At 38.9% G+C, this 144179-nt stretch overlaps 1 protein-coding gene and 1 long non-coding RNA gene across 4 annotated transcripts; one reads left to right on the top strand and one right to left on the bottom strand.

Moving 5' to 3' along the window:
- Positions 1-55049: 55049 nt before the first annotated feature.
- On the bottom strand, positions 55050-121448 carry OLFM3 (olfactomedin 3). 3 transcript variants are annotated; one of them, XM_068689912.1, is made up of 7 exons: positions 78836-79576; positions 76942-76946; positions 74051-74197; positions 71091-71246; positions 67007-67226; positions 57021-57127; positions 55050-56404 (listed from the first exon to the last, which is right to left on the bottom strand). In XM_068689912.1, exons 1-7 carry the CDS (start codon positions 78957-78959, stop codon positions 55727-55729), a joined length of 1437 nt encoding a protein of 478 aa, XP_068546013.1. In that variant the 5' UTR covers positions 78960-79576; the 3' UTR covers positions 55050-55726. The 3 variants fall into 3 exon arrangements, with proteins under 3 accessions (XP_068546013.1, XP_068546010.1, XP_068546012.1); XM_068689909.1 differs by lacking the exons at positions 76942-76946; positions 78836-79576 and adding an exon at positions 121181-121446; XM_068689911.1 differs by lacking the exons at positions 71091-71246; positions 76942-76946; positions 78836-79576 and adding an exon at positions 121181-121448.
- On the top strand, positions 67429-83864 carry LOC137860105 (uncharacterized). Its single transcript, XR_011098742.1, has 3 exons — positions 67429-67608; positions 82143-82307; positions 83666-83864. It is a non-coding gene; the product is annotated as an uncharacterized lncRNA (long non-coding RNA).
- Positions 121449-144179: the final 22731 nt, after the last annotated feature.

Genomic DNA, 144179 nt, shown 5'->3' with positions numbered 1-144179 from the left:
TCCATTTATATGAGCTAATGCTATAAAGAGAAAGAGAAGTTTGTCTGCATTCTTATGTCCCTTCAGGTGTTGGGAACCCCAAGTTGTGTGATACTGAGTAGGTCTCCAATGGCTGAGGTCATACCTCCAAAGACAGTGGCTCAGAATAGCCCAAGCTGTGTGGATAAATGTATCTGACTTGAATAAAGTTGAGACATAAATGCATCCTGAAGGAGAGAATATAATGTTTGAGAAAGCCTAGTGAAAACAGGCTTGTCTTCTCTGTTCAAAGGCTGCAAATAGCGACTATATAATTAAAAATATTTTCTCTTCCTTGAGTAGCAGTTATGCCTCTTCACTATTAGCGTAGTCAGTGAAGCTGTAGTGCAACAAAAAAGAAATGTGAACCCATGCTGACTGCCTTTCAGAACACCGAAGTGGCTTTTTACTGGTGTGGTGGCTTGAAAGATGCAGAAGAATTTGGAATTGCAAGGTAGGAAGTGCTGTATGGCAAAGGGGGCCAGAGGCAGCATACAGTGTTTAGCCTTTGCGAGAGGGAGAGTATCTGTGGGAGTCTTCCTGTGCCACAGCAGAGAACTTTTACTTATTGGAATTCAATGTAAATCTCTTGCTGCTGAGAAGGTTGGTTTGAGCTAGTACCACTTGATGTTAAATATTTTTTGAAATGGGCATAATGAAGGAAGGCTGAAACTTTGGCTTTCTGTATTTTAAAACATCTAACATTTATTCAAGAAATCTTCTTTGTCTTAGCAGATAGAACCAAGCTTCAGTGAATGAAGTATTGATCTTCGCATGAAAGCTACTGAAAATTGCATGAACATTGGAGATGGTTGAGAATACAGAAGTGGTAATGGAAAATGCTATGGAATGTAGCTTAATAGTTCCTTGTATCCTAGCCTTGTCACTTTGCTTCACAGCTGACAGGCACGTCCTATTAATGAAACTTGTTTATGTACACAGGAGGTTTTAATCAATTCTGTGGATCAAATCAGGTGTTTCTTAAAAACTGAAGTCCTAAACATCTCTGTACTGAGAAGAAAAGCAGGAAGGCTTGCTGAGCCCAGGTTTTAACACAGATTGAGGATGACAAACTGTCCCTTAATGTGACTAAACTCTCTGAGAATATGGAGATCATACTTGATCTTCAGAGATTTGGTTGCAGCAGAGTTTTTTTTTCTTTTCTAAAAAAGAATGATGCAGAGATGGATTATGAGCCTAGGTGGGTTTGCGTATGCTCTATTTCTGTCATCAATTTAGCTGCGATTAGAAGGCAGCCCGCAATTTTCAGAGTTAAGAGGGAAGTATTAGATACAGATCAAAGACTTCCAGCTTCTTTAATATTGTTAGAGATCCCTAAACTTGTGGTCCAATCCTGGAATTCTACCTGTATTAGATACCTTTGAGTTATTTCTGTGACAGTATTAAAAACAGAAAAACATATCACCAACAAAAACCTCCTTTGCTTCAGCAGAGCAGCGTTACGTGAATGAGAGACTTTCTTACCATTTAACTGATCAGAACGGCACAGGCTGCAGAAAACATTTGATCTGTGCCAAAAGCAATCAGCTAACTAGCTTGGAAAAACTGTGAAAATTATTTTTGCTTGCAATAGTTTTGTAACTTTAAATAAGTCCTAACTGAATGACAATTTTAGTTCAACTACTAGCTGGAAATAAAGGTTTTAACTACATTGAATGTTCACACAAACCTAGGAAATCAGTAACGTGTGTACAAATTCATGCAAATCACTGCTTAGTACATGTGGGACTGTAAATCTCTCTCCATTGACGCCAGTGCCAGCATCACTTAGCACAGATGTTGCTGTCTGTCATTTCTACTGGTTAGTTATACACCATGGAATACCTTGATTTTTTTTTTTTTTTACTGTTCATTGTTGAGCCCAAATGATTCTTGTTGTAAAAATCTTGTTCTTATTTCTCAGCTGCTTTTCTTTCGTTGTAGTAATGAATTTCCCTGATGTCAGCTGTCGTGAGTGTGCTTTATCTACAGGGAAATGCATACGCTCTTGGTGAGGTTGCTTGTGGTGATTTCTAGGTCTCAAGCAAGTCTTAAATTGTTAATTAAAAACAGGTAGAAAAGACATATGCTACTTCAGATTTGTGAAAAGAAAGCAAATCATGCTTGTGTTGCAATTCATATGCAACCCTTATTAACCCAATTAACATCCTAGAGTTGAACATGTTTTTTTATAGACTGTTTTATTAAAAGCTTCTTTGTTTTTTCCTAATGCCTCTTACCTGAGATGTGGTAATTGGCCTGTGATATCATATGCTGTCAGTCACTTCTGTTGATGCCACGCTTCTTCAAGAGTCCACAAACCAGGTCATAGGATACTTGTAGTAATGGTAAAAGTTGTTTAGGTCATTATCAGTGTTAATTTGAGAACAAAATTCTACTAACGTGCATGCAAATAATAAGAAGTAACAAAATCCATGCATTTTGCTTTTATTCAAATTGCAGGGAACAAAATCTTGTATAAATGAGTTTTTCAAGTACAGAAATAAAGCCTTTCGGTTCAGTAGAAGGGAGGTAATACATAGTTTGTTTCCGTATTTCAGGCAGTTTTCAGTGGCTTTGTATTCCATAGGGGTATCTCTAAGCCTAAGCTGAGACTCGTTAATGAGAACAGGCCTCTGTTCTAGCTCCATTTGGATGAGGACATTTTGGTTTCTTATAAACCAATGTCACTTGCATGCCACATCTTGAATTAAAATTACTTAATAATTACTTAATACGTAAAATTATTTGGGAAAGTTCAAACCCTATAAACATACTGGTGAAGGAGAGGTCGTACCTTAGTTAGTTTTTATTTTTCTGAGTAATTTCTCTATTTAAAGTTAAATTACAAGGGTCTAACCCAGTTTCTACTGAAGCCAGCTTCTGGCCGACATCACAGTAAAGCTAGCAGCAAGGTAAAGCTAAGAGGAGCTGTATGTGCAAAATGAAGGAGATGAAGACAGAAGTCAAGAGAATGGAGGAAACCAATAGAGAAAATTGTATTGAAAAGAGGTCTCCTGCAAGAAGACCTTGGGGAATGGCATGAGCAAGAGCAACCATGCAAGGAAAACCTGGTTTCTATGTAGAAAATGGTGGTACAGTGGAGCTGATGTGAAAAAAGCTCCCGGTGCAGTTCATTAGGTGGATATGTTTCTATGGGGCTGCAAGTTTAAAATACTCTTTGTTGGATGAGCAAATATTGTCAGTATAGGAAAACAGCATGATTCATGTCAGGTACTTCTCAAAGTCTTCAGCACCTTTTTCCCTGTCTCTTCTTCCCAGATGGAGATTGATTTATGTGAATGGGGGAATGCTCATATTGCTTAACCATTTTCTTCTTTAAAAACATCTATTTTCTTTCTATTGAGAATTTTTTCTCTCTTTCCTCTATATTTTTCCTCTGGACTTTTTAGCCTAACTAGCTATTCCCCTCTTTGTCCTTGAGGACTGTGGGGTAGGTTGTACCCCCAGATAGCAATGCCGTGCAGATTTGCTTTGGCAGTGTGAAACACATCAGGCTTTGCTTCCCTAGGAAGTTTGTTTTTTGTTTTGTTTTCAGCTTCCAGCAGAAATCCTTGAGTGCATCTATCTTTTCAGGTGTTACTCTATATAATGGGTTTGCTGTATCTCTGTGGTATAAGCTGTTTGAATTAAATCAGTAGAGGGAACAATACTTGTAGTTAAAAATACATATGCTAAATTATATGGCATCATAATTGCTCTGAATTGTGCTTGTCCACATGAATAAACAGATATTGCCTGCCATCACATGTTGTTTTAAGTATTTCCAGTTAGCATTTAACTGAGAGAAAATGGCCGTGGGGATCACAGCCAGGATATTTACTGAATTCAGGTGTTCCCCACTGTGTTGATTTTCTGGGCTCCAGAGATGGCACAGCTGTTGGACTGTCACCGGAGAGATGTATTTTCTTTACGTTCTTACCTGCAGTAATCCTGTAAAGTTAGTGTATGTTTTTAATCACGAGGGGAAAAATAGGGAGAAATACGAATGAGGGGAAAAAATCAAACCAGCGTGAGTGGTGCATGTCTTCTGATTTTCTCCGTTGAAGTTCCTTGAGGCATATTGCATGAAAACAGTTTATTTTGCTGTAAGACCCCGTGAGTGGGAACTTACGCTCTGTGCTGCAAGGTGAGAAGCAAATTTTCCTTAAACGTTCTGTTCAGCAACACTGGGGATTCTTTCAGCTTCCCTAGCATTGCTCTGGCAGCAGATTTGCAGGTATAAGTTAGCAAAAAAACCATGAAAACCAAACTTTTTTTTTTTCCTCAGTTTTTAGTACATGTTTTTTGGAATAGCAAGTTCTGTTTGCAGTCTCTAACAGTGCTGAGATGTTGACTCATTAGCGATGTGATGTTTGATAACATTGCTCAGATGCTATAATAAAAACAATGAGAAAATCTGCACAGAGGAAAAATAGCCATTCGAATCGTAAACCATCTCAGGAATTTGTAAGTACAGCAGGGTTATAAATGCTATGTGTGATTGAATTCACTACATGGTCTTAAACAGTTAACCTATTCTCACAATCTGTTAGTTATGGTAATAAATAGAAATATATCAAATAGTGTAAAATTATATCCTTCAAGACCTGCTTATTTGAGCCTATGAGCAGCACCTTTGAAGCTGACATTGCTAAATCCATAGTGTGAAGTAACTGCTTAAATATTTTGGTGGACAGTAGTTATGGACTTTAACTTTAGAAATGATTATTCTGCTTGCAAAAATAAGTTAGAAATAACATTGGTTACATGTCTCTTTAGTCTTTTATTTGAATAATGAAGCGTTTTGTTCATGACTCGTCCAGTAAACTTTAACAGCTGACATTCCTAGGGATGAGTAATGATAGTTCTTAATATTTCTGAGTCTTTCTAAATACTTTTGTCTGCATATGCCTGTGTGTAAATATACACAATGTTTTTTGAGCTATGAAGAGTTAAGGTCTTCATGCATAGGAATTTATTGGGCTCAGAGATGAGCAATCATTTGCATTTTACAGAGCAGATGCATCTCCTCACCTATGGTTACAGAACCAAAATATAGTTCCAGAAACACTGTTCCAGACTTTACCAACGTCCTAAGATTCAGAAAATCTATTTTTCCATCTTGGGGTTCTCTTGAAGTATGCTAATTACATGGCAGCATGGTGCTTAATGATAACTCAAACAGGGTAACAGTCAGTATGAGCCTGCAGCCAAGAGTCCTGGGTGCCTTAAATTTAACTTCTAAGTTAGGCACCTCCCTGAAAATGCTAGCTTAAAGTTTTCAGTCGTAGTGGTGATCAGCCAGGTTGACATAGATTCATTGTATGTTCAGAGCTCATCTCCATTCTGCCTGAGCTGCAGCCAAATTTAATTTTTATTTATTTATTTTTAACCAGGATACCTCCTCTGTTTTGCTATTTATTTGGCCTGTGTCCTGGGTCTACATCTTTTGTTTAGTGTGATCTTTGGTTGTGAAGTTCAACTCCCACTTGTACAAGAACTGTAGAAGAACTGCGCACTTCTAACTAAAAAATAAAACTTGTTTGGCTTATTAATATTCAATTGCATTTATTTTTAAAGTGACTTTGTTCAGTGCCCTAGAATGCTTGTACAAAGCTGCTTTATAATGTAAATTTGATTTGATTGAAAGTTCTGTAGAAGCCAGATGTACTTGGCAGTGATTTTGAAGTCACACATCCTGATGTTAAACCACAGATGACAAAAAGAAGACTGCCATGCTTGTATGTGCAAATTGTTTGAAAAAATCTTCAATGGGTATGAAAACTAGATATAATTAAATTCTCTACTGTATTAATTTGCAGTGTATTAACAAGGAAGTCACATCCTTTATTCAACATTTCAATTAAGAAAGGCTATGATGTTCTTTACAAGTTCTATATTGTCTTGGACTTCAGCAATCAGTTCTGTTTCACAAAAAGCTGTGCTGATATCAGGTGGAAGTGACTGGAGAGTCCATGCACATAAACCTCTGGGATAAGTGGTCAGATGGACTATGTGCTTAAAGAAAATGAGCAGCTTTTCTATTTCTTATAATAGAATTTAATACAGAGCTTTCCATTTTTCATCCATATTTACTTTTTTAAGTAACCTATTTCTCTGAAAGTCTGCTCTCTACCACACAAGCTGATTAAACAGAGTTTAAAAAAATAGAAGTACTGAATAATAAGGAACTGTAAAAGAAATAAAATAGCTGATTTATTCTCATGGACTTCACATGTCATCAGCCTGAGCTGGAACAGTCCTGGTGATGCTTAATCACCTTGCATCAACCCTGCAAGGTTGGTACACAACATATCAGCAGTAACTTTACAAGGGTAAGAATAGTATACTAGTAAGTAATGCCTATCCTGCCTGAAAAACAGTAGTTGCAGTAAAATAGTGGTAGATAGTAAAATAGCCATTGGAAAGCTGTTATATATACAAATATAATGCACATCTGTGTTCAACCGCTGTGACAGGATGGAAAACAAAAGAATAAGGTATCTTACTGTATGAGGCAGGCCACAATCTACTGGGAAAAACTAAATCCTGCTTAAAAAGTTCTGCTGTATGCTATTAGGACAGGCAAATGCAGAAAAGGAGTAATAGGGGCAGGTTGCTTTAAAACTACCAAGCAATAAATTCCTCTTAAGGAATGATACTTAAACTCCTTATTGGAGAGAGAAGAGGAATAAGGATGTAAAATTATGTTATCATGTTCTACAGATAATTGAGACTTGAAGGCACAGAAGTGAGAATTTTTTGGACTAGCACTTAATGCATCCAGAGCTTCAAGATACTGGAGTCCCATGGGAGTGTTAATGAGCAATAACACTGGACAACATACAGCAGCAGCACACACCATCAGGCTCCACTTCTTGCTTTTAATGTGTCATCTGATCCATTTACTAAGAAGTCAGACTTTTTTTTCTTCCTCTCAAAGGTAAAGCCTAAAGCAAGAAATGCATAAGTAATAACACGTTGAGTATTGACTGCATTACTGGGTCCCTAGTGGGAATAATTGCCAAAAATCAATTATGTGGGAGAATGCTTGAGAATTTGAAAAGAAACCAGAATTAAGCTATATGAAATTTCTTTGGAGAAGGAGGGGGGAGAATCAAATATGGCATCGAGAGAGGCTCTGAGGTGAAAAGAAAAAAATACTAGAAATAGATTTTAAAAATGAGGTCACCGGGCATGCATGCTTATCCTCAAGAAGAGGCAAGATAATAAATTTCATAGTCAAAGCCTGAAGCTTCCTTAATCATTTGTAGACCAGCTGTTTAGTTCCTGCAGCGTATATCTTCTCTGCTTTTCTCCTGTGATTTAGTGCAGGTTCTGGTTGTTTCTTCTCTCCCTGTGGCATGAGAAGATCAAAATAATAGCAAGAATTTTTTTTTTTCTTTTTTTCCTAGACCATATTTTCTCTTCTAGGCATAGATCTCTTGATTATTTCTTCTTTGTAACGATGTCAGGATAATGGTCCTGAGCACCTTAATGTCTGTTTTTAGGAATGGTGATTTGTGGGTGTTTGTGCTTTTCCTATAGTAGTCACCTGCAAATACAGTGGAAGAAAATGAGTTATCAGGCTCTTCGCCAGGCTATTTGTCAGTTGGAAGATTTGCTTCTCAGAAAGCTGGAGAGCTGAATATACTCCTTATAATCAAACAGAATTACTCAGTGACAATAAATGCCGTCTGTGGCACTCAGAAAATGGAATCTGGGGATAAAGTTTCTTGAAGGTCTGTGTTCATATTTTAGCTTCTCCTGAAAATGACATGTGCCTGGGACTTCTGTAAAAACAGATTTTTATGGAACTGTTCAAGTGTGAGCAGTTTGGAAAAAGAATTGGGAAGGAAAGAACATCTAGTGTAGGGTTATGCAGGAGGAGCACATGGCGGTGGTGGATCATATGGACATGCCTCTTGTGCATGGGTCACCTCCCTCAGGGGATGGGGCAGAGTCAGATTATGGTCCTCCTCTCTTTTTATGGGTGATTGGACAAGTTCCTAAAGGCATGAAAGAGATTCAAGATCCCATATTCAAGAAGGGCAGTGGGACTCACTCTTCAACATGGTGTAATGTCCTTCTACCGCTAAAACAACAAAATTGGAACAAAACAACGCCTTTCTTTCTGTCATGTGGCAGTGACTGTTTGATTCTTGACACAGGAAAAAAATAAGAGACAGCTTGAGTTTGCTTCTATCTGATTGTTTGAAGTGCATTTCTCTATGTGCAATTTATGGATGTTGCTAGTAAAGCATGCAAGTAATTTCTTGCACCTAATGGGAAAAGATTCTGCAGCAAAGGTGCATGAGAAGATGAAAGTGGAAAGCAGCAGTAGTTCAGAGAAGAAGAGCTTGCAGGAGGACAGATGATATCACCAAAGGCAGCACACTTTAAACACTACAGCCAAACTGAGAGTAAATTGGACCTACTGGATTCATTATTTTTTTTACTGCATTGACAAAAAAGCTAAGAAGGTCTTTTGTTGGGTGATAATACATTGCTGGCTCTGTCCAGCTGTGCAAATTGCAAACTGGGGGATTTACTCAGACTGAAGTTACTTGTGTCTCCCTGTGATGCTACTCATCTCCCTGCAAACCAGGGAGCTGGTCATACCGCAGCTCCTGAAAATGTGCATGTGGGGGGACAGAGACGGAAAGCCATCTCTGAGCCTTGTGTAGGAGAGAAGAAAGTTTCAGCAGTGAGCCCCCACAGTACAGCTAAGAAAGCAGTCATTTTGGGTTCTTGGATGTACCATGCCTTCGGCTGAGTGGTCGGCCCATTCTTATTCATGAGCTATCAAGCCTTCAAGAGCAGCACAAGTCTACAGCGATATGCTGCTGTGTTTGTGATGCTGGCAGCTCGGGGGAACTGGATCCAGGCTTGTACTTGCTCGCTACTTACACACTGCCTACAGTAGCACATCCCTGTCAGAAGGCTGTTGGCTATCTAGAGGAAATACTTTGCTGTACTGGCAAGCAGCAGGCCATGGTCCTACTTCTTTTCTTGGCATTGCCAACAGCGGCTGTGCCAAAATTCTGCCTAGACCAGGAGGAGGATTGATTGCTGTGGCTCTGTAGAACAACAGAAAGGTAGTATGGGGGAGACAATTGGGCTGTATCTACAAAATTTGTACCTTGTGAATGATGTGCATAGTTTTTAAAATAACCATTGAATATATATACTATTTCTGAAGACGCTAAGAGTAGAAGCCTGAGATTATACATCCAATTCAAAAAAGGAAGGCATTTAAGATAACACTTTGAAAAGGTGTTTCTTCCCTGCATTTTTTCTGATGCAGAGAATTTCTCTCAACAAGTTTGAGTCAAGGTTTACAGATTTTTTTTTCCTCTTATATACATGTATATTTTTTCTTATTTCTGGTGGAGCTAGGAATGTGCTTTGGCTGCTAAGTAAACCTTTCATTTAATTAAAGTAGAGGAGTGAAAGAGCGTGGTTAAGGACTCAGAAGCTGAGTGAGGTCATATTTTTTTATGGACTTTGCACAGATTGTTTTGTATTCTTACTGTTACAAATAGTTGATCCCCCCGGAAAAGTTTTAACATCGATCTAATTTAAATATTTGTTTGTTTGAAAATGGCTATTGATTTCTGGGGATCTATTTGGAATTTACGAGAACTTGCCAGACAGCTCAGCCCATATATTTCTGTGATTAGCCTCTTTGGGAGCTGCTCATTTTGCATTTTCATGGTGTGTGACTAGTCACCTAACTAGCACATTATTGCTTCTGTTTCATTTTTCAGCGGCAAGCTATTAAAATGGAGGTGAATAAATAGAGAGAGGCTTATAACAGATACACAGAATGCATTTTCTTTGTGATCCTTGGATCTTTTCAGCTACCATCTGTGAAAGATTTAGGCTTGGTATTTCCATGAATGAACCCAGGATCAAATACAGGAACAAAGAGTAACAGAGTGAACAAGCAAACTTGTTTATATTTCAGAAACATCGGTAACTCTCCTAAGGGATTGCTTTGCTCAGGTGAGCTGTGAGATGGAGCACGTGAAATGTTTAGTACATGTGACAGTGTTCTGTATGTGGACATTCCCTATGAATTTGTATGTAACATTTGCAATCTGAGACATCAGTCAGCGAATTACTGCATCTTAAACTACTTTACAACCCCTTTTGTGTACAAAACATTAGGAAGATGAAAGAAATTACTTAAGCTGCATTTTAATTGTATTACTTGATTAGCTTTGTCTGCATTGCTTTTTTTAGTGTTGACTGGTTTTCAACCCTGAAGTTTCTCATCTTTCAGGACAAAATTCTGAAAAATTCTGGGACTTACTGGTTGGTTCAGAGTTCCTGAGTGTTTGGATTGTGGTACTTTCAGCCTCTGCAGTCTTTCTCAGAATGTAGAAGTTCTAGAAGGAAAATGATTTCTGACATTTAAAAAAAATAAAGCTTTTTTTTTTTTTTTTTGAGCTTTGTTCATTCCTTTCTTCTTAATGAAGTTATTTCACTTGCTTCAGGAATGCTGATTAAAGGCTACCTTAGAAATTCTGTTGGTTATAATGGCATTAGGGAGAGCTGAAAAGGAGGTCACAATTGATGATGATTTTATTACTAATCCATTTTTTTATTGGACTGATCACTGGAAAAAAGGTAACAAAAGTTTAATTCAACCAAATTCTTGGTTGGCAAGCTAATACTATAGTGACAGCACGACTTCAGAAAATAGGAATGGAGAGGACTCGCACGTAGGCAGTTACATTCTGTTCTAGTTGCATATGAATACAGTCTGTTCATCTTTTTCTTTCTCAAACAAAGACGCATGCAATTGTCTCACTTTTTTACTTGTACCATCAGGAGGATAAGGTTGCCACTCTCTGTTGTCTTGAGTGCACAATTCCTTTAAACTATTTAATTAAACTATTTAATAAATTGTTTTCTCTGTTGTCAATAAAGTTGGTGGCAAGGAAGTTCTCATTCTTGAAATCTAAAAATAAATGTTGGAAAGCATGTTTCACAGGCAAGTCTTTTGTTATTGCTATGGGGCCTTGGTGTAAGGAAAGATCAAAACATTTGGTTAACAAAAATGAGATGCTTGAGGTAATCAAGATGATGAAATGTTTATTGTGGGTAAAGGTGCAGAATATTGTTGTCAAACGTAAAATGCAGGGCCTGAGTATGTCACTCCATTACTGTACCACTTTGATCCAGATCTTTGGGCTTTATTCAGCTCACTTGGCCATGACAGCTCTCTGCATCTTCCTCATTTAAAAATAAAATTTTGGATCTTTTCTTACATATTTACCAGCAGGATAGCATAAGCTAATGAGAACCTAGTTACTTTTGCCTGAGGCATTTATTTCTCAAACATAATGTTTTGGCAGCTTTGCCCTGTAGCAGCAGTCTACATCCTCTTGCAGTGCAGCCTGTTGTGACCTGTGCTGAAGGAAGAAAGATCTGAGACATTTCTGTCCCTTCTGACCAGCTGCTTTGCAGCAAAGATGCTTAATTTAGGCCCCAGGCTAAGGCAAGGATCCTTGGTCTATGTTTGTGTCATGGGTTTGGCTGGGTTAGAGTTAATTTTCTTCACAGAGGCTTGGATGATACTCTGGTTTGGGATTTTTGAAAATAGCAGTGTGTTAAAACATAAATTTTGAATTGTCAAATAAACCTAAAAGGATATTCTGGCAGATTAAAATCATTTTGAGAAGGCACAGAGGAACGTCCAGTGGAATATGAGGATTTAGATCAGTCTTAATATCAGAAAAAGAGAAGGAAAGGCATTCAGTTTTTTTTTTTTTTTTTTTTTTTTTTTTTTTTTTTTCCCACGTCAACATTTTAATGTTACTAGAAGTTAGAGGTATTGATTGTGATTGCCAAATTCTAGGTTAGTTGGAAAGGATGCAGAGCCTACATTTTTGGTCTTCATGTACAGGGCTGCATCAGAAGGCATTTACGCAGGTGTGGAAGAATCTTATTCCCTTCTTTTTCCTGGGATAAGAGGAAGTATCATTCCGAAGTCCCCAAGTGCCAGTGCACTGTAAACTGGTTTTGAACCAGGTGTGGCAGATGTAGCATGCTAGTGTTCCTGTTATGCATTAAGGTAAAATTTTCAAGCTTAGCCTTCAGTATGGAGCAACTAATTTAATTTATAAGGCTGTTTGAAAATGTTAGGTGTACACATGCTGTGCTGAAAAGTCATGTTGATTTAAGTGAGAGCTTTGTTCAGATAAAAAGACTAGATGTGTTGTGATATATTGTTGCTCTAGGCTTTCTTTTCAAATAGAAAGTACAAAATTATTTCAATTTCTCATGGTTTTCTCTGCACTTTATCCTGATTCTTAATTGTTCCCATTTTATAAATGCTGTTGTCCACTGAAGATGCTCATGAGATATTCAGTGTGGTGATTAATAAAGCAAAAAAAGGCTATGGAAAAAATCCAGTTTGGTGTATGTTAATATGAAATGTGCTATTTTTCTTTAATGAACTGATTTCTGTCATTGAAGTGTCTAGCAGTGTTCTGGTGCAAAGGGCTGACATGGATGACTAGCAAAATCAGAGCAAAATTAGATAAACCCCAATTAACTCAACACAGTTTGATTTTTTTGATGTAGCAGAAATTTATTAGTATATCTAACATGAATCCAAAAAGCTACAGAGAATAATTTAGGAACAGATATGATTCTTTGTGAAGTAGATGTAACGGAGAAAAACATTAGACTGGCTTAGAAACAGTGATTGCAGTGTCTTTCCCAGGATCATCACAGACAAAGCATATTGCTTTGTGATGGCCGTATTTGGAGACTTCTCTGAACTGCAAACGTGGTAAGCAATAAACATGGGAATCCTACAGATCCTGAGAGAATTCCCAGTACTTAACTGAAACCTGCTTAGCAAACAGGAAACAAAATCCCCGCTCTCACTAACTTAATAATACTTTTTGCAGCAGGGGAGGGTATAACAGTCCTAACAACATCAGAGTTTTCTTGCAGAAGAACAAAAGGTCATGCATAATGTAATCATCAATTTGCTTATGTAGGAAATTGGATGAATGCTGCTGAACAATCAGAGGAATTGGGTCCTGGAACAACCTCGTGTAGTCAGAGCAGTAGGGGCAGAATCCTTCCTGACCAAGATAAAAACTTCTCGGCTTCAGGAAAGGCACTATGACTTTTGCAAGACTTGCTGCTTTGTTGGGAATGCTCCCATGTAGAAATAGTTTGGAGTCAGGGTGAAAGACACATACAGTGACACAATCAGGAATGGGGTTGCCTAAGTACAGCTGTATATGTGAAAACTGGGAGCAAGCAAAATTCTGCAGTCTCAAGGGTGCAGTAGTTTTTGCTGCTGCTGTATGCCATGTCAGGAGAACCTGATGAAGCCTCCTTGGGGAGTCCTGAAATCAGTGCCAGGAAGTGCTCCCAGTACAATGGACCACTGAATGTACCTGAAAATCAGTAAAGAGTTATTGCTCTTTTTACTGACATTTTTAATATTATTATTATTATTATTTTTAGAGAGGCACAAAGGCAAAGCAAATGAAAGCCTTTAGTGCAGATGAAAAAGGGCAGTTTTGAAGGCTCAGCAGTTTTGCTTCAGGAGTCTTAGGTTCTATTATTCTATTAGATTTTATTATTTATTAGTTTACCATCAAGGTTTTTAACTGAAGTGGTTTCTCTGCTTGTAGGATTGAAAGCTATGGGAGGGGACTTCAGGGACAGTCAGAGTACAAAAAAAGTAGGCTTTTTAGCACACCAAATGGGTCACTGAGTGTAACAGATGTTAAGTCTTATTCTTTTATTGGCATTATCTTTAAATTAGTGCAATTCTTCTGGCTGCATTGGCATTTCCCATGATTTCCATCAGTGTGAATATTAGAGTTAGACCTAATGATGTGCAATTTCATGTGCAAAATGGAATGCTAATTATCAACATGCAAAGTCTTTCTTCATTTTTGAACAAATTTTTTCTTCATTGCTAGAACAAGTCTGCAGAGTCATAGCTTGTTTGCAATTACAATGCACTGTGAATATAGGAAATCTCCTCGTAATAGGAAAATGGCTTGAATGTATTTGAAAAATTTCACCATAATGTTCATGTTAAATATATTCATATTACCTGTCTTTCAGTGTATTTTGGAAATGTGTGCTGTGCTTGATGAATTACTGATTTAAAAGCTTAATTCAATTATCTATAACTACTGAGGAAAAAATGTATTGGTATTACTTTATGCAATTCACTGAATGTACCTGCCTTTTTGCTGGTTAGTCACAGACATATGTTTTGTTAATAAAAGCCTACAAATTAACCCTTAAAGTACAGGGCTGTTATAAATCAGAGGTATCTCATCACCTTCAATACTGGTGCAGGTGTTATATTTTGTCCCAGAAGAGATACTGTATAATCTGCGAAAGCTTACACGTACTGCAAGGTCAGTGATTAGGTTGAAGATGTAAACTAAGATGAAATGACAGTGTAATTTTTACTGGAAGTTGAAAAGTCATTTGTGTATTTCCAATTATTGCATTTCATAAAGTACAGAGAAAATATGGTGAATTTAAATACAACAATCAGAAACCTGACGAAAATACTTTGTGGCACATATTTATCATGTGATGAGAAAGAGGCTCAAAAATATGTAGGATTTAAGGGTGACACATCTGTGATTAGATGGGATAGAGGTGCAAGAAATTAAGAACCACAGAATCGTGAAGAATTAGGTTAGCTGCTGGTATGTGAATGTAAAATAGAAGTTGTCATGAAGTCTTTTTTGGTGAGGTACATGATTGCTTTTATATGTTTGTGTATACAACAGTACTAGGAGAGGAGTAAATGCAAGGAATTAGGTTCATAAAGTTTTCTTTGGTTTGTTTTCTTTAAATTAACTTGTGTATGAGATGGAACATGAATCTCCTGGTTCAAGAGTAAAGTTGCATGACAACTATCTGGAGTGAGTAAGAAGCTTACATCGTAAAATAGTTGTTGCATCATTATTATTTGTGAATATTTTAACTTCTCTTCCTACTTCTTCCTTTTCTCTCTCTCTCTCTCCTTTTTTTTTTTTTTTTTTTTTTTTTAACTATAGTTCTGATACTGATTAATCTCAGAAATGGACTGATGGACTGGGATACGATTAGTCTGTCGTGAGCCATTATGTTTGTAGATCTTTTGGAAACAATTCTCCAATTTCCTACAAAAAGAGGGAAGACTTCAAAAAAGCTTTTGGATTGTTTTTAAAGATTTTCTTGAAGACTATAAAAATGTTTATTTCATTCTGTTTTTTATGTCTGTTTTGATATCTTTTCTTGGGTGGACAATATTAACACCTGATTTTTGTATCTCCATATGTATTAGTTGGAGAACAAAGTATAGGATGGGAGCAGAATCATTCCACCTAGTTAGAGAGTTACTTCTGGACAGCCATCCATGTAGCGGCAGAGTGAAGTGGCAGCAGGAGTTTATTTTAATATGTTTTTATTTAGGAGTTTTTATTTAATATGTTTATTCCCATTAACAATTAACTTCGCTATATTTAAACATACAAAAAATAGTTTTTGTTGCAACTAACTAACAGTCTTTAAAAGATCCTATAATGTTAATATTAATTAATCAGTGGTGGAGCTGTTTCTAAGAATGAATCTGTCAGGAGACTTATTTAAGTTGATATAATCTTTGATATCACATTAATTAGCTTAGCTGATTAAATTTGTAAAGAAAAGGTGCTACTAATCAAATTAGTTTCTTCTGATGGGTAGAAAGCTTTAATGCCAGTGACCTCATGCCTGTTGCATGCTAGTGTTACTCCATTGAAGTCAAGGGATTAAAAAAAAAAAAAGTTAGGAACTATGAGCTCTAGACTTTGTCTTAATGGATTACTTGCTTGTATATAAGGCCATATTAATTCTTTGGTCATATTTGCAAAATTTACCGAATTTCATGGCAATGTACTGTATTATAATTTCAGTAGGAATTAAAACCATATATAGTTCTTATCTGAAAAAGAAGACAATAAAATACATGATAGAAAGAAGTGGAAAGTAGTAGTAGGCACAGAAAATAGTATCCATGCTTTGTAGGTCTAACTTTGCTCCCATCTGAATCAGTAGTAAATCTGTTACTGAATTTAATGAGGGTCACTTGGGACAAAACTGAATGCCTGGAAAAAATAATTATTTTAGGGAATTTAATAAGAAACTTTAATAACATGTTGAAACAAAGCAATTGTTTTGGCCACAAATGGAAATTACTGCTTGCTTATATGTACAGGTTTTAGAATGAATTTGTCCCACTTAAACCATAGAAAATTAAGTACCCAGTCAAGGGGTAGTTCATCCAGACTTCCTTCTGATCACATAAAGAAGGTGAACAACCCAAGCAGGTCTCTAGGCTAATTCCTCTCCCTCCCCTTCACCCCAAGTAAATTGCCATGTAAAAGTGATGACACTTCTGTTGAACAACAGTCAGTAAATATGAAGAACTCTGTAGTCACTATAGTTGTGACATTATGAAGAACTTCAAGAATATTTAGAGTAGGACCAAAGTTTGTAACCATTTAGTACTGCAGTTTGGGGGATGGTATTTTACAAATATTCACTGTGACAGCAGTCATTGCAATTCTTTCCTTATTTGTAAATCCATTAAATTTTTTTTACAAGTAAATATTTTCATTATTCAATCAGTCTAGAAAAAAATAAATTGAAAGAATAACAATGACCAGTAGAAAATAGTATTTGTTCTGGTACTGTCCAGAGATTGGTGTGATGAGCACAATAAACTAAGCTAAAAGTTAAAAGGATTATAACCTTATGCAAACATTAGGAATAAACACTATTGAGTACAGCTCGTTGACTAAAGTATATTACAGTAAGAACAGGAATCACGAGTGTGTGATTTATTAAAACAGGCATGGTTTCAAAGCACAAGTAGGAAAGGATAATTCATTGTCCGACAAGTGAAGTCAACTTATTATGCATGCCCTAAGCACCAGAAATAAAATCTGTCTAGTAGCCTATAAGAAATAATTGTTAGATGTAAATGACATCACACAGCTTTGGAAATATGGTTATGTACATTCATGCTCAGGAGTGAAGTGATTGGCATATGATGGTTATACCAGATGGGAAGCTACAGTGGTAACACCCGTACAGCAAGCACAGCTATGCTTCCCAATGTGTTTTCTATGTGTATTTAATGACGCCCTTTCTTCACTGTCATTTATCACAGGACCTTGTAAACATGAAGAAAGTAAGGAAAATGTATTGTGTTGTATTTAATGAAGTCTGTATTTATTCACGACAGTTTTGTATGTGTGTTTCATTACAGTCCCTTTCATCTCCATATTTACAGGGTCCTGTGATATAATGGCAGTGAGGAAAAAAGGATGTTATTTCTTCAGAATTTTTCTCCATATTTAGAAGATCTTGTCATTAAACTCTATTCAGGGAAACAATGTGACATGGATTCAGAATATAAGTCATGCTGTCAACTTGTATCAATCCATATCCATCCACTTAGCATTCATACCTGTTTGTGATTTGTATGACCTTGGGAGCTGCAGTGGTGTTTGTAAACGGAAGGAAAACCATCCTCTTTTGCTTGCAAGCAGGGTGACATTCAACAGCAGTGAAATAGGGTGTTCAGTCCTCCTGGAAGCAGGAGGAGTGATTTATTCATCATAATTTCTTGGATTCCTATTCAGATTTACACTCATTACTGCAGTTAATGCTCTGAGTGTGTAGCATGTGATTTTTCTGTCACAACATTTGGTCATTGCTATGATTCTTCATCGCACTGAAGAGTTTTTTTCTTCCCAGAGGCTGTCTTTGTCATTCAGTGGAGCTTCCCAGAACCCCCACATTTATTTTCATCTGCATCCTTCTCCACTCCCAGTGTTCTTCAGTTCACTTGTTTGACAGCTCATTTTCATTTCTATTCTTTGACTCAGATGTAGATAGATTTTATTTTTCCATTATGCAATTTTTCTTTCCTTACCTTCAGAAGTTACTAGTAAAAAATTATTTCTTGCTGCTAAATCCCGCTTTCTTTGTTTAAGAAAAAAATCACAATTCTTTCACAGCACTGTGTCAGTCTCGTGTTCCTCTAGCAAATCTCTTGCTCTGTTACATGGGAATTTTTAATGGTCATATGTGCCCATGTTCATGTCTTACTGGTTTTCAATAAATTTTCATTCAAAAATACATGGATTCTCTTAACAGTAATTTAATACGTGCCTGATTTCATTTGGAAAGTCGGTGTCAACAGAAGTTGTATTAAACCAGTACTGTATTTATCTTTCAAGTCAGACAGCGATTGATTGAATTCAAACTTAGCAGTGTTCCAGTTTTATACCTATAAATATAACTTAAATATTTGCTTGAATGTTTTTATCCAAATCCTGTTCTGGCTCTTCTTTAATTGCTGTTTGGTGTTTGTGGTTTATTATTCTCATTTGAAATGTTTCAGTCATTGAGTCAAAACACTGGCAACATATAATAAATCAGCCAAACATTTCAGAAATAATAGAGGAGTGTGGCACTGAGGTGAAGATTTTACGAGTACCAGACTGAAGTTTGTTAACATGAAATGTTCAGCAAATACTTGCAGGTAACTAATGTTTGAATAACATTATGGTCAATTGTTGGAGAATTTGGGATTATGAGGGGACTAAATTCACAAGAATACGATTCACAATGAATAATTCAGTAGGCACAGAACTAACCTTTAAAACTCTAATTTGCCTCATATTTCACAAATTACACATCCTACCGTACATTACTAACAGTTATCTTTTAATTAGTTTTCTAGAGATCTTATCTATTACACAACCTTAGAACAAAAAAAAATTAATTACAAAAGTTTCTTTGAAGTTGGTTTATAAGTAAGAAAACATGGTTTAATTGGTACCGTTGACTTGAACAATGGTATTTACATAAGCCTGTAGAATGGATCTCTGTTAAATAGTAAATTTTAGAAATTCTGTATAGGTGTCTTGTTAGGCTTAGTTTGTTGCATTTTGATATTTTCTGTTTTGTTGAGTAGAATCATTTTAGTGTCTTATTTTATTTTGCAGGAGTAGGAGACTATACTTTGGTATTTTTTTATACATAATTTTGAGGTGATGGTAAATTATTTGCTTAGTAGAAATGCTTATGTTTTATGATGAACATATTATATTTTGTCCTTTTTAAACAATTAATTATCCAAGATCAGGTTTATTTGCTTTTTAAAATTATCTTCAAAAATAGTTCTTGACCTCAGAGAACTGAGGATTCAGTGTTTTCAGGTTTCCTAGCTATGTATATTTGACACCAATAGTGTTTACAGAACGGGAGTTTACTTCATAGAAGGAGGATTGGTGAGTGTTCCAGGCTGTGTGGGAAGGTTTTTGATGTAAACTTAGGCTTAGTTTTATCATCTTTTTATTAACTTCAGATAAAAAAAGGTGAGTTTGTGTTGAGTGTGGTGCTGACTTATCAGCATATGAAAGTTGAACTGCTTTCTGTAAAGCACTTAGTATTAGTAATGAAAAATGGAGAAAACAAGCTTGCTGTATCATGAAGCACACAAGTAAGAGGAACTTCAAAAAATGAGTTTTCCTGTAATTAGTTTAACCATAAATGTCATATAAAGCCTTGTGGTTTATGTGCTGTATGACAGACTGTATGGGTAAAATTTTAGAGATGGTGTAGTAACTAACTACTAGCTTCATCTCTCTCTGTGCAACACTATTTTAATTAGTTATGAATTATGCAACTACCCCAAACTGGCAGAAATGATATACATATATGCACATACACACACACACACACACACACACACACACATATATATATATTTGGCTTCTTTTCTACAAACACAAAATTGCTTAAATTATTCTATCCAAAGAAACATATGTGCTGTTGGTAAAACAGGCATGCTGCTGGGGTACCTTATGGTTGGTCTTCAGTGTTTGTCAGACACAAGACTGATCTTCACGTACAAATCAAAGCACTTCAGTTCTGAAGATGCAACCATGATAGCAAGGAACTCTGTGATTATGTCTTAGAGGAAAACAGAATAAACTAGTATGTGTTAGTTCACCAAGTGATGTGAGACTTGCTTCCTGGGAGGTTTTTCCAAGCTTTTGCTTGCTCTCTCCTCCTGTGGCTTGCAGCTGAATCTTGTGGCCCTTTCAGAACAGGGGAGTGTGGGAGATGGAGCAAATCCTACTGATCTTAGGATTTGTGTTCCCTACTGAGTTCAGTAGGCAAACACTGATTTAAGGAGTACCCAAACTTCCATAGCAGCAACTTTGGCCTAACACAAGGAACTGTATTACTAAGTTTCTCTGTTTCTCTTGTATAACCATTCAAAAATTGTAAATGGTGGCTGTAACTTTGAGGATTGAAAAAGAGACTCCAGCTGGACTTGGTTCTTGTTCTCTCGTTTGTCCAGTAACGGTGAGTTGCTTGCTCGGATAAACCAATACAGAGCATGTTGTTATACAGGGGTAAGAATTATTGTCTTCATAGTGCTTTTTCTGAAGTAATTTCTACATGCTCCTCTGTATGATTTTCAGGTCTTTTCACCTCTACTGCTGATTTTTTTTTTTCTAATTGCATATCAAGAAAATATTTACCCAATAATAAAGGTCTAATGTCTTGCAGAACCAATTTGATCAAAATGACTGAAAATTAAAAAGAAACAAAACCAGCAACAACAAAAACACTACCTCAGCTGCTGGTGAGAGGAGTCCAAGCTGTTCTGCAAGGTGAGGGCTGATCTGGAAGCCAGTGCTGGCAGCAGGAAGCTTCCTGTTTGCTGCAGCAGGCTTTGGAGTAAGCATTTTGTTTGCAGATGTTTTAATGAAAACTTTTATCTGTCTGTTGTATGTTACTGTGTGTAGTGGATAATTGATCTGTGCAACACATTTTAATTAATCAGTATTTCTATTTGGGCTAAATTACTTATATGTTCGTAAAGTTTTTTTCCAAACAAGAATTCCCAAGAGATTGTTCAGAAGAAGGTATCAAAGCAACACATGCTTGATAATGTAAATTTTAATTCCTTCAGATAGGTAATATCTGATAATTAAACAATTTCTGGTGTGAGGCTTTTCTTCTGTAGAAGATAGGGATTAGTGGATATATCAGGGTGGTTTCTAGACATTCAAGTAAAAAAATTGTCGAGTCTCTACTGCCTGAGGGTTTGGGAAGAACAGACAGGGAGTGATATTTTGGTTTGTTCATAGCTTCTAGCATTCTCAGAGAAGGTGAATTAAGTTTCTTGATCCTAAAGGAAGATAATTACTAGTTCTCTATAATCCCCCAAAGAAAATCTCCTTATTATAATGCTAGATCATATACCAGTTTGTCCCTCATCTAATACGACTGGCTAATTATTAAAATTCTCCATTTTTCTCCAGCTGTTGTCTTCCTGGGTAAACAAATTGCTGAGTTCAATTGGCTTCCATTTGCACTTCATTGCTTCTTGACAGCAAACACTCTGTAAAAATGAGCTGCCTCAGGGTGTTTATAATCTCCAAGGGAAGAAGAAACAAATGTATGCATAATTTCTCCAATTTTTTAGTATTGGTTTCTACAAAACATAGCACTTAAAGTTTTGAGTGCAAAACTGTTTTTTCAATAAGCTAATATCAAGGTTACAACATTACCCTTTTTGTAGGCAGAAAGAGCCCTTCATTTGTTTCAAATTGTTTTCTGCTGCGACGATGAAAATTGCCTTCTGAGAAGTGCAAGGTAATTAAAAGGTCAAACCAAGGGCAATAAGTATATGGCTTTACTTGTGTAAAGAATTCAGCTCAGAAATGGCTCAAACAGACTTAAACAGTGACCGAACTGTGCTGAAATGTGTTAATCAAGTATTTGGGTTCTTTGCTTCATTTATACTGCAAACAAAAGAGGGGTAGGGAGGAAGGAGAGGGACACAGTCACACAGTATCAGCTGATGCAAGCCCATAAGTGCTGCTGTGCCCATCCTCTTCCCATAAGAAGTTATGCTGTGGGTGTTCTCAATCATATTTCTGCTGCAAAATAGCAATATCTTAAAAGCTTTTCTGTTTATTTTCTTTAGGTGTAAGATAAGAGGTAGATAATCACTAAGTAAGAGGTATTAAGGAATCGAATTCTCTAAGGGGGTCCCAAAATCTCTGCCAATTAAAAATACAGGCTAATAGTTTGAAGTTCTTAACCTTGCAAATGAATTTTTAAAGGTTCCTTAAAGGATGTGTATGTGCATGTGTAAGCCTGAATAATTTTAAGACCTTGGAATGTTATTTTTCTCTGCACTACATTTAGTTTCATGTCACTTCTCATGTGAAAAATCTTGCAAAGCAGCAAGAAGTAACTTAAGAAAACGGTGGTGCTGGAATTCTACTTTTTATATATATATATGTAGTCAGCAGGAAATATAAAAATTAGTGGCAATAATAAAAGGCAAATAATGTCCATGGCATATTTTGCACCTTTTCAAATCTGGTGCACTAAAAAGGATCTCCACATAAATTTTATGACTACATTGCAACTGTAGGCAAAAGGTCATCCTCCATTTTGGGTTACTCCTGTAGGGAGATCAGGGTTACAAAGATGCTCTGCCATGTTCTGTAGCACAGAACTTCTGTTGGTGAAACAAAACTTTCTTGTTTCAATGAAATGTATAGAGTGGTAAGAAACCTTAGAACTAATCAGATCACTTAGTGAATTTTCTCATCTTAAATGAAGTACATGTACATATTACAAAAAAATGTAGATAAGTGCATTTGTATTATTAAAAATAAGAATTAAAATATTTTACATAAGCTGTCTTTCCTCCTAATAATTTGAAGTTACCATTTTAAGTATGAAATATTTTACGTTCATACTAATACACTAGAATTAGTACACTTGGCTAGTGATGCTTCTGAAAATTGCTGTTTGGTTCATAACATAACATTTAATCATACTGACACTTTATAGTAATTAATGTACATTCTCTATATTTATTCCCTTTTCACATAGTGCTTCATACATGGATGCTCAACCTCCCTTCTCATTGTAAGATAGGACTTCCCTTCCATTACTATCTAGTGTCTATTTATGAGTTTATATGCATATATGTTTATATATGCTCATGCGTATGTGAATATTCACATGATTATGCCTGAGGAAACTTTGCTGTTGATATATCTAGAGCCAGGGGGATTGAATTTAATTTCTGGTGTTAGCAGCTGGTTTATGGTAAGGATGGCAATGATGTGGCTGTGGCTGAATCATTTCATTGCTTCACCTGTTTTTTTGTGCACTCCCTTTACTTTTTTTTTTCCTTTTTTTTTTTTTTTTTTTCCTGGAAGGAAAGAAGGTTTTGTTTTGTGAAGGTATGCCAGCATATATTTTAAAAGATGCCTTACTTAGTAAGAATGCATTGATGCCATACTACCACAACACTCATACTGTACTATTGAAGATTGCTGATGTAATGTGGAAGGGGAAAGGAGATGAATGATTTCAGATTCAGCCTTTCAAAGAGGAAGATTGTTCAAAACCAAATAAAATGTGAAAAAGTTGGTTGTGTTCTACAAGTTTAACCCATGTCATTCAAGAATAAGAGTATCATTTATTGAGGAGTCAAGTTGGCTGCAGTATTATATGTGAGCATCTGTAGGTATGGAGAAATGAAATTAAAAATGAGAATTTGGGGTCTCAGTGACAACAATGGGCAGAGTTGGCTACAGTAAACTAAATTGCTGGAGTGCTTGGTTGTGCTTTAAGTCAATTATTTGTACAACACAGTAGCTTAATATTTAACAGTGAATAGTAGATATATGTGTGCCAGAAGAAAGAGCTGTGAACTTTTTCCCACTTCTGCTTGTCTGTTCTGTTTTTGAGCAAGCTGTCATAATAATGGCATGGTACATGCTCAGCCTTATGTTAACAGCTTTCTGGAGATGATATACTATTCCCTTTGGGCAGCCTGCATGCCAGCACTTGGCATATGCTCAAAGGGAAGAACTGAGAAAGGGAAGGGTGGGTATTTCTGTGATCAGCAAATATCTGGGAAAAGATGAGACAGCAGGCTATTTCCATATTGCTCAGAGGTAGCCTTATTTTTTTCCAGTCTTTTCCTTAAAAAGATTGAGTGCTGATTACACCTCAAATGCAGTTTTTATTTTACTATTTAAACCAAAAACAAACCCCCAAACTTCACAAACTATATCCTATTAATTTGTTTTGGGGTTGTTTTTATCAGAATAGGAGTTAGCGCAGATTTGGAAAACAAATAAAACCCACCTACAGTGTGAGACTGATACGCTGAAGATGTCATCTGAGTGCCTATGCAGTAAGGCAAGGGTGGCTAAATTGCAGTGCTGACCAGAGGAGAGCAGTGCTGGCCACCAAGCAGTCTGCAGAACTGGGGCACTCAGCTCTAAGCCAGTTTCCTTGTAAGCTGTAAACACCAGTGATTCATTTACTCGCCCAGTAACCTAGTTAGATACATCAGTTCTATGATTCTGTGATTCAACAATGTGCTCTTCATTCCACATTCAATATCATGCCATGTTCAGTGTAGCATTCATTTTAAGGTGTCACTGAAGTCTTGGTTCCTGACATAGATTTGCAATGTAGGTATCTTCTACAGATCTGTAGATGGACACTGCCATTCTGACAACAAAGTGGACATTTTTTTAGTCCACGTTTTCAAGTCATGGCAGACCAACTGTCCTCCTCTCTCTCCCCTCCAAATTCCTTTTAGCCACAGTTTTGAATTTCTAGATATGATGGTCAAAGTTCGTGGACATACTGGAAAGAGTCCAGCAAAGGGCAACCAAAATGCTCAAGGGATTGGAGCACCTCTCCTGTGAGGAGAGTCTGAGAGAGCTGGGACAGTTCAGTCTGGAAAAGAGGAGGCTTGTGGGTGGATCCTATCAAAGTCTGTAAATACCTGAAGGGAGGGTGCAAAAAGGATAGAGCTGAGCTCTTTTCAGAGGTGCCTAGTGTTAGGATGAGGCATAAAGGATTCAATTTGCCATCAGAAAAAGTGTACAGAATCACATCCAGTAGCAGCAGCTGAAACATAGCCTTTTCTCAACAGTCAGGTTTCTTGTCAAGCTATGGCCATCTCAAATAGCAATAAAGTCTCATCAACTTTTTTCATCTGTTCCTAGTAGCAATATATTGTAGAGATACAGTAACAATTACAGGGGACATATACTATGTATTAAAATTAAGTGTACTTGGTTTGAACTGTACAAATACTTTCATTCCAACGCGGGCTTTTGAGGATGAAGACACTACTCAGCTTGAGGAAATTAATCAGAATCTGGTCTACAATGAATGCTCGTGAACCTGTAGCTTGAGTTTTCTGATTGCTGGAATCTAGTGTTGAGACTAGCAAGACTTGAAGCATAGCTGCCACTGTGTGCTTGGAATTTCGTATTTTCATTTAGGATTATGCATCTGAGATATGGTAAGCAGCATTGTGCATACTTTACAGCACTTGCTGTTCTGGCACTTCAAAAAGCCCTGCACTTTGAAAAGATGAACATTTCTAAGTTGTAGAAATCAAGCTTGGCAGTATACACGGTTATATGAACTCAAACTTTTTTCAAGTCGTGTGCAATTAAAAATGCCACCATACTAATTTTCCTGGTATGTGGGGTGAAGTTAAGCAGACTGCTTTTGAAATTAGATTCCTCACATGAATTAAGAGAACAATCCTGAGTAGGACTGATACAGCTTGCAACTTATTCTTGCCAGAGGCTTCCCCCTGCCAGTTTCCTTAGGGCTGTACTGGACCCTACCATAAACGGAGAGAGACAAAGCTCCTAGGTCTGTCTTCATAATTTTGCTAGCTAATCCTGGCAGTGGGAATTTTAGCAAGGCAGAATCCCTAGAAGCTATACTGTTTCATTGCCCAGTCAGTATTTCATATTTGTGGAGCTGGGATAACTTGGAAGAACAGGCTGCAGTCTCTATAAAGGATCATCTAATTCTCCACTCCTCTACAACAGATTCTCAGGATAAATAAAGGGTGTTGCTATGAAACACTATAGAAGTGGTCCAAACCTGTGTAACCACATTTGTGGCAATCTTTCCAGGTGCTTTTCCACTCAGCAATATTTTTAAAAGATTTATTCTGTATTTATTATGGTGTCCCTTCAGGAGTCCAAAATTAACTGTGGACCACTGTGCATAACCACAAATGCTGGCCAGTCTTTTCCTAAAGAAGTTAGTACAGTTGAGAGTAGGGTGAAGCAATTCCTTTCCATTGTGATCAGGCATCTTTTCAATAATCCATGTTCTATAGATCGATGTAGAAAACGTTTACTCTATACCCTTTTATTAACCTGTTGTTCAAAAACAAATCTGTACATATAGGATTGGGCTACCAAGTTATATGTATTCAGTGTACTAAAATCTGTTCTAACTGTTCTGGGCAGAAAAGGCTGTCTACTGGTAAGAGATAAATCCCTATGCATAAAAAAGTTAGTGGGTTAGCTATCTACTCTGTTCTTCATCCTCTGGGTATACTGCAGCAGCCTGGCTTTTGCAGGCAAACTGGAATTTAGAGTAGCTGTGATGCAGCTCTAATTTACATCAGAGAATAGGTATGTTCAGTGTGTCCCTGAAGGGCTTTTTATTAGTGAGTCCAAAATAATCTCCTTTTTCTGACCTCTGGGCAAAACCTTTAACAATACGATAATTCGAATCCTTTGGGTTTAGTAATAATGAATCTGTCTCAAACTGTTTCCTTATAAAATTGAAGTTGTTCTAAATGTTGTTCTTTCACTTTTCAAGCCAAAATACTGCAAGTTTATTGCACTTACAGTAGAAATGAGAAATGAATGTATTACAACGGTCATCCTTACTGCAAGAGACAGCTGGGACCAACCTGCTTTTCTGTTTCATGGTTCAGATTCCATGTGCATCTTCATAAACATCGGATAGGGAATGAAAGTACCACCAGAATCGTTTGGATACTGTGTGTGTTGTTGCAAGCATCAGAGGGGGTTGAAGCTATCCCCTGAACTGTTTTATTTTCCTATATGAATGTTATTTTTTTTTATTTTGCTACCTGGTTTTACTAATATTCTGAAGCCAAAACATTTTTGATTTCCAGTGCACTATGAGTTTTGAGGTGACCTCTGTCTGTTAATATTTCTTCTAAGGTCTTCCAGTTTGTCCACCCACAAAGGAAGGTGGACGAAGTCCCTGGTTACTTCCTAACCTAGACATTGACTGATGTGTCTTATCCCTCAGATGCATTTTATCTGTAGGAAAGTATGACTTCAGCGGTGACTTTAATTCAAGCAGGTGAGATTTTCTAATATGTTTGAGTAAGAATAGAAATTTTACTAGCAGATGAGAGCTGGTTGAGTGATGTTTATAGCCCTATTAATTTTTGTGTAGGCTACAGCACCTGGCTTGCAAGACAATTGTCTGTTCCAGTCAAAGATCGGGTGAAAGGAAAAAAAAAACAAAACAAAACGCAAACATCAGTTAGGGATTGCAAATATGATCATACCTCCTATTTTAATCCATTTTTAAAGTTGTAGTTAAAGATGTCTTGCAGGCATTTCACACCAAGTAGTTTGTATTTTTGCCAGCACCACAGTTTAGCACATCTTAAAATCAAATCTAATCTCTACATCATCCTGAAAGGTGCTGAATGTTACATGAGAAACCACAATTATTTACACATTTCTACTGAAATTATGTTAGTGTATTTGTTGACTTTCATTTGGTTGTAAACAAGTATTTTTATCAACATTAAAGTGCTCTTATTCATGTCAAGCTGCACCTGCCTTTCCATCCTTTTCCATGCCTGCAATATTCATGGGCAATTAATTATCCAACAAGCAATTATAGTCTCAGGTGTATTCTGGGTCTCTATCGAAAATTGGGCTGATGAATCTAATGAAGCTGGAATTTCAGAAATGTCTTTCAAATACTAAGAGTCAGAATGTGGTTTGTTTGCTCACTCACCCCTTCCTCTATTTGTAGTGCTTCAGAGAGGCATTGTGCAACAGTGTCGTTACTATAAGGGTGACTAGAGAATTTATTGTTTCTCTTTAAATTCATTCTTCCCTCTTGTGAAGAACTTACAAAATATCGAGTATTTAAGAGGTGAGATGTGCTTTCATCTTCCTTTGCCTGGAATAAGACATAGGAATGACCGGTGTCTCTGTAGAAGCCTTCTGTATGGGTGTAGTGGAGACAACTCACAGAATATTATGCCTAGGACGGAATCAAATTTTCTTTGCCTTCTACTATAGCAAAACACATCTTTTATAATTTTATAACATTTAATAAGTGCAACTCAGAATTAACTGATTAGTAATGCAAATTGCAGTATGGAGGACTATAAATAAAGAAGTTTGGGGGCAAACTGTAGAGCATTTATAATCATCATCAGTCAAATTTTGCTGAAGTTAAATGGAGCTGTGATCTGTCAGCATCTGAGGAAATTCTTTACACCTGCTTATGTCCCTAGCTGTTATGCTGGGAGGGATCTAGAAGGCCAAAGAAGACCTGCCGGTTTTCAATTTTCTTTTAGCATACTTATGGATATGATGCCCACTTAGTGCAAATTTAGGAGTTTCTAATCCTTCCCCATTCTCTGTTTCTTGGTTGAGATCTGCCTTTGTAAACATCAGGTAGCAACCTGCTGCTTTACTTTTATTATTTGTACAGTAAGAGGGAACTTAAGTATACTCTGCACACTGCAATGGAAAGAGCGAAGGAATCACAAACTTTGCTCAGTTCATCTTAAAAAGTTTTAAAATAGAGAGGTGAGAAACACAGAATTTTGCATTCTCATGAGTTGCCTGCTGGTTCTTATCCTGCCTGCCAGGGAACATGAAGTAGTAGCACAGCTGACAGCTCCAATCACCCTGGATCCAGCTCCTGCCAGCCACCTCCTCCTAGCTGGTCTGCACACAGGTCTGGTCCAGGCTTTTCACTCTGCCATCAGGTCACTTCACAGCAAAGGGAAAGCATCATTATAAGTAGGCAGTTTTTCTCTATTATGAAGAATCTTTGTTCCTGGACATAAGTAAGCAGAATATAGTGCTAATATAATAGTAACTCATAAGATGTTGTCTGAAGAGGAAAAAATAGTGGTCTAGTGTTTCAGAATTTATCTGCATCACTTCTGAAGTTCTTACAGCAGCTTTTCAGCTTTAAATTCATATTCAGATTTCTGCTGGAAAGTTTTTGTTCTTCTTTTTCACATCTTGAAAACATCTTGAAATCTGGGTGTGAGATGCATCCTGGCATGCTTCAATTTATTTCTGGTATCATTTCATTTGTGGTTTATTTAGATGCTGTTTGTAGTTCCATGCTCAGTATGCAAGTTAGTGATGTCTTTTCATGGTCCAAAACAATTGCTTCATAATCATACCAGGATGAAAAGAAAGGATGTTTTCTAGCCTGTTGTTTGACCCTCTCCTTGCATTATATTCCATGTGACTTTTCTCAGCTATCATATCACATCTCTTTTGATCAAACACCTCATTAGGAATAGATGAATTGTGTTCTTGGTTGTAGAACTGACTCTTGTCTCCGAACTGAATTCAAACTAAAGCTGTCAGATCATGTAGAGAAAGATAGCCAAGAGCAATGAAAACAAATCCATTAGTGTCAATTGTGTGCTGGTGTTGGAAGAAGTTGTCATAACATTATTGCAGTGATAATTATTCCTAATATAAAATAATAAAGTAGCACTTCACTGAGGAGATGCACCGAATATAGACTACAGGTTACTCAGTGAATGATACTAATTATAGAAAATCAAGTATCTTTGAATCAAAAAGTTTATACTGAGCAGAATCTCCCCATGTTTCCCTTTTGATTAAAGAAGGGAAACTACCTATCAAGCCCTAATAAAATGCTTAGTTTTGCACACTCTATTTTATTATATGAATTCAACAGAATTAGACTCATTATTGGTTACTCTTTTTAACAATATTCACTAAAATTGTTTTTTTTCAGAGGAGTGTCTGCTCTAAATGGCAAACTTCATTATTGTTTTTGCCAAAAAATTGTAGTATAATTAAAATATATTATAATAAAATATAATCAGTATTCAGTTGACATTGTGCGTTGATATCAGCAACAGAATTGATATTACTTGAAGAAGTTCTGAAGATGGGATATTCATGTGCTTCAGAACGAAAAGATTCATCTAGTAAAGCTTTGTATAGTCACATAGATTCAGGCAGGAAGAGTTTTGAAGCCTAACACAAGGTTGGAGATAAAAGTTATTCTGTTTCTATTTTACAAGTGAGCAGCAATGGCAGAGGGAACAAAATTGTTGAGAGAATTTCGAAGCCTAACTTTTAATTGCAAGCAATAGGAGTAGGTGCAAAAATGTACTTATGGACTGTCATGCACAAGCAGACAGAAATTAAAGTAAAATTTGATAAGGGCCATTTATCACCATTAATTAAAAAAAAATAAATATCCAGGAGATCTAAATTAAAACCAGAGGGAGACGTTTATTACATTTATATAATGCCTGCAAGCATCATTCTCTTGCCCTGGTTAGGCATTCAGGAGGCACTCTACAATTGGCACACACAATATTGAATTATCACTTATTCACTGGTAAAATACCAGCGTGGGGCAGCATAACTTAATGGTGATCTAAAAGCATGATAACTGGGGCGGAGAAGCAAGCTTAAAACAGTGGCCCCAGTGCTGCAGAGGCTTGTTACATGTTTTTAATTGTTCAAACTCTGAAATCTGCTGATCGCTGTGAATGTTATGCTTAGAATGTTATGCAGGAGGATCTGGATAGGCTGCACCGATGGGCTGAGGTCAACTGCATGAAGTTCAACAAGGCCAAGTGCCGGGTCCTCCACCCAGGGTGCAATAACCCCAAGCAGAGCTCCAGGCTTGGGAGATGAGTGGTTGGAAAGCTGCCAGGCAGAGAAGGACCTGGGAGTGATGGTTGATAGTGGGCTGAATATGAGCCAGCAGTGTGCTCAGGTGGCCAAGAAGGCCAACGGCATCCTGGCTTGTATCAGAAACAGTGTGACCAGCAGGGCTAGGGAGGTGATCGTCCCCCTGTACTTGGCTCTGGTGAGGCCGCACCTCGAGTACTGTGTTCAGTTTTGGGCCCCTCGCTACAAGAAGGACATGGAGGTGCTTGAGCGGGTCCAGAGAAGGGCGACGAAGCTGGTGAGGGGCCTGGAGAACAAGTCCTACGAGGAGCGGCTGAGGGAGCTGGGCTTGTTCAGCCTGGAGAAGAGGAGGCTCAGGGGCGACCTTATTGCTCTGTATAAGTACATTAAAGGAGGCTGTAGCGAGGTGGGGGTTGGCCTGTTCTCCCATGTGCCTGGTGACAGGACGAGGGGGAATGGGCTAAAGTTACGCCAGGGGAGTTTTAGGTTAGATGTTAGGAAGAATTTCTTTACTGAAAGGGTTGTGAGGCACTGGAATGGGCTGCCCAGGGAGGTGGTTGAGTCACCATCCCTGGAAGTCTTTAAAAGACATTTAGATGTAGAGCTTAGGGATATGGTTTAGTGGGGACTGTTAGCATTAGGTCAGAGGTTGGACTCGATGATCTTGAGGCCTCTTCCAACCTAGAAATTCTGTGATTCTGTGAATAGGTTAAGGTCTACGTAGAGTCGTGACTAGTTAGCCTCAGTACAGTGCCAATCCACAACGCAGTGTTACTTCTCACAGCAATTGATATAGATGAGCACATGTATTCTCATTGTGAGAAGAGTCAGATTACCCACTTAGTTGGAAAATGTAAAGGAAACAATTATCTGTTTCCAGCAGCTGCAGTGCAGAGGACCCCCAGGCACTCCTGGATATCAGCTCTGTGCAGCCCACCCTCAGAACCAGCTGTAGGCTCACAGCCACCACAGCTCCACTGCCTGCTGGTCTTAAGGAGGGATGGATGAGTCAGAATCCAATTCTGCTTTGGTTTAACTGGGATGCCTTCTTTGTAAATAACTGCAACAGCTTAAGTACAGAAACACAGCAACCTGTAATCTTAATTCAAGCTAATATAAAAAGAGATATAAATGGGAACCGTTGTTTCACTCATCAATGCTAATTATGCGGTCACAAGGGTTCAGCATCTGGCTAATTTTTAGAAGTGCTTGATCAAGAACTTTAGCTATGAAATATGCTATAGCATATTATAGCATAAACTGTTAATGTTCATATTTAAATGTTATTTTACTGGTTTTTGAAATACACCTACCATAAGATAGTCACTTGTCTATTTAAAAATTCTTTGTACTTAAAAACAAAAAAACAAACAAAAAACCACAAACAACCTCCCCCCAAAACAAACAAACAAACCAGGAATTGTAGGTGGCAAGTTGCATCTAAATCTGCTTCTGAAATGAAAAAGTATTTTGTACTTACAAATTCAAAAGGATAAGTAATTGAAAGTGTTGTGTAACAAAAATCCCATCAGTTTTGAACTGATAGCCCAGGCCTAAACTTTCTGCCTGATTTGATTTGAAATTGCTTGTTAGTAAATGTACAAAATTGGAGGCAAAATTGTTAAAAGCTTGCAGAGCGTGGCTTGAGCTCTTCTGCAAATAGTGCAGAAAAACACTTTTTTTTTTTTTTTTTTTTTTTTCACCTTGTATTTTTGCCTTAACTGTGAAATATTGCTCTTGGTGTAACTGCAAAGAGAAGGCAATTATTCTGTAATGCTGTGTATTTGCTAGACCAGCACAGGGGTAAGATTCATAGCTGATCCACTCAATTACTGTTTTCAACAATGTTCTTACCAGGATATTGCTTTCTGGGCACTCAAGAAAACTAAAGATTGTATTTTATGCAAAATAAACCATAAAAAGGGGGGGAGGGGTGGCTAAAGAGCACTTAGTTATTGGCTCTAAAAAAACTTAAATTGTCAATTTAACAGTTGATGTTTCTTGAAAGTTCCGATAGTATTAGAAAACAAAGGTGTTTGAAAATTGTAACACAGTCAACATGAAATCTATTAAACAATAGAAATTGCCTTTTACTTGTTCTAAAATACAGCTGTGGTTCTAATTTTAGGAAAAAATGAATCCCATTTGTTTCATGCACCACTGACTTCCTCTTGGTATACCACTGGGTAAAAAAAATAAACCAGCTCTGGAGCTACTGGTATTAACATTATTTCTGCTGTGGAAATTATGTATTTAGTAAGATATTTCTTAATCTGTCTGTTCTTACACACACCCCACTAGGAAAGAAAATGTTAATAAAACCATATCAACTTTACACCGTATGGGATCTTCCCTGGGCTTTTCCAATCATTTTTCATCTTTTCTGAATGGAGAGTTGTAAATCAGATACAGGATTAAAGCTGATATTATGAATTTCCAGAGGCTGATGTTATGAATTTCCAGAGCTCTGAAGATTTGTTTCATGTATATATATCCAATGCCTCTACTTGTATATGGCATGTACTACCATACATATTAGTACAATTTCCCCCCCCCCCCCCCCTCCCCCACATAGGAGAGTTCATTTTCAGCTGGAGGTCAAGGATAACACCCATTTTTTTTTTATTTTTTTATTTTTTTTTTCCCAGATAAACTGTTATCTCTATCCTTTACTTTCACAGGACACCAAAAATAGTACCTTTATACTCATACTTATTGCATTATATTGCATATATTTCATACAATTTCTTCACCTTTCCAAGATATTTTTGTACTAGAATGCTGTTTCTTATACCACTGATAATCTAATTTTGTATCTTCTGCAATTTGATGAGCATACTCACCATCCTCTCAGTCAAGTCATTACTGGAAAATATGGACTAGTACTAGGTAGAAGCAGACCTCCAAGAAATCTCACTTAAGGCTTCCTTCCAGTTTGACAATGTACTCCTGACAACCGATTTTCAAGTCCAGTTATTCAGTCAGTTGTGTACCTGTTTTACAGTAGTCTCATTTTTTACTGCATGTTTTCTTAGCTTGCTTATGAAAATACTGTGAAAATGTTATGCCTGACTGAAACCAAGATGCATCATCTCCAGTGATCTCCTCTACCCCCCCATATCTAGGTGTCTTACCCTGACATACAAGGAAATTAGTTTGGTTTGGCATTATTCTATGGGGGCTGCACCTTGTCCCTGAATTTTAGTAAGTCTTCAGTTTGTGCTTATAGCAAAAAAAAAAAAAAAAAAGTTGATATTGGGAAGATAACATTGATTGCAATTGAATTTTTCTTTAAATGTACAGAAAATCTGCAAAACAAATAGAAACTCTCACAATGGAGCATGGAAGGAAACAAAGTTTAACAAATTTTACTTGTAAATCATTTGCATTATCTCTGTCTATGGTATGTCAATAATAGGACTGATTTTAATGGAACGCTGCACAGGGTTGTTAGTGTTCTGTGTATGAATACATGAAACACATCAAAGCTTTTTTTTTGGTCTGAATTCATGTATGGTGCTAACCTAAGAATCAGTGTATGCTGCAACATTGATCGTATCCCTGTCTTCGATTTGGACCTTGGATTTACTGTTCTAGTCCTTTAACGTTATCAGCCTATGATTTTCCAGACTGAGAAAACTGAAGAGAATTGTAGAGAAGCACAACTGTGTTTATCTGCAGTCCTGCATCCTGAGGGAGCCTGTGCTTTGTGTGCTTGTGGTCTAATCAGTAGGACTGCCCTTACAAGCTCAGAGTCAGTGTGGACTCTTAAACCTGTGTGATGAACAAAGAATATGACCAATGAAATATCTGATGCCTGTGTATGTGTTAAATGGGCAGATTTTAGAAGTGAAGCAGTCTTATGGGCAATACACTAGGGACAAGATGTCTCTGTAGTACCTTGTTAAAGATTCTCCTTTTCTTTTTACTGAAGGAAAAGCGTTGGTCTGCAGATTGGGAACAATTCTCATTCTGCTTGGAACTAGCATTTCATTCAGTTATGCAAACTGTGAGGAAATGAATAAACATTGACTAAGAATGAGCTGGGTATTTTGTGTTATAGCAGGCACACAGGAGACACTGAATGCTGCTAAAACAATAATTGTTGGTATGTTTGCATATTTATTAGAGGCACAAATGGGAAAAATTGAGAAAGCCCTAACTTGAATTTTCTGCTGTTTGATAACAATGGCTGCAGATGTCTCACCCTTTAAAAACGTTCTTTACATTCTTAATGCTAATATTCCCCCCCTCCAAGGAAAAGCTAATGAACTGTTTAAATTAACTGTTTTAATTAGTGAACCAGCTGAATGCCTGAATGTGGTTTTTGCCTCTTCTAAGGGGATCATATTGAAAGGATTGATATAGAAAAGTGAATGCTTCTGTATGCTCACAAACTTTAGAAAGTTATGGTACATTCAGTAGGTAGTATTTTTTTGTGTGTGTGTGTGTGTTAGAATTTGCATTTTGGAAGCTGATATTTAGCAACATTGTTTTTTTGAGCATTTGATTACATACTGAATTAAACAAGAGCTTGGGGAAGTGAAACTATAGTGATGCTGCTCCTTTGACATATATGGACCTATGCTAATTCCCATTTATGCATCTGACATAATGTGTTCTCTAGAGTTCAACCTCTATCACTAAAAATTAGATGTTCCACTGGATGCAGATTTCAAAAGTCAAGTGTGGTTCTGTAACAGGTCTGTTTCAGTAGACTGAAGTTGATCTGTGCACTATATCCCAAAGTTAATAGGTATACACCAGCTGAAGTCACAGTTATGAATTGTGAATATAATTTAAATTCCCAGAAAATATGTAGGCATTTTGGAAGTTCACCACATTTGTTTTTAATCCACGCTTAACAGTGTACTGTGCTTTACATGTACTTTTGACATCTTCACACCATTTGATGAGGCACACCAAAATCTTTCACTGTCTAGAAAAATTTCCTTTATCATGTACAACCAGAGATGTGCACAGAGATTGACAGACCTACTCTAGTGCCTGAAAATCAATGGTTAGGTTAGCTGTAGGGGAGCAGGGAACAAAGAGTCTCTCAGGCTCCTTATTGATTTTCTGAAATATGAGTGAAGTGATAATGATACAAAGCTGTGCATCATCCAGTGTTTTCACATGAAAGGAGGAGCAAAAGACAGCTTCTCTGGGAGGAGGTATGGTGCACGTGTGTGGATGGCTATTCTTCACTGATTTATCTGTCTTGTCTTGCCTTTTGTAGTCATCAGGTTCGGGGTGTAAAGGGGAGCTAAGGATCAGAAATGAAGGCAGTATTTATTTCCTCTTCATCTTACTCCTTTTTCCCTGATGATGACAAGGAAGCTCCGGCTGGTAATGCTTAGCATATATGTATACTACTCACTGTGTGAGGGAACCTGCCCCGGAGAGGTCCACTATCAGTTAGGAAAACAACAGGACTCAGAGTTGACTGAAGGTCATAAAGGAGTTGAGATCAGAGGGTCACCCTGCCTGATATCTTACATTTGCTTCATGGAGACATGATTGTAAACCACTCTTCACGGTTGCTAAAGCTAAGGTAGATATTCACCCTCTTTTTCATCTTTTTGCAGAGAAGTGAATATTAAACTGCCTAAGGCTCCATCATGCACTCAATTATCAAGGCATAGAAGTGCTGGAAAGATACTTTGCAGTTGCAAAATACCACAAATTAGTTCTGGCACTGAAGTGCAGGAAAATCCAGTTAATTGGAAATGGATTTTGTTAGACCAAATATTGATGGAGTCTGGATTTATTCTGCTTTTGTTTGACATGCAACTCCGTAATAGTTAGGTTAAAAGGAATCAAAGTAAACACTACTAAATATTCCTGTTTGCAACTTGATCAATACAGTTACTGTCTTCCACCAGATATTAAGTATTTAAGTAATACTTATTTTTCAATAATATTTAGTATTTCATGAAAGGAAAATAAAAGAATACAGCTTGTCTCTCTGTACCTACTTACGTACATATTGCAAATTTCCCCATTTTTCTAGATATAAAATGACCATTTGACTGACTTTTGAAGATAATTTGTATGTAATCTTCTAAAGAAAGCTAAGTATTTTAATTGCATGCAGCTACTGACACTTCTAGTTAAAAGAAGGAGAAAAACAAGCAGCGAAAAGAACAGATACTGTAGGGTACAGTTTTTTTTTTCTGACTACTCTTAATACATTATTTTTTCTTCATGCTGTGACAATTTAAATTTATATATGGTCATATTGCCAATGCAGTGTGTATCCATCAGAACTGCTGTATAAAGAGAGAAATGTCACAGCTTTAGGAAGGAAGGATTGTACACGCTGATAGGAGTGTAAGTCCTGGTGGGAAAAGAAGTATTACATTTGCAGTCATGGTCAAAAATACTGTCAATTACAGTTTAGCTATTTATTTTGATAAAGACATTTCATGTAACCAGACCCTTTGTGGAGCAAATTAGCCATATTAATGAAAAGCATAAAGTATTCATAACTGATGGTTTTACACTCAAATGAATGAATGGACTTCAGTGTCAGTTAACATTCACTAGCCTTGTCATTTTATGAATAAAATTGACCTTACAGTGCACATTTAATGTATTTGTCTTGTCCCAATGATCAATGCTCTTTAAGGTGTGGAACTTCAGGTTCTTGTGTTTCTGTCTATGATTCTTCCTTTGGCTCTAAGGCATATTTCCTTGATGCTTAAATAGTTGAGAAAGACTTGAATGAGTACTAAGACATATTTATCATCCAAGTACCCAACACTTATCCAATAGTTGTGAGAGTCTGAGTTAGTTCCTGGCAGAAACTGGAGTAGGTAGAAGGAAGGAGACAATTGCTTCAATTCAGAAAAGATGGTATCCATTTAATTTTGGTATTTCTTTTTAACTGCGATACATTTCCAGCAGCTGTTGTGTTCAGGTGGTAAGTCCTCACACCTTAGAGTTCTGTGCTATGTAACATCTGCTGGGGTATGGCAAGAAAAGAACTCATCCAGAACCAGCATGTGGTCCCTTCTTGTGTTCTTGGCACTATTTGGCAACACATATGATGCAAAGTAATCAGAATATTGTGATTTCCTGCAGTTTTCTTATTGAGGGCAGTGTAAGTTTCTGATTTATTATGTATTAGGCATGGGTGTGCGGCTGGGAAGTAAGCTTACATTTGCAAAAGCAGATCGTCTTCTTTCCTATATCCTGCTCTTCATTGATCTCCTCTGAAGTAGCCTGTAAATTATAGTTTTCTGTATCTTGTCACCTAATCATGTTATCAGCTGCTGTACATTTTCTTATAGTAGTTTTATGAATTTGAAAATTGTTAGAGGAAATCGTCCAAACACAGGTCCATCTAGGACAGTATAAGGCTACTGTAAGCTTAGGAAGGAGAGGGCTGCTCTTGGAAACACATGCTGGCAAATTTCTGTTTTATTTGTGGATGATATGTGGATGTGTGATATAAATGGATATATGGATGATATGTGGAGGATATGTGGATGTGGTCTACCTTGACTTCAGAAAGGCTTTTGACACCGTTTCCCACAGCATTCTCCTCAAGAAACTGGCTGCTCTTGGATTGGACTGGCACACGTTTCATTGGGTTAGATACTGGCTGGATAGCCGGGCCCAAAGAGTCATGGTAAATGGAGCCAAGTCCAGTTGGAGGCCAGTCGCTAGTGGCGTTCCCCAGGGCTCGGTGCTGGGGCCTGTCCTCTTTAATATCTTCATCGATGATCTGGACGAGGGCATTGAGTGCACCCTCAGTAAGTTTGCAGATGACACCAAGCTATGCACATGTGTCGATCTGCTTGAGGGTAGGAAGGCTCTGCAGGAGGATCTGGATAGGCTGCACCGATGGGCTGAGGTCAACTGCATGAAGTTCAACAAGGCCAAGTGCCGGGTCCTCCACCTGGGGTGCAATAACCCCAAACAGAGCTCCAGGCTGGGAGATGAGTGGTTGGAGAGCTGCCAGGCAGAGAAGGACCTGGGAGTGATGGTGGACAGTCGGCTGAATATGAGCCAGCAGTGTCCTCAGGTGGCCAAGAAGGCCAAACGCATCCTGGCTTGCATAAGAAGCAGTGTGGCCAGCAGGGCTAGGGAGGTGACCGTCCCCCTGTACTCGGCTCTGGTGAGGCCGCACCTCGAGTACTGTGTTCAGTTTTGGGCCCCTCGCTACAAGAAGGACATGGAGGTGCTTGAGCGGGTCCAGAGAAGGGCGACGAAGCTGGTGAGGGGCCTGGAGAACAAGTCCTATGAGGAGTGGCTGAGGGAGCTGGGCTTGTTCAGCCTGGAGAAGAGGAGGCTCAGGGGCAACCTTATCGCTCTCTACAGGTACCTCAAAGGAGGCTGTAGCGAGGTGGGGGTTGGTCTGTTCTCCCCTGTGCCTGGTGACAGGACGAGGGGGAGTGGGCTTAAGTTGCGCCAGGGGAGTTTTAGGTTGGATCTTAGGAAAGACTTCTTTACCAAAAGGGTTGTTAGGCATTGGAACGGGCTGCCCAGGGAAGTGGTGGTGTCACCATCCCTGGAGGTCTTTAAAAGATGTTTAGATGTAGAGCTTAGGGATATGGTTTAGTGGAGGACTTGTTAGTGTTAGGTCAGAGGTTGGACTCGATGATCTTGAGGTCTCTTCCAACCTAGATATTCTGTGATTCTGTGATCGGTACTTCAGTTTTGACTGCTTTAGCCTTGTGAATTGGTCTGTTTTGGTTTCGTTGGTGGGGTTGTCTTTTTGTTAACGAGAGACTCTGACCCTTGGAGATCTGGAGAAAAAACGGGTCGAGGCAGGGTTTCATGGGGCAGCCTTTCTCTCTGGCAAGCCAAACGGCCTGGGGGGGAGCCAGCCCCAGAAAAGGGGGCCCTCAGCCCCCCCAGCCCTTGTCCTTGCTCCACATGAGGGCATCTTCCGGGCCTCTCCCAAGGCAGCCGCCTTTGGCCTCGCACGGGCCGCTCCATCACAGAGCTTTGCCGAGGTCACAGTGGCCACCAGCGGGCCCGCCCTTGCCCCGGGCCCTATAAAAGGGGCCCCCCTGCCACTGGCCCGCCACTTGCTCAGCGATTTGGTCTTCTGAAAGCCAGCGGCTGAAGGAAGGCCAGAGACAGGAGCAAAGCGAGAGAGAGGCGAGCAGCAGCCCTTCTCAGTGCGAGGACAAGAAATTGTTCCTGGGACCACTGAGAAGGATGTCTGGCTCTGCGAGAATGCGCCATGGGTCGAGGGCCAGCGCCTCCAGCACAAGAACCATCAGTGCCCAGGAGGTGTCTTGTGCCCGGCCCAGAGGCTATTATGACAAATATCATTGGAGCCGAAGCGATGTGGGGAGCAGGCCAGCCCCTCGGATGGACACCAACAGCAGACCTGGGCCTAGCCGGAGGTCCAGTGAGGACAGCAAAGAGAGAGAGCGTGGGTTGGAGGGCCACGGGAAGCGGAGCCGTGCCCAGAGGACGGAATATGATGCGGGACCCAGCCGTGGCCAAGGGAGAGATGCCATCAGGAATTCCGTGAGTGAAAATCAAGCGGAGAATGGAATGGACCCGAGGCACGGAACTGGGAGGCGTCCCAGGGCGGCACCGTGGCCGGAAAATATGCCCAATGGAAGGCAGCCTGTGTGGGCAGTCCCTGCCAGGGACTGGCTTGTCCTCCAACCCGCGGAGCCCATGGAGGTGGGTGCACAAGATGAAGAGCAACCGATGGAAGTGGACCCACCTCGGCCACAACAAACATGGGAGTCCCCCGGCAGCTCTCTGAAAAGTGTCCTCAAGGAACACCGGCAGCTGTGCAGAAGGGCTCGGCAAGCTCCCTATTCTGCATCGCCCAGGCTCCACTCCAGGCATTAGCCTGGAGCCACATGGCAATAAAGACCTTTGCCAATTGTCAGGGGTTGTGTGAGTGCTTCTTTCCCATCCGGCAGCCCTTGGAATGGGCTGCCCAGGGAAGTGGTGGAGTCACCATCCCTGGAGGTCTTTAAAAGACGTTTAGATGTAGAGCTTAGGGATATGGTTTAGTGGGGACTGTTAGTGTTAGGTCAGAGGTTGGACTCGATGATCTTGAGGTTTCTTCCAAACTAGAAATTCTGTGATTCTGTGATTATTTCTAGTTTAGGATTTTAGAGATTATAGCTCAGTTTCCTTCAGGGTTTTTGCTCGAAGAGCACATACCATTAAATTATGTTTTCTGGGGTAAACAAACAGTGTAGATTTAAATTCAGATCTGATGTCTTTTTGTTGGTTGAATCATCTGATTTATTATTGTATATGGTGTACCTGGATGGTATGAGGTACTCTTTCATTGTATTTCCTATCTTGTGTAATCTGAATTCCATAAAAGCAACAATCAAACAAAAAAACCCTACTCTTTCTCTTATCAATACTTTTTTTTTTTTTTTTAAAAAAGCCCCGAAAATATTAATTGATAATGCTTGTTGCTAACAAATGTTAAGAAACTGAGAAAGCTTGTCCGAACACAAATATAGTCATATAAAGAGGCAGAGCATTTGAAATTGCTGTTGTACGTAGGAAGAAGCTGTTAAAATGCCATTTCATGTTTTTAAATATTCATTCGCAGTTTCACTTTGATAGATGATTTTAAACTATTGGAAAATCAACATAGAAAATGTCTTAATGAATTTCCTTAGAAAGCCAAAGACTTATGCTGGAGTTATATGATGACAGATTTTTTTGTTTGTTTGTTTCTAAACATGCCTCTCTTTGAACAAGAAATGTATTTGGCTCCAAATGCCTATCTTTACTCATGCAACAAAGGTGCACTACTTGTTCAGCCACCATCACTGAGTTATTGGAAACAAAATGCTCCTTCAGTATTGTTACTGAATTGAATATTTTCTAGGCTCAGTAAGATGACCAAGTATCCTTAGAGAGAGGAAAGAATAGCATCAAAATAACATTTTATTTCTAGAACCTCTAAAATCTTCAATGTGTGTAGCATGTAATTAGCAGCTGAAGTACTGAATCCTGTATCAGACTAGAAAATGACTAAATCAGAAATAATTATTCTAGGTGAGGTAAATCAACTTTTCTCTGAGAATAACTCTGAATGCACTTGACATCCTGTGAGCTGTTTCCATGAAAATACATTAACGATTTCAATATTTTAGTGAAACAAATCAGTATTTCATAATATAGGTAAACTCAATGACACCTGAATACTGAGCCTGCCCTGTGTGATTTTGAAAGGTGATGAGGAAAACTCAATCAGTTCTGTCTTCTTCAGGAAACAAAGAATATTTTAATGGTTCAGGATCTATCCTGAGTTGAATGAGTGCAGATTTGGCTGGCTGAGGACAGGCAAGTATGCTGGGTCCAGGCATACTCTTCCTTTTAACCCTTGGGAATGCTATGAATGTAGTAATTAAGGCTGAAGTATTATAGTCGTATGCATGGGCTCAGAGACACGTGTGGAAAGATACTTTCAAGGCACCCATGTGGTGCCTCTAAAGGACTTGCTTTCTCTTACTGTGAGCTATTATCAAGTTCATTTGGTGAGGAGCAGAGTCAGAGGTGTGATAACCCATGCATGTGTGGTCCCTGAAGAGCTGTACCAGTGACGTGAGCAGGATAAGACCTCAAGGAAGAAAATGCTAGCAAAGAGGTAGTAAGAATGGATGCCAGCAGTTTGTTACTGGTGGTCCAGAAATGGACCCTATTGTTTACCTGGATGGAAGAGGTTTAAGCTGGTGGCTTTTCTGGTTGGAAAGGTGGCTCCCTGCCACTTACTGATTTGAATCTACCAGTTCCCGAACTGTGAAATTCTCAATATGCTGTTTGTGTTTCATCTAATTCCTGCCAAACAGTCCAATTTTTGGATGAATGGCATGCTTCATAAAGTTAAGAACCTCCTTTTGTACCTAATGGTATAGTAAATCTCTCTCATTTACATGAAGTGAAATATGTTAGCTTTGCACTGGTGGTTCAGAAGCAACATGTTATTCAAAAGCATCATATTATTCTATAGGTGAAATCTCTACACAAAAATGTTTGGGGTGACAGTGTTCTGATGTTTGACCTGGATTTATTTTTAAAGCAATTGAAACACTCTATATCTAATATATTTCTTCTTTTTTTTTTTTTTTTAAAAAAAAAAAGCTGCTTCAGATGAAATCTCTTCAATAAATTCATACACTTTAAAACTATACAAGTTATTCTCATACATCTTTCTATACTTCTGTTGAAGTCTTTTATTTTCACTAATGTTCAGAGTATATTAAGGCAGTTCTGATATAATCCCTTATCTTGTATTCCTGACCATTCTACTTCTAGCAGTACAAGTTACAATAAGAAAAATGCTCATCTCTGGGAGTTTTTCTCACGGTTTAATCTTAACAGAAGTTCTTCAAGGTACTTATGTGATTAAAGTAGTATTGCCAGTATCCTCTTGATTTAGGGAGATTAAAATTAATTCTTTAAGAATCATCATTATTTTGTTGTTAAAGAATGAGCCAAGAATGATAGCTGCTAGTTCTTTCACAAACATAATCCCTTCTAGCGTTCTTTTTATTTATGCACAGAGCTGCTGATGAATGAATGGAAGTAGGATTTAGTGGGATTTAAAAATACTCTCAGTAGAAAAGCTTAATTTAATATGCAAATTCTAGTGGGAACTTTCTTTCCCAAAGAGATTTTTATTAGCATTTAGACATTTTAAATGTACAAAACAGAGATCCTGCTCTAAAGCACAGAAAACAAGTCCCATCAAAGTATTATTGTATTTAAATATAGGTGTTGATAGAAGCTGCATACAAAACTCATAGAAGTGAAATGTGGGCTTATTTTTCTTAAGGCTTTGAGGTGTCTGTCCTGTCTCATTTCTGACTCTGTTTAATACACTCTTTGAATTTGCTTGATAGTCCCAGAAAAGTAGAATGTAATTACCCACAGCTGGTCAATTGTAAAGAACCATGAAGCAAGTGTCAGCTACTGGGCATTCATCCTCATATGGTCTGAGCCTTCTCTTCACAATCTGTGTTTGTTATCAGCAGTGATCCTGAGAATGAATGCCTTTTGCTTTCCATGAGTGACAGATTTGCTGCATCTGTTCCACCCAGGTGTGATAATGCAGATATAAAATTAGCTGTAAATCTGACTAGTTGAATAGGTTTATACTACCACATGGCATCTGTGAACTTGTTACACCATCTTCTTCCCCCCAGAATTCACAGTGGTTGTGAACAACACATTGGAAACACTCTAACATCTTCTGTGTCTGTAAGGAATTATTAGCCTTAGAAAACCGTTCTAGTACCTCAGGGTATTGTAGCTGAATGCAAGGATAGGATCACAGACAGTCCTGCTGTGATATTGTTGGATGGATTTTGTAAAATTGAGAAAAATTGTTAGAATATTAATGTGGTAATGGCTATCTCTGTCAGCTGAGTTGGAGAAATAACAGCTATCAGTTACTTAGTACTGCTTTGGAGATTCCAGAGGATGGTTTACTGAGCCAGAAAATTGTCTAATAAAGTGACTTTTTGTGGAGATGTTTTGTGTAAAATTATGGTTATCTGCTGAATTACACTCCATGTAATTGTAAAAGAGTTTGAAAGGTATTTATTTCAGCCTTTTCTACCAAGGTTAGAGTGATGGACTTGGATCAATTAATAAAGAAAATACTTTCTGAAGCAAAGATTGCTTTTTCAGAAAGATGATAACTTACTCTCAGGAAGATGACGCTGCTGTTGTTGCATACTTTTAGAAATCTTTCTGCCCATGGTTTTTTAATATACCGACTTGGAAGATGAGTAGATAAAGGAAATATGTTCACAGGACTGTTATTGTACCTTCGAGGGTGAAAAGCAAAAGTATACAGTGAAAATCATTGGACTTCTCTCTGATAAAATTAGATAGAGATATGGAAGTTTTTAACTCTTGTATACTTGTAAAATAAAAATACCATCTTATAGTTAAGATGGTTGATATTTACAAGCATCATCTGTACATACATCACTGTATTCACTGAAGTTAATAAACAGCCAGTTCTGGACTCATAATTACATAGAAGTAAAGGTCATGCTAGCCACCAGATAACATCTGTCAAGATCGTTTGGCTTGTATTTTTCCAAACTATTTGGGTGTCTTTAAGCCATACTGAAACAGCTTGAACCCCCCTCTGTATTCCTGAGGCTTGTGTTTCATGTTGGATAGGCATCTTGGCAGGGCAGAGTGTGCCAGGAGAAACCCCAGTGTAGGGGATTGGTGTAATTTGGACAATCCCTGTAATGCTTCTCTACTTACCCAAAAGCATTTACTCAGCCAAATCTGTAACTTTTTCCAGCTGCAGCTGGCTGGAAGACAGACTCTGATGTTGTCAAAGTGAACTTGCTGAAAAATCTGGAGAGGACTTCTACTGCAAATACCTAGGATGAAAACTGCTGTCTTAAATCAGTTCTCTACAAACATAGCAGCTTCCCTAATCAGTAACACAGAAATCTGCATCCCTCTGCCCCCCTTAGCCCAACTGTCAGTGTTTCTTCAGTAGGAAATGCACTATCAGACGAAGTCTACCACTGGGATAAAACCAGCTCACCATAATCATCTATGTAGCTAGTGTAACATTCTTTTCTTTTAACCAAGGCAGTTTTTAAACTGCATCTTAAATTTCTCCAAACACAGGAATGCCAGTTTGCTGCATCCTGCTGTTTGTAGTAAGTGCTTTTGGTTTTGTTGCTTTAACATTTATATTCTAAGTGCAATTTTAACTTTTGCTGTAGCCAAGGCAGAGGTCTGGAAAGCTCTACATTTTGTTACAATTTACTATTCAGTTTGTAATCATGTTCTAAAATTGTAGTGCATACTGCATCTTTTCTGTTTAACTTCATTTCTAATTCAAATCCAAGCATATCACATTCTTTTACCTCATGAGATATATACATCCCAGTGTGTGTATCAATATATGTAGTTGTCTGCCTACATCCTCTTTTTTGGACTTCTTCACCCTAGATTATTCCATATACCCGTTCTCTAGCATACCCCACAAACAGTTGTATCAGCTCAAGCAGGCTGTGAGCTGCGGCAGAGACTTGGAAACAGGCAGAGAGATGAACATGGGAAGCTCTTTAACTGGTTTTTCTAATATTGAAACGGAAACGTAAAACTGTTCTTTCTTTGTAGAAACTTGTGATTGCAGTCTTAATTCATGCCAAATCTGTAGCATTCAGTGATAAAACAGAAATCACTCTACAATTTTTCCAAGCGAAATACTCTTTCTAATAAATCCTCAAAGTTATTTTTAACAATTTGTCCTGTACATGAAAAGATGATTAAATGTTGGTATGTTATATGTATTATCAAAGGACAGCCCAAAGTGACCATTGTTTAGGAATAGTATTGTCTACTTTTGTATAGCACAAAGTCATAAAGGGTTTCGTAACAAATGTCATAAATCCATGTGACTGTCTAGGTCAATAATTCAATAAGCACACAAGAGTATGTGAAGCAATGGGACAATGTCTTTAACTTTAACCTTTTTATGTTTCTTGAAGCATTGCTGTGTGTTTATTCAGTCTTTGTAAATCTGAATGGAAGAATGCACCCGAAAGAGCTGATAAATGCTTCAGATGTAAATATGTCAGAGATTCCTGCAGTCAGAGTTTAAGGCTATAATGAATAATGCACCACCTAATCTGACCTTTCCTATTTCACAGACCATTACACTTCTCCAAAAGAGATTCCAGTATGGGCTCCTTGTTCAGTCCCTTGTTTGGGATCGAAGCAAAACTGAAAGTGCCATTTATGCCAGTTCACAGGTAGTTAACATCACTGGGTGAGAAATCTCAATTATTTTACAACTCTTACTGATTTTAAAATGTTATTTCTTTAGAAGATTTTCCTTAATGTTTCCACTTTAAAGTTACTGCAGAGTATTGCTTATGTAGGAATATAAAACAGTGTTTACCAAACTCATGCCTCCTTATATCTAATTACCTGAACTCCTAAGACCCCTTGTCTGTAATGTAGCGAAACACTTGTAAAAGGGCTGAGGAACTTAGGAGTGTGCCCAGCAGTGTCAGCAAACAAGTGAGCTGATCCTATTGAGAGGTGGATTCAGACAAGATCATATCCAAGCATGACAGTAGAGCCAATTTGTATGTCAATGTATGCAAATGTATGCTAATTTAAATGGGTAATTTGGCAGGCCAAAGGAAACCCTATTTAGCTGCAGATGAGCAAGGTAACCCAAAAGAATATAAATTAGGATAAAGTTGAAAAAAAAAGAGAGAGAGAGAGAGAGAGAAAGCTTGATTAACTCTACTAGGCCTGCTGTAGCTGTCTGCTTGTTTATCAAAATTTCTGTAATAAATCTCTTATCTCTCTTACCTAATTTCTGGGAGGCCAGGTGGCAAACATGTAGAGAAATGCCCTGTTTGTGAGGCTGTGTGACCAAGTGGACTAGTTAGGCAGTGGCATGAAACTTTGGCAAGCGGGATTTATTCTGTCAGGCAAAACTGCTTATGCTAAGTGCTTTCTTCTAAAGCTTGTTATACTGTACAGTTTGCTTGACTTTATTAAAAATGTTCCTTTGATTATTCAGGCAAGCAAAGGAGGAACACGATAGCTCCTCAAGAACATGTGCTGAAAGCTTTACAGCTTCCCCTGGATAAATACCCAGCTGGGCACACTGAACAGTGGCAGCTGCCAGGGCACTGGGGTCTGTGGCTGTCCCACTGCGGCAGGCTGTGGTCCCTGCAGGGCATGACAAATGTTGTTCCAGGTAGCGAAATCATCTTGGGTTCTGGGAGTCCAACTAGGAAGCGGGTAGTTTTCTCAGGTTGGGTGTTCTTAGATTTTTTTCTGCTTCTGCTTGGTTTTGCTTCGGTTGGTGCATAAATGATTGCCCCAAGATGCTATATACTCTCCAGGCTTGCTCTTAAATACCGTGTAGAATTCAGGCACAGTCATGTATCTATGATTACATCTGCTTCTATACTATCTATAAAATCAGTTCTGTCCTTTTTGATTTGCAACTTGGAAGGAAAACCATGAAACAGAAATTTATGTAGCTCTGTCATTCAGATGTATTTGATGCACTGTACATACTGATTTATAATTTGCCTTTAACATAAGGATCGCCTTACTCTGTGGTGCAAAATACTTCCGTTCCCATATTTGTTTTCTCACAGTTTGAATGTTGTTGAATAAGCAGTGTTCCATGCTCATAATTATGATTTTCTAGATTTTGTGAGCCAGTCTAATGACATAGTAAATACCCATTTTCATACGGTACATAAATATCCAGTTTCATAATTATCTAGGCATATGTCATGCATATTGACATTCAGTAAACACTAATAAAATAAACAGAGTTTGTGTTTACTTAGTATGTTGTACTGAATAGCTGTAACTGAGTGCTATTAAGGTAGATGATGTATTGTGAAAAAGTGTACTGGGATCATTTCATTTATTTAATGTTATACTTTGCAATGTTTATCGCCTTTCAGACTGGGGAGTGTGCTGCATATGGTATCATTTTTCTGCTCCGTATCATGATATTGCCATGCTATTAGAATAACAGCATATTAACATTTGCCATAAAAGTGCAATTTAGTCTTTCAGAGTGAAATTCATGGCTGGGCATAGGGCCAGGATGAGGCTTGTGAATCTCCCAAGCCCTACTTCAGCTCTCACATCAGTGTAAAAGCATATACAAACTGTCATGCTTTCTTCCTTGTTTAGCCTGGTGAACAGATGCTTTTGTATATACTTTGGTGGAGAAGTTTGTGTTCTGAAGTGAAGCGTGCTAGTCTACACGTGTAAGAGCCTAAAATACATGTCAGTTCCCACTGCTCTTTCCCAAAACATATGCACAGCAATGTGGGGCAGTGCAGGACTTGGATAAAACACCCTGGGCTGTGCTTAATCCTTGTCACAAGCAAGGGAAGCTGGTGAAGTCCAGCAGCACTGGATTTGCCCGTCTGTAGGAAAGACAGGCCTTTGCAGGTATGCAAAGTAAGGGCATCATCAAAGTAGTCACATATTGCACCCTTTGGATTTCTTCCCCATGAAAGGAAACAAAAACCTCCTTATAGAAGTGGTATTTTTTCTTCAGAAATCACTTAAAGCCTGTTATTAATGGCGGGCACGTGGTAATCATGACCCAACTGGCTGCCTGTGCCATACATGCTGCTGAGACTGAAAGCGTCGAGTTAAAAATAACACCTTGCTGGTGTGCAGACATCTTTGCAAGGCTGAAAACATAGAAAAAAAAACATTAAAAATCAGTGTAAGAGTGCAGGAACTGAGCTTGGGCAGAGGTATTTGATTCTGCAGATGAATGATATGCTGACTCGAGATACAGGAAATCTAACACCTACTCTTGGTGAGCCAAAGAAACTTTATTAGGTTTAGCTTAAGCTTAGAAACCTTATTAGCTTTAGCCTAGGCTAAATGCAGCTTAGGCTGAACTGCTCTCTGTCCAAACTGCTCAGTCTGGAGAATGAGATTTGTAAAATTGTTCTTTCCTCCCTGAAGGTGTGGGAAGCTTGGTTAATTACTGTCTGTGTATTGCCTTACAGTCCTGAGGAGGTGGCTAAGAAATGCCTGCTGTGCCCAAGAGCTGTAGGAATGAGTTAAAGCTGTTCTTCTGTGCACTTTAAAAGGCACTTGTCTCTTGAAATCCTGAGAAACCATTAGTCTGTTATGTCCTTCAAGGTGACAATAAGCCCAGCTTACCCAGATGAGGGAAGGCTGAATAAATGGCCTGTCTGCATGCTGTGACACAGAGTTGGAGCTCAACGCGAAAGGCATAAGCGTCTTTGACAGGATGCACACTCAATTACTGTGATGCCTGATGTCCTGGAGATGGAAGCATTGCTGACCACCTTGAGGGTGTGATCCAGAAGGGAGGAAAGGAGGTTTAGCCTGCTCTGGTGAAAGATTATTCTAATTTAATTTCTCACCATTGCAGATATGAAACAAAATATTTCCTTAGAAATAAATAAAAGGGAAGAAAGCTATCCTGTATCTGTTTTAAATTATTTCTTTACAGCAGGCCATGATATACAATCAGAACTGCTTGTAGGCACTTTTATGGGCACAGTAGATCTAAACTTTACATAACTGGGAACATAAATTTAGGCCTTCTCCAGATGAAGCTTGCTATGCTATAAACCTTTTGTACAGTTTGAGTTCTATCTAAATAACCCTTCATTAAAATTCACACTGCAAGATGAGAGGGGTTGGGGAGGTTTAAGTGAAGATCAAGAAGATTAGAATAGAACAAACAGAAGAGAAAACTACAAAGGAAAATAAGCCGGAGTGGTTTGCGCATGTGGCTGATGCTGTGTGAGGGAAATTAAAAGAATGACTTTAAGAAGGTGAAGAAAATCAAAGGAGTGCCACAATTCAGTAACACAGTATGGTACATTTCTTTCAAACTACTTTAAAACAACAGCTTGCCATATATTCATTTTTGTCTCCAGTTGTTTTTCGTGCTGTCCTCTTTCAAACTACATGTATATCTTTACATAAAGGACATATGGCAGTTGACTCCCATGTGCACAAAAATCCATTCTCCTCATGCTTCCAAACTCACAGCAGTGAGACTCAAAGCGATCAGATCTCTGGGGCAGAAGAGTTCTTCTCCATGCACACCCAGACTGCATTGCCTCGGCATGGGAATGAGCAGCTGCGGATCGACTGCACCTCTCCAGGCAGCCCACTGTGGGCTCAGCCCTGTGCATCTGCCCAAGGGAAACTCCTCCGCTGCTAGCCAGTGTGTAAGTGCTCTGCTGCACCGTGCCTGAGGACAATGGCATTTCTGTACAGTGGATGCAAAGCTGGGGGCCGGGATGCAGCTTATCTAAATGTTACCTACATTTGTGGTAGCCTGTGCTTAAGACTGCCATTTTGGGAAGAAAAAATCCTGTAGAAACTTTGCTTCACTTTGACGGCCAAAAGGTTTCTGCAGTGTAATTTTAATCAAGTGGTCTGGCGGAATAGATACAGGCAGACTGCACAGGCTCTGCTGCTACTGCTCAACTGGCAAGCTGTGTGTATGAGTCCAGCAGAAACTTCTAAAGGTGCTTTCCCCCCCTCCTTCAATCTCAGTGATAGACTCATCCTGAGTCTTTAAGAAGTTGAACACTTTTATGATAAGCTCCTGCAATCCCTATTGATATGCAGACCAATAAACATGGTTTGTGTTTTAAGAACAAATATTTCTTCCACATGCTGTTTCAGGGGGAATACATATTTTGATATCTGGGGCCACTCCCTACATTTATAAATAATTCCTATTGACTTGGATCAGAGCTGGTCACTGCAGCGAGGATATGTCCCTTGTGTCCCTGGTCCGATCAGAAGGATGGTCTGTTTGCAGTGTGGAGAAAACTGCACGTCTGGTTTTTGTGAATCTGTGGTTGCATCTATCTAATCAACGCAGTACGTCTCCTTCCCAGATCCCCAGCAGGAGCCCTTCTGCACACAACTTTTGTTCGTGGATAGTCTCTGGAACATGGTGCTGGGTAACTGTCTCCTGTTTCCCAGTAACCAAATCTAGAAACCCATGTAATAAGGAGCTTTGCATAATCTGTGGGGGAGAATAACTCTATTAATGAACAATTTGAGGATAAATTTATAGTTTAGGTTATTTGCTTGCATATTGATGCACAGGTACGCGGTCACACGTGGGAGAATTGCTGAAGAAAGCTCAGCTTAGAGAATGGGCTTTGCTTTTCTTTTTGGTGACAGCATTCTCCCTGCTTGGTGAGGCAGAGGTTTCAGGTACGGCACGTGGAAGTTGCTGTGCGTGCCTGAGGCCCTTTGCGAGCTTCTGGTGGAAGGCAGCTCCTGCAGGGGTGTGGCGGGGCAGGGGCAGTGCCTGCAGCAGCACGGGCAGCCGAGATGCAGCTCTGCAGCTGCATCAGCCTACTGTGAAAAACATGGCCAGGTGCTCAGCATTGCTTCCTGAGCTGCAAGGGTGTAGGGGAAGACTTGCTGCAGGGAGCGCCGAGGTGATTTATGGGAAGATATGTTCCCATCCAAAGGATTTCCAGAAAGTACAAACCAAAATTGTTCCCTGGAAATTCTTGAACTAGAAAAGGACAAAACTTACCAGCTGAATAATGTGCTGTGAACGGTTTGTTCATGTCTCGCCCTCCTGTTTTCTAAGCACCTGGGTATTATAACAAATTACCAGGTAAGGGATTTATTCATGCTGTGGTTTGAAACAATCCTCTTGTCTTTTGCTGTGGATCCAGCCTACCGAGCTGAGTGATAGCTAGTGCCCTGAGCTGTCTAGAAATATTCTCAGTTATAAGTTTTTATTTTATTATTATTTTTCTAAATTAAATATCATCTTTTCTAGTAGTGATGAGAGTGGCAAGTAGGCTCCAGGGTCACTGCCAGTGCCCTGCCTAACGCACTGTGACAGGTAGGAGCAGCTGAGCAGCCTGCCTGCGTAACCATGGACTTGATGGTTACTCGCTGGGACGAGCTGCCGCAGGGGGCTATAAGAGATGATTGCTGTTCAGGGAGCCTTCTCCGTGGGGACTTGTTGTACCCGTTTTGTAGTGGGGAATGGTTAGCCTGTTGCAGGGAGAAAGCTGCGGGCCTGGCAGTGTGCATCGTGCGCAGTCCTCAGGCTCCTGGGAGAGGCACGCATGGGGCACCGCAGGCGTCCCCGCTGCCAGCTGCATGGCTCTGCCGAGTGTAAGGGTTGTGTTTGAGGTGCAGAAAGGACACAGTCCTTTTACATGCTTATCCCTTGAAGCAGGAGGCTGTGATTTGTCACCACGTTAGTAAAATAGGCTCTACAACTAACTTTCCAGTGTTTAAAGAGAGATTTTTTTTCTGAAGTATCAGTACCTCCAACAAATAGCCTATGCTTCAATTATACGAATAAAAGTTTATTTGATATGTAGATTTCTGCTATATTACAAAGATTTTCTACTTGTGCTGCTCAGTTATGAAAGCAGAGTTTGTAACACTTAAATTTGCACATACTGAGGCATGGTGCGTTGATCCAAATGTCGTTCCCTCATGGGAAATTCCAAAGCTGTATTCTGCAAAGACATTCGGATCAACACAGATTCACAGAAAAATGAGTGCTTCCTAGCAGGGAGCAGTGCTACTTCCCTGGTAGCGTGCCACCAGGTTTTGTTGTGTTGATGCTGTGTAAGCTGTTTTTTCACGTTCAAAGGTATTGGAATCCTGCCCACTGTTACTAATTTAAAAGGACAGGATTTCTCCAGGTATGATATCTATGCTTTAGTGCAGTAGTTTTGTCAGTAAGACAAACAGCCCTTCAGAGGTGCTTTTCTTACCCATATCCAGCACCCTTCAGTCGTTTCTTTCCTTCCTTTGACTGATAGGAGTGTAGACATGTCGCTGTTTAAATTGCTAACTAAATGAGATTAATCCTACTGTAAGAAACATTATCAGCTTGTACTAATGCATGTATGATAATTACACTTTATGAAAATTTCATAAGCAAACATAGTAGTGACTTTTCTTTTTTTTTTTTTTTTCAGATGTGTTTATTAATGTTAGCAAGGAAGTTTAATTTCTCCCTAAATTTCTTGGGAGCACTGTATTTTCAAAATCTGTTTTGTTGAAGTTACTCTGTGAGGAGGAAAGGTTAGTGTTTGTTTCAGGGCTTTTGATTAAAAATCTGAAGATGTTTCATTTTGATAAAACATTCCTGTATGATACAAAATACCTTTTAAATCAGCAGTCATGTACACTTTTGCATGTTGCAGAAGAAGGCTTGTTGTATAGACAGGAAAGTGTGCTACCAGCAAGTGGGTACAGGAGCGCAGTGGCTGAACGTGTCTGCTTACCTGGGCTCCGTCTCTGCTGTGAGTGATTTTAAAGGCTTTCAGCGATTGTTTTAGCAAGGTAGGAGAGTAACTTTGCTCTGGTCCTGTTGTAATGTACTTGTTGTTCCCCTACTTTATCAGTTCTTGAAACCTCAAAGGTGTTTTTTTGTTTTGCAACCAGTATGAAAAACAAGGCAATTTGTTATTCAGCTCCACATGGGCTTATACTGTAAAGCAGACTTGTTAGCGTATATGCAATATTTATAATAATGAGAACATTGATGAGACTTAAGGCGGTCTCAGCTGGTGTATTGGAAAAATCAACAAATCAAATGGCCTCTAAATAGATTTGGCAAAAATATCAGTGCATTTATTTTTTTCTTCCTAAACAGGAACACTTTTCTACATGTTTTTGCTTTTCTATGAGCCCGGTTTCAAAGGGTTTAAAAGAGGAAAAAAGGAGAGTCTCAGGTTTTGTGAGGAACAAAGCTTTTCATGCTTTCAGACACTTGTCTCTCTGCCTTATGTGAAAGCCCATTTTAATAACTAGTTATAGACATTTTATTAGTGTTAGTTTCTTTCTGTACGTGTCAAAATAGGTAAATAGCACCTCATTCTTTTTCCTCAACAGAATACCTCCCCCACCCCCAAATTTCCAATGAAATATGGAGCAAACCTCATTCTTTCTTCCTCAGTAAAATACCCCTACCCTCCAATTTCTACCGAGAGAGCGCAGCAAGCTGAATAGCCACCATGTTACTCTCCCTTGCCAGAAAGCAGCCACAGCACTGACACCAACTTTTTGCAGAGATGTTTGGGTTTTGCTAGCAGTAATAGCATTGCTTATGATTAAAACTAATACCTTTAAGAAACAAGTATTTCTGGAAGCTACCAGGTGTCACACTGATGACTTGAACCTTTTCCTTTGTATTTTGTTCCTAATTACTGTCATCCCTGAAAATCCTTCATCAACAGATAAATGTTCTTCTGTTATGAATACAAAGCTGGGCAGATGAAGGAGCGACCCCAGACCAGCGCGAGTGCGGTACATGCTCCGACCCCCCGGCTGGGGGCATCGGCAGCAGCCCGCTGTCAGGTTCAATCTTCCACGGCCCAGACCAGGGAGTGAGCATAAAGGAAAGAAAATAGTGGGAGGGAAGAGCAGGAGAAAAAGACCGAGAGCTTGCAGGGTGGTAAAAATTGGACAGGGTGAACAGTTGTAAAGCTGGGCTTGGTGTGAGGCTTCAAAACTGCAAATTTGCCAGTAAGCACCAATGGTGAGTAAGAAGGGATCTACCAAGCAAAGCTGAGAATGGGGATCATGCACCTGAGAAACTATTGATCTGTCTGAGAAATAACAACCTATTCTCAGATTTACCGCTTTAGACTGACCCATAGCCAGAACTGCAATTAAGCTTCAATATATTTTATAAAAAATAGTACTTAGTTTACTTTCACAGAAGTGAAGAGATACAATTGCACAATGGTGGTTACAATGGTAGAAATACATACTGTTGATAAAATGTTTGCAAGAGATTTAAAAACATACTATACAGCACCACATCTGAAATTGGTCGATGGCAAAATGAGTCATACTCCATGTTCACGAAAATTAAATTCCTAAATCTTTCCCTTAGAATAAATAAAACATACGATGTGCAATATGTCTGCTACCAAAATGTTTCCTGATGTTGAACAATAGATTAAAATCAAAAATGAGGTAAAAAAAAAAAAAAGACATTCATGCATTTAAGCCACCATTAGTCTATGACTCTACAATAAGGCAGATCATAATCTTTTTAAAACTGTCTTTAGCCACTTAAATCCTCTTTAGTGCTTTTCACAATAAGGTCCATTAAGACCTTGTAGAATCATGAGTTAAGATGCTTTTATATCCAACAGGTCATTTTTGACAGGCTCAGCCATATTTGAAATGCATTGTGTAGTACAAAATGTTGCATTTCCTTAATGGAAAAAGGAAATGTAAATTAAAAGGAATGGAGAGAAATGAAGGCTTTAGAATTTATCACAAATGACACTGCTTTGAGGATGGGAGGTGAGGGAAAGGAAAGGGAAAGAGAATTATGTGTCATCTTCAGTCTTAATGACGTGGAAAAGGGTGACATTAAACAGGACTTGGTGTCCGTTATTCCAGGCATAGAGAGCTCTATCCCTCGCATTGTAGTCAAGCATGGATATATGAAAATACTGATTATGGAAAGGAATGTCTGTGTATTCGTAAGTGGAGGTTTTGGTGGAGTAAGAGTAGTAGACCTTGGCTCCTGTTAGGTGAGAGTTAGTAACGTACAAGGTGCCACAGATCATGAAGGACTCTCCAGCGCTTCTCTTTGGGTAGCCTGTGCTCCAGCTCTTCAGCACCTCCAGCGTGTCTTGGTTTAGCTGGCTGATGACAATGTTGCCTGCATTCTGGTTGGTGGCATACACAGCCCATAGCCCAATCTCATCTGCCATCAGGTCAATATCGGAAAAGCCACCCCAGGTGTAAGGGTAGACATTGTGAAAGCCGGCATACTCAAGGCTACGCTGTGCAAGCACCCGCCCAGTGTCAAAGCTGTATTTGATGATGATGTTGCTCTGATACTTGTTGAAATAGAGGGAGCCGTTGTAGACAACGTGGTTGGTTCCTGCCCATTTGAATGGAAGGTTGTATGTCCGTGATTCAGCCCCACTGACGAAGTCTGCAATTGATTTATATTCGCGGACAATTTTATTGTTAGTGTAACTGTCCATGTACCAGACCTGGAAAGAAAACAAAGTTTGGAAGTGAACACCTGGAACACAGTCTGCGGCACGTGATCATGACATGGCACAATGGATACATTGCCAAAAAAGACAGAAAAAGGTTTTGGGTGTGCAGCAATCTATCAAAGTACAGTATTGTCCACCTTCCTGTTAGAAAGGCATTGAGGAACTCTTGAATTTCTACATCAAAACTTACCTCTACTAGTGAACTCTCAGGAAGACTGTTACAGCTGCAGTGCCTGCAGTTATTTAATGTTTGGGTCTCTGCTGTATGGGACTTGATGAAGATATTCTCAGAGACCAATAATTAAGGAGAGAGGTGGAAAGGGCATGTGAGTTAAGCTTGGTTTTATGCTTAGAAATACACTTGGCTGAATTTTCCTCAGCTGAATCTTTGACCACTGAAAAATGGTGCACAAAACCAACTGTAATAGCAATGAAACCAGTAAAGTTTGGGAACCACAAACCCTAAACGATGTAACGAAAGGGCACAAATGTGCTCAGCTATCTTCTCTCTTTGGACATTTCCTAGAGGGAAAATCTCTTTTAAAGATTTAAATCAAGCAAGTAAATCTGTAAAAGAACCCAAATATATTTCAGCGCCTTAACATACTCGGTTGTTTTTCTCTGATGCTAATGGATCTGTCATCCAGGCTCCAAATCGGGTTCCGGATATCTTGACTGTAATGGGGCCTGTAATTTTCATCAATTTGCCACATGCTGAAATTAGAAAAACAAATCCATTAATGCAAATAATTACACAACTCTCCTTGACATAAGACAGAGCACAAGACCAATTGCTCAAAACTAAATAGTGGCTCCAGGGGATTCGGGATTAGGTTGAGGATGGATTGTCATCGCTGTATGAACTTTTCTCTATTGAACAACAGTACAAATAAGTTAAGAAAAATATTTGTTTTTGTTTTTATGTATTTTAAAGCACGGTCACATTTTTGGGACATGAAAAATACAACATAGTAAAGTATCTTCCCAGCTGAAGTGAATAACATTTAATAATAAATGAAAAGACACAAAAAAGCCTTATTTTTGTCTTCAGAAAGTTCAGTGAAAAGTTAGGATTAATGGATGTTTGTTTTCCATTGATCACAATACTTAGGAGTTTTCTATTTTAAAGAATCTTTTGCTAACCAATTGTAGAAAACATATTACATAATTTTTTATTCAGGAATTTTCTATAGATAGTATCACCGCTAGTTTGTGTGTGAAGTGCTGTTTTTCTACAGTGATGAACTGCAGTTAGCGTGGAAAGTGGAGGGCTGTATCTTATAGTGGTCAAGTGCTTTTTTATTAAGGAACTTATACTTTTATAAGTAAATTGTCTCAGAAATGGGCATTAGGTAAACTCAAACCTTTGAATGGGGCTGAAATACTTTCAAAGAAAAATATCAGAAAACTAATAGTGAATAGAAAGAAATTAAGAAGTAATCACTCTCAAATTTGTGGTTTTAAGGTTAGCAAAACACAAGTGTAGTATGAGTGTGTGAGTTAGAAGGGTACGCTAGTTGGGTAGCTTTAAAACACTGTATGGACATGAGTAGCAAAATGTATGCAAAGAATTTGGAACTCTGAAACCCACCATTTTTGTACTTGTACTGGGTCTGGCTGGAATGTTAACTTTTCGGCAGCAGCCCATACAGTGCCGTACTCTGTACTTGTAGCTGGAACAGCAGTGTTATCACACCAGTGTTGTGTCTACTGCTGAGCAGCAGTGGCACAGTATTGGGCCTTTCTCTAACCCTCCTAGGGGATGGGCAAAAAGTGAGGAGAGAAACATCACTAGGGCAGCTGACCTAAACCAACCAAAGGGATATTCCATGCCATATGAGGTCACACTCAGCAATAAAAGGTGGAAGCAGGAAGCAGAGGGGAGGGGTGGGCTCTCATTGGGAAAACATCGGTCCTCCTCTCGAACACCGGCTGCGTGTGTTGAGGCCTTGCTTCAAGGACGTGCTCAAGCATCGCTCATGAGTGGGAAGTAGAGAGTAATTTCTTTCCTCTGCACTTCCATATAGCCTTCATTTATTTTGTTTGTTTGTTTTCCTCCCTTCTTTTTATTTTTTCCTTTTCCTCTCCCTTTTCCCCTTTCCCTTTTTATTTCCCCTTAGTTCATAATAATCTTTATTTAATTATTATTATTATTTCCCTTTAATTAAATTATCCTTATCTCAACCCGTGAGTTGTTTGCTTTACTTCTCCCCCTCCTCATCTAAAGGAGAGGGAGTGAGAGAGCGGTTGTGGGGTTTAGCTGCCCAGCACGGTAAAACCACCACAATACTAAATAAATAAACCCACGCAGCGAACCAAATCTGGGCCATGAAATTCAGGGTCCAAGCTGACAGCAGTTGAGCAGCCCATGGCAGAGGCGTGGGGTGCAGGGAGCCCACCTCTGGCACATGGGTAGGAGCCTGCAGCACGAGCCAGAATTGCAGATCTCTCTGTGAGGGCAGCTGTGTGGAGCTTGAGGAGGAAGGTGGAGCAAACAGTACTGCAGAGGCACTTTGGCAGCAGCCATCCATCCGGTGTGGCGCAGGCAGCTGCAAAACCACGAGTTCTGCTGAGGCCCAGCAGAGCAGTCACCTCAATGAGTGCTGCGAGCATCCTGCAGGTGTGTCCCCTGCCTGTGGTGCGTGCGTGTGGCTGGAGCTTTTCGACTAGAGAAGGGTGTTCAGAAATGTGTAGGTTTATTAATGTTTCTTAAGTGCTTGCTGTTGTTCATCTGTTTTATCACTTATATTGATCCTGAACATATAGTTCACTGATTGCTGGTTAATTTTGTGTTGTCATTAACTCAATAAAACTCCTCGGTCCTGATTTGGTTTAACTGTATGAACTGAGCAGCTTCCCTGTGTGGCAGGAGTCAGATGCTTTTAGAGAATGGTCTTTCAGAATGGATTGAGCAACTGTTCAACATGAAAAAGAGATGACATTGTACTTCAGCGGCTAAATGGTCGGTAGTGTGAATCTGGGGTCTATCCATGTGATTAAATTTTTATTCCCAGATAGCATGTAGTGATAGGAAGAAAGGAAGACAGCTAGGAGATTTGCTAGGTAGCTGAGGGGCAGCTGAGTGAAAAAGTGACAAAGCCCCTCTTTTCAGCATAATGAAACAGAACATCTTGCAAAAGGCACGAGGATGTTTTTATTCTCCTGCCCTATAGTCTGTCCCATCTTTCCTTGTTCATTAAACACTCTCAGACATCTGCCTATTTGTGATATCTCTTCACGGAACAGCTATTCAGGACTAAATAATGTTACAAGTACTCTTTCCACCTATGGAAATATATGGAAATATACCGATCCTTTTCATCCCATCAGCAGGTTTCTGCTGTAAACCTCAGCAGTACCTGAGGTCTGTTGGCCTACTGACAGGCAGCATGGGCAGGAGGAAGGAAGCAGCAGAGCTCAGTGCCCACCACTGTCCTGTCACGACAGCTGCCTTGCAGCTTGGAGAAATTTAGGCACAAGAGCTTAATACATGACCTAAACGTTGGAGGAGGCTTCATGTAAGTCTATACCCTGCTATTGCAGACAGCCTCTTCATAAATTTGTTAACGTGGCTGCAAAAATGGGGAATAGCTGTTTGTACTTGCCCACCCTCACCATTACTCTACCTGAAGCTTATTTCACAACCTCACTCTTCAGTTCGTTTGAAAAATATTTGGAGTCAAGTACATAGGTGTCATCAGTCTTCTGTTCTGAGCAGTCAGATCTCAAACCATTGCTTCCAGACACACGCAGACTGGAACCAGACACTAGGGAGGTCTTTGAGCTTGCAAAGAGCTGCTTGAAAGAACTGGACAGGTCCCAAATCATGTCTCAGCTGAACGATCAACTTGATAAATCAGCTTATGTTGTTTTGAACTGTTTAAGGCTGCACAAGGAACTTTTATGGAAATAAATTATCTCAAATATTCCCCAAATCAACTGACGTTCTAAATACTGGTCCTGAATACAGTGAACCTATGCTGGCTGATAATCAGAAGGAAAATGTGAGATAATAGGCTTATACTACAACTAGGAAATGCAATTGAGGCCACATTTTCCTCCCTTCTCACTGAAATCCATCTGAAATTCATTTCACACTTTATTCTGTCAAAGCTTTAGACAGTTATCTAACATGGTGCTGCTTCCAGTATATGATTGGACTGTAAAAGAATCAGGTGAATGTAATTAAGAAAACAGTGACGCTGAGCTCTCATTCCTCAAGAGAATGGTATCACGCTTTTCTCCAGTTCTGTCTTTTGGAGCCTTACTTTCTAATGTGTTTACCCATTTGTTACAGAAGAACTGCAAAACGTTGCCAAAATCAGGGTCATTTGTGGCTTTGCTCATTCTGAAGTAGCAAGTGTGCTGCCTGTGCTGAAGTATTATTGACTTACTACTACAGTTAAATAAGTTATTGCAGATGAATAACACAGCATTTTGATGACATGATGCTATAAAACGCAGTTTAACGCTGATATAATTAGTGTTACTGACTTTATGAAGATATTCCCTTTATAGCTTGCCCAAGCCCAGTCTTTAATTTGATACAGAAAGGAAATGAATGAGAGCTCTTTCAAGAATAAAGCTCAATACAGTCTTTAAGAGTTCACTGACAAAGCAAGGTGTTTCTGTGTAGTTGTAAATACTTCCAACTTTGTATTAGTGCAAGAAAATTTCCTCCTTCCTCTGCCAGAATTGGAAACAGCTTCTTCTCCTCTACCTAAGTGTGAAATGTGTTGATTTAATCCCAGCCTATATTTGCAATATGAACCTTATAATTGTTCATGTAACTATATTAAAATTGATCTTGCATGCCGAGGTTTCTTGCTAGGGTGTGGTGATGCTAATATATTGAAAAAGCAGTATTATTTACATAAAACATCTGTGGCATGGCATGTCTAGGAGTCTGAAATTAAAAACAAACATACAGACAAACCAAACACCCCAAACTCCAAAGAGTTTCCCATTGAGACTTTTCTTTATCTTGGTTTCTAGGTAGGAAAGCATAACGGAAAAACACCGTATGAAATGAGAAGCACTTCTGAGCTAGCATCTGTTAAACCTGTTAGGGATTGTCTTAGACAACCCGGGGATTCGCAGCTGCCTCAGTGCCCTGGTGACTCTTAGAATCCTTGGGTTTTATTCTCAGAACATCTTTATCAGAGGATTCCTGCTTGGGAAATGGGAACTGTCCACTGGGTCTGTCGGCTTCAAGCTTTGTTACCATTTTGGCAGTTTCTCTAGTCCTTGGTGAATCTTTGAAGAGACAAGAACACTTTTCTGCCCTAGGATTTGTATTCACAGTACCCCTGCTGTTCTTGTAAAATGTGACTGCAAAGGTATAGCTTTCCTGCTGTATGACATGGGGGGTCAAATTCTATATCTCTGTCTCAATCCCCTGTGCCTTGCTGCCTGGCAATGGGAAGGAGACGGTAGGTGAGATGGTAGGTGAGCTTCTCACGTTCAGTGTGGCAGAGCCTGACGCGACTTCTGGTGAGTTTTTCAATTAGAGCTTGTCTGGGTCTCATCATATGAAAAGAAAATTTTGAGGCAGAGTAACTGAGAGCACCTGCAGTACGCTATTTGAGCTAGAATACTGGCTTAATTGGGAGGGGAACAGACCACCAAACTAAAATAAAAAGAGCTGAATTAATGGGCACAAAATTATCTATATAGAGAAAAGTTTGGTGCTGTTTCATTCTTTCAGTACAAACAAAAAAGGGAGCTCTTTCTTATGACACTCAGTAGATATCTAATGAAAGAAAGGTTTTGTGTTTCTAGCAAATGTCAGAAAGTTCAGGAACATAGAGAATAAATAGGAAAAAAAGTGATATTTCTAGGCATTTTTCTCACCACTAAAAGGTTCAGTTGGTGTTACATAGAGTGGGATTTTTAGAAGCAATGTTGGTCTCTTTTCCTTGACTTTGAAAGAAGCAGCTGACTATCTGAGAAAGTCCTAACGATAACTCGTAGTAATTGGAAAATCAAACCTCTGAGAATTTATCCATCCTAAATGGGACTGTACAAGGAACATGTGACGCACAGTCTGGGTGTTCATGGCCTCTCTTTGTAACAGTTTTGCACCATGGACTTCAATAACTCTGCTTGTGATTTTATGTATTTATATTAGGGAAGAAGTTAAGCGTGAATTGGCCATTTAAAAAAAAAAAAAAGTAAACGTACTGCTTCTGTAGGCCGGAAACGTCTGTGGGGCAGAAAACATCTGGAAGGCTGTTCCGAAGTGAGCAAATACCAGGAGAAGGTTGTGAAAACCAATTGGACAGAAGCTGTTTTGAAGATAGCTAGGAAAGATAGTTGACGTTCCTAGCTGCCATGATGCAAATGAATACTGGTAGCTGCTACATCTACCAAGTGAGTGTATGATTTATAGCAGGACTTGAAAGGAAAATAAAATCAAAGCAACCAAAACATCCTCCTGAAGTGTTCATAAGCATTATTATTCTATTTATTGCAGGTAATAAAAAGGGGAAAATGAAGTGAGTATTTTTTTCAGTGGTTGCACAAACCAATTCCAAGTACTTTATTTCTTTCACTCTCCAGCTTATGATCAAATTTGTTGTAACATTTCTTTCCCTCACATTACAAAGTAGAATTAGTTCTTACTTAATTGGTGCATGTCTGTTGTCATACATAATACAAATCCAGGAAGCTCTACAGTCTCATTATTAGAGCTTGCTGAGAGGAAACTCTGGATCCCTACTGCATGTGTGCAATGACTTGCTAGGTAATCTTTGGCAAAGTCACTTTTCCTTCCTGACTTTTTTCTCCATCTACAAGAAGGTGATAATGATACATCTCTCCCTTGCACAGATTTGTACTAAATGACATTTGTAAAGCTCTCAAAATCCCACTGGTGAGGATGCCTTGGAAGTGCAAGTACCTTTGCAATAGAAAGTAATCTTATGTGTGCAGTAAAACATCTTCTGCTACTGATATAACTGCATTTATTTGGATAAATGGAATATTGTACTTTTGAAGTTTTAACCAAAAATATGAATGTAAAATCTTGTTTGGATTTTGTTATAAGATATATTTGTAAATTAATCCAATGTGTATCTGCTTGAACCACTTATTTCGTAAGCAATATTTGGCAGAATATTGGCTTCGATGAATGCCAGCTAGGTCATTTTATTCATTGCACTAAACAGATTATGACAAGAATCAAAGGGTCCCAGACTTACCGCACAAGCTGCATTGTCTTACACAAGCACGTACGTGGCTGCCAGTGACAGACCTGTACGTGCAGAAGTGTGTGTGACCTTGTGGTGTGCGCAATCATATGCACTGTTATGGCTAAATTTCTCAGCAGCTTTTGTCTGAATTTTCTCTTACTCCAAAGAGAAGGAGCAAGTTTCAGTCAACACAACTGCTATGGTAATCATTACATCTCAGTGAAAGGGAGACAACTGCTTACTGTATGCTAATGAGCGTTGAAAGTGTTGCCAGTGCAGATGGAAGATCTCTTTTAAGTGGCCAGGACAGTATAAATAATGCATTATAATGCTGAAAAACACCTGCTAGGGACAAGAATGGAAAATAGCTATTACACACGCTGGTTAGATAATTATATTGTGAAACACAGCAAAATCTGTGAAGGTTCAAGGCAGATCCTGTGGCACATTGGGGCCAGTCCACCTTCTGCTGCCATAGGCCATCAGACTGGCATGGGCAGTCACAGCTGGGTCACCTCCAGCAGGGTAAATATGGCTGGGAGGGGGGGGAGGCATGAGAGCTGTTTTTCATTTGTGCTTGCTGATCTGGGCTCACGCTACTGTTTGCAAGGAGTTGCTCTCAGAGATCCTAACTTAAGCTGTTCTTAGACTAATTCTAAGGGTGTGCAAGGATAGTCATTTAAGCATCTACGTCCAAATAATAAGGATGAATAAGTCTGCATTTGTGCTTGAAAAGACCAAAACACTTATAATAAAAAGTTAGAAGCAACACATTTGAATTTTAAAATACGTAAAGAAGTTGCAACTTTAATATGAAAATACTAGATTGATAATAGACCTCCCAGATGACACCATGTTACATTATTGTTACCTCAAATTGCACCTGTCTTGGGGTTTTGGAAAATGTAGTTATGTAGTTTGCTATGGGACTGCAGTGGGTTGACCCTGACACTGCCACTCGCTTACTTCCCTACCTCCCAGTGCAACAGGGGTGAGAACTGGAAGTGCCAAAAAAAAGAGAAATTGCAAAGGCAATCAGTCACCAAAAGCAGACTGGTGACCAGACAGTCTGAGTTGTAGCTACCTTGGAAAGCAACCTTTCCGTTTTTATTGCTGGGCATGTTGTGACATGGCAAGGAATAAACCTTTGGCCAACCTGGGTCAGCTGTCCCAGCTGTGCTCCCTCCCAGCCTCTTGCCCATCCCCTGCCTACTCTCAGTAGTAGGAAGAAGAGAAAGCCTTGATGTTGTGCAGGTAGTGCTCAACACTAGCTAAACATTGGTATTATCAACACTGCTTTAGTCACAAATCCTAATCGCAGCAGCATGCAGGATGCTAGGAAAACAATTAAATCCTTCTTGGCTAGAACCACTACAAATGCTTCAGAGAATTTAAAAGAGAAAGGATGTCCAGGGAGCCATCCATGTGTTAGGAACAGGCTATGTTTATCTGGAATGCATTGGTGGCATGGATGTGCTCAGTAATCTATTTCATAAAAATATTTTCTAGTTTTAATATATATAATATATAGTTTTTTATAGTTTTTTAATATATATAATATATAGTTTTAATATATATAATTTTTCTGCATTATTACATCAAGAGAAATAGAATGTGCTACAGGAATTCAGGGTAGATAGGAGGGGAAACATGGCTAAAAGTTAGGGAAATAGGAAATAAGAAAAGGAGAAGAGATCCTTCATATGAATACTTCTGGTCATATGAATACCCCAGTGATATTTTAAAATGCATCCTCTACTCTAGTCACTTCATAAAATAAAAATAAAATGCTTGTTAATGTGATGATGGTCTTTTGTTGCCTAATAAACTTACTGGAATGCTCACTATCAGAAAATACTGTTTATATGAATTTGCTTGTTTGCTGCAGTATTGTAATGCGGCCACTTTCTCTTGACTGCCTTCTGCCAACGCAGTAGTGTGCTGTAATATGTGCACTGAGAGGAAAATAGGATTATAACAAGTTTCTGTTTGAAGAAGTCTTTCATTTACTTAGCCCATCATCACTGCGTTATTTCTAGTATAAAACAAAGAAACTGAAAATAAATAATTTGAGGATAACCTAACCTAGATTTTTCTCATTCCATTGCCTCACAAAAATAGCACTGCCTATCAAATTAATAACATCATGCATAGCCTTCAAAAGTAAACATCCCCCACCTGATAACTGAGATACTGATCACAGGATTGAACCTAGGAGTTTCTATTTTATTTATTTTCCTTCTTAACTTACAAAGCATTTATTTCTCATAGAGGGGGTGGATTGTTGGCTATAGCGACCAAAATTTCCATAGTAGCGCTGTAATCAGGTTTCTCAGAGTCAGTGCGTGCATTCTGAGGGCAGACTTTGCATCATGGCTGCAAAGTGGGTGGGTACCAGTTACCCTGCTTGTGTAATGGAAGTTAAGGTTGACACTTAACGATACTTCAGAGTTTTTAGTTTCGGTAGCTACTACTGAGCTAGTGCTGATTTTTGAAGATGCTGAACATCAACTTTTTCTAACAAAAGCCAGCAACATGAGCAATAAAGATGGGGGCTGCCTGATGTAAATCTAGTGCAGTGCTCATGATGGATTTTTGCTGTGTTTTCAAAAAAAAAAAATCATGCTTTACTCCACTAAATTAGATATAATGCTAATTTTGTTGTGTTCCAAATGGGAAAGTGGCATATCTGGCTTAATGCTGGTATTACAGGTCTAAAGACAGTGCAGTTGGAGTGGGCTCTCAGGTGTCATAGCAAGATTTGTATCATGGACAGTGCCAAACTGATTCCAGTCTACTACTGACTATTTTTTTTTTCACACTGATGAACCAAAAATGACTTAAATAGAAAAGCCTGTCTGAACTTTTTAGAAAGAACCTTTGTATCTCTCCAATGAGTTGTAAGTCTCTTAGATTTAAAGTTGCTATCTTTTATAATTTTCCATCTCAGTTCCTTTTGTATAAAGTAGGGTAGGTAATTATCTAAAATACGTTGGCGCAAATTTTGAGGGGTATGACTAACCTTAAGAGGAGTTACTCTTGACATTTTTTAGGGTAGCACAGATCAGAGTATGGAATCAGAGAGTCATTGAGATTGGAAAAGCCCTCTAAGATCATCTAGTCTAACCTTTTACCTAGCACTACCATTAAACCATGCCAGTAAGCACCACATCTACACATTTTTTGAATACCTCCAGGGATGGTGACTCAACTACTACCCTGGCCAGCATGTTCCAATGCTTCACAACCCTTTTGATGAAGAAATTTTTCCTAAATGTTTTCTTAATTTTTCCTGAATATAGCTCAGACTTTCATCAAAAAAGAAAACTTCATCCTGCTATAGAGAAAACCAAAAATGTACAGCTGTGGGATCAAATCTGACAAGAAACAGTAAACTTACTGAGCTTTTTCATGCAGTCTCGAAGCCTGGTTTCTAAACTGAGCACCCGCTGGTGTAGCTCCTCATAGTCATAAGCACCAATCTCTTCTTGAATCCCAGTGAGGACAGTAGACAGATTCCTAATTTCTTCCTTGAACTGGGTGATTAGTTTGGCATCAGTTTTGTATTGTTCCAGAACTGGGATCAGTGGCAGGAGCTCATCCATCTTTTCTTTCAACTCCTGTTAAAGGTAATCAAATGCGTATTAGAGCAGTTTAAAGGAATTAAATCCTCTTATTCCCTGTTATGTAATATTTATGCCTGATTATTAAAATGACTCGAAAATGACTATTGATTTTAGTTAGAGCTATTATTTCAGTGTACTGTGAAAGTCTTAGAAATCTCAGAATTAATGGCAGTAAGCAGTAGACAAAATGTGTGAGATGATAGTTTATTTCTACTGAGGTATATGATTACCTTCCAGTGATCTGAACCAGACCTGTTGAGGGTCTGACTTTCCATCCAGAGGATATAAACCCCCATGGACTGTATCTTCCTGAGAAAAGGTGATTAGACCTGAACACCTGGTGACAGTCAAAAACATCACACCTGATCTATAGTGGGTAAGCTGTTCATTTTTATTTCACTCCTTAGAAATACTGAGTTCATTTTTTTCCTAAATATCTGTTGGACCCTGTTTAGTTCCGATCTGGACACAGTGATATATACCTCTTTCTTCTGAAGTGAAAAATCCATGGTTCTTAAACTGTTTTGTACTTGTGGTACTTCTACATCACTAGGTGCATTTGAACTTCCTCAGGCGCTCTTTGTTCTGGACTGTAGCAAATCAGTTTATTGCTATGTGCAGTTGGTATTTTGTCACCACTCCTGTTCCTAAATATCGATTAAGGAAAGCAAGGCTCCACTTGGGAATTCTTGGTTGCCCCTTTCTCAGACTTTTGTCATGTACATTGAGAATTTCTCTTTGTAACTTATAATGACTGCTTATATTTTGTTTTTGTAATAATTCTTTTAAATGCAGTAAACTTAATCTTTACTAAATTAGTCTAGATTGAGGTTATTTTTTTCTTTCTTTTTCTTTTTATTTTATTATTATTTTTTTTCTGTAGATAACCTCAAAGAATCGTTGCAATCAAAAGGTTTTGCTTTATGAAAAGCTTGTAGGTTTGCCCTTGATTTGCATATCTGTTTATATTTTGAGAAAACAGCAGGACTTCTGTGAGCAAATGCCAGAGGCATGAGGAGATGCAAGCCTGGACAAAACAAGAAAAAGGGTGGAAATAGAGACTTGTTAGGTACTAATATTAGGTGATAATAGAGACTGAGAATGGATGAGGACACACAGGGAGAGGCTATTGAAGAGATTAGAAAATGGAGTCCTGAAGGAATAGATGGAGTAGTCAGCAGATTAAAAGGGAAAGCAGAAGAGAACTAAATGGATGCCCAAGCACAAAGAAGAGGTGCAGAAGCAAATGTGGACAGAAGTTAGTATAGTCAATGAGATGCACGGAGATACGTACAGTTTGTTACATCACTCGTATAAATGGATGCAATAAACGTGGTAAAACATTTTCAAAATAAATAACATAATGTCAAACAGAATGCTTTGTACTGAGGAGATGTGAAAGAAGCTGATAGTCAGGGTTGACGTTAGATTTGCTTGAAGATCTGCCTCTGAGTTTTTACCTCTCAAACGTGTTCTAGAACAGCTTGAGAGTTCTACGTCTCTTCAGTACTCAGCTCAGCCATGCAGTTTTAACAATGGTTTTCATATTGGAATTATTATTTGCTCAAAATAAAGGCCTATATCTGGAGTTGGGAAGAATAGTTTGCATGCAGGTTATCTTAATATCTAGAAAGTGGCATTTTAAATTACAAAGAGATATGTTGTTATAAATGGATTAGAAACCATCAGAAGTTTTCTTTGCACCTTTGGCTCTGTTCTCAAAGGGTCTTCCAATTACAGAATATTAGCAGAATTATTGAGGTGGACAGGAAGAAACGAAGAGTTTTTGTCTGCAGTTAAAACTATTTTTTATTTGACTATCCTTATTAAAAATTCATCTTGAGCCTAATATATCTGTAAAAAACAAACAGTTGTGTCTTTCTTGATAACAACGAGACTAGGTTTTGTGATGTGGAATGCAGAGCTCCAAAAGCCAAAGTTTATATTTGATTTTGAAATGATGAACTTAGGCTTTGGTTCTAGGGGCAGTAAGCAGTCAAAAATCATGGGTAAACCATGGATGGAAAAACAAAACTCAGCAAGATGATGAGTTTAGGAGAATTAGTGGAGGTAACTTATTCCTGACAGAATTTATGTCAGATGAGGTATCATTTGAGCAAACTGCTGTAACTTTTTTGGGGGGGACCAAGTATCTTTTGCCTGGCATGAATACTGATTTGACAGAAATATGACCATATTCTCAAATTTGACCTGGATCAAATTTGTTCTATTTGGCTCTCAGAAACATGGAACCATAGCATAAAGCATCCCACTTCAGTAAATGATATAAAGATGTTTTTGTCGTTTTCATGAAAAACAAAACAAAACCAAAACCATAGTGTTTGCTAACATTCCTAACTTGTTGCTGTGATCCGTGGCACAGGAACTAAATTGTACTGCAAAATGAATGGGTGGTAGGCATATTCTGGTGCTTTGCACCTGCTGGTGTGAGGGGTTATGTTATATCAAGAAGTTCCTGTGTCTCAGGTAAGATAAAGCACTGGAATTTTAGTAGGCTGAATTTCAGAAAGCCAGCAGCATGTTGTGTGATGTTGACCTTCTAAATTCCTCTATCGTTTGATTGGCTGGAAATCTGCTTTATGCTCCTCGCAAACTATCAAACTGAGGTTAAATGTCTGACCAATATAAATATTGAATATTTAAAAGGTTAGAATACTGCAGGAGTCTGCTACCTTTGACATCACATATCAGACAGTCAAATTTTGATATTTTGTTCAAGAAAAACTATTATGAGGATAAAGAATATATAATGGCATTATAGAAATGTGTTGTAGCAATGAGTGGTAAAAGGAGAAATTGCAGAGCTTTACTACCTGAAAATTACTAGAAGTAAGTGTTCAGCCTCCTATATGAAGAGTGATGACAAAGAATAATGTTTGTTAGTCAGATCATTAAAGTATTTAATTCCTGATGCTATTAAGTCCAGAATATTCAGTGTCTCTGGAAAATAAATTAGCTATGTAATTGTTTAGGTATGTAACTTTAATGCTGATTAGAAAAGTATGTCCATTTTGTGTTTCATGAAGGGTTTAAATATAAATTTTGTTAATGTAAGCTTTGTAATATATTTTTTTAGATTCTACCTTGCTGTCTTGCAACCTGAAATACTGTTTATCAGACTTGATATTTGAAGAACTTAACTATGTTTTTGTAAATTTTTCTCCTTAAAAGTACTTCAAATATGTGTTTTTTTTTTTTTTTTTTCCTCTCAGAATACACAAAGCTGTTTTGTAATCTTTGCAACTCTCCTTCCTCACAAAAAGATTGGCTTGTGTTTTTTTCTTGTCATTAAAATTCCTTAGAAGTCTTTTTTTAATCATACAGATGCGACTGGGAATGATTGCCCTCCTCCCCTATCCCAAACTCAGAATAGCAAACCTTCAGACATGAAATTAGATCTTAATTCTACTGGATAAAAATTACAACAACCTGATTTATTATAGGCTTTCTTCCCTTCAACTGCAGTGAATGTCAGGCAGCAGTAAAAGTGCAGAACTCTCTAGTTACTTGCTATTAATTCCATTGGATCTGCCCATTTATCACTGGAGCTTGAATGAATATAAATTTCTCAGTATGACATGCACAATGATACAGGAAAAACAGGAATCTGTTTCTAGTGACATATCTCCAATATCTTAATAATTAATGGCTACTTCCTAGTACAATTAAATTGAACAGAGCAAAAGATTATTATCATAAAGGAAATCTTATTACGCTTTTCATTTTAATGTTGCTCTTGTATGAACATTTCAAGCTGAGATCTTAGCAGTCCATGCATTGCTGCTTAGTACATTGCTTCCAGCAGGCTTTCAAAGTTATTGTTAAAATAAAACCTACTTGAAAATGCTTTGTCATTAATGTCTTCCGATCATCTTCAATTTGCCGAAACTTGGCCTTCAGCCCTTTCATTTGTGTTTCCATTTTTAAAACATACTGGAAATCCCTCTGAGTCCGTAGATTTAAAACTTCAATAGATTGGGACATATTCTGAACCTGTTAAAGAAGAACACTCTCTAAATGCACTTTTTGTTGCTTTACTTTTTTTTTTTTTTTTTTTTCCCTGCTTAGATAGTTAAATGTCAGGCAATAAAATGTACTTATGTCAAGGCTTTAGCTGTGAGCCATTTATACCACAGTATAGGTTTTAAATTCCATAACTGCATGACAGTACAAAAATTGGGGAACAGCGCTAACAGAGGGCTAGCGGGACTGAGATCTTAGAGCCACAGAGTATTTGGATAGTTTCTTTGAGGTAGAGAGGGGGATCCTTTCAGCACCATTTTCAATGGGCTGGAAAAATGCTGTTAATTGTTAGAGGCTACTTTGTCTTTTGTAGTAGATGCTGCCTGTTCTTCAGGATGCTCCATGCACCATGTGTTTCCTCCTCCACTTGAGGAACAGGACTAAGATTAGGAGAAAATTTCTGGGCTGTTACGAAGAGTGTGATTTTCATACCTAGTAGGCATTGGTATAATAATTCACTATAAGGAATACATGAGACTGTCCAGAGATAAGCTGGGATGGGACCATCATTAAATTGGGATTTGCTTGTGGTTTTACAAGTATAAAATTAGAAACTTCAGCCAATTGTTTTAATAGTAGAAAATCAATTTTAATAGATAAGTGACTGTTCAGGAAACTGTAGTACTGCAAGTGACCTCATTTAGCACTTTCACTAAAATGAGGCAAGGACTTTTCATCTGGAGTTAATTATATATCTATATAATATATATGGATATATATATCTATATATAGATAATTATAATTATCTAGCAGTACCTATTATAAAAGCAATGTTTTTCCCAGTCATAAACATGACACATTTTGCAAATGCAGTTATTATTTGTCAGTAAGTGTTCCGTCCACTAAAACAGGAAAAAAGTGGACTATGAAAAAAAAAAAAAGAATATTAAGTGCTGTATTGAAGTTTTGTCTCAAAAAAAAAATTGACCTTCCTAATAAACCACAAAAGTAGCAGTACTCCTGTTGTCTGCAAGAACATGTAAAATTTAAACTAATATTTGTATTTGAAATTAATATGTTGTAACCTACGGACTGCGGGGATTCAGAAAAATATATACTTAAAATAGTACAAATCAGCTTTTGGATGGTTGCCATTGGCAGTTCCTAGAAGTATTTTTAAGTGAAAAAGTAATGTTTTTATTTCTTCTTTGCTTTCCAACTGTTGAGCAAGCAAGTAGTCCTTCGGTTTTGTGGTGACACACATGGTCCACAGGTCTGTAGGTATTTTTGTTGACACACAAAGCCACAGGTTTTTCTCTGTGACTTCATTTTGTACCTGTTCTCAAGCTGCATCTGCTGAGTACCATGAAATCTGTAGGAATGGTGAGTAAGAGGGCAGGCTTGTTGTTAAAGATGAAAAACATTAATTAGCCTTAAAAATTACTGGCTGTTTGGTGGTCATAGCTGACACATTTACTGAATTAGGTCTTATCCTGGATTTTGATCGTTCCTACCTCCTGTCATGGATGGTAAGTGGAAAGCCAACTAATTGAGTTTGGCTGGGATTTTTATCAGTTTTGGAACAATATAAAGGTGGTGTGAACCCCATTCTAGGAGACTCTACCCTCACCAACGTATTAGCTTGGAAAAATTCTGATGTTTTATTTCCTTGGGACCCTGAGATGGAAAAATAGCTCATTAAAACTTGTTAATATATTCTGTGGAGGAGAGGGCAAGGAGAAATAACTGAAGATGGGTATCAGGAGCAAACATGACTGCCTGTCCTCCCATCTCCTTTACATTTCTCCTTTCTACATTTCTACATTTCTCCTTTACATTTTACATAAGTTGAAAAACTTTCTTCTGAGAAAGGGATTGTTCTTGGGAAGTTTCTAAAACTACTTAGTTACATGTCATGCTACGGACTCTGTCAAAAACTGAAATTAAGTCCCTCCTGAAGTTCACGGAGGTTTATGAAGGGAACATCTGCTGGATTTAGCATTGGTGTGATTTTTCTATAGCTGAAAAAATACTGAAAAAATACTTTTTTTTTTTTTTGGGTCTACATTTTATGTTGCTTTCTGCTGTTGCTGTTCAAATGCTCTGTCTCAGTCCCTCAGGGTATGAACTACTAGCTGTTACACAGTAACTATAAACTTGGTTACCTACACAGGGAATGCAGAATAATAGTTTGTGTTTTCATGGTTGCAGTCTTTTTTCGGTTCATACGAAATAACAGTTTACCAATTTTAATATATAAGCAAGAGTGGATAATACTGGGAATAAGAATTGGGTTGTTTAGACAAAATTTGCACCACCGGAGAATGAAATAAATAGTATTAACTGAGGAAATAAGAAATAAAAATAACTTAGAACTGTTTCTCATCGTACGGTCTGCTTTGATGGTGCTGTCATGTCTGTATCTCATTATTTGCTGATAAGAGACAAGGAATGACCTTCAAGAGACTTACATGTTTGAAGCAGGAGCTGTAGTTTAAATCCCACAACAACGAGGAAGTTTAAGGTGGGATTTGTAACTGTTTTGACACAGGGAAAGTCAGTCCTGTATGTGTGTAAGAAAGGGTTTGGGGAATGAGCAAGAGAAAACGCAACTTCAGTTTGCTAGATAAGTGGCTTGGGTTGACAGAGGTGTGCTATGAGGGAAACAGACAAATTACGATAAGTGCTGAAAACACAGGTAGGGGATATACCCTGAAGGAATGTTTTTATAGATAACGCTTCAGGGCACCATTATATATTAAACTCAGAGAGACAGGAGTGGATTTCCAGGGAAGTTCAGTGATCAAAAGGAGAAATTCATTGGGAAGACTTACCTTCTCTAGCAGCTGTCTAAGTTGTCTGCTCTTGGCATCTCTTGAACATAGGTTTTGTTCAGGTGCAACAACAGTGCAAATGCAACGGCCATCAGGATCCTGGGCTGAACTATAAACTTGCCACCCTTCCTTGGGGCTAATCTGAGTCTGTAACACAACAACAACAATAAAAATAAAGGGAACAGAACAGATTTAATTGCTGTTTGAAAACACCACCTATTTTTCTTTATTGTTTGCAGTATATATTTGCAGTGAGGTTCCTCCTAGTCATCACTCATTATCCTCTTATCTAATTAGGCTGGTGATTTTGCACAGTTTTGCCATGTCGCACATCTGCAGCAGAGTCTCTGAGCATTGTTTCCAGTGTGGGTGAGAGCAGTTTCCTGTTAGTGATTCAGCACAAGTGGTTGATGTAATTCTTTGCAGAGGGACGGTAAGGTTTTTCATTAACAGAGAACAAATATGTCCTTTCAGCTTGAATGACTTTTACTTTAGACTAATGGAAACAACAAAGACAGAAAAGAACAAATACAAAATCCCAAAGAGAAAGCACAGTCTGTGTGACTCACGCAATAGGGAATTGGCTGGGAAGCGGTTCTGGAGGTGTGTTAGCAGGTTTGCAGCACAGAAAACTCTTCTTGGTTGACTTCAGCGACACGTACACCAAAGGGAAGACGGGGGCAGTACTGAAAAGTACTAGGTTAGTTTAGATGATGGGGGGTGATGGCAGGCATGGCACAGGGCAGGAAAGGCATCACACTGTCCTTTACTGGCACAGAATTTTAGGAATTCCGAACCTGTTCTTTGTCAGCAACCACCACCACAAACAAGAGCAAAGTAAAAAACTGTATTTCAGAGCAGGCCAACACTACACTGCCTTTAAAGCTCATGTGATACTTTGCAAGAGTAGGTATCTGTCTGCTTAATGGGATTTATAGAAATGCACAGCATCAGAACGAGACAAAGCACCATAATCAGATGATTGAACAAATTCAGGTGAGGGAATGAAAACTAATTGGCACCAGAAATATTTTGACTGTTTTCAGGCTGTAATTTCAAGCTAATATTCTGCATTATTCGTTTCTAATAACACAATATTGGCTGCTGAATTTTACAGTGCAGTTGCTAATGGATGACACTGAAATATTTTTGGTCTGGATAAAGTTGGAATAAATTAATTTTATTCTGAAATTCTACTCGGTGTCAGCACAAAGAGTGATTGTTAAAATTGGCAAGCTTTGATATCGATGCTTAGTGAGGAGTAAGTTGCATAGTTCCGTGCCTCAGAAAAGGTGCAGTATCTCTGTAGACTGAGGTCAGACGGGAAGGTAGCAATATTTTTCTGAGTATCAGTGCAATGTTAGAGAAGAGCATAGACTTTTTGTCCCCCACAGTGTCTATTTTGAAGAAGTCATTGAAGACAGCAGTGACCTCTTTTACTGTGGAGTTAACTAAAACAATTCAGAACTGTATTGTTCCCTTGTTTTGGAAGGAAGAATAAGGTATCATAGCGTAGATGACTAAACAGAGGACAGTCAGACCTGGGTTTGACAGAAAGGCATATCCAGAGGTCAGTGCTAAATTGTTGTGCTCTTGCAGCCTTAATTTTTAGGGCACAGGTGATCTAGTTTAACACATGGAGAAGAATAAAATCTAACCAAACTTACAACTGGAGAGATAATTTAAATTAGATTTGAGCAGCTACTAAAATGGCAAGCTAGAACAATTGAAACCTTATAGCTGGTGACCCTTTGAAGTGTAAGCTCTGTTCACAAGTTCCCATGCTTCTCTGTAGAAAGGCCGCCCAGTGTGCCCATACAAGAGCAAGTTCTTGTTGAAGTTCAGGAGCCTAAAGCTTGCAATTATAATTCCTACAGAACAGAAATACTCCGTATAGTTTATGAATAAACTGTGATATTTGCGATACCTGCTATTTTTGGTTGACAGCAACAGATTTTACTGCATTCAAGTGCATAGAGTTCTCTGCAGTGGAGAATGGATGCGATAGCAGGATTGTGCATGGTCTATAGTAAAGCAATTACAGTCCATGCTGTGTTGTCAAAGGTATTTGTATATGCTAACAATATGTATTGGTGTGTTTTGTCTGAGAAAATAATGTTTATTGATTAATTTGGCTGATATTTTCTTCTTCTTATTATTATTTTATTATATTATTTTCTTTCTTAACGTATATCTTGATTTAAAAAAAAATAAAAAATGCAGTAGCTATTTGGGAAAATATTTTTCACAGTGAAAGACCTTCAGGCATAATATGAATGCGTTGTGATGGGCTGCCCATGCAGAAATGAGTGCTGAGACAGCAGCTCCAGTGTGGGCTACATTTTTTTTTCTGGTATTCTTTGTTACCTGTGTGCATGCTATTGGGGTACCTTTGTTAACTAGGATGGGTAATATGAATAATTACAGAGAAAAATAAGCATGTGCAGGTAGGTGCACTTAGCTTTTTTTTTTTTCTCTCTTTTTTTTTTTTTTTAATTTTCTTTGTCATTTAATGCTTATCTCAAGCAGAATCTGCTGTGCCACATGGAAAGAGCTAGAATGCATCAAAACCTTTTGAAAGCTGCTGAATCTAGTCTCCAAACACAGGCTTACTGCTGACAGGCCTTAGTCAACAAACGAGAAAAGAAATAACGAGTGGTGAACAGCAGCAATGAAGACAAATCATTCTAGTTCTTGGAAATCTGGGGAAAACAGAAGAGTCTCTACAAAGAGCCATATTAATCTGCCTTGGCAGGCTGCTGAGTTACAGCCACTTTACTTACCTTACAAAGATTAATTTTTTTCACTTGCACTCACATTCTGATAAAGCTGCTATAGCTGCCTCCATTGTTACTAGTAATTGGGCAAATGGAAACACGTATACTCAGTACCAGTGCTTAAATAGAACAATACTTGTCAGTCGTAGGATTTTGGTCCTGGGAGTGAAACGTTGCTGAAGAGGGGGGTCTTTCCCCTGACCCTACATTTCTTCCAGCAAGGGGAGGAGAAAATGTTAATAAAGATGGGGAGGTTTTGCTCTTTTTTCCTGGTGCAAGATGTGCAATTTTTGAGCTGTGTATAGGAGAGAACTTCTGGAGAACCTGCTTGCGCAGCACCGTTCACTAGAGAAGCTGCCAGGGGATGACACTAACTTGACAGCTAACTTTAATTGACTGCTGCCAATTAAAAAACAGGTAGTGATGACCACAGCATCGCTGAGCACCTGGGCCATAAAGTCTCAGCTAGAAGCTGAAGTTTAGAAAAAGGCAGCAGATTTGTGGTGCTAGTTCTATAACAACACCCCACCTGATTGAAGATGGTATTTTTTCCACTTGGCGGATGTTGCCAAGCTCAGATAATCGGGTTTTTGTGCTTGTGTCCCCAGCTCTCCAGGCACTCCTGCTAGCCCTCTTGAAACCCAAAATGTGCATATAACTCCAATGTTTGAGTTTGAAGAGCATTACTAAAATAATACTCAGGAGGCATTTGTAACATCAGTGTTCCGATAAAGCCAAGGGAGGCATGGTAGTTTACACTACCTGGAATTTGAAAATGACAATATATATAATCATATATTAGTGTGTAAATATATATATGCCTACATGTTGCAACAACAAGTGTGCACCTCTTTGCTGCTCAATTGCAACCTTAAACTTGGATTTAAATTAGATAGGGAACCTTATTTCTCATAATATCACATTGCCACAAGAACTAGCAAACTGTATTGTAGGTCAGTGGGCATAGAAAACAAACTGGAGCTTTTCCTTGTCTTTTCACCTTGATGCTCTAAAACTTATAAGAATTGTTTCTTACAAAATAATTAAATTTAAAGTAGCGGTATTTGAAGTCTAAACGCAGTGACTTTCTGCAGTAATGCTTTTCCTGTGTGCATATATTCAATTAATTAAATGTTGATTAGTTAATGCATTTTTATTTACAACTGAAAAATTAAGTTCTGTATATTGTGCTCTACTGTACAAACAGTTAACTATATCTTTTACATAACACACTATCATACAAACATCTGACTGCAGTTATAATAAAATTGTTTTACTAACCATCTAGAAAAAATGTGTTCTAGTTTAACTTACAGATAACTTATAACTAGGATAGTGTTCCTAGCTAAACTATTACTTTAATTTTTACACTTTTCATTAATAGCTAATCACAGCTTTTCTGTAGGTCTTAATTAACAGAGGCTGTTGGATATGAGCATCAAACATACAAGCTGATATTTGTTATTTGTACAATTACCTTTCTAAAGTTCTGATACCCAACTTCCTAGTACCAATTTTATTTTATCAGCTATTTATTTGCTTAACCATGCTCCAATAAAGGAAAAAATAAGAAAGGATCAGGCTCCTTGAATATTGTAGTCAATAGCTTATGTATAGCACTAACCCGACAAAAATTAAAAAGAAATCTTCTGATACCTGTTTTCCTTAATAATGCAGTACATTTTTTTTTTTTTCTGGAGCAGTAAACAGGCAAAATATCGAAGCAAAAGAAATGGCATTGCTGTGCTATTTTTAGCATTTCGCCCTCAAGATGAAGGCATTTGTTCTTAAATATTTAAGGATGCTATTTTAAAATCTTTTCTTTCATAGTAAGACCACAACATGCTCACCAATGTGCAGATTTATGATGCCCAAAAAGAAGCATGCATTATGTGATGATAGGAAGATTAGTACTCTAAAAAGATTCACAGAGAGGCAACAGAGTAAAGCTTTTGCTGGCACTTATATTTGCTCAGCATTCAGATGGATTGCAACACATCACAGCTACTTACTGAAGTGGGTAGTCTGGTGGTATTTAGTCCTACCAGAGATGGGAGAGTTTGGGACATCCAGTTAGAGATCATTGCCACGGTACTAAGAACAGCACCAAGCTTCAGCAGTGGAGGGCTCATTGCTGTGGAGCTAATGAGTTTTCATAGTGACTGATTATCATCCCAGTGCAGGCTGGCGGTGAGAGGCGTGACTGCAGCACACGACAGCCTCAGCGGGGAAGGAGAGCAAGGTACCCAGACTGAATCATCTGTTAAGAACACTCTTATCTTTATTTGGTCTCTTTCTTTGCTCTTACTAACAATGCTTATCAGTATTTATTTGCTATTTATGACTGTAACACTTATTATAGGACTTGGCAGTCCTTTACATGCTAATAGCCATTGCAGTTTACAGTGGGAGATGGGATGAGTGAATTACCTCTTTATAGGTGCTGGAAAGTTAATTAGCACTTCATTAGTTTAGTCCTTGCAGAATGGACTAAAACAGTACATTTAGTCATCCTGTCTGAAATTCAAAAGCACAATCACAAAACTGAAACAAAGAAAACAAAACAACAAACAAAAAACTCCCCACTCCCCATTGCTGTTTTGGTAGAAATATGCTCAGGTATACTTCAAAAGATGATACAGGAACTATACTTGTCCCGGGGGACAGGGGAAGGGTGAGAGCTGTAAGCCTGCCCATGAAAAGACAAAGGCAGGCATTCCCAGAAACCTCCCCAAATACCCCTTGATTTTTTGATCTCACATAAACTACAAACATCGGCAACTTTATAATTTGCAAGGCATGTTAAGATACATGTTAAGATATTATTATTAATTATTATTATTGTTATTATTATTATTATTATTATTATTATTATTATTATTATTATTATTATTATTATTATTTTATTTTTTTTACTGTGCATGTTTTTACACTGAAAATTTTTGCATTACAGGGCTGGAAGACTCAGTGTGTATTCACTGTTGTTAGGAACAGAAAATAAGTTGTGGGTTGCTCATATAGCATTTGGAGGCTTCTCTTGGCTCTAATCTGCTGTTAAATCTGATGTTCTCTAGTGCTGTAGACTGATCTCCAGGTTCAGTAGCAATTAATCTTTTTCAGAAACTTAGTAAGTGTGGGGGAAAAAAAAAGTACATAAATCATTGTGTTGAGGTAGCTTTCCTTTTTTTTTTTGTTTTAAGAGTTATTTTAAAAAGAAGAAATGCTGAGCAGGGATTTCTAATGGCAATTATTTTAGAAAGAACTTGCTTAAAAATTTGCAGAGATGGACTACTGTGTGTTCTTCCTGAGGCAATTATGGATTTAGTTTGTTTCTGAAGTTGTGTCCAAAGGAGTATATTTTTCTTACAGAACTTTTAAAGTTTGTATGAAGGAAACCTGTAATAAAATGTAAAGGGGTGCATTTTAGAGCAGTGTGCCATCACAAATGCAAACTTCCTATACTTACTGTAAGTATAAACTTACAGTTTACGTGTAAACTTAAACTCGTAGTATCAGTCCTGCAAACAATATTTCAGATTCTTAGATCTTGTACACTGAAGTCAGGCTAAATTTTCTCTTCCAACATTCATTTAGAATGATTTCAATCTCTTTTTTAACAAAGGCACACGGAAAACTAGTTTTTAAAAAAGAAACAGAAAACCACATGGAGAGCTATTTAATCTTACAAGGGGTCTTCAGGCACAAGGATTCAGCAACGGAATACACAGAGAAATTCCTCGCATCCCAACGTTATATATTTTCTGGGAGTCACACAGTAAGGTGAGCTGCAAAATGTTTCAGGTACTCAAAACAAAAACACACCGAATTCACTGAAGAGGTGCACTTGAAAACTGAAAGAACGAGTTTATTTGTTTATATGCAGATTCTACACAGAAAAATAAGCTCTTTGCTAATTTCCATATGCATATATAGACATGAAAGTAAAAGATCTATCTGAAAAGGATAAGTTAAAGTGTTAAACCTGTTGTAGTTTTAATTATCTGATGCATGTTGAATGCACACACTTGTGTGCATTTTGACTTATTTCACATATTTTGGCAAAACTTTTGGGACAAAATAACGTACAAGGGCCATTTTCTCCAAAGAATTCAAATTGCTTTCAGATTATGAGTCAATAGCAAATAATTCTGACGTTTGAATAAGAAAGCGTTGTGATTCTTTTGTTCAGTTTGAAATAAACAAAATCCCAGGAAAAAAAAAAAAAAGAGTTGCACTGGATCAGTCTCCTTGATTCATTTAGTTCCTTTTTTTTAGCAACAGCCAGCAGCAGATGCTTAATAGAGGAGCGTAAGAGAGCAAACATACTGCAATACTTTCCTTGCTGTAGCCTTCCAGCAAAGTGTGGTGCTTACAGGGCCTGAGGTTGTAACTGTGGCCTTTCCAGGAAGCTTTCCTCCGTGAATTTATCATCACTTTTTAACTCATCGGTAACTTGGGGTGGCACATCATCTACTGATATGGAGTTCTGCGGTTTAATTATGTCCTTTGTGAAAAGTATACTTACCAAAAGTTGTGATTAGACTGCAATTTTAAGAAATGCTGTGTTTAATTCCAGTCTGCTATTTTCCAATGAAAAATGCATTTTTGGTAAGCATAACCTTGATCTAATAGCCAGAACATCTTTTGGTTACTTAGTAGAAAAGAAAAAAAAAATCATCAATGAGACTGAAAGGCTGGTCAGGCGTTACCTCAGCAGAAGGGCAGAGTGAGTGGAGGTGTTTGAGTGTCCAAAATAGAGTTCCTGTACCTATGGAGATACTTTGTGGCTCAAAGTTGGGTTTTGTCCTGTGGAGCAGATGGGCTTGTGTTCAGGCTCCGTTTTTCCCCTCTGAGCACGAGGTTGCTGTGCAAAGTAGTATGGCAGAAGAAATACAAATAAGATCTTTTTAACATGACTTGAAGGATCAAGCATAACATTTTCTTAGAGCAGCAAGAGACAGAAAATGTAATGGAACATCACTGAATTCAACCTTCAGCATTGACTTTTTTTTTTTTCTCTTTCCCATTTTAGGGGTGTAGTTACATAAAATGTAAATCACAAATACAGAAAACTAAGGCTATAGAGCAGATATGTGAGTGCCATTTCATCAGAATGTTGAAGACCAGAACAGCAGCGATGTTGGACCTTTAACACCTCTAAAGTTCTACATAAGATTAGAAGGGAGTGAATTTCAGTCAAGTGCAATTGCCCAGGGCCATGATTTCAGTCAGCCTACAACATAGCATACAATGTAGTATCATGAAGAAATGTAGACAGAAACATAATAATCATTTTTTCTCTAATATGATTATAGGTGCAGAATTCAGATTACAATATCCAGGCCCTAAAAACAGAGAGAAAACATCTGAGACAGTTTTCTTCAAGAAGAAAACTTAATGGTCCATGAGAAATCATTAAGACTACTGGATGAAGGAACAAGAAAGATCCGCTCTCAAGAGGCCCCCCCCATTGTGTAAAGGTATTTACAAACTTTGCTGTGTTAAAACTGTTAGAGCAACTTGTCAGAGGCTGGGCATTGAGCAGACGGTAGGACACACATTCTAAATGCCTGATAATCCAAGATATGTGTACCAAGTGCATAAGAGAAAAGTAGAGTAAAGCCCTTATGGTATATTAACATGTGCACACCATAGTTATGTAGACATATTATCATGTCCCTATACTTATACATACTATTTATATTTATCAATAATTTCAATGGTTACTTTTATCTCTGAAAAAATGAATATCCTATAAATTTCTTCCCCTTTCCTGTATCCCCATTTGTTCTGAATGACATCGAGAGTCAGTCTCTTTGCTGAATTCGTGCAATTACTTGCCAGCCTGACAATTTCACAAGTAATTATTTTATTTTATTTTTAATTCAGAGCTGAATTGTTTATCGTTTCTCTATGTTGTATAATTTTCTCATATAGGTTCTTCTGAAGCACTTCAGCATTCTCTCTAGATCTGACTAACCGCAAAAGATTCTGCTGTTTACCAGTTTTATCACCTTTTTTGTTCCCGTGTTCTTTAGAGGTTTAATAATCACATGAATACCCCCAGTTCCAACACATTTCCAAGAACAGTCATGCTACATTTATACCACATTGAGCTGCAGCTGTTTATAGTTTTGTTTTTCTTTTAAACATTTTCTGATCCACAAAAGACCATAGTCTGTCCCTTCCTGACTGTCTAAACCTTTGACGAACTACATTGCAAAGACAGTAACTTTTCTGAAGTTCAGATGAGTAATTACTGCTGATTATCCTTAATCCCATGTATTGTCAGCTCCCACAAAGAATGCTGTTTGTTTGGGGGCACATGATTTTTTCTACAGATGATATGCTGCTTGGCTTTTGTGTATATTCATTATATTCATTACATACAGAATATTCATTAACATATTTTAGAATTTTATTTTCTTCCAACTAGTCCGCCTGCTGAAGTGAAAACCTGCTGATGTGTGATTCACAGTATTGCTGCTAGATATGTCTTTAAAGGTAGCATACCAGGAGATTCTCCTCTAGTATTCTTTCTGGTTCTATAATTGCAAATTACCATGCAGGTGATATCTGGATTCCCCACGGTGCTGAAGTTAGATCTGCTGTAAGTGCATAAGGGCTTTAAAGCACATTTGCACTGCGGTGCAGTGACGTGATTGCAGATTGTAGAGAGATACGAGTCTCCTAAAGCAACCCTAGCCCAGGGATTGATGGTAGTGTAGCTTACACTGGAAAGCCGCAAAAACGCTTTTCTAGGACCTTAAGTATTTAGAAGCTGTGTCCTATGCTGCTGCTAGACTTGTTTTGTTTTTTTTTTTTTTTTTTTACATAGGCTACACCTTTCCCCTAGACATGGACTTGACTTGTGCAGCGTCAGCATAGGCAATATTTCTTATGTCATGCACCCATTTGTCAAATAGCTACTCCAGAGTGGTATGCAAAGGAACCCATCCATGGGAACAATGAAAATATAATTTTTCCTAAGCAGTGGAAGTGCTCACTGGAACTACATTTTATTTGTGTTCTTATTAGAATTGAATTAGAATTTGGGACAGGCAGCACAGAAGGGGTGGCGGTGTGGCTCTCTATATTAGAGAGTCTTTCGATGTTGTAGAACTCGAGGCTAGGAATGACAAGATCGAGTCCCTTTGGGTTAGGATCGGCAGGGACAACAAGGCTAGTGTCCTGGTCGGGGTCTGCTATAGACCGCCGAACCAGGATGAGGAGACGGATGAGGAGTTCTACAGGCAGCTGACAGAAGTTGCGAAATCGTCAGCGCTTGTACTCGTGGGGGACTTCAACTTCCCTGACATATCCTGGAAGCACAACACAGCCCAGAGGAAGCAGTCTAGGAGGTTTCTGGAGAAAGTGGAAGATAGCTTCCTGACGCAGCTGATTAGTGAACCTACCAGGGGTGGTGCCCCGCTAGACCTTCTCTTCACAAACAGAGAAGGACTGGTGGAGGATGTGATTGTCGGGAACAGTCTTGGGCAGAGTGACCACGAAATGGTGGAGTTCACTATTCTTGGCAAGGCCAGGAAGGGAACCAGTAAAACCACTGTATTGGACTTTCGGAGGGCTGACTTTGGGCTGCTCAGGACACTAGTTGGTGGAGTCCCATGGGAGGCGGTTCTGAAGGGCAGAGGGGTCCAGGAAGGCTGGGCGCTCTTTAAGAGGCAAATCCTAATGGTGCAGGAGCGGTCTATTCCCATGCGCCCAAAGATGAGCCAGCGGGGAAGAAGACCAGCCTGGCTCAACAGAGAATTGTGGCTTGAGCTTAGGAGAAAAAAGAGGGTTTATAATCTTTGGAAAATTGGGCAGGCCACTAAGGAGGACTATAAGGATGTAGCGAGGCTGTGCAGGGACAAGATTAGGAAGGCCAAAGCTCGTCTGGAGCTCAATCTGGCTACTGCCGTTAAAGATAATAAAAAACGCTTTTATAAATACATCAACACAAAAAGGAGGACTAGGGAGAATCTCCATCCTTTACTGGATGCAGGGGGAAACTTAGTTACAAGAGATGAGGAAAAGGCGGAGGTGCTCAATGCCTTCTTTGCCTCAGTCTTTAGCGGCAAAACCGGTTGCTCTCTGGATACCCAGTACCCAGAACTGGTGGAAGGGGACGGGGAGCAGGATGTGGCCCTCACCATCCACGAAGAACTGGTTGGTGACCTGCTACGGCACTTGGATGTCCACAAATCGATGGGGCCGGATGGGATCCACCCAAGGGTACTGAGAGAACTGGCAGATGAGCTGGCCAAGCCCCTATCCATCATTTATCAGCAGTCCTGGCTATCGGGGGAGGTCCCAGCTGACTGGCGGCTAGCAAATGTGACGCCCATCTACAAGAAGGGCCGGAGGGCAGACCCGGGGAACTACAGGCCGGTCAGTTTGACCTCAGTACCAGGGAAGCTCATGGAGCAGATCCTCTTGGGAGTCATCATGCGGCACTTGAAGGGCAAGCAGGCGATCAGGCCCAGCCAGCATGGGTTTATGGAAGGCAGGTCCTGCTTGACGAACCTGATCTCCTTCTACGACAAAGTGACGCGCTGGGTGGACGAGGGAAAGGCTGTGGATGTGGTCTACCTTGACTTCAGCAAGGCTTTTGACACCGTCTCCCACAGCATTCTCCTCAAGAAACTGGCTGCTCTTGGCTTGGACTGGCGCACGCTTCGTTGGGTTAGAAACTGGCTGGATAGCCGGGCCCAAAGAGTTGTGGTGAATGGAGCCAAGTCCAGTTGGAGGCCAGTCACTAGTGGCGTCCCCCAGGGCTCGGTGCTGGGGCCGGTCCTCTTTAACATCTTCATCAATGATCTGGATGACGGCATTGAGTGCACCCTCAGTAAGTTTGCAGATGACACCAAGCTAGGTGCGTGTGTCGATCTGCTCGAGGGTAGGAAGGCTCTGCAGGAGGATCTGGATAGGCTGCACCGATGGGCTGAGGTCAACTGTATGAAGTTCAACAAGGCCAAGTGCCGGGTCCTGCACCTGGGGCGCAATAACCCCAAGCAGAACTACAGGCTGGGAGAGGAATGGTTGGAGAGCTGCCAGGCAGAGAAGGACCTGGGAGTGATGGTGGACAGTCGGCTGAATATGAGCCAGCAGTGTGCTCTGGTGGCCAAGAAGGCCAACGGCATCCTGGCTTGTATCAGAAACACTGTGACCAGCAGGGCTAGGGAGGTGATCGTCCCCCTGTACTCGGCTCTGGTGAGGCCGCACCTCGAGTACTGTGTTCAGTTTTGGGCCCCTCGCTACAAGAAGGACATCAAGGTGCTTGAGCGGGTCCAAAGAAGGGCGACGAAGCTGGTGAGGGGCCTGGAGAGCAAGTCCTACGAGGAGCGGCTGAAGGAGCTGGGCTTGTTCAGCCTAGAGAAGAGGAGGCTCAGGGGTGACCTTATTGCTCTGTATAAGTACATTAAAGGAGGCTGTAGCGAGGTGGGGGTTGGCCTGTTCTCCCATGTGCATGGTGACAGGACGAGGGGGAATGGGCTAAAGTTACGCCAGGGGAGTTTTAGGTTAGATGTTAGGAAGAATTTCTTTACTGAAAGGGTTGTGAGGCATTGGAACGGGCTGCCCAGGGAGGTGGTGGAGTCACCATCCCTGGAAGTCTTCAAAAGACGTTTAGATGTAGAGCTTAGGGATATGGTTTAGTGGGGACTGTTAGTTTTAGGTCAGAGGTTGGACTCGATGATCTTGAGGTCTCTTCCAACCTAGAAAATTCTGTGATTCTGTGATTCTGGAGGAATGCTTTAAAAAACCTCTCTGTTAAAGAACAGAAACTTTGAAATAATTTTAGCTTTATTTCACCATAAACGTTAGGGGAAATTAAAAAATGGCAAGCAAATAGAAAATTTTCATGAGAAACATACTTGCAATCATATATACAAAGACCTTTTCAGAAACCATAGAAAAACTGAAGGGTTGTTCTCATCTAGTTAGATCATAAGTTTTTGTTTTATTTCCTATGTTTCACGGAAGCTCTGTTTTAAAGAAAAAAAAGTGCAATTTCACATTTCCAGTTCTTGATATGCTACTAAGAAATAGTCTTATGAACAAGAGCTAGAAAGCAATAATGCTTCTAAAATCTAAGCACTATTCTTTTAAAACAAGTTACTGTGATTTATTATTATTATTTTACTGGCATAGTAATTTTCTCTTTTTGGAGCCAAATTATCTTAGAGTGAAAGCTAAATTATTTATACAGAATGACTGCATGTGCCATATTTTTATCTTATATGGAACTGTGTAAATCTAACAATTTCAGTGTTGTCAGCTGAGATACTTGTATGCCAGCTTGGTACTATTCATTTATAAATTATTTGCAGTGTAAAAGTTATTATTAAGGATAGCATATGAATGCCTCAATTTATTGGTATTAAATAAGAGGTATAAGGCTTTTCTAGTCTATGATATTCAATTTACTTTGAGTTCCTGTTAGATTTTCATATGTTTTAAACAGGGTCTAATATAAATGAGAATACAGCCCTACTTTATGTTGTCACGTTGAAGTACGATAAACTCTGTATAATAAAAGTAATTAACATCAGTATTAGGAATATCAACAAAGTAAATGTTCTGAGAGTCATAAATATGGGAACACACACACAAATGCATAAAAATGTCTAATTATAGCCTGGATGTAGGAAGAGGAATAGTGACTGTAAGAAAGAGGAAACAGCTAATTCAGTAGCAGTTACTTAACCCTCATATCATCTTATAAATGTGTGTGAAAAAATATGTTAGCCTCCCAAACAGTTCTTAGAATTGAAAGCTGTATTCATGGATAAATGCTACAAAAAAAGTTTTATTTAGTATGAAAATATATGACTTCTGTATAAAAGCTTCGCCTAAAACTGCATTTTATGTAGACAGAGATCAAAGTGATTGCACAGTCATGTCTCAAATTTCTTAAATAGTTTCCTTTGAAGCAGAGCAAAGTCAGGAATCTTAAGCCACTCTAAGTTAGTACTTTGACAGGTTAGGTTTAGGAATTAAGCTCATGCATGGAAGTCACAGCTTCCCATGGTACTGTGGTGTTGTTCTGTAGCGTGTACTTTCTTTTTCTTCATGTAATGTATTCTGGTGGTGACTCAGCAATATGTGGATTTAAAAAAAAAAGTGCATTAGTCATGTTCCTGAGCACTGGTAATTATTCAAGTGAGGCTAATGTGTGTATAAACCCAAATTCTCAAAATTTGAATAGCAATTACAGTTCTTAGTCCACCTTCAGCTCTGTGAAAGCACATCTTTGCCCTTTCAGTTCAATTCTAGTTCTCTGAATTTAGAAACCCGGGGGAATCCCGAGCTGCTTCATCTAACTCCATTTATGTTCAACAAAAACCTCTGGCTCGGCAGTGTGACTTGTAAGTAGTAATGTCCAGGCTCTTTGCAAGAGTGGATCGAGAGGCGTGTGGCCTTTCTGGAGAACATTCTTACACCAGCCTTGTCTTTGCCTACATACATGGTAGTTACTCTGGTCAGACATCTCCACTGACCGGAGGAGTGTGAAGGGAGGGCTTATGAGAAGTCTGTTCTGTCCTTACTGGTGCTCGAGGTGACGTTCTTTTTAAAGTAAGTGGCCTTTGTTATCTGTTTGTTTATTTTTCAGGATGCTCTTAGTCCCTTTGAATGAAGGGACATTGTTCGTGGAGAGCATTTTCATTTTCTTTCTCACCTATTCCCTTGTGTTGTGCAGTTAGCAACCCCCAAGTGCACAGAGTAACGAAGCAGTGCGTCTGCAGGGGGCTTAGTGGGCGGTGTGAATTGCTAGAAGTGAGGACTAACATCTACCTAGTCGAGAATGATGAAAGATTGTGCAGAGTCCTTTCCCCCCAGCAAAGGCTGAGAATCTGCATGCTTTGGAAAACCTTGAGGTCCCTCCTCTTGTCATGAGCGACAGGACACAGGACAACTGGGTGCGATGTGATATGCTCCTGGACCTGGCGTTGCTTGGGCTCAACACAGTACTGCAGTTTAATTCTTTTGAAAACCGCTATGGCTGCATATAAGGATTTATGCATAATCCCTCCTGCGGTAATCCTCTTGCTTAAGGCTTTTAACCACTTGTAATTTTTCCCGTTCTCAAAATACGTGTTATTCTGCTGGGGAGTGAACAAAGCCTCAGTGATGTTGGCAGCTGAGGAAGCTGGCTTTCACAGAAGGTAAATTTAAAAAGGAACTTGGCTCTTCTCAGATATTCAAAGGCTGAAATTCGCTGTGCAGGTAGATCATATAATTCTGGAGTAGGGCTTGTGCCATGAAAATGAGTGAATTTGTTATAATTTAGTAAATTCAGTGTTTTAGATGGTTCTGAATTCACCTGCATATCAGAAAACAGAGGGAAGGTATTTTCTAAGAACAGCAGTCCATCGCTGTGAAAGTGGCTGGTATAACTGAACCTTCTTCAGGTCGATGTGTGCTTGCAGTGTTTGGCAGTCGGTGATTACAGGGAGCTGGCACTGTTTGCTCAAAGGCAGGAGTGTGGTGGCTAGGGGATCAAAATGGCAAATGTTTAAAGCTTCTATAATCCTATGTACTACAGGATTACAAACATTCGGACTATGAAAATAGTTTAACTGCAAAGAAGGATGGATACAAAGAGGGAATAGATATTTATACTCTGTTTTAAGGGAACTCAAAAACCCTGTGTACATTGCAATTTGTGGGTAAGGCACTCTTCCAGTAAAGAGGTCTGACTTGCCATTCTGCAGTTTAATAAGCATAATGTAGAAATGATTGCAACTATACCGTTCTTTTCTGTATTTTACAATAGTCTGTCCTGGCCAAGCAAAAATTCTGTTCTGAGCTTTTGTCTTGCGTTACTACATTCCAAGCCAAGGTTTACGTTTTCTGGCATTGAATACATCACCATATACAGAATCATTTTGTAAAGGCACCAAGAGGTTAAACAATAAATGTAAAGACTATTAAAATGAAACTGGAAAAAAAAATGCTATGTCTTAGCCAATTTGTCAAAGTGCTGGTGCTGTTAAAGCAATTAAATAGCAATAAGAAAGCAGTCATGTCCATCATTGTTAGTTCTGGAAATCACTTTTAGATTTATAACTATAATAAAATGATTTAAAATCTCTATAAAAGGAGATGGTTTGACAGAAATAGGAAGAAGCTGAGGAAAATATTGCAGCGGTTGAGTGGGAAGTGGGAACCTGAAGAAACTACATTTCACAGATGCTTCTTTTCTTACTGACTTTTCACTTTTGATGGACTAGCAAATTATTGTTCATTGGTTTTCTTATGAATATAACCCATAGTCAGTCTGTCACAAATAAGGACAGATGGAGGCCACCTCAGTTAGTGCTTTGGGATGATGATGTTCATCATTTTCACACTAGATGAATGTCATTGGACCATTTGCAAGAAGTAGGGTTTTTTCTTTAATGAAACATAATGTAGGGGGGGAAAAAAGATGAAAGTACTTTCTCCAACTTGAAAACATGTTTGCTCTAGGAAAACTTTTGCTGCCTGTGTACTTCTCATAAGGTTTCTTGCAGTTAGGGGAAGAAAAGAGTAAAAGGAGCAAGGAAAGTAGAAATATTAATACATTACTTAAGTGATCAGTCAGTAATAACAAGAAAAGTTGCATGATGCATAGACAGTACGTAATTTTAAAGAAATTTGCTCTGTGAATAGTAATAAAATAAACAAATACTTAGCTGTTGCAGTTTCTCTATGTTAGATTATTTAGCAAACAAAGTTCTGCAGACTTTAAATTTGCAGTGGGCAAATTTTTTTTCAGGCTGAAGGCTGTTATTAATATTTTAATAAATTATCTCCATCAAGAGCTCTGTTTCTTTTACTACAACATGCATGTTTTACAGATAATAAAAGTCATTTCCTGAAAAGCACTTCAGCAAAACCCAGCTTGAATTTATGCCAGGTTTTCATGGAAGAATTTAAATGGAGTTTTAAAATGTGCTAAATTTTAGCTCTGGAGTAACTTAATTAAATGACAGTCACTTTGCAAATAGCTTTTGCTCATTATAGTCAAATAATCACAGTCAGTTTAAAGGAAAAGCGTGACTTGCATGATTTGCACAAGAGATACATGACAGTTCTTCTGGCTTGGATGAATTACTTAATTACTTTTTTAAGCTGTGCCTCTGGACACTGAGATTTTTGATTTGTTGTTCAGTGTGCTCAGGATGCAGATGACTTATCCCATGAAATGAGTTAAAGGGAAACTCAGTAGATAAAGTTAGCAACATGCACATTTTTACATCTATAGTATGATGAATTAAAAATATTTTGGATTGGTACAGCCCAAAGCTGTTCAGCTCTGTAAGCTGTTGAATGGCTATAATACTATCTGCTGGAGGTGAACAAACATCAGCATCATAAATGTAACATGGAGTTCCTGAGCCTTCCCAAAAGGTAAAAAGAGCTTTGGGTGGCCTGAGCTATTGTCCTGGTTTCAGTTAGCACAGAATTAATTTTCTTCCTAGTAGCTGGTGGAATGCTGTGTTTTGGCTTAGGATGAGAAGAGTGCTGATAACACCCCGATGCTTTAATTGTTGCAGAGCAGTGCTTATACTAAGCCAAGGACATCTTAGCCTTTTGCTCTGTCCTGCCAACGGGCAGGCTGGGGGTGCAGTAAGAGCTGGGAGGGGACAGACCCAGGACAGGTGACCCAAACTAGCCAAAGGGGTATTCCATACCATCTGACGTCATGCTAAACAATATATAGGGGTGGCTAGCTGGGGGGAGGGGGCCGGACTGCTCGGGGTTAGGCTGGGCATCGGTCAGCGAGTGGTGAGCAATTGCATTGTGCATCACTTGTTTGTACATATTATTATTATTTTCCCTATTATCACCATATTATTATTATTGTTATTATTGTTATTATTATTTTGTTATTATTATTTTCCTGTCTTATTAAACTGTCTTTATCTCAACTCACGGGCTTCACTTTCCATTTCTCTCCCCCGTCCCAGAGAGGGAGGGGGGAGGGTGAGCGAACGGCTGCGTGGTGTTTAGCTGCCGGCCGGGTTAAACCACGACAGTCTTTTTGGCGCCCAACGTGGGGCACGAAAGGTTGAGATAACGGCAGATCTGACCAGAGTGTGTTAAACTAAAATTGGTGTAAGGATTAGACCTGCTTAATAGTCACTTGTCATAATGCTGATTGCTTTAATCTCAACTCTGCTGCGCCTGTTTTCCAAATTGAGTATTATAGTACATTATTTTCCGTATTTGCTCTCTGTCGTGTTGTTTATCCTCTCCGGGCCCTGGTTTCAGATCATTATGGTGCTGTGTGTTGTAGCAATGGCTTATGAGACGATGAAATACGTGGTCATGACTCTAACTTGTTATTTGTATTCAGTAACATCGTCGACTCTGTACTTTGGAAACTGTATCTTGGAAACTATTAGCAATTATACCTATTGTTTTTTTTCATTAGGGAGTCAATCTGTGGAGGGGAAAGGGGAGGATATTTTTCCTTACTTGCTTACTCTCCCTTTCTCCTTCACCCCCCCTGTATCCTCCTGGGTCACTCTGCCTTCCTCCTTCACCACTCTCTTATCCCCCAGCCTGCCCGTTGGCAATTATCTACCTTGCCTGGTCTCTCAGAGGACCCCTCTGTTGTGGGGTTGCTGAGGGTCGAAGAACAGCAAGTGCCAATCGCTACCACAACTGTGCACCGGCGGCAATATCGCACTAACCGAGACTCCCTGATCCCCATCCATAAGCTAATTCGTCAATTGGAGAGCCAAGGAGTGATCAGCAAGACCCATTCACCTTTCAATAGTCCCATATGGCCAGTGAGAAAGTCTAATGGCGAGTGGAGACTAACAGTGGACTATCGCGGCCTGAACGAAGTCACGCCACCACTGAGTGCTGCAGTGCCAGACATGCTGGAACTTCAGTATGAACTTGAATCGAAGGCAGCCAAGTGGTACGCCACAATTGATATCGCTAATGCATTTTTCTCCATCCCTCTAGCAGCAGAGTGCAGGCCACAATTTGCCTTCACTTGGAGGGGAGTCCAATATACTTGGAATCGGCTGCCCCAGGGGTGGAAACACAGCCCTACCATTTGCCATGGGCTGATCCAGTCTGCGCTAGAGCAGGGGGAAGCTCCTGAACACCTGCAGTACATCGATGACATTATTGTGTGGGGTGACACAGCAGAGGAAGTTTTCGAGAAAGGGAAGAAAATAGTCCAAATCCTTCTGAAAGCCGGTTTTGCCATAAAACAAAATAAAGTCAAAGGACCTGCACGAGAGATCCAGTTTTTAGGAATAAAATGGCAAGATGGACGTCGTCAAATCCCAATGGATGTGATCAACAAAATAACAGCTATGTCTCCACCAACTAACAAAAAAGAAACACAGACTTTCCTAGGTGTTGTGGGGTTTTGGAGAATGCACATCCCAAATTACAGTCTGATTGTAAACCCACTCTACCAAGTAACCCGTAAGAAGAATGAGTTTGAGTGGGGCCCTGAACAACGACAAGCCTTTGAACAAATCAAGCAGGAAATAGTCCATGCAGTAGCCCTTGGGCCAGTTCGAACAGGACCAGATGTAAAGAATGTGCTCTACACTGCAGCCGGGGAGAACGGCCCCACCTGGAGCCTCTGGCAGAAAGAACCTGGGGAAACTCGAGGTCGGCCCCTGGGGTTTTGGAGTCGGGGATACAGAGGATCTGAGGCCCGCTATACTCCAACTGAAAAGGAGATATTGGCAGCATATGAAGGAGTTCGATCTGCTTCGGAGGTGGTCGGTACTGAAGCGCAGCTCCTCCTAGCACCCCGATTGCCGGTACTAGGCTGGATGTTCAAGGGAAGGGTCCCCTCTACGCATCATGCAACTGATGCTACATGGAGCAAGTGGGTTGCACTGATTACTCAGCGGGCTCGAATAGGAAACCCCAGTCACCCAGGAATATTGGAAGTGATCATGGACTGGCCAGAAGGCAAATACTTTGGGATATCATCAGAGGAGGAGGTGGGTCGTGCTGAAGAAGCCCCACTGTACAACCAGTTGCCAGAGAATGAAAAGAAATATGCCCTGTTCACTGATGGGTCCTGTCGTATTGTGGGGAAGCATCGGAGATGGAAGGCTGCTGTATGGAGTCCTACGCGACGAGTTGCAGAAGCTGCTGAGGGAGAAGGTGAATCGAGTCAGTTTGCAGAAGTGAAAGCCATTCAGCTGGCTTTAGACATTGCTGAACGAGAAAAATGGCCAGTTCTCTATCTCTACACCGATTCATGGATGGTAGCAAATGCCCTGTGGGGATGGTTACAGCAATGGAAGCAAAACAACTGGCAGCGTAGGGGCAAACCCATCTGGGCTGCTGCATTGTGGCAAGATATTGCTGCTCGGGTAGAGAACCTGGCTGTGAAAGTACGCCACGTAGATGCTCATGTGCCCAAGAATCGGGCTACTGAAGAACATCAAAACAACCAGCAGGTGGATCAGGCTGCTAAGATTGAAGTAGCTCAGGTGGACTTGGATTGGCAGCATAAAGGTGAATTATTTATAGCCCGATGGGCCCATGACACCTCAGGCCATCAAGGTAGAGACGCAACATACAGATGGGCTCGTGATCGAGGGGTGGACTTGACCATGGATGCTATAGCACAGGTTATTCATGACTGTGAAACATGTGCTGCAATCAAGCAAGCCAAACGGTCAAAGCCTCTTTGGTATGGAGGACGATGGCTGAAATATAAATATGGAGAGGCCTGGCAGATTGATTACATCACACTCCCTCAAACTCGCAATGGCAAGCGCCACGTACTTACAATGGTGGAAGCAACCACCGGATGGCTGGAAACATATCCTGTGCCTCATGCCACTGCCCGGAACACCATCCTGGGCCTTGAAAAGCAAGTCCTATGGCGACATGGCACCCCAGAAAGAATAGAATCAGACAATGGGACTCACTTCCGAAACAACCTTATAGACACTTGGGCCAAAGAACATGGTATTGAATGGGTGTATCACATCCCCTATCATGCACCAGCCTCCGGGAAAGTTGAACGATACAATGGCCTGTTAAAGACTACCTTGAAAGCAATGGGCGCTGGGACGTTCAAAAACTGGGATACGCATTTGGCAAAGGCCACCTGGTTAGTCAATACTAGGGGATCTACCAACCGAGCTGGACCTGCCCAATCAAACCTGTTACGTACTGTAGATGGGGATAAAGTTCCTGTAGTGCATGTAAAAAATATGCTGGGTAAAACAGTCTGGGCTACTCCTGCCTCAGGAAAAGGCAAACCTATTCGTGGAATTGTTTTCGCTCAGGGACCTGGATACACTTGGTGGGTGATGCAAAAGAACGGAGAGGTCCGATGTGTACCTCAAGGAGATTTAATACTGGGTGAGAATAGCCCATGAACTGAATTGTACCATGTTAAATAGTATATTATACTGTATGTTATCACTACCATGATTACTATAGGTGACTAATTAGAATGTATGGAAAAGAGTGTAACCTGAGCATGACATAAATGGTATGGAATAAGGGGTGGATAGATGTCCTGGTTTCAGTTAGCACAGAATTAATTTTCTTCCTAGTAGCTGGTGGAATGCTGTGTTTTGGCTTAGGATGAGAAGAGTGCTGATAACACCCCGATGCTTTAATTGTTGCAGAGCAGTGCTTATACTAAGCCAAGGACATCTTAGCCTTTTGCTCTGTCCTGCCAACGGGCAGGCTGGGGGTGCAGTAAGAGCTGGGAGGGGACAGACCCAGGACAGGTGACCCAAACTAGCCAAAGGGGTATTCCATACCATCTGACGTCATGCTAAACAATATATAGGGGTGGCTAGCTGGGGGGAGGGGGCCGGACTGCTCGGGGTTAGGCTGGGCATCGGTCAGCGAGTGGTGAGCAATTGCATTGTGCATCACTTGTTTGTACATATTATTATTATTTTCCCTATTATCACCATATTATTATTATTGTTATTATTGTTATTATTATTTTGTTATTATTATTTTCCTGTCTTATTAAACTGTCTTTATCTCAACTCACGGGCTTCACTTTCCATTTCTCTCCCCCGTCCCAGAGAGGGAGGGGGGAGGGTGAGCGAACGGCTGCGTGGTGTTTAGCTGCCGGCCGGGTTAAACCACGACAGCTATATATTACTGAGCTACTAATATATTACTGAGCTATATTAGTAATAGCTCAGTAATAGCTTATTAATTAGCAATAGCTCATTAGTAATGTTGGTGCTGAAATTCTCCTGAATGAAGTAGTAGCTACCTTTGATGATGTATCTGTATTTAAACATATGAATTGTAATGTTGTTCTTAGTTTCTGAAAATCTCAGGGAAAAAAAAGAAAAAAAGATTGAACAAGCTTTTTTTAAAAAAGCTATTATATCTAAACTATTGGATGTTTAAAATGTTTAACTTCGTTTTTTTTTTTTTTTTTTTTTTGCATTTAACCAAATAATTTTTCAGAATATTGAATATCTCAGAATTGCACAAGGTCATTCAAATAACTGTTGTGACTTTCAAGTTGTTTTGGTGAGAATAATTTTGAGGAATCCAAGTAGGTGGTATGCAGAGGCTTAGATTAAGTGCTGGTAACATTCATTAGAAAATTATTATGTTCTTTATTAGACGAGCTGATACAATTAGGAGAAGCAGTCAAGTTTTTTTTTTTTTTTTTTTTTTTTTTTTTTTAGGCGAGTAGCTGAAGCAGTAGCAGAAGTTGTCTCAGAAGCAAGAGCAATCTTCAAACTTCTCAACTGTTTTTAATTTTTGGAGTGGTTCTTGCTACTTTGGACTGGAAACTGAGCTTGTGTTTCCAAGAACTCCTTGAACACTTTTTTTTTTTTTTTTCCTTAGTGAAATAGTTACTTTGCAAAGACTACAGAAACATTAGAGCACATAGAAGGACAAAGCTCAGCCATTTGAAAATGCATTGAAACAGAAGTGCGCTTTATTTGGACTGGGTAAATGATTTCTATTATCAAAGAGTGGGAACACCAGATTTCCTCACAAAGTCTGTCACGCTTATTATGCTGTGATGGCTACAGCAACAGTACTGCTACAACATGGAAGCCAGAGTGATGCTCGCTGCTGTTCCTTACTCATGACTTTGGTGGGCTTCAAGTACTTTCTCTGAAGTCACAAAATGCAAGTGACTTTAAATAGTGATATTTGGAAAACAGGCTGCTTTGAAATTACAGTACATGTTTACTAAGGAATCATCAGCTTAATATTTTAAGGCAGAATCAGAAGGAAGACTGTTACTTCCATGACCCTGTGATGAATATTGCTTCTTAATAGAAGAGACTGAGAAGTTGAGATCCCCTACTATAGAACATCGAGTAGCTTTGCTCAGCATGTTTAGCACAAGTAAAAATATCGTATTTCTTTATGCTGTCTGAAGGATTAAACAGAATTCTTCAGAGAACTGTCACCCAGTGTAACACCCAGCAGAATTTCATAGTGATTAGAGGTTAAAAAATAAATAAATAAATTTGATCGTAAAAATACATATATGGCAACCTATAAAGTCCTGGAGCAGTGTGTTCAGGAAACATCAATCAGATGCTGTTCTCTAAATACCATACGTATCAACCGTACCAACTTGTAAGAGCTGCTTTAGGAAAAGGATAATTGCTACATGGTCAGTATGTGCATCTATACTTTATAAAGAATAGCTAAAACTATACCACAATAGTATAGCCACCGTGGTGCCACCTCTGTGCTTTTACTTAAACCATTCCATCATTTCTCTCCAGCAATGCGAAGTTAGAAAAAAAAAAAAAATCTCATCAGGTAATAGTTACTTTGCAAAGACTACAGAAGCATTAGAGCACAAAGAAGGACAAAGCTCAGCCATTTGAAAATGCACTGAAACAGAAGTGCACTTTATTGGGACTGGGTAAATGATTTCTATTATGCAAATAGAGATAGTAATTAAATAAGGACTGTATATCAAATTAATAGAGGAGCACAGAAAAAATGGAATTTCAGGAGCAGTATAAATATAATTTGCAAAGATACACAGATCATTTAAAAAATATGTAAAAACAAATCTCTTATGGATCACTAAACAAGAAAAGCTGTGTTATCATGGTGACACAAAAGCAAATCTGTTCTACTTGATTTTTTTCCAGGCAAGGGGAACTAGAAGAATAAAGTGACGCAGGCAAATGCCACATGCATAGATGTGAAAATGGATGATGAGTTACAGTTATTAGAATACAAAACAAAAAAAAGAGCAACAAGAGGAGAAAAACTAGTGGAGATGGTCAAAAACTAGTAGGGTGAAATACCAGATTGTGTGGCAAATATTCAAGTGATAGCTGATCAGATGGAATGTGGCATTAGGTTTATTCAAAACAATCAGTGAAGATCTTGTTAAACAAGTTTGATATAAAAACAAACATTTTGGAATGCTACCTTTGAATTAATTGCTAATACATTAAAGAAGCCAGTCCCTAGGTTACAAATGGCAATGATCTGGGGAAGGCTTTCAAATCAGGTCATTACACATACATTTAATGGTTTATTAATAATATGAATAGATATTTTGGGCTGAAAAACTTTCTCATTTCAAAGGGATGAGAATAAATATCAGTTTAGACACTTCTGTTCTTTTGAAAAATAGGTAAAGACTTGAAAAATTCTTTGGTCATTGTACAACAGGATACTGGATATAGCCACACTATAAACACAAAAGTGAGTCTATGGGAATGGGTTAGTGCCTGGGAAAGCAGCCTACAAACACACACACACTGGTGACACTCAAGCAATCTTGTTTTATCCTGAAATCTAACTGAATGTTTTGCTGCTGGCAGTCTTTCATGTTTGCTTATTGTTAAAATACATGCTTGAGCTGCATAGAAGCTGATTGCAGTGCTTCTTGATTCTTCAGAACTTGTGGTTATGGTTTCCTAAGCAATATAAATTGCCAGATTTTTTTCCCTTAGCAAATTGTTTTATCCAACTCTATCAGTTAGTATGAATTATATGACTTTTTGTTCGTTTTTTGCTTGGCTCATTTACATGCTCCTGTAACATGGATTAATTTTCTGTGCTGCAGTTTGCTTTGTGCTTAGAACAATTGATATCGGAATCAGATTCCCAGGTCTAGATCTCTTTTCACATGACTCTCCAAATTCAAATCTGTCTCCAGATTTCCCAACTTTCCTAGCAAAATCCAATATGTTAATAAGGTGTTGTAGTTTTAGGATACCCGTATTAAGAAAGCATAGACTTAGATTTCCTAAAGCCCAAGCCTTCCTTATGTGGACTTCCCTAGTAGTTCCTTGAGGGTATGATTAATTACCTAAAAATGATTCTTGGACTGTGCAGTATGTTTAGAATAACAAAACATAAAGCAGAATCCCAAGCAGTGTTCCTTGATGACTTTCATTCCTGCTACAAATTCCCAGATGTTTACAGGAAAATCTCATGGCTCTAAATCCCTTGAGATGATTGTCAGTCCTAGAAGGAAATAAAACATGTAGAATTTGTAAGTATTTATTCTGAAATATACTAAGATATTGTATTTTAATGGAGCTCATGTGTTTGATGCTATCCCTTCTCAATGCGTATAGTTAACTTGAAACTTTTAGGAAATGAAATGTTAGTAAAAGTAAGGCTGAGGTAAACTGCTTTTAGTGGGCTGAAATAACAATGACTTGATCATGAGTGTAGAAGAAAGTATGTCTGACTCCTGCAGCCTTAAATGGAGTATTTTCCTGAGCCTGAATTGTGGGATCACAGGCAATTCTATACCTGAAAATATCAGAGCAAGGAGGTAGAGTGGAGGAGATAGAAAAGGACTGGTTTATACAGAAGATGAGAGGAACTTCAGCACCATTTCTCTCCGTTCTGTTCTACTTTAGGGATAAAGTTGTAAAGCCAGAGTTACAAATATAAATATAAAGGTTACAAATACTGTCTAGCTACAAAAGCCAGTTATTGTTTTTATTCTTTCTTTTTGTACTTTGTGCCTTTGAGGAATTAGCGTTTAATTCAGAAGACTTTGTTCCTGTGTTGCTGCAAGTTTATGTTGTCCTGGACTTGGTAAGCAGGCCAGAGCCAAATGACACCAATACAGGAGTGAATGCTGGGAATCAGGAGATCAAATAGATTCGTCACAGGAATGGCTGGATCTCTTGATTTGACTTAGAAGTGAGGTATTAGAAGTCAGATGCATTAAGTATGCATTTAAAAGGGAATGAATGGAGTCTCTAGTGCAGCTCGCTTGGCAGTCACAAGAATGTAATTATAATGGCTTTTTAGTAGGGTGGAAATATCCAATTTCCCCAAAGACCAATCTGTCTTAGCAATGCAGACTTTCTGACCTCACAGTCTAATGCTTACTTCACAAGATGCCTCATTTCTTCTTATGTAATGAATTGGAAATAACATTGTTTCAGAGCACAAAATGCAAGTACTGCTTCATTAGACAAAACAATTCTTCAGGAGCTTGCTAAACAGAAGAAGAGAGAAAACTGGCCCTGCAGTCTACCCATGGACTTAAAATTTTAAGTATTAGATAATTGTAGAGAAGATAATTAAACATATTACCCAGCACTGAGATAATCCGGAGAAAATTGGCTAAAATGACCACACAGACCCTTTACAAATGAAATAGAAACTGAAAGGATTGACAGTGGCAAATATCAGTGTTTTGGAAAAGAAAAGCATCCCTGAAGGAGAATATGGCTTATCAGATGTTGAAGGACAGATGATAAACCCCATATTACTTACAGCCATTAGTTATGCCAAAGGCATATGAACTGCAATGCAACTGTAACACGGTTTGCTGTTTCATGCATTGTGCATGTAACTATTAGGATAAAAGCCTTCCAGCATTCTGCATGGACAGTTACATTAATGCACAAAGTCAGTCTTCAGTAATTTTGAAGAAACTAAGAAAATTCACAGGCTGTATTTGTACTTCAGTTTTAGCCTTCTGGGTCTGGGACACAGTCTGCCATCTATTGTAAAAGGGGAAAAAATATACTACGTAGGCAAAGACTTACAAGATTACATGAAAAACAGGGAAGAAGGAAAACAGAGCTATCCCAATAAAATAGCAAATTAAAATGGAAGGAAATGTATGCAGTAACAGAATAACCTGAGATTTAATGGATAATTCCCTCTTTTCAGCTAGAGGCAGTCAGGGTAAAGAAACAAGAGAGGCAGTAGGTGTATGGGCTTAGAGCAATTGGTGGAATGTAATTATGGAAAGCCAAATGAGGTAATATTCTTTATTCGTTATTATAGTGACCCTTTTTAAAAAGATTTTTCCTCAGTCTGGCATAATATTCCCACTAGGTAATATATTAACAATCTACGAAAAGAAAACTACTGTAGCTGAAAACTGAACCCTTTCACATTGAGGCAGAATGAAACAGATGAGTAAGAACTGGGGCTGACATAATTCAAGAAACAGACACCTTCTGGTTTGTTTGGATGCTTTGGGACTCTCAGGCTGTCCTGAGCCGGCTGAGGAAGGATGTCTCTGCATGAAGAGGTCTCTAGGCTATAATAATGTGACTCTTTTGCTCACTGTTTTCCTGGACCTCTAAGATGATCATTTGTTGGTGTTGTGTGCTTCAGTCAGCTCTGATTTATGTTATGACAAGCAGGTTCTCCTGGCAACACCAAGACTTCAGCAGTGCAAGTGATTTATTATTATGTTAGTCCTCCTCCTCTGGTCTTTTATTGGATATGTGTCAATGGTTCGTGAAAAAGCTGTAATCTTTAGGAAACTGCAGCGCAAATGCCAGGTTCTAGTGCTAAAATACAGTTTAGAAGGAAAAGGAACAGTGTTACCATTTCTTCTGAGTTCCTTATCAATAGTAAAGGAGTGTGCATGTGTCACTAAAAAGTCTTGTGTATAGTGTTGTTTTTTGATGTTTTTTATTCCATGCATAAAACAAACAACCCAAGTTAGATTTAGTTTTACTGAAGCATAAATTTAAATGTGAATAACATTTCCTACAACCAGTACCCAGTGAAACCTCTTTCACTCCTACGAAAAACTGGGGAGAGTTTCCTGCTACAAGTTGACTGTATTTCAAGAATCAAATTATGGCAGAAAACCTCTTATTTCACCATACAGAGCCATGACTATTATTGCTTTTTTTTTTTTTTTTTTTTTTTTTCCCTGCTTGTGATACAGTCTTTGATATCTTCTAATTAACAGAATATGCTCAAGAATGTGAAATACAAATTCTGCCTCTGCTCATAAACATAAATTATGGGTTACTCACAGGAACTGAAAAGAATACTTAGAATTGAGGAAACTGCGTATGGAACTTCCCAAAGCGTTTTGTAAAACACAATATGAATTCCTAAAAATATAGGACATTATTATCATCACTCAATACATTGGTATTTCAACGTCACATGATCAAATAACATTGGTTTCAAAGATATGTGCTTGTGTTTAGTGAAACAGAAGCACTGAGGTAGACCTTTCCAGGCACATGTGTTTCCTGTGCTGTGCAGGTGAGAAGAGCACTTCCAGAGGGCAGCAACACCCCAACTTCTTGCCCTAGACCTTCCACGGTGCCGTAAGAGGGAGGATGCATCTGTGAGAGTGGCTGAGGTTGTTTTAATACAAGTAGCATCATATCAATTGAAATATAAGTGCTCTAAGAAACTGTTGTGGGAAACAAATGGAGAGTCACTACTGTATTTAAAATAGAGTCATAGGATAAAGTATAACTATAAATATGGTATATCTTCTTTTATAATTCAGGCAACACTAATGAAGAAAATAATGAACTGGAAGTAACTTAAAGCCTAAAGGGAGCACAGGGTGTGCCAGCTGTGTGTTCAGAATAAAGTTTGTGAACTTCAGGCCACACACAATTTACAGCCCTGACTGCATGACTGTTTTTCCTCTCTCTTCCATAGCACCAGCTTTTAGATCTGCTCATTCCCAGTGGCACATTCCGTCACATACCCCAGTGCATAGTTACAAGTTGCAAGTGACAACTCTGTAACTCCTAGATGATAAATTCCATCAGGTGATTTCAGAGACTTCAGAGCAAAAGGAAAGATCTGCATGGCCTGAAGTCTTTGTTACTTTGAGGCAGATTTGCTCATTTCCAATTTAAGGAAAAAGGTCTTATGACAGCCTCTGTCAGCATAAAGCACTCAAAGATAATTCAGTTCAGTTGTGTTTCTAGGATGATGCAGGGCTCAGAGTTTGAGAGAATGTACCTCAAAAAGTCAAATAGAAAGACTGTATTATCGTAGTATATGTAAGTTAGCCATGCCTCTTAGCTTCTCGTCAAACCAGTTGTTACATTTTTATCCCTTTAAGACTTTCTGGTTTGTGTTCATCTTTTCTTTGTGTTTGCATGTGTGCTCAGGCTATGAGCTGCAGAGATGGCATAATGAAGGTTAATGGAGCTCTCAGATTCATGTAACTCATATGAATTAGAAATAACTACTAAAACAGAGAAGGCTCAACAAAATCAATTCTAAAAATACTTCATGCAGAGTTCATAATGGACTAAATAACACTTCTAAACAGCTGCATTGTGATTTTGCCAAACTGAGATAAAATAAATGCCAAAGAAGTGTCAGAGTGAACAAAGGAAGGATTCCTCCTGTTTCCCTTTACAAATATTTTTTCCACATTACTCCTTTAGTTGTCAGAGATGGAGTAAGAATAGAAACAGGAAGAAACACTCAAATCCAAGCAGCTCTGGATGATTCCCCCCTTCCTCCAGTTGATAAAGGAATATATATTCCTGAAAACTCTCATCTGAAATCAAACAGTATTCTCTTCCTTATTTTGTTAAACACTGCAAGCATTAAAAACTCAGCCTTATATTATGAAATCAGCTATGTGCCTGCTGAAGGAAATAAGGAAGAATGAGTCCTGTTCTTCCCACAGAGAGCTATACAGAATTACAGAGCAGGGAGGGATTCAAGAACAGATATAGCTTTGCCTTTTCTCTCCCCAAGATACCTGCCCTTGCAGATGAGCCAGTGTGACAAGAATAATAAATTTTCTTATCACTAATAGCTATAATTAATGCCATTGAAAGGAAAGGGGGAAACAATTATTTCTTTGTGCTGTTCATGTAATAGTAACACAACGTAATGCTCATTAAGAACTGCATCCTGACAGTGTAATTTAGATATAGATGACCTATATAGTTTCCAAAGGCTTAATCTTATAATGACAGGAAGAGTGCTCTTAGATCATCCGGAAATGAATTGTGCCCTACACACTAGAAAAGCTTGAAGGGTTTGGAACACAAATTTCATTAAGGATAAGGGATCAATTTGTGCCACTTGGAAAATAATTCTACTGCACTTTCAACTTCTCAGGTTCAGTCAGTAAGGAGCAGACTAATTTTACAGTAGGATTTCATGATACACATGCTGTGGGAACTCCAGGGAGGTGGAAGCTGGCCCAGCAGCTCAGTTAATGAGCCAGCCTCCCCAGTGCCATGGGATTTCCTCAAAGGGACTCCACAGAGCTACTGCATATAGGTTACTTGTAGGTTATCCAATCTCAGGTTCTTTGGTCAGCAAAATTTTACATGTAATTCACAGAAAGACATGAAGCATTTAAGTCCAGAATAAGTTGGACTGAACTCTTATCATTTCATTGACTTTCACTTTCAAATTGCTCCTTAATTTCTCTTTGGTAGTAATAATAATTTTAATTTAAATATCAACTTTAACCTAAGGATGTCATAGTATTTCAAAATGGTCAGTCCAGCCTAGGCCCTCCCCCCCCCCCCCCCAAAAAAAAGAAAAAAGGCAGTTCTAAAAGCCTCCAATATGACATGAACATTGTGACAATGTGTTCTTGTCATGGGGATGGAGCTACAGTTCAATTCCTGAAGCATGGGAGTGACTGCAATAGTGATAGAACTAACGTCAAGTTTGTTGGTTGTACTGGAGTACTCCTGTGATGAAATCTAGCCCATAAGCTGTAGGTTTGGGATAGAAGGAGTGCCCTAAACATGATAAAAATGTATGCTCTGTGTGACTCTCAGCATGTCTATACACTGCTTCATAGTGTATGAAGAATATATGGGCACGTGTGAGACAACATCACCTAAATGCGCTTTGTTTCTAAATTATGCAAACACTAGGCACTAAGTGATACCATTACCTTATTAAATGTGGTAAAGGCAGTCAGATATTAATAATGTGAAACAATTGTTATGGAGAGCTAAATCTCTAAACTCTTATTCAGTTAAGGATTGAGGATTTTGCTCCATATTGTCTCTCACTAAATGTACTTTCTTGACTGCAAGTGTGCCTGGTAGGAGAAATGGTGTTGCCTGTCACTGTGTAGAGAGACAAAAGATCCCATTCCATTTTTCTCATCCTGCTATTGCACTGTTCTCCAAATAGTCTTTGAAAATTGAGCTGAGGAAAAAAAAAGATATGAATTCAAAACCACCATATTTGTATTTCATGGATTTTCAGTCCTAGTGTTAGCAGATAGGGAAACAGTGCCTGCATGATAACTGACAGAAAAAAAGGAAGAGCAAAATCTTCAGTATCAATGAGCCTAGCATTGTAGGCTTTTCTGTGTATGAAACACAACTCTGAGCTTACCTTAAGGTGATCATCAGTGGTGCCTCTGAGTATTAAATGAATGCAGATTATGTAAGTTCATCTGTCTTTAAAAACAGAGCCCTGCTGTGTCTTTAGCTATTCGGGAGCAAACCTGAGAGCTGTCATCAGAATACTGCCTTGTTTACACACCCGTTTATGGGATGTTAGAATTTTGTTCTCTTGGACATTTCTTTTGCTTGTTGGCTCACCAGATACACAGAATGAAAACGCTCTGGGTGATTTATCCTTTCCAAAGCATAACAATTCTGTTTACTGTCTAGGGAAAGAAAATCTTTATACATGTCTGGTCAGCTCAGAGCAACCTGTAATAATGGACAACTGTTTGTCACAAATGGTAGCATTGTTTTCTTTGTTAAAAATCTTTCAAGCAGAAGAGAAAAGATGATCAAGAATTTTGCCGCACATGAAACAGTCAGACTGCTCTTTAGTGCTAGAATGGGTGACAGAAATGCCTCCCAGAACATCGTTTTATTTCAGTGTAGCATTACTTTACTGAGGAGAAGGGAATGTGGGCTGGGAGGTTAAATGGTGGCCTGATTCTGTACCATTCCCTGAGCTTTTTAGTGATGGGTAGGTGTCATTCCAGGTATAACCAGTAATTACTGGCTTGGGGATGGCAGGATCACCTTAGGACTTGGTAGCACCACAAAATTATGGCAGAGGTTGGTTAGGGTCAGACCCTCAACTGGTACAATTCTGCCTGCCTGACTGCTAACAGTGCTTTTGGGCTGGAGCACCTTCCAGCTAGAAGCAGAGGCCAGAGAGAAGATAATTTTATGTTATTCTCTTGTACCACATACAACCTGAATGGCCAAAGCAAAAGGGCTTATCAGAAGGGTTACAGCTTCTGGCATCCTTAGTAAAATTCTGGTCTGTTCTTGGAAATATCCAAAGTCACAGAACGATCCAAGCAATATGCTGTCTGCATTGATCTGCTGTGCCTGGCTCCTTCCCTTAGGGCACAGTCACTTCATCTGGTGTTAATGAAGGAATTAATTTCCATTCTCCCTTTCCTGCAGCACTCATATGTTGGCTTTTACAGTTCTCAGTGTAAGAGGGCTTCCCCCTCAGTCCCCCTTTTGAATCTTCAGAAATCCCAGAGCAAAAGTAACTAAGCAATCTGAAGTTTGAGAAACTTTCAAAAAGTTTTATTTTTTCAGGCACTAAAAGAAAAAGAGCTCTGAAATAGGAAAATAAAATCATTCTTTCCCCCAAGGACTTGCTTTGGAGTGCAGTGTGATTGTATTTTTCTGATACAATGTCTTTATAACTTTCCAGCATAAATAAATAAAAGCTGTAAAACAGCTCAGGCCTTTGCCTCCCTTGGGTAAACAGAACTTTTAGAATCAGATGCCTGTCTGATGTTCTGTGGTCATAAGTCAATCCCTGGTCTTTGCCTCTATTTGCCTGCTGCAGTGCAGATACTGTTTGCAACTATCGATCCTTGAGCAGAAACATTGGCCTAGGTGTTCTAATGCTTTTCAACTGTACCTCAGACTAACTTAACTCCAACGCACGCCTTTTGTAGCTACAGAACAAGGAAACTTATGACTTTGAAATTGTGCTATATGCATCCCCCATGGATCCCAAAATAACAGTCTTCTTTACACTTTCTCATATGGAAGTTATCTGTAGTTTATTCTGCCTACTGTAGGATTTCCTCAGGAGGAAAAAGAAATTGGACAGACACAGAAGAGGATGGGTTAACATCTCCCAGGAACATGATTAAAGATTTGGTTCAAGTTCTTTTAGCTTAAAGATTGAGTTCAAGACAAATCTACACACTGTATCCATTCATAATTATATATTCACTTACATATCCTATATAATAGTTATATAATAATATTACATATAATAATAATACATAAATATATGTTATATAGTAAGTCCATGGTATGGTATTTGTTTCCTAGATGGATGAGAAAACATAGAAGTTGCCTTCTTGCTTTTCTGCGAGTACTGAAGCTCACAACTTTGAAATTGTATGTATACATATTTTAGTGAAAATCTAGTAGAAAAATGGTCTTGAAATAAACAAAATGAGTAAGATATAAAATAAGTAAGAATTTTATATATATATATATATATGTATTATATATATATATTTTGTAAATATTGGTGGTATTAAGGTATTACCTTAATGTTTCCTTAAGTCAGTGCAATGTGAGAGAATACTAAGACTTAGAAATGCTATTTCATGTCTTGGTAGCAGCAAAGAAAATGCCATTTCATCTTAAAGTAGTGTTTTCATTTATGGCAACACCTAATGAGACTTTTTTCCTTCTGTTCATGAATATCCAGCTATCTATCTGTATAGACACTTCATTCAAAGATCTATATAATTACAGAAGAAAAAAATAAGCAAATAAAAGTGAAAAAAAAATAAATTTAAGCAGCTAATTATTTCCACTTATCCTTGTAAACGTATTTATGTAATTGTGCACATTATTTAAAGGTTTGAATAAATGACTTCAAAGTCTATTGTGGCATGAAAGTAGAAAAGTAGCAGGAAAGAACATTTTTCTCCTTGTTGCAAGGTACTTTAAAGTGATGGCTAAAGAGAATGATAAAAACTTGGGAGCAGCTGTAAATCATACTGTGTAAGATTGTATTTCAAATAGATTGTAGCTTGTTCCTTGCTTTGTTTGTTTTTTGACACACTTCTCAGATATATTTTGAAGAAAAAGCAGTTACCCCTTACTCGTTCACTCTTTCCTGCCACTGAATAGTACTTGATATTTTCCTGCAAGGTTTCAGTGACTGTACCTTTTCTATCCCTTTTTATCCTCGAGTCTACGCAATGAGTCAGAGACCCCTTGCCTATTTTCTCTGCTGTCTTCCATAATGGTATGGAAATACTTTTTAGCAAGAACTTTAGGAGAATACATTTCCCTTCCCAGCAGTGAGTAAAAACAGATATTGCTTTGTAAGTGTTACTTAAGTGATACTTACAGGTTCTGATTTTGAAACGTTAGATAGTGGAATGAGAGAGAGGTAATTGTTTCCACATAAACTTTGGGTGGTTCCGCTACAAACAGTAGTAGGGAATATTGAGTATTTATACTCAATACCTGAGTATGAATAACTGGGAAATAAAAATTGCAGTAGTAGAAGTGTTGTTGTATCATAGGCTTCTAAGAAGTGCTGAGAAACACACTGCCAGCAGAGTTAAAAATAGACTGCACTATATACTCAAAATAAATATAAAGATACTGTGATCTAAACAATTTAACAAAATTAGCTTCCTTTTTAACTAGAGTCAATCTAAACATAGAGTACTATTTTCAGCAACATTTCCATAAATAGTTCCTGATGTGTAGCTTCTATGAATAATTCACAAATCTGAATACTAAAGTTTGAGTTACTCTGGGTTGATAAGCCATAAAATGTATTGATATTTCTTTAATGAGCAGGCAAAACTGTACATATGCAAGTACAAATTATAAACTCGTTGTCAAAAATATTTTACAATATTCACATAACGTTCTCCTCTGTCATTAATTTTGCTTGCTAAAAAAGGAGCACAAATATTTTTAAGCTATGCTTGTTTAAAACTGGAATGAGTATTTGTGGAAGATTTTATTTCTGGTTTTCTTCCTATCTACTGTGGACACTGCATTAGGAAAGGAAAACATTGAATCACTTCATCTTGTTCATCCTCATTTTCTTTTATAGGCATCTTGCACTGATGTGCTCGTCCAGTCGGAGATCATCTTTGATGGGCATGGGCTGGCTGACTAGTAATAGACACAGTAACATATTCTAACTCAAGATTGATTGATCTGGAAGTGAGAAGTGAACCTAGCTTTGCTGCTGTGGCTATTTGCTGGCCAAACAGTAATGTATTTTTAAATTAAATAAATCCCAGTTCCAATTTACTTTGGTACTGTATAGACCTATTTTTAATATGCTCTTTTATTAATAGATGAGTACCTTTATGAAAGACAAAACAGTCCTGAAGATATGTTTTTTCAGATACTTAAAATTTCAGTGTTTCCAGCAGAATTATTTACTTTAATCTCACACTATGTCATTTGGCAGGACTATTCTTTCCACTGTTCAGTGTACTTAGTGCCTTTTTCACAGTGTGCCCACTGTTCAGAACAGTGTGCTAACTTATACCTGCCATCCTTCTTCCCATCACCAGCTATCACTGCATCACAGCCTGCTATTTAAGATTGATCTTGTAGTCTGCCCTATAGGATAGTCAGATATCTCATATATTTGGCATTTATAATGCAGGCATTGTTCCAACAACATGCTTCAGAAGAAAAAATTTCTATGTGCCATGTGACAACTGAAGTAGCAAAGAAGTGTTTGAATGCATTTTTCTGCTAAACTGACTTCCTAAGCTTGGGTTTTTGAGAGTGCTTGCAAGCTGTGAGCCTTGGGTATGTGCTATGGCTACAATGCCACATTGGACCAGTTACGGGCATTTCATCAGGCTGCCCTTGGACCTTGGTTTCAGTGGGTGACAAACCTGAGGGGAGCTGCAAAGATGTCTCACTGCTCACAGGCCAGGTCGTCTCTGACTGATCAATGAACAAGTCAATCCTTTGGTGGAACCCTAAGCACTATTTAAAATAATCAAGGAGATTATTTAAGACATTTGTTAAGCTCGTGTTTAAACGGGTGGTGGTAGGTATGCTGATCATAAGTTCCTCCTCCTACGGTCACTGCTATTTTAAGCAGGCTTGTGTTAAAGCATGGCCTCCTCACAGCAACAAATATATATATTGGGGGCAGCGATACCCCGCCTGTCATGAGACATTTTAGTTTAACTGATATTAATTGGAGTAACAGTTTCAGAGTTTGGATACATGCCCTTGCAAGGATAGCTGAATGTCCTTCCAGTCCAAGGAACAAGTTATCAGATCAGTCTGTTTTGTCCTTTTTAAGTAAAATTAGACAAGTATGGTGCATGAACCAGAATCAACATGAATTCTTGACATCTTGGGATGTCTTTCTTAGCTGCACTTACATGTAGCTCAGAAGATTTGGTTTTAATTTTTATTAAAATAAATTTATTAAATAAATTAAGCACATTAAGTGACTTGGAGACAACTGGAGGAATTTGTCAAAACTTAACAAAATGCTTAGGGGTCTCCTAAAACTGAAAAAGATCCAAAAGATTCCTGGAAAATGAGGCCATCCTTTGAAGGCAACTGAATATAGCAGAAGCAAATGCTTAGCAGCTAAAAGGGCTTATAAGGAACACGGCTGGTCAGAAAATATCCCGATTGCAAACAAGGAGTATAACAGCATTCTGAAAGGTGAAGAAAGGAGAAAACTAAGGGCTTTGGTATGAAATTAACTAATAATAGCATATTTTGCACAGAAGAAGAAGAAAAAAAAAGATAGAAAAGAAGGATATCACTTGTAGTAGTAGTTTACATTCCTAAAAACTATGAATGTTTGGGAAACCAAAGGTGAGATGATATGGCAAGTCTTCAGAACCTGAACTGAAATACACGACAATGGATAAGAAAACAATGATATTTTAACAAGAAAAATATTGCCTAAGAGACTAATTTCTGGAGAGAGCGAAAATAATTAGCAAGTGAAAAGATAACATTAGTGCTTAAGAGTTAGGGTCAATTAAAACAGTCAAATCACACAGTGCAAATGTTTTATGTCCAAGAATACTAATGAGAAGGAGAAAGTAAGCATTAGACAATACTTAATTGCATGTGCTTCAGGAAAATCCCCAAAGAGAAAAAAAATGACTGTTTCTATTTAACAGAAGAATTGGGCAGTTAGGTCATATCAGGATTTTATCTTATTTTTTATTTATTATTATTATTATTATTATTATTATTATTATTATTATTATTATTATTATTATTAATAATAATAATAATAATAATAATAATAATAATTTTAATTTATTTTTATTTTTTATTATCTACCACTATTGTTACATTCATTTGGAAACCGATTTGTGGAAGCATTTGAGAAAACATTAACTGGTTGTTCATTTCCACTGTATGGAGATGAACTCAGTAACTTAACCTGCTTAACCTTACGTCTTCATTTCTGCAGCATCCAGCCTCTCATAGGAACATGGTCAGCTAGAGCAGGTTGCTCAGGGCTCTGTCCAGTCAGGATGGACATCTTCAAGGATGGTGACTCCACAGCCTTCCTGGACAGCCTGTTCCAGTATTTGATCACCCTCACAAATAAAAAGGAAATATTTTTTTGATGGAGCACCAGACTGAATTTAAAGTGTAGCTGCTGAAAGGCATGTTAAACATCATACCCATGGGTATTAAAAAGGAACAAGGTTTATCCCTCAGATACTAGCCAGGAGATGGATTCCAAGTCTTAATACTGATTTCCTACTTCTGGTGTGTGTCAGAATTATCTTCTATTGAATGAGTCAGAATGTTCAGTAAGAAATCTAAGATCTTTTTTTTAGCTCAAGATTTTATAGGAATGTTAGTAAAAAAAGGGAGTTTTCAAAGTTGAATGAATCATTCAAAATTGTTTAGAAATAAACATATAGAGATATAGCTTCAACTGCATACTCCTAAATAAATCTCATTTCTAAATGGAAGAGAGCTATAAGCAAGAGCAATTTATTTTATTTTTGACAGTCACCTGTGGATATAATCTGAATACCAGTAGCATCTGGTAATTTTTTTCTTCTGTATACACAACAGAGGTGAACCTTACCATTAGCGTAGCTTTCTGACTTGTCAAATCTAAAGCTTAGTAAATCCGAATACTACAGCTACTGCCAGTATTACATCAAGATCCTTCTTTCATTTCCCCCAAAAGTTCAAGGCTCTCACTATTGCCTAGTTGCTTCTTGTACAGTGGTTGTATCAGAGACTTCTGCAGGGGTTTCTTTTTGCCCAGTGCAGAATTCCACAAACTATTTCCTGGTGACACCCACAAAAGCAAAGTTACTGGTCTGAAAGCACGTTGAGTAACTGCTGTTCAATATAAATCAGTTACCAGAATAGCAACGATGCCCAAACTGAATAAAGTGAATATAACGTTGTAACTGACACTTTGAACAAGGTTTTTTGTGTATCTGAATAATAGACACTGATTTAAAAAGTAAATCAATGTGTGTATTAGGAAGGGTAATTCAAAAGAAAAGTATGTTGAATGATGCTGATTCCATAGGACATGTAATTTTACCTAGAAGCCAACAACCACAATTTTGAACATTCTTTGAACAATGAAACTTATATTTTAAAATAATTCCTTGGCTAAGCTGAGGTGTCAGACTCAACTCTATTTTGCAGAAATCTTTTCTCCGAATAAGGTGTTTCCAACAAGCTCTCCATTTGTTGTCAGTTTGAGGACTATTTGTGCAGGGAGTGTTGTAAATAATGCACAAGGTCACAGTTCTCCAGGAATGTCAAAGCTTAGCAGTTCTGATTTTGTTGACTTTTTTTTTTTTTTTTTTTGCCATTCATTTCTGCAGTAATCTTAATGATAGACTAATGTGATTATTACTTAATAACATTTTTTTCTTTATTAATTTAGTTGAAGCTTTTTGTCATGTCTGAGCTTATGTGACTTTTGTAATAGGATACCAGACTTAATTGGTCGTTGATTTCTCCTGATCTGAATTACCTATTAGATATGAAAAGTTCCCTACTTTATGCTTGGGAAGGGTCTTGTTCGTTACTCTGCCTGATATGCATCTCAGGCATAAATACCTGCGATGACAGCAAATAATATTGATCTGAAATCTCATTATAAAGGCAAACCAGTCACCTGAATTTTTCATACCATCATCTATATGATAATTCATATCACACTCAAAAGTTAAGATACTTACCTTCAGGGCACAGAGCTGAAAGGACCTTTACTGTAAAAACTAGAGGACAGCAGGATCTGTGGTCATGTTTAGTACAAGTACTATATATGTACTCTTGCAGTGGCAAGGTTGAAGAATTAGTCAGCTCTTGCTAATATGCAAGAAAAGAAGAAAAGCAAAGAACAAAACAAAAAAAAAAAAGGAAAAAAACACCCTCCAGCATTACATGGCTTAGTAAATTATGATATGTAAGAGAGATCTTGCCTTTAAGACAATTTCTTTGTAATTTTTCTGCCAAGCTCACATGCCATAGCCTCTGGAAATTTTATGACCATGCAAACAGAATGAATGTCATAAGTACAATCCTGTGTATCTTTAGAATTATTAAAAAGTTGAGAATAGTGCAGAATAGTGAAAAAGAAGACCATATCTCCCTTCTAAAAAGGGCAGTGCTGTGTAGATTTAGTGCCTTAAAATGGACAGTGAAAGGTCTGATGAGTTTGGTGAAGCAGAGGTGGAACAGGGATGGGTCAGGAGGTGATGCTGGGCCTGGGGCAATTTGCAGTGTGGTGTTGCTGGGGAACCTCAGCTCTTAAGAACTTGGATTCAATGATGTTAACAATAGATAATTTGAAAATAATGATCTGCCACTAAGCTACAACTAATGGGCTGTCTTTACCTCTACAAAATAAGAACAATGAAATGCCTATTCAGTTCAGGGGGTTCACTTCAGATCTGGTTCACTTAGACCCAGACCAGCCAAAAAAGAAAGCAAATTACTGATAGCTCACATTGAAAAGCAGGTAAGTTTCACTACAAAATTACATCTAATCTGAGAAAGCTAATGCAGTTGTTGGAATCGCAGTCTGTACTCCATGTATTGTTTGTTTCTTGGTAAAGTATCTTGGTGTTACAGCTACACTGTTTACTTCGTATTTTCTTGGAAAAGTCTCAATACCGTATATTGAAAATGCTCAGAATCTTATTAGAAGGTGGATTTGTTAGAATACTGTGTAAAAGGCTATATGGAAAAATGAATAAGAAAAAAATAATTGCAGTACTGAGGCTGGGACTTGCACAGAACAGTTTAATTTGAGTAAATAATGATGTAGTAATATATTCTAAATACATTGAAGTTTGTATATCTATAAAACCAATTTTAAGACTAATGGCCAAACTCAAATAGCATTTACAATTTCGGATGTGGAAAATGATTTAAATGCTTAGTTATCACCTTGAAAGCAATACACTGAAACACATTTTATAGTATTTTCCTAAAGCAGGAGTTCTAAACAAACAAACAAAAAAGCAATGGGTTCATTAAAATATCTTTAAACTGCATTTTTTAATAACATGCACCAATAGTTTAACATTATTTACAATGTAGTGATAGGCACTTAATTGTAGAGCTCACGAAGATGCAGTCCTCTGAACAGAATCTTTTCCACTTGTTCTACCTGTTCCCCTTCCCTTAGGAGTTACTTAACAGCTGCAGGAGGATGTTAACAGTATTTCCCCAAACCACAGGAGTGAAGTGGGTTACTTGCTTCCAGCATTTGCTTAAGCTATTGTTCTGCTGATGAACATACGTTTTTCAGTGAAGTAATAAATAGAAGGAATAAAAAGATTAAATCTGCATTCCACAGTTGCAAGGATTTGTTTGGTTAGATAGCAGTGCAGCAGGCAGATGACTTTGTTCTTGAAGGAACTGAAGGATGAAAAAATTACATTTGTGTTATTTGGGGCTGCTTGAAGTGGTTTAATTTAAGTGAGAAAGGCTCAGAAGGGGGTCAGAATATTAAAATTATTTTATTTTTTTCTTGAGGAAGAAGTTTTAATAAATACTGGATGTTTTGTGAATAATTTCATATTACATTTTTATTTTCTGTGGGGAAAAAAAAAAAGTACATAAAGTGCATACAGAAGCAGCTAGGTAAGAGTTTACAAAATTCCTACCTGCAGGCCTGGTATTTCCTATGCAGCCTCCTTTTGGCTATAACTGAAGTTCCAAGTTATGATTGTTTAGTGAGTTATGACAAATATGCCTGGCTGTTTCTTTTGCTTTTGTGATAGGTCAGCTTCTGTCATGAAATTGAAGAGGGTATAGGATGGTACGGAAAAGCATATAGTACGTGTGATACCACAATGAAACTTCAAGGAATCAAATTGCTGGGTATACCCTATATACCTATACCCTATACATCATTAACAGAGTTCTGTCCTTAATGTTAACTGCTTATACCACCAACATTTTGTGTTCACTGTCACCTCCTCTAAGTATGGAAGTTGCGTGGTATGTTGAGTTCATTAATATGAATCACTCGTATTGTGAGAAAAAATATTAGGAAACTATTTCTAGAAGGTGGTCAGTAAAAATGAAGGCTACGGGTCATTTAGTTTTAGTCTACACAGAGCTAGCTAGACAAATGGTAACGATTTCCTTTGTCCGGTACACACAACACACGGTATTTCCCTGTTAATAAAAAATCTTTTAGAACTGCTCCCAACAGGGATAAAATAATCTGTGTTACTGTAAATAAGGTTACACGCCTCTTTTATTTGCATATTAAACAAGTTATCTGCTGGCCAGTAGTCCAGTTTGCCACAAAACAAGTTTAAAAACACTGAGAAGTGAGTAATAAAAGCAGGACACAGTAACAAAGGGCCTTATAATTTAGTATTCTGGTGTCCTTTCAGGCAGAGACATGAATTCTCTAATTTCAGATAAACCAAGGTTAGACCTTAAACACCTTTAATGACAGGAATAAAACAAAGACACTAAAAATAGTAACATTTTTGAAATAGTTTCAAGTGTTCTGATAAATTATGCTGCTGATAGGAGTGCAATTACCTTTAAGATTGGAACCACTTAATGAAAATAACTGAAGCTGCAGTCCATGCTCGGAGTGAAGTGTCTCTGATTTCTCTATGCTCCGACATAACAGGTAACATCCGAGTTCACTCCTTTTTTTCTGAGATACATCTCTCAACACTGTGCTCAACTTTAAGAAACAATCTAAGAATTGTCCTAGGCTTCACCATCACCCAGACATTGTAATGTGAATTTTAAATTCCCAGAGGCAAATGCTCCCTTAACTTGTCATGCTGGATTCCTTCATTTTGAATTAATTGTATCTCAGCCTGTGAAAGGTATCAGGTGGCCATCAGTGGTGGATCAGTGTCCTTCAGATAAATAATGTGTCATAATCAGAATTGTTAAAGTTGTAACTTTTTATCAATTTCTGAATAAGAGTTCTCCGCAAAGTTGTACACCTTTGCACTTTTGTTTTACTAATATTCTTACTTCTTGGATAAGATGTGCCATTCTTTGCAGTTAATAGGCAGTGTGTCCCAGAGCAAATATGATGAACAGAAGAATCGACTTTCTGAATGGCTGGTAAAGATAATTTAGTACTGAAGTAAGAGGAGTTATGTCCTCTAGAAAACGTATTTCTTTCTAGTATTAGGAAAAATTCCCAGTTGACTGAATAAAGGAATGGCTAAGATATTTATCATCCATTTTTTCTTCTTAGCAAACTCACCAAAAACATCATTAATGCCAAGACTAAGTATATGAAGATTGATGTTGTGCACTTCAAGGGTTCTTAAGAGATCCCCTTGTGAACACATTAAGATCGTTACCTCTTAGAAAAATAAAAAGTCAGTAAAAAAAAGCTGAAGGAGGCAGATTCGGAGCTGTCATATTTTGAAAAAGATTTTTTTGAAAAATGACGGTCAGATCAGGTGAACAGCAAATTGTTCTGTTCTGCAGGTGCACCAAGTGCACATTTATTAGCTGACCATGTGGAAAGTAGTACACATGACCTCATTATACTAAACAAGTACAACATAAGCTCTTTGATCTTCTTTGGGCATTCTTGAAGTACATAAAAACATCTAACTCTTGAATGTTTTTCTATCTGTAAAGCTATCTATGTGTTCCTGCATGCTGGCATTCTCCTTTGTGGAAAGAGTTCTGTATTTAAACCCAGGCACACAAAGTCCTCCCTTCTCTCAATTTCATCTTAGACAAGAAATCTACTGCCCTGTGAAGTGAAGCAGTACAATAGATTGACGTTCTGGTGAAAGATGGTCTTCAAAATACTATTGCTGCAAAGATTTACACAAGGATTTTTAAATTTTACTTGGTTTTCAGTGAAGATCCAGTAAGAACGCTGAAGTGATGCCCTGAAGCATTTGTGTCATACTAAAGTATTGAAAAAGGGTATTTCAGTGCCCAAAGTATACTGGGGCTTCTCTGAGGATTTCCTGTTCATTTCTTAATAGGTCTCTTACGAATTGCAAGGATTTGAACTGGAAATTTATAATTGCTCAATCTGTAGGCAACTAGAAACACATTTTTAGAGTTATAGCTGTGTGTTGTTTCGACAGCTATTAAACTGCATTTCTGCAAACTGTTACCCATTGACTGAAGTTACTGGACTGAGAGTAACGTATCTGGGAGAAGACACAGGACACAGACAGCTCTGGACTGCTCTTCACTGGGTTTTGAATCACATTGCTCAGAAATGTTAAGGCAAGAGTTGACCATATATATTCAGCAATTCTTTATTTAGAGCATTCTTAAATCCTGTAGGTTAAATAATTCTATACGATTTTCATATTGACTAATGACTAATACTGTGGAAAACAGTGTCAATTAATTTCCAAAAAGATAATGAGATTTCCACACAATTTTTCGCTGTATTATAGTACTATGACTCAGTATTTCCAACAAAAATTGTGTATTACGGTAACCCTTGTTTGTACATAATATCCTTGTTATACACTCTCACAGTAGAGATGAATTAAATTATACTCTGAAGCAGCGTTAAAGTAATGCACTCTTCCTACAAACAAGTTCTGTTGGTCTCTGGGAAAAAGAAGGATTTTAGCAGCTAGCTGCGTAGTCTGCTGATGTGTGAACATTGTGGATTTTTGAAATCTAGAAACATGGCTGTTCCAAAGATCAAACTGCAGAAGTTACGGGTGCACTCAAAAACAGTTAACTTTTCAAATTTGCTTTTTTTTTTTTTTTTTTTTTATGTTAATGCTCCCAAAGATCCTATTGTCGCAAGCAATAAACATAGACAACAGATGCTTTTTGCAACTGTCCTTAATGATACTACACATAGCTCCTGTTTGGGACTGGACCCACCAGTCTTCCTTTGAAACACTTCTTTTGGCAAAGTTCAAAGAATAGAAACCCACCAGGTGTAGGATATACAACCATTATAAAAGTTAAAGGCATAAATTTTATTGACTGCATTGAAAAATACCTATTTTCAGATCTGTTTAAATCTTCAAAAATCAAACTTAAAAAACAGCATCTAGACCTGCTGAGCTTGTTCCCTGTCTGGTGCAGCATTACATTACTCTAAAATGCTCACTTGGTTATACTGCTGTGGTTATTTGGATATAGCGATCAAATGATGGCCACCAAAATAACACTTACAAAAGAAGTCCACTTTGTATACTATGAAGGTCATTTCAGAAAACTCCAGGCTTGCAGAAAAGCAGCACAGAGATGCCATCTAGCAGTAACTCTTAGAAATTTCCTAGTACTTAATAGTTCATTCTTTCAAGATACTGCTTTTGCATGTAGGAGAAAGGAAAGATTTTATATTCCAAGTCTTTTTATATAGTTGGCTTCCTGCTGAATATCTAATCATCCTGCTGGAAATAAAACTTTACTGAAACACATTATAATGAATAATTTCCTTGTATTTTTCAGTATAAATACAGAGCAAAATTAGAATCAAATTAACAGATGTGACATTTTAATGTGTCTTAAAATTGATATTCTACAATTAGCATTAAGAGTATTTAAAATTAATCATTAGTGAGCTGTCTTCCATTTGTTAAAGGCTAATTTCCAGAGCAGGTCAATATTCTACATCAAGCTTAGCAGAAAAAAAGACATAAAAATACAACATGGGCAATAAATTACTGCAATTGAAATAAAATTTTAATGTGCCAGAAATTTAAGAATAAACTATACATATTTTTAGCACATATTACCATAAGATGGCAATACTTAAATACTTTACAATGAGTAGATAACACAGTAAGTTTAGCATAAAACCCCTGTCATAGTAAGAGTGCCTGTGGACAACAGTCTTTAAAGTCAGTGATAGCTAGTTCTAAATCAAAGCTTTTTTTTTCTTATTTTTTTTTCTTGGAAATATTTAAAAGTAATAGATGAGTTACAGAAATTATTTATTACTTAGATATTATGCAGAACATTAATAGGAATGTACTGTGGCATGCTTTGAAACATCTGTCATGATTTATTTTCATTTGTGTGTGTCAAGGGCATCTAAAAAGTTGTGTCTAGTCATGAGCATGTTGCACAATTATTTGTAAAAGAAGGAAATAATCACCTCATTGTTTCCTAATACTAATTTCACGTAATATATTTGTTTCCAAACCTGCAGGGCAGAACATTGTTATTCCATTTAGCATAAAGTAAGCTAAATACCTGAGGATTGCTTCCATTTTTAAAGTGATTTCAATCATAACTTGTATTTATTTGCTGAAAACAAACAAACAAAACCAAACCCACAGACCTTGTAGTCATTTTGCATACATCATTTTTCACAGAAATACATCAACAAAACTCAACTATCATCTGTCATCTATATGTGGCACCTTTTCATATGCTTAAAGTGGAGCAGTATCTTAATCAAGGATCTGAATAACCATTTGTTCTCCTGTTTTAATTTCTGAAAACCCAATTTATCTCTGATAAAAAGCAGACTTGGATTAAGGGGCTCTTGTTTTTACATATTCTTAAGGACTTTAGAGCTTCTGGCTCATGACCTCTTCATGGAGTTAAAAGGGCCTGCAACGAACATTTTAATATCCCTGAAAATGTCACACACAGCAATGACTAAAAGGCCATTTTTCTGCCCTCTGCACAGTGTGCCACAGCACAAAGGACTAGAAGCAAAGTTTCAGAGATAATTTATGCAGTTCCATTCCAGTGGTGCATCCTGCTTTTCAGTGCTCGATGGTAACAGACACCTAGGATGGAACATTTCTTCCCAGTGTTGTTATGGGGCATATCTCTGACACCTAAACTAAGCAAAATTCTGCCAGCTGAAGGTCATCCACTTCATTAGTGGTTTTACTCTTCTGTGGATAGACAGTGATACAAATTGTGTTTATCCTGTCTTCAGGCAGCCTCTTTGCCTGCAAGAGATCTAAGTGTACCAGAAGGCAGAGCAATGACTGGAAACCTGTGATTGCGATGTGGCCATGTGCTCGGGCTCACACAGCTGAGGAACTCCTGTTCCCCGCCTGATACGAGTCTCTGCAGAACACAGCGATAGCGATGCTGTCAAATAGCTGCTATTTAATAACATATGGCTATAATTCATTATTAGCTAATGTTATTAATCATATATCATCTCCTTTTATGTTGTCACCGTATCTTATGATTACTGCAGCTGTAAATCTGTTTTTCACCGAATTGCTTATTAAGTTCCATCTTTATATTTTCGTAGCAGGAACACCCTTTTCACGCTGTTGGAAATTCCGTGCGTATTTTATACGACTAATTCAATTATTTAAAAGGGAAAAGCAAACTGTCAGAAGAGCCAAATCCTGTCTCACGGGGCTGCCTGGCACCCGAGCGGTGCCGCGGGGGGGACATTCACCCGCACAGCGGAGCGGGCTGCTGGGGGGGTGCCCGCAGTGCCCCGCGATCCTCTCCCTCTCCTCACTTTGCCGGGTAGGAGGCGGCACGGCACCAGGAGGCGGCTGGCAAGGTGTGAGCTCCCGCAGCGCCTCAGGCCCGCCGGGTTCAGCCCATCGCGGCGATTTCCGCGGCGCAGCGCGGTGCTGCTCCTCAGCCACCTCCTCCAGACCCGCACCGCCGCGGCTTCGGCACCTGCCCCGGGGGAGCCCCGGGGGAGCCCGGGGCCGCTCCTGCTGCCGCGATCCCCCCCGCCCCGGCCCGCCGAGCCCCGTCGGCCGCGGCACCCGGCCGGCTCCTACCTGGGCAGGGTGCAGGGCGGCCAGCAGGGACAGCAGCAGGAGCCTGGGGACGCTGCCGGGCGCCCGCATCCTGGCGCCGGGGCCGCCTCGCCTCTCGCCTCGCCTCACGCCGCTCCCCCCGCGGGCACCGCGCCTCCCGCCGCAGCCCGAGTGGAAGCGGCGGCGGCAGCGGCAGCCGCCCGGGGGCCGCTCATTCCGCGGGCGAGCGAGGACGGCGCTGCCCGTGGTGCCGGAGCGGCTCCGCTGCCCTGCCCCGGCCCGCCTCCGGCCCGCCCCGGCCCGCCCCTCCGCCAAACTTCGGGCCCGGGAGGCGGTGGCAAGGATGCGACATCATGGCTGCCGCCCGCCCGCTGCCCGCACGCCCTCAGGCGCCCCCTCGCGGGGCAGCTCCTGCGCGGAGGAGCTTGTGGCGGCTCCGTCCTGTAACAAAGCGCTGGTAAAATAGGTTACGGCTTTAATTAGTTTCCCTTACAGCGCTCAAGTTCACGACCCATAGTCAGCATAACCTTAGGTTTCATGCGTTAGTGGTTCTCAGACGGGCTGGGGCACGCCTGAGGTGCAGCTGGAGAGCAGCCGCCCGAGCCCGCGCTCCGCTTCACCCGGGGGCTGCCTGAGGTGGCTGCCAGAGCCCCAAGGGGCTGCAGAGCCCCGGTACCAAGCGGCCCCAGCGGGGTGCCCAGAGGCCTTGGGGTGTCCCCTTCCGTGCTTTCTCAAGGGCTTCTCTCCTGCAACTGTTACTGGTATTCTTTATTTATTTATTTTTTTTAAATCTGATTTGGCCAGAGAACTTAAGCCTAGGTGGTCATCAGAAAAAGCGAGTCTCCCTGCTCGCTTCATCCTAGTAGTTGATGACCAGGAAACATTTCTTCATTCTCTCCCCACAGCTCTATCCTATAGCAGCAATTCTAAATGCTGTTGTGAACTTAACAGTATTTGCTGTTCTGTTTGAAAGAGCCCCGGGTCCTGGATGCGGTGTAAGATTTACTAGCTTTTATTAAAACATATACAGCAGTTCCAGTATTCAGTGGTAGCAGACATCCTTCTCTTCACCAAAACCAACCTGAGGGTAATTTAAGTACTCACAGAGAGGAAATAAACTTGGAACTGTAAGATGTCATCTTTTCTGAGGGATTGGCACATTTTTACTACTTGGGGCTGATTGAAAAGGAAAAGTTTCCATATTTTCCTATTACAGTGTGATTGGAGCACCATTCCTCTCTCTTTAGGAACCTGCAGGAGGCTTCCTTTTCATCTTCCCATGAAAGGAGAGGAAGAAACAGCTGCTAACTGGGGACTGAGCTCCTGTGTGTAGGCAGTAGAAACAGTAAGTAGGTAGAGGATTATTTGGCTGCGTCCCCATTGTTTTGGTTTGATTTGGTTTTATCGGTTGGGGTCGTAGGAAGTGAAACGAAAAGAAGCTCCTTTTGTATCAGGCTTGGTATTAGGATTAAAGAGGAGAGAAGGAAATTGATTCAGGGAAACTAGTAAGACAGACCTGTCACTTCTGTTGTGAGATACAAATGAGTTTTCCAGTTTTCCATGGCAAAATGTATCAGCTTTACTGTTGGCATGTGTTTGTTGTTTTTGGTTGGTTGGTTTGGTTTGGTTTGGTTTTGGTCTTGATTAGATGTTAACTTTTCTGGGGTCTACATTTTCCCTTTGTACTTTTTCAGCAGCTACCACAGAAAAGCTAATGCTGTCATGGATTTTCAGGTGCTGTGTAATCTTAACAAAGAAAATAGGATCAAAAATATTCTTAAAGAAAGAAGAAAAACATCACAATAAAAAACAAAATAGCAGTGCAAAATATTATTTAAGGATGTTTTTAGGTACAATATGTTGGTGAGTTCTCAAGCCCAGGAGAGTGTTTTGGTTAAGTGCTCATTAGAATGAGTATGAAAATGGCACTGTTTTCTAACCTGTTTCCAAATCTACAAGATTGGTGTCTTATGTCTTCAGGAGTTCTGCTGAAAGATACATGTAACAGAATCTGTTCTGCCCACATGCTATCTGAAAGGATTGTATATCAGTGGCATAATAATTGGATCAAGGATGCCAGTTTTCCCTACAGTGATTTATTATCTTTCTGCGTTCTGAATTTTTTACAGGATAAAAATAATCAGGTTTGCTTTTGTGAGTGAATCAAAATGTATGTTTTATGGTAAGATGACTTAGAGAAGACTTCTTTCAGTCATAACTGTCTTTTTCAAAGATATGGTCTTAAATTTCTATGTAAGGTAGATCTGCAAAGTGTGGATCAAAATAATAATAAACTGCAGAATTTATGAATGAGTTTCTATTGAAATTCTATGAATTTACAATGGAAAGAGAATACCCTCTGATACATACCCTATTATAGAGTTTCCATCTATAAAGAAAGTACAAAAAGATACAGAAAGGAGACTGGTTTCAGCCATTTCTATTCTCTATGAAATAAGGATAAGAGCCGATCAAGGGGATAGCTGCGTATATGTGGCTTCAAGCAAAGGTAAAGTAACAGTACCAAAACACCAAAACTCTGACAGTTCTCCAAAGGATGAAGTGAATGGCGTTTTCAAAATAGCCCATTTCTTACAAAAACAAAAAACAAACAAAAAACACACATAGATTCTAAAACCACAAAGGTAGATATAAAGGTATTTAGAATTTTACTAGAATATGTCAGTGACTAGTTCTTTAATTTTCCCTTCTCTTTCTTCCTCTACACTTTATCACTTTACACTCTTCTTTTCCTTCCTTCCTCCCTTCCTTTTTTTTTTTTTTTTTTCCCCCCTAGTTTATTGTAGATGAAATTGGCAAAATGTATGAACTATTAATCATGGCATGCAAACTTTCTGAGGAGCTTCAGAAAAGCTCTATGTTTGCCCACTTCCTCATGCTGCTTGGAACATCTGTCTATGAAATCAGTAAAATATTGAAGAGTACAAGTTAAAAATAAAACAAAAGCTTCCCAAGGCCCCCGAAAAAAAAGTGAGACATCAGATCTCCTGAACTCTTCAGATACTTTCACCTGTTATAGAAACTAATCATTTGTTTGGTACATGCAAAAGTACCAAAATGTGTTTTAAAAGAATGCATAAGGATGACATAAAGAGACCCCATTCTATTCTGTTTGATTTTAATGGTTCATTACAGAGAAAAAGAAACTACCTAATAGACTAACTCGTCCATCCTCCTGCAACCTGACAAGTAATTTCTGAGTCAGAAAAGACTGCAATCAGACTAATGAAAATTACTAACAATTGCTACCTGTAATTGAGTAATAATTGAGTTTGATAAAACATATCTGAAAAATTAAACAAAATTCAAGCTAATATGAGAAGGTTTTGTTTTTGCTGTGTCTCCTATAGTGGCAAGGGAATACCTCATTCTGAGCATTTCCTTCTAACAAAGCTTTTACTCATATCCTTAAAACCCATCAAATTCTATCTGTATGGCATTTCTTCTTGAATTCTTTGTATGGAGACAGTTGCAGTCAGGGTAAAATACTCAGTCTTGAGGAAGAAGAAAAAGAGATATCAAAAGCTTTCCTGCAGGCATCAATGACGGCGTATTAGCAAAATGGTGGCAAGCTGAATACAGCTTGTCTAGACAGTGAAGGATATTCTCAGTGTGTGGCTAGAGTTATAACAACTTCTTTTTGACGCCGTATTGCAAGAAGCATTGCTAGCACTTGGAATAAAGACAGATACTTGTTCACTTGGGTACACTGGAAACTGAAGTTGATAAATTGGAGGTAGGTACTGAATTATATATAAATATGTTCCAAGTTCTGCAATCTGAATTTGACAGCTCAAAAGTACTGACTGGAACTATGATAAAAGACGGCATATATACACATACCTAGAAAGATACTACTAAAATTATTTATGGCAGGTCATGTCTGAAAGCTGGTTTTAATTGCAGTGCTATTAAAGGTTTTTCTAGAAAAGAAAATATTTTATAAAATCTATCTATCTTACACTCTCACTGATTATTTTGTGGGTGTTGAATATTCCACCAATTCAGGAAGGTAGTCCAAAATTGGAATTTGAGGCATTCTCTATGTTTATGATAAGGATGAAGAATTTAGGAAATTGGGAAGAGAGGGGTTAAATACTGACCCTGTTGACTTTAATGAAGGTGAAATGTCCTTGGAGAGCATTATTACATCTCACATTAAAGAAAAGATTTTGATTCGAAGAGCTGAAAATGAGATAAAAATGAAAACAAAAACTACTATCGATGCAGAAGCTAAACTTCTGTGATAGGTGACTACATTTGTAATAAACATTAGAGACACAGATTGCTTAAAGTGTTGTAAACTCAGGTGAGTAGAGGATTCAGTAAAGCACTAATTCATTGAGTTTAGTGAAGAGTACATAGATGTTAAATGAAATAGAGAGACATTGTAGGTCTCTGGACAGAATTCTGGACTACTGTAAATCATTAAATTTGCCTGTGTAGATTTTACCATCATATATATATATGTATGTATGTATTATGTATTGACAGCTCATAATTATTTAAAAGCACACATACTTAGAAGAAATATTCAGTCATAATTATAAATTATAATGCAAACATTCAGATGAATTTTGTGTTCTGATCTGTTTTCAGGTTATGTGTGTTATCTTCATACCTGTTATATTTCCCCCAAAAGAAGAGTCAGTGCATCTAGTGTCCTATGTATCTCTTCAGTGCAGAGATTTCTGCTGGACTGGAGAAAGAATAGTTTGAACAGGACTTGCCACAAAGACAAATGAGCTTAAGATTTTTTTTTTTTTTTTTTTTTTTCTGTAAGACAGTAAGCCATTGCTTTGATTTTTAATCAGTTTCTGTTTTAAAAAGAATATAGCAGTACCGAACTCTCTGCGGTACTATTGCAGTATTTGTGGTTCTGTCCCATATAGCCAAGGATGCTTGTTATAGCTGATGACATAAACTCAGGTACTGTAAGGTACTCTAATGATGATTTTTTAGTTGACATGTGTTAGATATTTTAATTCCAGCTGAATGTAACTGATCTAGAAAAAAATCATTGTGTAAGCTGATGCTTAACAGGCATTCCCCTGGTGCTTCTGTAGAGCTTGATTTTGAATACTGATTTAGGAAAGGTATATATTGATGTTCTTTTTGAGATCAGTTTAAGAAGGAAGACAGCTTTTTAAAGATAAATGTGAGGAAAAGAATGAAGAGAAATATTTAAAAAAAGGTCTTTCAGTTTACTTCGTACAACATTTGTCAGGTTCTAGTGCAAGTCTCTCTGTAAAGTGAGTTGATATGTCTCCTGGCAGTTATCAAATGGTATCTACTATTCTTCATCTGTAAGGTTATCCAGGTGATACACTTTGTTGTGAATGAAGACATCTCCAAACTGGTGCCAGGCAAGTCTCAAGGCAGTGTTTGCTGTGCTCACTGACAGATGTACTGGGTTGTCTGAACAGCTCAGCAAATTCAGCGTCCCACAATGTACGGTGTTATTTGTTTTCTGTTTTCTTATTACAATACAAAATTTAGGAAACCATAACTTTTACTTTTTTTTTGTTTGTTTGTTTCATTCGTTTGTTTCATTCATATGTTTGTTTCATCCAGTGTTACCCCAAATACATTTTTACTGTTGGCTCTAGTTTTGTTTTGATTTTACTCCTACCCAGTTTCACAGCAGGAACAGAGGAACAAATTAAATGATTATATTCATTTCAATGAATATATTCTGAGTATATTTTTATGGATCAATATAATGTGTGCTATATAACTTTAAACAGTTTTACCTACGTACAGTTTTATGTATAAATAGTTTGGGGCCATTTTGAGGTATAATATTATTTACAGGAATAGTAGGGTACAAATCACTCAGTTTTCTAATCTGATGTGGTTTTGTTGAAAATCAAAAAGAAAAAAGATTATGGAAATAAAAAAAAATGGTGATAAGAGATATCTAATTTTTTTCTTGAAAAAAAGGTAGCCTGTAAAAATGGTAACAAGTTTTCTCATAATTACTTTTTTTTTTTAAGTCAAGCCAGAGGACAGCTTTGTAAATCAGGGTGACATTGAAGCTTGACAAGTGAGGTGTATAAACTATGAACTCCTTATGAACATCTGCACTGCATGAGTGTTCCCGTAAATCTCATGAGCTTTTTGAATATACCCTAGCTCTAGCTGTTAAGCTGTGGGCTCAAAACCAAAGTTTTAATGAATACTCTAAGATAGTTTCCCTTTCCATTTTAAACATGTAGGTCAAAAAATCCTAAGATACTACCAGTTCTCTTTCAGAACCAGAAGACTGTCTTTATTTGACTTGTTAAATAAGCTGTGAATGAGGGGTTTGGTAGCATATTTCTTGGAAGGCTCTACACTACTTGTCTTCCAGAGTAGTACAAATCCCTGGCTGTCATATTCAGCAGATGGCAGCATGAGTCGGCTGGGTATCTGCTCATATCTTTAAGCTGCCATGCCATATTGACTAGCAAAGTAATTAATTTGTCAGTGTCTTTAAGGTCAATCGCACTGGAAGCTTCCTGTCTGTTAATGTAAAAATATCATCTTTACCCTGAGGGGGCACTGTCACAGCAGGTAGGAATTAATTGTGGAATTATATCAGTTTATTCCTAGGGTACAACTGTACTGGGAGAAGGAAAACATATCAAACCACAGGAGTGCAATTCAGGACTGCAGCATTTAAAACATTAAAACAAGGGTTTCATGTTTGCACTTGTGCATATCAGAATCAGGGCCTGAGGATTATGCAAAGCTCATGCAAAGCCATGCAAAATACATATGTCATGACCAAACAAATGTCTGTGTGGGACTTTTTAAGAGCAATGCCTGTGTGCTTTGAATTCGGCCAGGTTTTTTCTGTCCTGCCAGATCAAGTGTGGTGTAGTTGCCATACTGTCAACCCCTGAATAAGATCAACGAAAGCATATGATAACTGTTTAAGACAAACTGCCAGGTAAAACAAACAAACAAACTTGTCTTTCTGATACAGACAGGGCATTGAGAGGCTTTGCATATTAGTGTTCATAGCCTTGCAGAGACAGGAATAATGAGATACTGAACAGAAAATCTGGAACAACATGTGAATTTTTCAGCTACGGTGAATTTTGGACAGTGGCCAGTGCAATGTGGGCATTTTATCACTTTAATATCCTTTTTGTAAATAGCACCATTTCTAGCCTCAGTATTTGCAATCATTATTAAAAATGAATCTTAGAAATGGGAGACATAATGTTGTTTTTTTTTTTTTTTAACATAAATTTTTCATCTGTCAGTAACCTCATAGAAGTTTTGTGAAGAAAAGGCAATGGGGAGTTATGAATCTCTCTCTGTAAGTTACTGCATTGCAGCTATTGCTATAGAATAAATGTTTACATTTAAAGAGAACAAGCTGAAACTTGGAATTTCAATTTCATAGGGAATTGACATTTGTTTCTTCCTGAAATAATCAAAATACATACAAAACATTTCATTCAAAAGTACATTTCAGCAAACAGGTACAATTTTGTACTATTACTGAGATTGGGAAGTTGTTTTACAAGTAGCTCTTATGGACTTTCTATTACTATGCACTTCCTTTTAATTCCTTAAATTTTTAATGAAGTTTTTAATTCTAATAATGCTTTTCATGTATATATTACATATTATTTTCCCAGCCAATTGATTTCTGTAGTTAATATGGAGCGTGAGCTTAGCTGAATTTTCTGTAAAAGTCAAGAGCAAACTATTATGGTATCTTTGACAGCATTTAGTTTATACAAGGGAAAAATCAGTATTCCTGTTTTTATACAAGTGTAATAGTTTCTTAACCAATTAAAGAAGACTGGAGGGGAAGGAAAGCTTTATTTAAGTAATAGCTTCAATTTTCCTTATACTTAAAAGCAAATATTTGCTTTCTCATGTTTGAGCCTGTTACAAAATAAATGCTACAGTTCAGAATATTAATGTAGCATTAGAAGAATAACATGAAGAAAAAAAAAACAACAAACAACAATTGCCTATAGACTAGGAATTGCTTAAGTCTGTTCACAGTTTTGGTTAAATCATTTGGCCAAAAAAAAAAACCCACAACAAAACAAACAACAGTGTGGACCACTGCAAGCTTTCAGTTAGATTCTGTTAATACCTGTCCCTCAGAAATGCTGAGATGCTTACAATCAGTAGGTTCTTGGCACTGATCAGTATTACTGAATATTTTGCTTATAAACCCCATTGTAATGGAAATTCTGTTTACATTATACAAATGGTTAAAACTGTCCTAATTCTTATAGTCAGTTTTTGTGCATAGACATTTGATACTTATACGCAATTAAGCTTAATAGGGAAAGAGGAAAAATTCCTGATTGGGCAGAACTGTGAGTTGAGTCAGGAAGAGAATGATAAAAGGTTATAAATTTATAATGTCCTAAAATTCTGTAAGTGAATTAGTTATTTGGAAAGTTACTGAAGTACCTGATGTGTTAATAGAATATTTTCTATGGGTATATATTATTTATTAAATATCTCAGTGCTATATATTACAGAGGAGACACACAATGGTTACAGAGAAATAACCTTCTAATAAGTATGACAAAGGTTAAGATAACCCTGAATCTTTAGTTGAGGAGATGCTGTTCCCATCTGCCAAGGAACATAGGACTTATGCTATTAAGGTATAAGGCTTATGCTTAATAGAACACAAAATACTTATAAATTATTGTCCAGAGAAAAAGTGATGCTTTTTAAAGAAAAAATTTATAACTATATAAGTATTCTAACTATATTAGAATGTAGTATTCAGTTGCATTTAAACACTTTTGAATTATGATTCAGATAGTGGAGTAACAGTACTTTTGAAACAGTAGCCTGACTGGGCTAGAACATATTTTTTTTTTTCTTAGTTAGATGCTGTAAGAATGTGGTTAGGTATATTCTGAAACATAATTTCACCAAAAAAAAGTCTTCACCTAGATGAAATTGGTGGGCATTCTACGTATTTTAATTGTTTGAAAACAATGAAGTAGAGGCTCTTGATTTTATTATTCAGTCTTCTAAACTGAGAAGATGTTTTGTCTACATAGATTTAGAAAATTAATTATTTGAAACATTATTCTAAAAACTAAAACTACTTGAGACTACCCTCTTTCAATAAAAGCTCTGCAGATATCATGCTAAAAGTTTTATAATAGTCTTTCTTTTTTTCCCAAAGTGTTAAATTGTAGCTTTTGAAAACATACTCAGGATTTTAATGCGGCTTGAATATTAAGTTCATTGAGACTTGACTAAAACAAGAAGGTCAAAACAGGATCAAAGACACATATAAGATAAAAATCAGGTATAAGCAGTGTAGGTGCTTTCTCAAGAAGTTCTGCATAGGACAACAAAGATTAATAAAGATGTCATAGCTATCCAGGCTAGCTAGGGGAGATATTAGAAGCACTTAATGTAACATTTTGCTGTTAATATTTCAGTAGACTTCAGATTATAGACTCGGGCTGATTGAACACTTTCTATAAAAATTATTGTTTTGTGTGTATATATATGTATAACTTATGTACACACATAAAAGACCAAATGAAACAGTTTTCATAGTTTTGGTAAAGGACTTTCAACCTTTGTTAGGAAAAATATTGTTTGTTTGGTAATTAAGAGCACATCACATAGAAGGAAATTTTTCCTGATATTTTCTGACCTGGTCACTTAAAGATATTTTTTTTTCTTTAAAAAAAAACAAAAAACCACACCTTTGAATAGAAATGTAGAAGATGTTTACACTGCAGATACTTATTAATTTTATATGTAGCAGTGGTAGTAGCAGTATTTATATGTGTAGTGTTAGACATTGGAACGGGCTGCCCAGGGAAGTGGTGGAGTCACCATCCGTGGAGGTCTTTAAAAGACGTTTAGATGTAGAGCTTGGTGATATGGTTTAGTGGAGGACTTGTTAGTGTTAGGTCAGAGGCTGGACTCGATGATCTTGAGATCTCTTCCAACCTAGAAATTCTGTGATTCTGGAAGTAGAATTAAGGTACGAGAAGGGGTGGGACTGTGAATGGTATAAAAAGAGGGAATGTGACTGAAGCAAAAGGTTTGAGTGATAAAAAAAAAAATCTGAGCCATAGTCAGAATAGTGTAAAGAATTGTGTACTGTTAGGGTACAAAAGCTGTTCAAGATGTCTTGGAGAAGGAAGCAGTTGCTCTGCATGAACACACATCCCCTGTATTACTATCGTAAAATAGCCTCAGAAAATACATGCAAGCTAAACTGTCAAAGATGTAGCCTCAGGTGTAGGTTTACTTAAATCTTGCTTTTTACCTGTGGTGCCAAGCTGATAAGTGCATAAGCCTCCCCATTTTTAATTGGTTTACATAATAGCTAATGCACTCTTGTCTTCTGGATTCTTTCCTAGGCTAACAGGCTCAGACTAACAGTTAGACTAAAAGTTAGTAAATTGGGAACAATGGGACTGAGTCTAACCATTTGCAAGAAGTTGAGGATAGTTTTTAGCAAGTGAGAAACAGTGCTATGCACAGATCCTGGGCATTATTACTATTATTATTGCTGTTGTTTTCCTATTCATTTCAGAGGGATAATTGCTGGAAAAAATGTTCATTTCCTATCAGTCTTGCAATGAGCTGTCCATACTGTGTACTGTCCATTCACAGTTTAGATGTGTGCAAGGTCAGGCACGATCTAGTTGTAGTGGTCTCTGCACTCTTCTTCCAATTGTGTATGTTGGTGGTGGTTTGGTACTCCTTCAAATCACAGTGGTCTAGATCACTGCAAATTAAATAAAAGATTAAATGAGAGCTCCTTATTTGTATTTGCTCTGCTCTCTAAGTGTGTCATGTTGACTTGTACAGACTAGGTAGTAATTTTTATGTCAGATTAAATACCCTAAATACAGACAGTATATGAAAACTAATCTAAAAGAGGCTTATAATCACTAGCAAAATGGAAAGCACAAAAGGTACTCATAAGCCGAAGTATATATCATTAGGACCTTTGCATTAGCAGACATGAGAATTCATATACTTGCTCTTTTATAGATGTTTAATGGCCCTAAGGGAGCCAAATTTTACCTTCCAAATTTGCTTGCAACTATGAAGAATTTCAGATTTCTTGCCTTTTCCAGCTGTGTTGTATATGAATCACCACAGGGCTATGTTAGTGTGGGATTTGCTAAATATTATGAATTCCTACAGGGAAAAAAATTAGAAGGTGGAGATTCCATCAGCCCCACCTTTGACTGTCTATAGCCTGCTCTTGTTGGGAGGGTGCTGGGGTCCTTTGGAAGGCATGTCCTCTCTTGCTTGGGAACCTGCCCAGGGGCTTTTGTGATTTCAGATCTACAAAGACTTTAGCATGCACTTGCAGGGTTAGGAAGAAGAAATAAAAGTCATTGATCTAAGGGGTAGATGAGGAACATTCCTTCCACTTTTTTTCCTCAGAGTTGTCTGAGTGAGGAAGCAGAATAACGGGTTGCTAATATAGGGAGTAAGTTTCTGCACACAAGGTGGAGTATGTACAAAGCTTGTTTCTCCATCTTGAGAGAAGGGTGTAGCTTCCACCCTTCCACCTTGTGATTTAGAGGTCGGCTGTTTTTTTTTTTTTTTTTTTTTTTGTCAGCTGTGTTGTGTTAGACTCTTTGGGGAACGGAAAGCTTTTACCCTCATGTCCAGTTTCGTGTAGGTTGGCCACTTTGCACCACCTTGTCTGGTAGGAAGATAGTTCAAAATGTCTGTTTATCAGGCTGTCCCAGCTCGGCCAGAAGGGATCCAGAGCATTAATAAGCCATAGAACATGGCGTTAAAGAAGAGAAGTAGAGTTATCACACTGTAGTCAGAGGACTGTGCAGTCTTAGCAGTGGGTAAAGGGACCAATGACAATTCTTTAGCCAAGGGAAACAATCGAGTAATAATCCACGACCTTTGCTGTATGAGGCAGTGATGAGTAGTTCCCTGATGAATTAACAACGTTTCTGCTTAGTTAACCATATCCCTTGCATGTTGTCTTTCATTCCTCCTGTTTGGCCAACAATTTAGCCCTAACTACCTTTTCTTGAAACTAGTGCTTGTAGAAGAGGAAAAATTTTCAGCTACAAAAATAGCCATGGAATAAATGTAAATGTAATTTGAACTTTGGAGGAATACTTCAGGAGCTCTATCAAACATTTCAGACAAAAGTACCAGAGTCAAGGCCCACACCAAAATATGATAGAAATGGGTTCTTCATAATTTAACAAGAATACTTTTGTCTTAATTGTTATTTATACATAGGTTTGAGTGTATGTGAATGCACGAGTACAGGAATATCCAAGAATTTATTTCTCATAAATGTAAATATTATAAACGATTATTTTGTACTCTTAAGTGAACATGGTAATATAGTAAATCAAAACATAGACTTACAGTTCTGAAGGCATGCGATAAAGTGCAGTTCAGTTCATTAGTTGAATGTGTTGGATAAACTAGGACTCCTCAGTCCATTACTGAGCTGAGAGATCCAAGTTTTAGTATTATGTAGGACAGTACCTGATAAATTTTCTGATCCTGTACTATGCACATTAGCATTTTAATTCTAAACAGAAAATTGTAATTTAAATTGATTTTTTTTTTCTGATGCTCAATGGACCAAACATTTCCACCATTGCTTGTACGTGGAAAAAAAATCTGTCTTTCAGCTTAGAGACGGTGGCAACAATGATGAAAAGACTGTATATATTCCAGCGAAAGCATTTACATGTTTAAATCTGGTAAATAATTTTTTATGATGAAATCAAGTTAAAAATTAAAGTAGAGAAACACTAAAAGGAGATATAAAATGTTTCCTCTCTGAAAACAGTGAAGTGTGTGCCACTGAAGAAAATTCAGTGGTTTTGATCTATAATTCAATTGTTGCTGCATCATTGTTTCATGTGCATTTGTAAAAATAAACCAAAAGTCTTACAAATCAACTCAGAACTAAAATCTCATTGTTTAGATATACATGACAATGCCCATTATCTAATTGCTGTATATTCAAAAAGATGGTGGGGCCATGGAGAGAGAGAGAAACAAAACAACTTCATTATTTAGAGAAAACAATAACCTATAAGCAAGTCTGGTTTTTGTTTATTGACCGTCCATCTTAACAGCTACATAGCCACAAAGGAAATATCTTTCATTTAAGGCACTATAGAGAGAGTTCTGTTTGAACAGGGCTTATTGCTTACTATCCTTCATGAAAAAATGTGGCTTTTAATGAAATATGCATAAAAGTCATTTCTGATATATAACCTACATAATTATACCTGTCCTGAGAGGCTAGGTTCAAAAATTATTCTATTCAGAATAATTAAACTCCCCCTTTGTATTATTTCTCATTAATTCAATATTCTTCTGAAAAATAAAGCTCCCACAACAGTTTTAGTAATCAGCCTTTCAGATTTATGAGCTATTTTTATGCTGGTATTGTTCTATAAGACAAGGCTCCTTGATCAATTGCTAGGTAACTGTTTCAGTCTTTTCCCAACACCCTGCTAATCCAACACATTGACTTGTTTTTAATTGAGTAACTTCAATATGCAGAAAATCCCCTTTGTCATAATTCCAGAAACATGAATGGTATTTTATAAAAACAATTATTTAAATTTAATAATTTTGCACCTCTTAGTCCCCAACTTTTTCCTGTACAGAAAAAAAAAAAAAGTCCAAAACATAGAAGGGAAAAACTAAAGCTTATGGTCATTAAAACTATTGACCGAAGTGCAAGAGTAATTTTAATCAGAGATCCACAAATCAGAAAGCTGTGAGATAACTTTTTGAGAAACCTAAAAGTGATTCCAGTATATTCTTATGAAAACATAAAAATACAGATGTTTTTCTCATCTGCAAGGAAGTGTTACGTCTGAAAGATCATAAATGCACATACAATGTGAATGTAATAATAATAGCTAAAGAGAAGTGATTCAGGCAGTAACATTTTCAGGTTGAAATATGGAAGAGACTGCAATATATCTTACGTCTAATTTAAATATTGACTTAAAAGTGCTCTCTAATCTGTCAGGTTTGAATGCAGCTAAAAATGTATGGACATGTAAGTAATTTTGCAAGAAAAGAGAACTATTTCACATTCTGCCTCTGTTAACTAAAGTATTGTTACACTTATTTCACTAATACTGAAATGAATCTGACACTTGTTTACCCTTTCATCCAGTTAGTCTAAGGAGGACTGTAGATACCTCTGAAAATTTACTATTCATTACTGTCAATTTTTGCAGGAATTTCTTATGTTGTGTTTTTGTGTGTATGTGAAAGAGAGAGAGCGTAGCCTTTATTAATGAATTCTGGATCCCTTTCCACTCTTGTTTATATTATCTGGCATATTTGTATTTCTTTTAAAGTGAGAAAAAAATTCATAGACGCTTAGTATATTCATCTTCCGTAATCAGCTGAGAAATTTCATATTCTATGCTGTTAGCTGTGTGTTGAGAGATGATGAACAGCTGCAGATAAAAGGCTTTACCTTTTTTTAAGTGTAATATTCTTCCAGGCCTATAAATTAAGATTATTATTCACAAAAAGTAGTTCTCAATCTGTTCTTTTTTCAGCTGGCAGGCTTGGTGTATGCCCATACCTAATAGGTCTTAGCAGCTGTCTGTATCTGTGTAACAAGCTTAAATTCCCTACACATAACACCACTTACATGGTAATCCATGTAATGAATCGAGTTACTTATAACTATTGGGTTGTTAGGCACTGGAACAGGCTGCCCAGGGAGGTGGTGGAGTCACCATCCCTGGAAGTCTTTAAAAGACGTTTAGATGTAGAGCTTAGGGATATGGTTTAGTAGGGACTGTTAGAGTTAGGTCAGAGGTTGGACTCGATGATCTTGAGGTCTCTTCCAACCTAGAAATTCTGTGATTCTGTGATTTTTTTCTAAATCAAGCTTTTAAGCTTTTTTTTTTTTTTAAGCATGATAAACAGAAACATTTCAGACCTGGACAAGACTAGATGTATTCTTTGGTTGACGTTTTCTTCAGTGTATGTATCAAAGCTTTAAATGTTTTGCCTGTTGCTCAGTTTTAAATGAAAGCTTGTCTTAGATGCAATGCCTATTAAAGTGGATGTTTTAGTGCATCCTGATTTTTTCCATGCTTTCCCCAAAACTGCAACATTTTCCATATACATAGTGTAGTATGGCTTCCTGTGCTGTTGTTAAGTTCAAACCACTCCCTCTTCCAAGTACAGTTTCTATCTAGTATATTTGCCATTCTTGTCACATGCTACTCATCTTTCATGAATGATGTTGAGGTGGTATTAGGTGATTTTGTGTTTGCTGTATGTTACCATATGTTGCATTTTATTTTGAAAAGACTGGCAGATTAGTAGGAATGAAGTCTCCTGATTATTTTTTAATGGATGGATACTGTATTCTATGTCAGTTGGAATGCTTTGGAGGGAATAGAGTGCATTTCCCTTGATGCTACTGATATCTCAGCTGGGAAACTTTTTGAGGTGTAAATTGTTTCAAAGTTCTCCTTTTCTCCCATCATCATTTACAATTATTAAAAGAATTGTTGATCATCGAAAGGAAGAAGTAAAGTAAGAAATATAGCAGAAAACAAACAATAAAAGAAGATGGGGATAAAATAATATGTCATTTCTTTGTACTTAGTGGGAAAATAGGAACTAGAAGGAGCATCAAGTCCAGTGCCCACAGATGTAGGCATAGGCACAGTCTGGTTGGAAGACTCACAAAATACTTATGCTGCAGGCTCTAAACCAGCTCCCTGTAACAATGCCAGTGCTGTGGTAGAGATGAAAGAATGTAACTCTCGTGTGCTACGAGTAGAGAATGTGAAGACTAAGTGAGCTTTGTAATTTTCTGAAAATACAGTAAATACCCTAAAAAGCTGTCAGATACGTGTGGGTAGTTAGGGTCTGGCGGCCGGAAGATGTGGCGCTGTACGGAAAGGTGGAGCCCCTCCCTTGATGGACAGTAGCGTGTGGCCTGTGCTGTAAGCAAGCGGAAGTGACGCTATGGGCCTCGGGTATATAAGCCCGTGTGACTCGACAATAAACGCCATTTGCCATGCACCACATTGGTGTCTGTGAGCCGATGGACCGAGCGGCCTGGGGTTGGTCGCCGTGCCGTTCCTGAACCAGGTCGCCACTGCCCCCTGAAGGCAACAAGTGGTGCCGAAACCCGGGAAAACTCCTGATTCGGGTGAACGGCGGCCGGAGCGGCGGGACCAGCCCGGCGGGGAGGACGCTCCCGGACCAACAAGGAAGATGGAAACCCTTGTGAAGGGCGTATCCAAGTTGTGGAAGCTGTGGGGTGGCTCGGCTGAGGAAGCCAGGGGTGCCGGTGGGGAACCAGAGCCTGGGGAAATCTGGGAGAGACCACGGCCATGTGCGCCCCAGAACGGTGCTGAACTAGAAGACGAAGAGTCGGGTGAAGAAGCCTCCGTCGGGAACGGGGATGAAGCGTTAGGTTTTACTAACACGTGGAAATGCGAGAAAGAGAACGGTTGCGGGGACGACCGGGGAGGAGGTAGAAGCGTGAGAGAGGGGCAGAGAGCCGATCGGAACGGCCATCCGAAAACACGCTCCTGTGGCGCAAACGCCTCGCTGAGATGGCGGCGGGGAGAGCCACGAGGCAGGGAGCGGCCCCCCCGCAGGGGTGGGGGGCGGGGCCGGAACTCGATGGGAGGGTACCGGAACTCGGAGGTGAGCAGTCAGCCGAGCTCTGACTCCGGATCAGATAGCGATTCAAATTCAGAGGAGGAAATGGGGACAGATAGCAAAAATATCCACATCCGAAATAAAGCTGCACCGCGAGGCAGAGAAGTGCCTCCCACAGATTGGAGGAAAATTAAGATTGCGTGCACCATCTTGGCTTTATCGGGCATGCTAGCGTTGCCGGTCTGGGTGACAGACGGGGGGCAGAGGGTTCACTCACCAACAAACCCTAAGGATGTACAAGCGATTGTTAAAGCCATTGTGGATAAAGGGCTTCATTCTGCAATGGTCTCCACCCTCATAGATGGTGTTTTCAGGGGAGACGACGTGCTCCCGTTTGATATAAAACAAACTTGTAGACTGATCTTTGACGGGGGTGGGATGATCATTTTTAAACGAGAATGGGGGGACAACTGTATGAGACAACTGGCCCAAGTAACTGGGACGGATCACACACTGTATGGCTCTAGCCTGCAGCGGCTAATGGGTACGGACCCAACAGTGATCACCCCCCAGGCGCAAGTCCAGGGCCTGAGGGCCCACGAAGGTATGGCAACTCGTGCATCTAGAGAAGCTCCAAACAGCCGATGCCCCAACTTCAGAACAAAACTAATGAAAACTGAGTTTCTGTTCACAGGAATGGATCATCGGGCACCCCCGTAATCTGTATACCCCGGCGACATGAGAAGACAGTAAGTCAGCAAGCATCCTGTCTAAGCCTGAGAGTTCCACACTGGCAGAATCCAGACACCAGCGAAGCGGCGTCCGTGGGTGGGGGGCTGCAATGCGTTTGTGTGATCTAATCTTTGGACCTTGTATACTAAATATGCTTTTGTTGTTTGTTAAAAGTTGGTTAGAGAAAGTTAACATTATGTTGGTAGAACACCAACAACTACTTTAAGAGTGTATTTACTCAGGGTTACCAGTTACCTCTTAGTTTTCTCCTGGTTATTGTGCCTTATGTTTTTTAGTTAAGTTATGATGTCTACATCTTAAGATTGTTATATTTTAGCTAATTTGGTTGTGCATAGGGAGGGGGGAAATGTGGGTAGTTAGGGTCTGGCGGCCGGAAGATGTGGCGCTGTACGGAAAGGTGGAGCCCCTCCCGTGATGGACGGTAGCGTGTGGCCTGTGCTGTAAGCAAGCGGAAGTGACGCTATGGGCCTCGGGTATATAAGCCCATGTGACTCGACAATAAACGCCATTTGCCATCCACCACATTGGTGTCTGTGAGCCGATGGACCGAGCGGCCTGGGGTTGGTCGCCGTGCCGTTCCTGAACCAGGTCGCCACTGCCCCCTGAAGGCAACAGATACGCTCAAGCCCCATTTTGTGGAGGATGATGAAAAAAAAATACTATGGAGAGGGAAAAAAAAAACAACAACCTTTGACTGTAGCTGGCAAAAAAAAATGCAAATGGGTATTCTATAGAATGTTATTGAAAGTAGTGATTAAGGAGGTATTGGGGAGGCAAGGACAAGGGGACGCTGTGTAAGCTTTTGACATGCTGCCAAGGAGTACAAAGGGGAAGGACAAGAAAAAAAAAAAAAACTGAGAGGAAGACTATGAGCCTTCAGCATGAAAGACCCTCAGGCGTACCACCGGAGACTGACACGCATGCTCCAGAAGGAGGGTTTGGATCCTGGTAGTTAATTATAATAACCCGTTTTTTTTTAGAAGTAGTAATGAATATGTATTAGCCTAGGAGCATAAAAATCAGCTACCGGATGTAACTGGTGTGCGTCCTGGTGGAGCGGAGACTCCCGGCGCACCCAGCGCTGTTTGCTTACCTCTATTCCTTTAATAAATTGTAAACTTTGATTAGAATCCTATTTTGAAGACTGAGCCATTTGTAACACCCCCACTCCTATATGACCCCCTTTCCCCTCACCAGTTCAACTCCTGTGTGCCCGCCAGACCCCCATTGTCACTCACATGTGCCCCCCAATGTGCAGCCCCATGTCCATGTGGCTTAGCAAGTCCACCGGTTCCCTCAGGACCCGTGGATGTACGTTGAAGACATGATCTTGTGGGGCAACACAGGAGAGGATGCTTTTGAGAAAGGGGAGAAAATAATAAAAATGGGATGGCTGCCTTTTTCACGTCAAACAGAGTAAGGTGAAAGGATGTGCACTGGAAATGCATTGTTTTAGGAATAAATTGGCAAGATGGAGGTCATCAGCTCCCTATGGATGTGGAGGAATCGTTAAGTGAGGCAGGACATGTGAATGTTGAGCAGTTGGGAGACAATGGGCTGGTGAAGCACCGTACTCAACTCACATGAACCTTGGCACGTATGCAGCTGGCTGAGAGCCAATCAGGCTCAAGGACACGATGCCCTTGGGCCATTGGGGAAAGTCCCTAAGGTGGGACAGGTAGCCAAAAGAAGGAGGACCAGACTGAAAAGCCCGGGAAGTGTTAACCAATCCTGAGCTTAGTTTCTGCAATATGTATGAGTTGATTATGTTCAAACTAGATAAAAGACGACTGAGCTATCCATTAAAGTTGAAGTTCACTGTTCACTCATATTGAGCGTCTGGGTCTTCCTTCCGTCGGCAACAAATTGGCGCCCGAACAGGGACCGGTCTGAACGGGATTTGGACACTGCTGGCAGTGATCCAGGGCCACGGTTGGACGGAATAAAGGAGAAGCCGGTCCTGCAACGCAGCCCAGGAGGTGAAAAGGACAAGAATCCCCGCACCCGCGCCGGGAAGGTGAAAAGGATGTGGAGTCCCCCGCACCCGGGAGTGGATCCCGCCGGTCGCGCGTCGCCGAGATCTGCAGCTCGGAAGGTGAAAGGGAGTCCCCGCACCCGGGATGAGCCTGTTTAGGGTCCCGCCGGAAAAGCGCCGCCGAGGTCTTTGTAAAGGCTGCAACCAACGTATATAAAGGTATGAAAAGATAAGCGGCGTATTATTTGCTCAAATGCTTTCTAGAAAAGCGGAGCATTTTAGATATAGATTGTAGAAAAAGATTGCCAAGGTTATTAGTATATGGGATAGCTAAGGGTTGTTTTACAAGTCCTGATACAGTTTTTTGAACAAACAGAGTGGCATAAATTTGGAAATAAATTGTTTGATGATGTTAGGAACGATGTTAAGTTTACTGGGAGATTTGATGAGGCCATGGAGAGCAGTGGCTAATGCATTAGCCACACATAAAGATGAACAAAGAGTTGCCGCTGCTGCAACAGAGTGGTCAGGACCACCAAGAAGGGTTAATAATGTTAATCCACAGCAAATAAATATGGAAGGAACAGATTGCCCATTGCCACCTTCCGTTAGAACTTTTACTATTACACAGGGGGCCTCGGGAATTTCGGGGGTGCCTGTGACAACGTCCTCTGTAGCAGAGGAGGAGCTCTCACTACCAACAGCTCCAACTGCTCCAATAGAAAGTGAGAAAGGAGCAAGTGAAAGGACCAGTGCTAACTCATTTCTATCAAATACAAATCCCTTCACAACGGGGGCGCAGGGAAGAGAAGGTCTGCAGCTATCGAAGGCCTTTGCTGTTACGCCCCCTGTTGACCTGAACGTGCCTTTCGACCCAGGCCCTATTGGCCTTGGAAAGGAGCGATGGAGGCAAATAGCAAATGAGGCACTGCGTGAAGGGAATTATGAAACGGCAGCACAGTTAACACAAGCTTTTCCGGTAGTATACTCGCCACCAGATGCACAGGGGAATGTGACTGTTAATATGACAAATTTAGACTGGAAACTATTAACTCAATTACGATCTACAGTAAATGATTCTGGTTTAAAGGGGGAACCTACTCGGCAAATGTTAGATTATATTTGGGGAACTAATATATTGCTCCCCGGGGACATACGTGGTATAATGAAGCTGATCCTAACACAACATCAACAGCTTCTTTTTAATTCACATTGGCAAAGTGTTTGTCAAGAGGCAGTAGCTGTGATAAGGGCACCTGGAGATCCGTTGTATGGTGTCACGTTGGAGGAATTGATGGGACTCGGACCATATTATAGATTAGAGACACAAGCGTTGCTGGGTCCAGACAAAGCTAAAGAATCAATGAGATTGGCTCGAAGAGCCTTGGACCAAATCAGAGAGCCAGGGGGGATACCATCCTATATGGGCATCAAGCAAGGAAGGGAGGAACCATTTGGGTTGTTTATTGATCGAGTAGCAAACGCAATACAAGCGGCTGGGGTACCTGATTATCTAAAGGGCACTATTCTAAAGCAGTGTGCAATTCAAAACTGCAACCCTTCAACTCGTAGTATATTAGCTACGTTACCGGGAACTTGGACAATTGAGGAGGGTTTAGAAAGGATGGCTCAGGTACCCGTGGGTCCGCAGGCTATGTTGGTAGATGTAATAAAACAACTAGGGAATAGCATGAAAGAACAGGCACAGGTATTCAGAGAGACTGCACAGCAATCGCAGAATCAAGTACTCGCTGCCCTTGCTCCTTTGCAAACGCCCGGAGGCCGTCCTACTGGCCGAGGGTCTTCACTGCAACCGCGTTGTTTTCGCTGTGGGATCACCGGACATAGGAAACGAGAGTGCAAAACGAGATCAGTGTGGTGTCATCTGTCGGTATGGTGCGTCGGAAACGGCCAGAGCAGCAGGAAGGACTGCCCCGCAACGACACAAAAAGCAGCATTTACCACAGCGGCCGGAACGACACCGTTTACCTCCGACCAGTCACCAGAGGGAGTCTCGGCTTGGATTTGGCAACAGCAGTAGATGTAACGCTATTGGACTCTAAACCCACCAGGGTAGGAACAGGAGTTATGGGACCAGTTGTTGTCAATGGTGATCCTGTGGGAGCTTTATTGATCGGAAGATCGTCTGCTGCCTTGAATGGATTGCAGGTATTGGTTGGACTTGTAGATGGAGACTATTGTGGGGAAATACAGATTATGGTTTCTGCAATGTTTCCTCCAATGCATGTGCCGCGGAATACAAAGATAGCTCAATTAATTCCGTTGCCACACCTTGCGGCATCTCTACCACCGATGGTCAATAAGGACCGAGGACTCGGAGCATTTGGCTCCACAGGAAAAATAGCGTTATTAACGCTTGGCATGCAGCAGAGACCACGACAAAAAATCACAGTATGTTTAAAAGCAAGAAATCGTGAAGGTCCAGATCAAAGATTTGAATGGACTGTATTACCCCAGGGAATGCGTAATTCACCTATGTTATGTCAGCTTTATGTTGACGCAGCTCTGCAACCGATTCGACGAAAATGGCTAGAGACAATAGTCTATCGTTACATGGATGATATTTTGTTAGCCCAGAAGGAACCGTTTTCTCTACAACAGAAAAATGACTTAACACTGACCTTAAAACAAATGGGACTCATACTTGCACCGGAAAAGGTTCAGGAGACAAGTCCCTGGAAGTTTTTGGGTTGGAAAATTACAAATTCCACCATTCAGCCTCAAAAACTTACAATCCAATCGGATATCAAAACTCTTAATGATGCTCAAAAACTGCTGGGAGATTTACAATGGATCAGGCCAGTAGTCGGGATTCCGAATGAACTGTTAAATCCCCTTCGGCCGTTATTAAAAGGAACTGATCCTGCTTCAAAAGTGACACTATCAGAAAAACAACAAGAAATACTACAACAAATCGCATCTTTGATCACAACGAGTGTCACGCATCGACGTATATCTGACAAGCCACTCGATCTTACCATTCTATGTGGCTCAAAATGCCTGATGGGTGCCATAACACAGCAAAAAATAAAAACGGGGGAGAAGGGAGGAGAAACTGTGGTATTAGAATGGATAGCTCCTCCGTTACAACCTCGACGAACAATTCAAGAAAAAATTGCAACATTAGCAGAATTAGTAAAGAAGGGGAGGAATCGAATATTGCAAGTGGATGGGGTTCCTCCAAATATTATCTGGTTACCCATGAAGCCAGGCGATTTGGAATGGTATATACAAAACTCTGAAGAGTTACAAGCTGCACTACTACAGGATGGCGCTACTATAGTAGCAAAAACGTTACAATCAACTGCTCTGACATGGATGGAAAACCAGGGATGGATAACTAAGCCAAAACGATCGTCTATCCCACTTAAGAATGCAGTGACAGTTTTCACTGACGCAGGAAAAGGTTCTCGAACTGCTGCAGTAACTTGGCATGGTTGGAAACATCAAATTTTACAAGCCCAAGATAAAGACTCATTACAGACACTAGAACTTCTTGCAGTAGTATGGGCATTTATAAAATGGAGAGATGTTCCGTTAAATGTGGTATCCGATTCCTTATATGTAGTAGGACAGATCGCCATAGCTCAAAGAAGTGAACCGTATGCAGTAATACACATAAGG

The sequence above is a fragment of the Anas acuta genome, chromosome 8 (assembly GCF_963932015.1).
Source record: "Anas acuta chromosome 8, bAnaAcu1.1, whole genome shotgun sequence".
Classification (NCBI taxonomy): Eukaryota; Metazoa; Chordata; class Aves; order Anseriformes; family Anatidae; genus Anas; species Anas acuta.
This window is presented reverse-complemented; position numbering and strand designations above follow the sequence as displayed.

What these genes read in the sequence shown, in the direction of transcription:
- OLFM3 (XM_068689912.1), bottom strand. Translation starts at nt 78,959, where the DNA reads ATGAGCCCTCCACTGCTGAAGCTTGGTGCTGTTCTTAGTACCGTGGCA. An exon ending in TAATGACAAAGCATTTTCAA is followed by an intron (nt 67,227 to 71,090) that starts GTAGGTTTTATT and finishes TACCTTTAACAG; the next exon opens with GAGTTGAAAGAAAAGATGGA. An exon ending in CATCAGAGAAAAACAACCGA is followed by an intron (nt 56,405 to 57,020) that starts GTATGTTAAGGC and finishes TTTTCTTTCCAG; the next exon opens with GTCTGGTACATGGACAGTTA.